The following is a 125,182-nucleotide window of genomic DNA, read 5'->3' as shown; positions in this document are numbered from 1 at the left end:
TAAAAGTGCATTTTAAAATCACAATGTTAAAACTGACATCTCATAACAATCACAGTAGAATATTATGAAATATTTCCTTAATCTATAATGAAACCATACAGAGAATTATAATTAATATTCATTGATCAAGCCGGACAGCAATTTTCAGAAACATGCCCACATAAGAAATACTTTCATCATCAGTGAGTTGGAGCACTTGATATAAGCTTCTCTAAAGTCGCTAATGGCAAGTTTCTTAACTTGAGGGAGTAGAATTCCTTTTGTTTACAGAGAATAAGAACCACAGAACAACAGGAAGTATAACAGAGATTGACCTGAGCTTCTGTTACAGGGGCAGGGAGAAATCTCCAAATTTGCCTGGAATCCTAAATGAAAAAACAACAAATATTTTATGGTACCTGCCCTGAAGCGGAACAAAGGAATTGATTTGATTTTAATTCGTAAAGCGCGGCGTCTGCCCTTAGGCGTCTTGGCACTGCCTGTAATGCAAGGGAAAGAAGGATCACAAAAAAGAGTCTCCAGTGGGAAAGTGAAAAGACAAGTTTTAAAAAAGTTCTCAAAACCAGAAAGTTAGGGGTACTCCTTAAATACTCGGGCAATTGATTCCAGAGACATGATGCAACATGTGAAAATCTTCTACCTCCCCAGGAGGCTTTGAAGATATGGAAAATGGACAGCTTCTTTGAAAAAGCAGAATGTATAAATATGTTAGGGATGTACCATGAAATCATTTTTATCAGAGATTCAGGGCCTTGAAGATGCAATGCTTTGTGGGCAATGCAGAGTGCTTAAAAGGCAACTCTTGACAGGTAACCAGTGGAGTTCATCCCTAGCTTTAGACACAGATTCAGATTTTGTAATTTGTTTCAGTACCCTAGATGCTGCATGCTGTCTCTGGAGCCTGCTCAGAACACACTGCTGGGCTCCAACATACTGGGCATTGCAAAATCTAATGTTGATAGTACCAATGAGGCTACCACTGTTTTGTGTAAGTCTAATGGTAGAAAAGGAAGGATTTTCCTCAAAGCTTTAAGTGTGTGAAAGCATGAGGATGTCAGGTAGGTATTTTGGTCCCTAAAGGAGAGATTTGTATCAACATTATTCTGAGATTCCTAGTTTTAGACACTGGGTTTTGTTAAATATACCACAATCAATCTGGTCAGTCCAGTATTCATATAGGCTGCCAGACTCCGCTTTTGAGTCTCGGATGCTAATCTTCAGCCTATAAGGATTTGTATGAAGCTGCTTGGAGCTGTTTGTTGCTAGTAATATGTAGACCATCAGGGTTTTCAAACATCTGTTCACAGCCTATCTCTTGTAGACGTGATTACACTGTTGCCAGCCATGGAATACACCAGCTTTTTTTAAAGGCGAGGCAATCTGAAATAGTATCTCTGGTTAGGCTTGCCCCGGGTTTTTCCATATTGGTAGCCAAAGAAGCAAGGGGCGTGCATAAATGCAGTCTTCAAAATAAAGGGACGTTCAACTCTTTGTGACCGATAAAACTGAAGGAAGAAATGGGGACACCTAAGAGTAGTACTTTTTAAAATTTCTTTTACAGAGTTTTATGTAGAGCGAACTTAATCCAAGGGTACCAGCTATCAGAGCGCTTTACATGAGCACCAGTTGCATTACATGAGAACACATACATTTTTGTAAGTCGCAGGGAGATTACGTGATTTGCCCAGAATAACAGGATATTGCACATTCTTGGCCGAAACTTGAACCTGGTTTCCCAGATTTGAGGTCAACAAACCCCTAGCCATTAGGCCAACTCCTCTCCCATTGCAGAAGCATCTGTAGAGGTTTTCCAATATCAGGAGTATTGCAGAGCATAAAGCCACACAACAGAAATATAGCAAAGAGGTCTGTACTGCTCAAAGTCTAAAAGGAATCTGACTGAAGCTAAAGTGTGATCACCAATTAAAACTCCACAGAACATTCGAGAATCCCACACCATTGATCCCACTGCTTTTCCACCTTCTCAGAGTAAAACTTGAAACCTTATTTGATACTCACTCCCATTTCCTGTTACAGACATCAGAACATTCTTGGATTTCTCTAGCCCCTAGACATAACACAAATCAGGGTCCTCCCTTTGCTCGATAGTGCCTCTCGTCCTTGACAAACGTTCTTCTCCCAGGCATCACAATTTTTCTCATACACAATGTGCCTTTCACTAACTATGAGATTATGTGTACACACATGCAAGAAAAAGAACACATTGCAAACTTTCCCTTTGAAGTTTAAACATTTGAATCTAAATGCTTAAGCCTTTTGGTTAAATAACTTAGAAAAACACTTTAATACACATTTAAATGCATGGTTTTGGATATATTAAACAGGATACTATTCAAATGAATACATGATTATTTGAGTTAACAATATGATTATTCTTTTTTTTTATTGAGCAAGTATAATCAACATGTTATAATGCAACATAAACATAAATCATGTCATAAATTGGAATGAATATACATTTAACATGCTTAAATCCCAGAAAGTGCCAGTGCGTTGTGCTTACACATTACCAACAGTTAACTATGGCACATCAAGCTTGTACCTAAAGCAATGATTAAAAGTGCTAGTGCATAAATATCCTAAACATAGAACTCGATCATTATACAACTATAATCATGAATTGATATGTTACCTCAAACATAGCATAAAATGGAGTATGTTTTTGAGTTCAGAATGCAAATAACCAAACAAGTAATAATATCTTTAGTTTTCACAGATTTATGGAAGACAAAGATAAAGTACTGATGCTAATGCATACGAGTTTATTATGGTCCACTGTACCCCCCTAAACCCTTTTAAAACCTAATCAAATTCAAGCAGGTAAGGCGTCTTGGCGCAAAGTATAGCAAGGAAGTGAGTGAAATAGGGAAGATACTGCATAAGTCCTGTGGAGGGAAAAGCCAGGTCTTAAACTTCTTTCTAAACCGGGGTCTGGCAGGTTGAATCCTGATGGTGTCTGGCAGCAGATTCCAGAGCTTCAATGCTCAATAGGTAAGGCTTCTACCTCCCCATCTGGCTTTATGGATTTTGGGGACCTGGATTAGACCTTTATTGGTAAATCCAAGATTCCACCGAGGGGAATACAACTAAAAAAGTTTCTATACGTCCATCGATCCTCCACCATACAAAGCTTTATGCACCAGGCAAAGCACCTTGAACTCAATGGGCTGTTTGACCGGTAGCCAGTGAAGCTCCCTAATGTTCCTAGAGATATGGTGGTATTTCGGAATATTGAGCAGCATGCGCACTGCTGCATTTTACAATGATTGAAGGTTTAGCAGTTGGCGTTTGTCTACACCCAGGAAGACGGCGTTACAATAATTAATTCGATAGAGAATTAGAGCGACTACAACCGATTTTCTGAGGTCAGGTGGAATAAAAGGCAACATTTTGTGCAAGGCTTTTAATAGGAAAAAGCAGGATGATGTCAAAAGGTTGATCTGTCCTGCAAAATGTTATTGGACATCAAACAGACAACCTAAGTTTCTTGCTTAAGGCGCAGACTACGGAGAGTGACCTGCTTCCACTGGCCACCGAGATTGGTTCCAGAGTGGTGGTCTGTTCCCAAATTCCATGAGTGTTTTTTGTCTGTGTTTAATTTAAGATAATTCCAATGCATCCAACCCATGACGTGCTTCAGACAGCTGTGAAATCTCCCCACCAAGGTTTCCATACTTGAGGAAATGGAGATAACAATCTGCATGTCGTCTGCATATGACACCAACAAATAACCTTGAGCCCTTATTAACTTGGCCTCTCAGATTTGAAGTTGTTCCCTCGCCGTGAGGAAGGAGGAGAGAAGGGCTAAGGCCGTCTCTTTGATTCCTATTGCCTTCAGATGCTGTGTTAATACTAGATGGTTCACTGTATCAAATGCTGCTGAGAAGTCAAGTAGGATTAGGACGGCTCTTCTTCCCTGGTCAAGCTGTGTGTATATTTCTCCTATGGCCATGATTAGAGCTGACTCAGTGGAGTTCTGTGGTCTGAAGCCATGTTGGGTGGGATCAAAAAGGTTGTTTGCGTCTAAATAGCCAGGTAGCTCTTGGTTCATAAATGTCTCTAGGATTTGGCCGCCAGAGGTAGGCAGGATATATGACAGTAGTATTTCACCTCAGAAGGGTCAAGAGAAGCTTTCTTTAGTATGGGTCTGATGCATGTTTCTTCCAAGAGGTGGTGAAAGTTCATTACCTGATGACATTATTCAGAAGTGGGGCAAAATGAGTACTGATCCTATCCGCAGCTAGATGTATAATAGCGGGGGAGAAGGATCTGTTGGGGACCCATATTTAGTAGATAGTGACAGATCGTTTGCTTTGTCCACAGTTAAAAGTGAGAAGCTGGCCAACTGGCAGACTATGGTCCTCCGACTGTGGTAACAAGAAGGAGGGAGGGACCGGGACCCTCCCAGCCAATTTGTCATAGACCGTTCTGACTTTAATCTGAAAGAAGTTGGCCACTTTGTCGAACAGGTCTTGATCAGGAGTAAATTGATTCTCCTGTTGTATTTTGGATAAGGCGGTGACGGTCTTAGAAAGCTCCATAGAAGAGTTTTTTTAGCAGCCTCAATTTTGCCTGTAATGTAATTTGCTTTAGAGCTTATTATGGCTTCCTATTATTCAGCGTGTGCTAGTGTGTAGGTAAGTTTACCTTGCTTGTTGTAGTCTACCCTCCATGCATACTCACATCTTCTGCACTTAGATTTTAAAAGTTTAAGATCTGAGTTGTACCAGGGGGCTGAGACTTTATTTCTCTACTCTTTGTTCATTCTTTCTAGGGCCAACTGATTAAACGCTGACCTAATCTAGTCATCATAATTGTCAGCCACATTATTGTTGTTTGGCACTAACACAGGTAGACTTTCATCAAGGGTCTGCACTAGTTTGTCTTTCTTGATTTTATGCCAGGGTCTGAATTTGGCAGGGGGCAGGTTCTTCAACTGAGACATGCTACTCTTCAAACAGGATAGTTTGAAGAAGATGGCCATATGGTCTGCCCAAGTTAAGGGCAGTATTTTCTCCACTGTAATGTTAGGATCGTTGGTAAAGATGCCGAAAAGAGTATGGTGAGCCTCACGCGTGGGCTCTGAAATTAGCTGTGTCAGTAGGAAACCCTCCAGATTATCTAGTAAAGTGGAGGTGTCTGCATTCTTTCCACTTTCTAGTTGAAAATTAAAATTCCCTAGTATCATGAAGGTGGGGGTGTCCAGACAGGATTCCATAAAAGGCTTTAGACCTTGAGTAAACAGGAGTTTCATCCCGGACACGCTATAAAGAAGTAGACCGGGGAGGGACAAAATATTTGCAATTTCAATGTTAAAGGTCATAGCTTCGGCCCCAGGCAGATGAATGGCATCAAAAATTGCTTTAAATGAAGACCGATAAATAGTTGCTCTGCCGCCGCCCTTTGGCCCTTTCCTGGCTACCGTGGCTAATGAATAGCCTGCCGGTGGCACGATAATCCAGTCAGGTTTGGATGCTTCATTGGCCCAAGTTTCCATTAGGAAGACCAGATCCAGGTTTGGTGTCTGCAGTAGGCATTCAAACTCCTACTTGTGCTTAATCACGGATCTAGTATTAAATGCAGAATAGCATTTAATGAACTGCCTACACGTTCATGCTGACTGTTCATCCCTTTAGCGGAGATGCGTTGGGGACAGATGCAGTGGTAACTATACTGGCATGTAAGTCTGGTGAATAATTATCCTTTTTCAGCGAACTATGGGTGGAAGCAATAGGGGGAAGGTTTGTGAGGTTGCAGAAGTTCACTGAAATGGAAGATAATCCCTTTTCCCAGCCCAACTGGCAGCGTTACACCTTTACCCTTACTAAATGCCAGTAGTTGAGCCCTAGAGTATGTATGGTGAGAGGAACGGGCAGAGGTCCTGCCACCAGGCGCATTCCGGGCGGTCGCGTCAGCATGCCGCTTTTATCCCCTTGTTCTTAGAACAACTAGCACGCCGACCTTGCTATAGGCAGGCCCGCTCTTACTTACAGGCACTGCAGCTTGTGTGGGAAAAAAAGTCAAGGCAGTCTGTGGGACAGAGGTCCCTACGGTAAGGTGCAGTGGGCAATAAGCAATTTTCAAACATTAATGATGAACAGTAAATTCAAAGGGTTACAAAATGCTGGCAAATAGCTGTATACCTCATAACGCTCCCCTTTTCGTATAATATTCTTCAAACTGTTTAGTCCTTCACACTTTCACCCACCACCCCTGGAGTGTTGGAACGAGCCGAGTTCTCAAATTTTGCAATATTTTAATAGTCTCTTTTTTTTAATTATTTGAATAGGAAATAAACAAAGACGAGAACAGACAATCAAGGTACATATCATCAGATATAGTGCATAGATAATGACCAGAACAACATGATTGTAAAATCACACTTAATGACAGCTATAAAACTCACTCCTTAATAAATTCATAATAAATCTTATCTAAATCATTTATAACATGATTCTCAAAGGTCCATGTTATGATACAGCATAAAGATATACATATTCCCTACAGTTTCTCCATTGCATACATTCTAGTCTTAAAACATTCTTAATTGATGAATTTTGCCAAATGCCTATGAATCTTGCAATTGCTCCTATACGTTTGGCATAGGCCTCTTCTAATCTACAGGTCCTGGACATTTTATTAAACCAATGTTCAATACTAGGTTGTTTATTGGTTCTCCAGTTTTGAAGGACAAGTGACCTAGCAACCGCTATAGAAATTAATATAAAATACTGCTGGTGTTTTGTGAAACACTTCGCTTCTCCTGATGAGCCGAATAGCACCCACATAGCTGATGGCTTAATTGGTAAGGACAAAATCAGAGACATCTCGTCAAATATTGCGTTCCGAAAGTGCTGCAAATCATTACATTCATAGAATATATGCACCCAACCACCATTACCATTTTTGGTGCAACAAAAACATTGATTCCGGTTCACTTGAAACATTTTAGAGTGTCTTTTGGGTGTATAATTTCATAACCATCTAGATAAAAAATGAGTTCTCTTATAGTTAGTGACTACTTTCTTTGCTGACTCACTAAGCTGTTTCCATTCTTTGACATTAAATTTGCAACCAGTCTCTGAATAGATTTTCTGCAGTTCTTTCGTCAAGATCTCGTCAGAATGGGCCTTTTGATGAAGCAGCCGATACCAACAACCTACCCCCGCCATTTTCTTTGCCATCTGCTTAGTGATTTGGCATGCCATTTTGCCCATCATAAAATAAATTAATTTTCAAAAAAATTAACTAACTGTAAAAAACTGAGAAAGAGGCCAGTAGTCATTGTACTGACTCGCAGTCGAACCGTTTCCCAGGTAATTAATGTTTTGTGATTATAAAAACCTAATTCTTGCCATACCTTATAAGCCCTCTTGACAGTATAAGACCTCCTACTTAACAAACCTGTAAAGGGGTATATGCATGAAATGTAGGGATATCTTGAGATTAAAAAAATAACTGAGTTCTTTGAGCTAATGTCAGTATCACCTTGTAACTTGCTGTTTTCTGAAGTTTCGCCAAATGTAGAAAAACGGGGAGTGTTATTGCACTTTCCTTCAGCATATGAGTTAGCATAAAATTATCAAAAAACAGCTTTTCCTCACCGAGTTGGGAGAGTAAATTAGCTACGGAAGCCTGGTAATATGTTGGAAAATGTGGAAGTGCCAAGCCTCCTGATGTTATATCTAATTGTAATGTATCTATCTTAACCCGAGGATGTTTATTATTCCATACAAACTTCCTGACTATTTGATCTAGCTCTTTAAAATATAAATTCGACATTTTCAAAGGAAGATTGACAAAAAGAAACAAAAACAAAGGGAGCATTGATGTTTTGACCATAGAGATTCTCCCTATTAATGATAGTTGAAGCATAGACCATTTGTCTAATAGCTTTTCGCTTTCGTGAGCATGCTAGTATAGTTTAAGGAAAATAATTGTGCATAATCATTTGTAACGTGTTTCCCCAAATATATGACTGGATGTGATGGTTTTAACTGCATGGAAACTGGAATATTCGAAGCAATCACATTGAATGTTAGGATTTCAGTTTTTGCTTGGTTTACTTTATATCTGCCAACTTGTGTAAATTTCTGGATTTCATCAAGAGCATTCTGTATATTGACGGCCCTTACTCTAAGACAGGGGTCTCCAAACGGGTCCTGGAGGGCCGGATCCATGCCAGATTTTTAAAATTACTACATGTATCCCAATGGGGATATACAAAAAATCTGGCATGGATCCGGCCCCCCAGGACCGGTTTGGAGACCCCTGCTCTAAGATATAGAACAACGTCATCCGCTTATAGCTTAATTTTTGCCATCCACTCAATTGGAGGCAAAATCATTAAGCTCTTTCGGATCCTAGCAGCCAAGGGTTCAATAAACACTGAAAACACAAGGGGGGATACTGGGCATCCCTGACGTGTGCCTCATTTTATATTAACCTTGCCTGCTTCTGAACCATTAATAATGATTTTGGCTTCAGCACAATTATATACTTTTTGAGCATCTGTATAAATTGTGACAGAAAACCAAATGAATCCCAAATAAAAAATAAAGCTCTCCAATCTACCAAATCAAAAGCCTTTTCAGCGTCCATCATCATAATCCCCGCAATGGTCTTAATTTTCGAAAAATAAACAATGGCTTGCATTAAAATATACGTATTAGAGGCCATGAGACGTCCTGGAATAAAACCATTTTGGTCACTATGAACTACTAGTTTTGCACAGGGTGCTATCCTTTTTACCTAAATTTTCATAAGCAATTTATTAATGAATAAATAAATAATCTGTGTCTAGCAGACTGATAGGACGATAAAAGCTGGGATCGGAGGGATCTTTGTCTTTTTTTAAGAAAATTATTAACACTGATTCCTCAAAACGTTTGGGGATGTCTATAGATTCTTTAATTTGAATAAACAATTTTGTTAAAAAGGGAAGCAATTCTTCTTGGAGTGCCTTATATACTTCCACCGGAATCCCAACACCACCACAGGCCTTGGCATTGGGGCATACTGTTTGGACCTCCGTAATTCCTACTAGAGCATTTAATGTCTCAGAAAGCTGTTGTGATAGCACGGGTAGTTCTAATTCTTCAAAGTAACTTCTCAATGCTTCTCATCTATTGCCTGAATTTATTTGATTAAAATGTGTAAGAAACACCTCAGCAATTGCCTCTAAATTATCCTCTAATATACCCGTTGATGGATTTTTAATTTGGGTAATTAACTGAGCAGCTTTTTGACATTTCATAGACCAAGCCAGAAATACACCTATTTGTTGGCTTTCCTCGTAGAGCTTCTGCTGATTGACCTTACTGCCTGTAATTTCCTCTAATAAAAAGAAATCTTTCAAAATCTCCTTGGCTCTATGTAGACCTTGCTGTTGCGCTTTTATAATACGCAATGGTGTATCTGTTAGGACTACATTTAGTCGAGCTTTTTCGAGTGCAGTCTGTAATGCCAGAATCTTTTGTTTTTGAATATTACCTATTTTTGCCTTATACAATATAATCTGGCCTCTGAAGGTGGCTTTGAATGCCTCCCATACCATAAACAAAGAAGCCATATTTAAATTAAGATTGAAAAACTCCTTGATAAACTCTCTTGCTTCTGTCAACCAAATAAAATCTTGTCGTAGGGATTTATCAAACTGCCATCTTTACCTCTTTTTATAGCGTTTCCTGCTTTCAATGTGAGGAATCTAATGAGTGATCAGAAAAAGAATTGGCCAATGTTTGTGTCGGGCCATTGGCAACCAGCTTATCCACTAGAAAGTAATCCAAATGGGAGGCTGATCTAAATCTCGCCGAATAACAGGTAAATTGCAAGAGACTAGGGTGCCCTAGACTCCAAGGATCTCTTAATGAGAAATCATTAGAGAGCCTATTTATTAATCTAGCGGTTTTAGGCTTTAGTTGGCGTTTTGCCTTGTTTGATGTATCAAGTGCCAAGTTCTGAATAAAATGAAAATCACCTTCCAAAATTAATATGCTTTCCATTGGTACTACTAATTGATAGATTTTGGCGAGTGCTGCAAATCATCCTCAATAGGACCGTAATAATTTACCAAATTCAGGACTGTTTCCTGCAGCTTTACTTTCATCCAAAGCCATCTATCCTTCCCATCTCAACGGATATCCTTAACCTGCCAATCAATGGTGTTAGATAATAGGATCCCTACTCCACGAACTGCTAAATTAGTGGATAAAGAATATGCCTGCAGATACTTCTTAGGAAGTGATTTCTTTGGGGTGTCAGCCTTGAGATGCGTTTCTTGTAGAAATATAATCTCGGGAGAGAGGGACGTTATCCAGTTTAAAAGAGCAGCCCTTTTCCACAGGTTGAATAATCCATTAACATTACATGTTACCATTTTTATATCCTGCATTTTTGGTTCCAGCTTATCTAATTTTCTCCCAGACTTTCAACCTTGAGTTTCCCATTATTTTGTCTCAAGATCAATCTCTGAAATGTTCTTGTCCCTTGAAAATTAATTCTAAATAGTTTATATCTTTCCTGTTCATTTATTACTTTTGCATATTTTTCCTGTTCATTGTTTGCTACTATACTACCCAACACTCCCCTAACACCAACCCAAAGAATCCCCCCTAAAAATGTGGTCATCCCCACAGGCCCCACAAACATCATTTGCCCCCTCCCTTCTACACTATGGGGTGCCCTGTTCCTGCACCCTAGGTGACCCCCCTTCCCCCTATTTTACCACAGTCTCCTCCATAATTCTAAGCAACATTAAGGGAAAAGCATTGGTTTTGGCGATTCGTAAGAGATTGGGAACAGTTACAGTTCAAGATTGTGAATAGGAACTACTTATAATAATCACAGAAGTTTATACCTCTGTGGGCTGTGATACCTAGTATGCCACAGCGGTTAAACCATATTTGAAAACCAAAAATGACACTGAGGGTTCCATTAAGGAGAAATCTGTAATGGAAGGGAAGGACAAACAGAGGGACAAAGAGAAAAGACAAACTGGATCGCCCGCTTCTCTAGAATCCATTTGGGGCGGATACAACTTAAGAGACCGCTAGAAAATGTCAAAATCTGCCTGGTATCAGTATTTTGATAGCCGGCCTTAATGCTCTTTTCAGGACACTGACAGTGAATGAGCAGCAAGAGGGAGTTCAACTGGGTACCAAAGAAAGGAGGAGTATAGCAGAAAAAGTGAATCAGGGCGTAAGACTGACATCAGCATATAGAGGGCTGAGAAAGACTTTGACACTAAAACTCCAGTAAAGAAAAAGAAGGTAGAAAGAATTTCTGAAAAACATGAAGACTCATTAGTCCTCCGAAGGAAAGGATTTGGAGAAGGCCACATCTAGACTGTTACGCAGAAGTCACAATAGTGCATCAGAAGGTTCAGAGGTTTTTAGATACACTCACTCACATATATACAGAAATGCTTAACCACACACTGTGTTACACATACCGAGACACACACATACTCAAACGTCCACAGACATCCCCCCACTCTATTACAAAGGCTTACATAAAACTGGACCCAAACACATATATCTCCACACACTCAGACTCATAGACAGCACCCCTCACTCATTCAGACATTTACACTCATAGGCAATAAATGCACTGTCATACAACAGCAGACACATATGTTTTATCACATTCACATGGCTCCCAGTGCAACAGCGTATAAATTTCAAAATCTGCTGTATTATGCACAAGTGCATATATGGATCTGGCCCCAAATATCTAAGAGAAATTTTTCTTCCCTATTCTCCTGGACGTGCTCTGCGCTCCAGCAACACCATGCTGCTGCATGTGCCTAAAGTCTCCAGAGCGAGACAAGGGGGGCGTGCACCCTCCTATAAAGGCCCCTTGTTGTGGAATTCACTTCCACCTCAGCTGAGGCTAATTCCTAACCTCTTTTCCTTTAGAAAAAAATTAAAAACTCACCTGTTCTCACACGAATAATATGGCCACTCTCTCTGTCACCCCACTTACTACAGTCTGCCCAATTCATGCAAGCTACGCGCGGAGATACCCCTTCGGGGCTGATTCAGGCGCGATACAAGACCATAAATAAAAATAAATAAAAATAAATGTGTCCCCCTCTCCCATGCTCCCACACGCTCAAGTAGACTGTCAAACACATACCCAGACATACTCGTTCAGACATCTATACACAGAAAACATTAAAAGTGACAAACAGAAGCACATTTACAAACTACAAGTCATTTTAATTTCTTCAGACCAAAAAATACAATTCCAGAAATAATTTTTTTTGTTGTTTGAAGACTTCTGTGAATTTTTTGTATTTTTTGTATTTTTTCCAAAACTGGGGTAACAAAAATGAAAGTGAAGGGTATCGGAACTGGGAGTATGAAAAGCCCAAAATTAAAAATTTCTGATCCTCAATTGCCTTCTTAAATGCAAGTAGTGACTGCTCCACTATGCTGATAACCTTACTGCATTTTGAGAAGTAGATGATGGTGTGTTGCATTTTTGGAATGGGATGGAATCCTTGCATCACAGGTATAGGCGTTCTGCTGTCTCATTGTTCTTTCCAAGCACTTTCTGTGGATGGTCCACATGTGTTTCCACATGCTTGATGTGCCATGCAAATATTATTCCCAGTGTGCGGTGAGAACTTCTTTTTGCACTGGACTATATTGACAGCAAAACACTATAGAGACTCGCTGTCAGCTCACCCAACACCTCGTAGGTCTTGTTCCTGCCCCAAACTATGACAGAAGGACAATAGAAACACAGAGTTCTCTCAATTTATCAACCCTTCTCCTAATCTGAGAGAGTTACTGACCCAGGTAACTGGAACTGAAAGGAAACAAAGGGAGACAATCATTCTCCCAGCTTAGGAGAGCCCTGGGTCACTGACTACCTACCGGGCGCCCAAAGCTCACGTACCGCTTCTCCACCAATGCCCAGAAGACACCACTGAGCATTCACTCGGGAAGAAACACACCTGAGATAAATCTAACACGGTTACCCATGGAGAAACCCAGAAGGGAAAGTATAACAGACAAGGAGCTAGGCAATCTATCCGACCACTTTCTAGCTACACTGGAAGCCAGGATAGAAGCTTCAGTGGCAGAAACACTGGAAAATCAAAGCAAGCTCCAGAACAGCTGCATCAGTCCAATCCAGGTGGAAGGACACGCATCCCCCACCTCCGGGCCCCCAAGCCCCGCTTCAATCTCACTGTCCTCCTTACACATCAAGCAAGATACGGTCACCACGGCACTCCTATGGCAATGCCAGAAGGTGAAACTCCAGATAGGCTTAATCCAATCCTTTGGCTCAAGCTTAGTTGACCTTGGACTCAGATTAACCTCTTGGGAAAGCCTAAATAGATATGCTGGGAAGGAAAAACCATGCCCATGCTCCCCTTTGATCAACAAATTAAGCACTCTCACTGAAATAATATGCTCACTTGTAGACAGCGTCTAGAACAATGCCTGCTGTGTAGGACCATCTACAAATAATCTACAACTGGAAAAAGCTGCCACACTTAAATTAACTGTAAACCACAGTGTTTCTACAGCTGTATTAAGAGGAACAATGCCCCCCCTCAAAATGGGGTACGACCTTTCCATCAAACAGTCATCGCAAGTTCCCTGTTTCACTGCAGAAATACCTTCCTTGAGTTCGACAGAAGAAGGGGGACCAGTTCAACATCGCTGCACTGCGGTCTTGTTCTTCTCGAGCTCGACCGATGAAGACAAACCCATCTTACAAAGAGACCCACTAACTCCATTTCCTATCTCAAAAAACCCTACCTTCTCAAGAATTTTTTTTAATTTTTTTTATTTATTGACATTTGTTAAGCGCGGCGAATACCCGTAGGCGTCTCAGCGCTGGCTTAAGGGGGTGGATCAGCGTTTAAGAGCACCTAACAGAAAAACAGAACTATTGGTCAAATAGCCACGTCTTAAGTTGTTTGCGAAATATGAACAGGGAAGGGCTGGTCCTAATGTGTAGAGGAAGGGTGTTCCAGAGTCTGGGGGCGGCGACCAGAAAGCGCCTGCAACCCCAAGTGACTGTTCTAGTACGAGGCACTACTAGGTGGTTGTGAAGAGAGGAACGAAGGGAACGGGTTGGGATATAGTGATGAAGATTATATTTAAGGAAATGGGGGCCTTGGTTATTGAGTGCCTTGTAAAGAATACACAATGATTTAAATTTGATACGACTGCGTATCGGAAGCCAGTGAAGGTCCCTGATGGTGTTTGAAACAGATGCAAACTTGGGAAGTCCCGCCAGCATCCGGGCGGCAGCATTTTGAATTGACTGCATCTTGTTAGTCACCCGGGATTGTGCGTTTAGGAAAAGGGCATTACAATAGTCCAGTGCGGACAGGACTAGTGAGCTGACCAAAGTTCTCCCACCAGTGTCCGGGAGGTAAGGTAGTATTTTCCTGATCATTCTGAGTTTCATGTGAGCAGTTGCAGCAGTCTTGTTGGCGTGTGCCATGAAATTTAGTCCTGCATCAAAGGTGACGCCCAAATTTCTAACTTTAAGGGCTGGGCTGGGAGGAGTTCCAAACGATGTTGGCCACCTTACTGGTGACCAGGCCGGAGAGAGGTGACCGAAAATGACCACTTCAGTTTTTTCTGAATTAAGTTTAAGACAATTCGTGGCCATCCAGTCACCTATGGCCACCATTCCTCTGGTGAATAGCTTCGCCACTTCTTCACCATCCCCTTTGATGGCCAGTACCAATTGGGTGTCGTTGGCGTAGGAGGTCAGGCTCATCCCAAATGCTTTGATGACACTAGCAAGGTCCGACACGTAGATGTTGAATAGTGTCGGACTTAGGGATGAGCCTTGAGGGACCCCACACGGCAAGGACACCTTAGAGGATTGGTATGGTCCTAGGGATACCGCCTGAGTTCTGTTAGCCAAAAACGATACAAGTAGGTCCAGCGCTATTCCCTGGACCCCTAGTCATTCGACACGGTTGGCCAAGATCTTGTGGTCGACCGTGTCGAAGGCCGCAGAAAGATCCAGCAGGACCAGGACTGCTGTCCCCCCCTGGTCTCGTATGGCTCGGATGTCATCGGCCGCTTTTAGAAGGGCGGTTTCCGTTCCGTGGCATTTGCGGAATCCATACTGAGTGTTGTCGAGCAGCTGATGCCTCTCAACAAACTCCGACAATTGCTGGTTCATTCCTTTTTCTATAACTTTGGCCAGGAACGGGAGACTAGCTATCGGCCGATAGTTTTTTAGTTCATCTTTATTAAGATTGAATTTTTTTAGTAGAGGTTTAACCAACGTATGTTTCAATGAGGCCGGGAAAATGCCGGATCTGAACAAAGCGTTACAGACCTGAGTTATGACCGGGATCAACGTGTCCATAACTAATGTAAGCACTTTGAGCGGGCAAGGATCCAGTGCTGACCCTGTTTTAATCCTTGAAATGATGCTCTTCGTCTGATCCATAGTAAGGTCAGCAAAACGTGTAAGTAAATTATCCTGCGGTGTAAGAGGAAGGGAACGGAAGGGAACGAGGAGTGGTATTGATGTTTAGGGAGAAACCTGATAGATATCATTGACTTTCTTAAAGAAAAAATCAGATAGGGCATCGCAAAGATGTTGTGAAGGGGGGGGTGTGAGATCCTGCGTACCGCCGGACAAACGCTTAGTTATGTCAAATAACTCTTTGCATGAGTTTTTTGCCTTGTCTATTTGTTCGGCATAGTAGGCTCTTTTTGCCTCTGCAATCATATGTTTGTACCGAGCAAGTGACTCTTTATATAATGTTTTACTCTTGGGGTCATAGTGCTTTCGCCAGTGTCTTTCTCTTTGTTTGTTAGTTTGTTTCTGCTTTTTAAGTTCATCAGAGAACCAGGGTGCACTGGGGGTAGCTCGATTCTGGGAAATTGATTTTAGGGGCACTAGCTCATGTGTAGCCTGACTGAGCCAGCTATGAAACTGATTTGTGGCGACACTAGGATCATCTGACAACAGAGGCAATGTTCTTGCCAAGAGAGTGTTTAGTGTCTCCACGTTTAGGTCTTTCCATGCCCTCACCTGTTTGGGGGCATGGTTAACCACTCTTGTCATGGGGGTATCGGGAATGGCTAACTTGCTTAATATGACATGATGATCGGTCCATGGCATAGGAAGGAGAGCTGTGATGTGTAGTGTCTCCAAGTTGGTGAATATGCCGTCAAGAGTGTGACCGGCCTCGTGGGTAGGGGCAGATATTAGTTGATGCAACCCTAACGTTTCCATGTCCGATAAAAGACAAGCTGTATCAGCGTCGCTGGCCTGTTCGAGGTGAAAATTGAAATCCCCTAACACCATGAAGTGATCTTCAAGTGCTATGGATTCCAGTATCGACCCCAGGCTAAATAAAAAGGGGGCACGTGCTCCTGGAGGGCGGTATATCAATACACCTTTGAGGTTGAAAAGGGGATTGAGTTGAATACTGAACATTATGGCTTCACAGGAAGTAGATGGTATAGATGTAGTTCTAATAGGAAGATTATCTCTGACAATAATGGCAACCCCACCTCCCCTCTGGCCTATTCTGTCCAGCCTATGTATCGTGAAACCGCTGGGAACCGCTATGACTAGGTCGGGGTCCGAAGCGCCATCTATCCAGGTTTCCGTTATGAACAGCAAGTCTAAGTGAGAATCTAGAATAAGATCTGCAATTTCTTGCCTGTGTCTACACATGGAACGCGCATTAATAAGTGCTAACAGGAAGGTGGCAGTAGGAGGGGACGGATTGGTGGGAGCCTTAATCCTGGTGTTAGCAAACAGTCAAAAAAACAATGTCTGGTAAAAAGGAGATCTTTGATTTCAGGCGTTGTTAACACTTACAAGGCAGACCTAGAACAGGGGTCTACAAAACGTTTCCCTTATTCAACTTAATCTTGAAATCAAGTACAGAGCGCATTGATCATGAAGCAACCAACAGGGCTGCAAATCATCACCCAACAAAATCAACAGCTGCCGCACATGGGACTTTTTGTGCTCAGTCACCTGAGGTAATCGTGCAAAATCCATAGTTACAAACGCTTCTACAAAAGCAAACAAGGAGAGCCTGGCAGGGACGTGTACACTGAGAGGCACGCTGGAAATAAAGGGGAACCCGGTTCTCCCAGGTACACAAGCGGGTCACTGTATAGAGGTCATCCCCTCGAGCTCACTAAAAATCGCACCAAAGAACCACGTAATGATGCCCATACAAGAGTCCAATGGGGCCCAATCACCAAACACCACATCACTGGCTTCCGGAGGTCTTACTCCTATAGTTGTACCTGAAAAACAAACAGTAGACACAAGCACTAATAAAATATTGCTACACATCAAACCAATGAACAGGATACTGGCAAAAGACCTCCTCTCCTTCTCCAGATGTGGCCATGAAGGTCTCTGGCCTAACCCTCCACTGTTCATTAATCTGGTCCAGGGGGCAGTCTATGCCAGCCTAAATGAAAAGCCACAATAGGCTCAACCAAACTTTCATAGTCACCATCATGACCGAATGCCCAATGGACGGACAGTTTCCATAAGAATGCCCTCACTCGATCAGAGGAGCCACCTTGCCAGAGAACCCAGGCCCCTACCATCTCAACCCCTTAAGCCTACCACAGCCTTTGCCCCACAGACCAGGAGATCAACCCCATGCAAGCACTGTGGAACAGTACGAGCTAAGGTTCATCTCACACTATACCCAAAAGGGTTTGCAAGACATACTCAACAGGTGCAACCTCTTACATTTATTTAAACACATTCCAGCTTTGCAGTAGCTGACCTGCGCAGACCTAACATCTGTAAAGTTCACCCGAATTCCAGAAAAACGATTCTCAGAGGCTACCATAACTACATGGTTGAGAGAGGACCTTAGGGACATCATCATGGGCGAAGCGAGGCACCCTCTAAAATATCCTCACGTGTTAATACAGCAGGAAAATCCAGTGCCTCATTCGAGTGTGCTGAGGGACACACAGGCTGCTACCCATGACCGGCTCTCAGGAGCATCAAAAACTGCAAACATAATTAAAGTCTCATGCGCCCACAATCAAAGATGGGTAAGGTGCACGACAAGCAGCAATAACAACTTTAATAGGTGGAACCAGTGAGGTAACCCCACAGAGATACCTTAGGCAATTGTTCCTAGCTCGAACCACCAAAGGTGTCCTCCAGATTGGACTCCTCTGTGAAGGCCCAAATTTATAATTTATAATTACAATTAGGAACGTGGCGGACCTCAGGTCACCTTTACAAGTAAACCCGCTGTGACCTATCTCGACAGAAGTGATGTCCTTTGCCTACAGGAGACATGGCCATTCATCAATTAATCAATCAATCAATCAAGGGTTTATAAAGTGTGACTACTCACTTGTGAGAGTCTCACGGAGCCAATGGCTACTGTGCAATACTAAAGCACAGGCAAAAAAGAACAATCTCTTGTCAACCTACCAACTCTTTTCTGCTGAACAAATCCTCAAGATGCAAGGCCCTCACTCCCAGTTCTTTGTTATGTTCAAAGGCATGTCAACCATTGACTACGTGTTGCCGTCAGCCCCTTTAGCTAGTCAACTTCAAGATCCCTGATCGCCCTGAAAGTGACCACAACCCCTTGCCAGTAAACTTCAACCTAAACAGAGTGTATCAGACACTTACAAGGTGGCCAAGTAGCTGGAAGACATGATCACTTACTTTTATATCAACCCTTGGGAAATTTACATGACTGATCGGATGGTCTAATGAATAAGATAAGGGACTATCAGCTTGGACCCAGCGGCTCTCATAAACATTCTAAGGTCCTCCCAAAGGAGCAGCCTCAACAGCAGTACAACAGGACCTTTTTTTCCACACGATGAGCACTAAGATCTATATGCGCTCACAAGATCAGTCCCACTGTAAATTCCCCTAAGAACATCGCTAACTTGCACAAAAAACATGAAAAAATAAACTTGTGAGGCAAAGAAAAATTTAGATTAAAAAAATGGCTAAAAATACATTAAATGTTTCAGGAAAAGAGCTCAGCCCACTTTTGGGACTATATCAACAAATGCAGATTTCCTAAGTGCACCAGGCACAACACTGTCTTAGAAGGATCCTGGGTGCGACATGTAAAAGCATTATACACCAGTCTGCCAACAGCACCAAATGACGCCCTCAATTGGGGAACTGCAGACCAAATGTTAGGAAAGGCTCAAGCCTTGTCCATGCCGGCCCAGATCTCTAAACACATAAAAGTCATGAAAAATGATGGAGCGCCAGGCCCCAATGGCCTTCCAGACAGGCCTTCCAGACAGAATATTTAAATGTGCCTCAGAGGTCTGGGCAAAGGTGCTAGCACCTCTCTTTAACCAAGCTTTCCTTACCGCACAAATTCCAGACTCATGGAGGGGCTCCATCCTATGGCTGATCTTCAAGAAAGAAGATCGACTATTCCATCTAAATATCGACTGATAGCCGTATAGACCGAGAGGCCAAAGCCTATGAGCGCTCTCTTCTCAAACAGTTAGAGGACTGGGTCAGGGAAAATCACGGTCTGCTTTCTTTTTTTCAAACAGGGTTTTGTGATGATGCTTCAAAAATGGGCAATAATACTGCCCTTGCCATCCCGAGTCACCGAGCCGCCCAAGAAAGCTAGCTTCCACTTTTTAACTGCTTTATTATACTACAGCATAAATTGCTTGGGTCCATCATCTGTCTGTACTCAAGTACTTAGGCCCATATGGGAACAGGACCACACACTGTAACCCCTAAAATCACAACTGTTGGTTGTCTGAAGCAGGAGTGTGTTCTTGCTCCTCTCCTCTTCAATTTACACACAGCTGACCTGGGCGAATTTCTTGAGAGCAGTTGCCTGATACTAAGCATGGGCGGAAAATCCGTTTCGCTCGCGGATTTTGCGGATTTTCGGTAAATTCGCAATCCGCGAGATCCGCGAATCTCCCGCAAAATCCGCAAATCCGCGAGCAGCGGATTTTATGGCTTGCTCGCACTGTTCGCGTGAGTTCGCGGCTTGCCAGTACAACTTCGCACCCCGCGAGTAAGTGCTAAATTGCAGAAATACGATCTTAGCAAAACTGAAACTACTTACCAGGTTCAAAAGTTCAGGCTCATCATTAGTAGCCATTTCCTGTAGTGCTTCCTGAGGGGCCCCTCCAGAGTTCAGTTGCCAGTTGCAACTATTATGTGACCCTGCTCTGAACCTCAGAATAGTTACACATATGCCACAAAGGTCCTGAATTACAGCTAAGGGAGACAAGCAGGAGCCAGGCTGGAAGTTAAAATCCATTAATCAGCCCCTAATTCATTATTGTCAGTTGGGGCAGGGCAGGTGTTGTAACTAATTTTGCAACAATGAAAGCACTTAGCAAGTGCAAAAGATCACTAATCAGGAAGCACTAAGGAAGCAGGTGCCAGCTAAAAAAATATTCTGTGACACATTAATCAGCCCCAAATTAATTCAGGTCACTTGAGGCAGGGAAGGTGTGCTTTGCTTTGCCGAAAATAATGTACACTGGACAACCAGAGGGTGTGGTGATGAAACAGAGGGTGGCATGGGTGGGCCAGAGGGTGGCATGAGTAGTCAGAGAGTGGCAGTGGTGACAGAGAGTGGCAGTGATGAAGAAGAGTGTCCCAAACAGGCTGGACACGTAGAAACAACAAGTTCGCAAAACTTGCGGCCCGACAGGTAAGTTCGCAAATTGCGAAATTGTAAAAACCCTCGCGAACTGGCAGAAACACGCGCGAACACAAAAAAAAAAAATCCGCAAATTCGCGGTAATTCGCGGATTTTGCGGATTGCGAGTTCGCAAATCCGCAAAATTCGCGAACGCGAGATTCGCAAAATTCGCCCATGCTTACCTGATACCTCCACAACTAGGCCACTAAACCTATACATCTTACAATATGCTGACAACATTGTCATAATGGACCACACCAAAGTCGGGGTCCAGCGAACTCTGAGCAAACTACAGGAATACAATGAAGCAAACCTCCTCATGATTACCCAGGCAAAGTCTTCATTTTTGGTTACTATAAGATGATATTTCTAACATGGTGTATGGGGGACGTGACCATCAAAGCAACCATTTAGTATAATTACGTGCACCCTCCAGACCGACCTTCCCACTTAATAGCCTTGAAAAAGAACGGCAGAGCCATGATACACAGTCTTACCTGTCTCAATAAGAACAGCGCCTTGTCTGTACTTATTTTGAAGGACATGAATGCCTCTCTCCTCCCAGCACTGTACTACGGCCAACAGACCTGCATCTCCAGCCTAGAACATGCTAAATGCATGCTCAATGCATGGCCTACAAAGGAGTATTCCAACTACTCAGATACGTTCAGAGGTTGAGACTGGCGGAGGGCATGTACAGCTGCTCTTTCCTTCGAAGTGTGCAATGACCCCTCAGTCTGCCTCAGCGCCAGCCGCGGCACAGCGCTAGGAAGCGGAACATTGCTCACTCCCATAGCTCCAGAGTCTGGTGCGGAGACAACTGCAGACTATCCGAATAGGGCTGCCAGTGACAGGGACACAGGCTGGGGGAGCGAGTGGGTGGGGGCACACCATGTGTGAGAGCACACAGATAAGGGAACAGCTACTCAATGAAGGGAGAGGGGTGGAAATTACACATAACAGCACTCAAAACAGTATTAGGTATGCTGTACTCTTTTTGTCAACCCCAAGAGGATAGAGGTCTGAGAAAAACAGCAGCATTAAAACTTTCACCTGCATGTTTTGCCCATCTCTGCCCATACAAAGAACTCATGCAGCTGCCTTTCCATCGAGAAGGGTGTGCTGCGGAGACCCGCGGATTCTGTCCTTTTAGCCCCTGTTCTCCCACCTAAGTTCTACTGTCAGATCTCTTGCATTTGGCCCTTTAGGAGCATTATCCTCCAGAAAAGGAGTGCCCGAATCTTCACAGCAAGTAACAATCAACAGGGATACCATGTGTTCGCCAGAACCTCGGCGTATTACAATATAAAAATATGGAGCATAACACACCATCAAGCTCTGATTAAGTACCACTGGGACGAAACACGTTGGCTGGGCCAATCGGATTGCTTCTGTGAAATTGCCATTTTTTTAATAAAATTGGATTCAAAGCAACTCGCAAGACACCTGAAAAGACATCCTGTATAGAACTGAATGCTCCTTTTCATTTCTTTTTTCTTGACCTTATGTTGAATTGGCCTCTTGGCAATGGGTTCACAAAAGTAGAGGGTTGGAGGAAACAGAATTTGCATTAATTGCATACCAGTGTGCTGTTTGAAGCCCAGATTGCCAGTGTGCTGTTTACCAATATAAAAATACATCTGGTTCTGTTGGATCAAGATTCAGATTGACCTCGGTACCTGACCCACTCAGGGGGCCTAAATAAACAAAAGGTGGGAGACTGTGCTTCATTTGTTTTTCTTTTCGGCGGGATTCGAAGATCCACTGCAATTCCCGACAAAATCTTTGTTAAAAAATGCTTTTTTTGGCCTTTTGTTAGGACTCGGGGGTCAGGGTGTTTCTACCCTGTCCCCGTAATTGTTTTTTCACCTTTTTTCTTGTGACTCGGTTTAACTGCGTGACAAGATGGCTACCAACACTTCCTGGTTTGAAGTGTTGGCAGCCAATCATATTGCAGGCACGAGTTCTGGAGGGTTCCTGGATCCTCAGCGTCCCCACTTGTATATCTGAGAAATGTTTACATTTCTCAGGAACTACTGATGGATTTACACCATTTAACAAAGAGAGTGCACTCTGAACCAAGAGCTACATTTTTGCCAAATTTGGAGTAATTCGGTTCAGCAGTTCAGGCTGTAGCATGTTCATGGCTTCTGATGAACATTAACATGGAGAAAACACATTTTGGGCCCCCCCCTTTTCTCAGCCCATGCTTGACAAATCACCCTGAAACTTTCAACACAGCTGCTGACTGCCCCATTACTTTTGAAAATTTTGCGATGATTCGTCAAACGATGCCAAAGATATTGGCACATCAAAAGACACTTTCCCTATGTAAACTTGATCGTAACTATAACTACTTACTGGCGACCGCCAGTGGGGAATATATATATCTATCAATATATACATACATATATATGTATGTATGTATATATTTATATATATACATATTTTATATATATATGTGTATATAGACACACACAAATACACATATTTTTATACATATGTATCATTAGATATTACATTTTGATTTAACATAAGTTTAAATGCTATGCATTTTGTTTTCATGTTATGCTATTTTCTACTTCAATTATATTAATTCATTCATTTATTTTTCCATGAGTTCTAAGAACTCCTTATTACCCGTAAACTTGTGCGCTAATGTAACTATAATTTGCGCCTGCCGTGCACAGTTTTCTCATCCATACTTTCATTGCAAATGTTGCAGTGATATTGTCAATGATGTCATAGAAGATGTCATGAGTGATGTAATATGAGGGTTAATTAACAGTGAATGGTGAGGGCGCGAGTTATAGTTACCTTAGTGCACGAGTCATAACTTGAGATAACTATAACTAGTGAATTTCTGTGTTTTAGATTTTAAAATGTTGCGTTGTTGCTGAACATTCATTCTAACTATAACATTACTTTATCCTTTGTTTTCAGTCATTTTCTAGGGTTTTTAAACATAAAGTAATATGTTATTACCATATGTAAACCACAAGTGTAAATCCAATCCCTGCCTGTCAGTCCAACCCCCAACATGTAGCCAACCCACGCTGCCTCAAGGCCTGTTGACCCCCATTCTGCTGAAGTCAAACACGTTTTATTTTTATCTAATAGGTAACATTTTACATCTGATAAAGAACAAGGCAATCCTTTACTATACCCCACTACTCAAACAGAGACCTCGTCTCAGGTACCTTTATTGACACACCACACCCCTGTGTAAATAAAGCTAGCTGGCGACGCGCTCAGCTTCTAGGCACACTCCCAGGCGCTGGAATGGCAGCGGTCGGGTGAGCCTATTGTTCGCACCTTTCCAATCAAAGTTTCCTCGCTGTTTTAAGAGTCTGCAAATGCCTGGACGTCACACCAAATAGAACTGAAAACAAAATCGCATGCCATATCTGGACTAGTTTACTTTAAGTATTAGTCATGCATAAGTGAACGAACACATTTAAAAATATTTTCTATTTATACTTGTCTTTGAAGTTTGTACAAATAAAAAAAAATGACCAGCAGCTTTATGTGATTTCTTTTTTCGGTTGTACCCTCTGGAACAACAAAACATCTACCCTCTGTCCACGTAATCTCTGTAGCATGTTGGGGGCAATAAAGTGCATGAGGTTGTGAAGCGTTTTATGACAATTTGTTTACTTTTTTATCTTCTGGGCAGAAAATAGTTTGGTATCAGGATCATAGCCTCCGTTGCAAGGGTTCTGAAGCAGTTTCAAGAGATCTTGGGCTTCCTCGCTCAAATGGGTGTCATTTCTGGTATTTATATCTGACCCTCATTTGCTCGTGAGAAAGTGTCATGTTATGATAGTCGTTGAATGCCGCTCTTAATTACACTGAAATGATAAAAATGTCACTCAGAAGCAATCTGAATCTTCGGCAGCTGTGTGGACCCGTAGTTATGAAGAAAAATCCAACAAGGCACTCACTCCGCTGCTGTGTCTTTTGTATTTATATATTATTTATAAGTGAATGGCTTTACAGCCTTTCTCAAGAGCACGTTAAAACTACCGTAGAAAATAACTAGTGCAAACCAATCTGCAAAAAAAAAAAACATAGAAAACAAAACAGACTATCTCAAAAAATGAACCGAGCAACGACGTTGTTTGTTTCTCTTCCTATCACTGCAGTGATGCACTTATATTATCGCATCCGATGCAGCAATTTTTAAAGCAGTTATTCATGATTCCACAACTCATTAATGATAAAGTGAACAAGCAATGCAGATATACATACTTTATGCAATGTTTACCGATTTTCAGATGGTTGCTTCTTATACAAATAATCATTATATTCTGTCATAATGATAACGTTGATAAATGTGAAATATTGGTTACATGCGCTTGATTAAATTGTAGGCATTATCATGTTCAAAAGTTCAAAAGTGATAATTATCAATAATGAAGATCCGTATTAGCCAATTCAGTAGTGAAGTGCCTGTGTTTTGTAGCTGCCAAGTGTGGTTGTGGGTACATGGCAGGCCTCTCCCAGTGCTTGGAGCCCACCTTGGGTCTCACCCGGGCTGTGCATGTCCAGGGCTTGAGTTTACAGTCTGCACCTCCGTGGTGCGAGGGAATGAGATCACTGCATTAAGTGCCTCATTCTTAAAGTGCAAGTGCTTGCGGCAAAAGTAACATGACTGAGTGATCCGCTGGGTATCAGTGTGAGCCTATAGCTACATAGGGCTAGAACTAGCTTGGACGTGTTCCTGTGTATAAGAAGGTGTGCAGACAGTATAGGGTCTGAGCTGCACGTCACATGCTTCACGGCCCTAGAGCACACACTCGGAGCGATAACACAACCTTGCTTGTCCACAGCTGTTTGTCCAGATGCTTCTCGGAATGCAGAAGTGCAGCAGGGCGAGGGTTTCCTGCTGGTGACTGATGGCCTTGGTTCTTCGGAAACTGTTTTCCTCACAGACCTTCCCCTTTATTTGCATTTCAGGTTCTATATCTGGAGACATCTCTACTCCAGCAGCACTCACTGAGTGTGAGAGATCCCTCGTGCGCTGAAAGAAGAGAGCAGCAGGCAGAGGTGAGAGCTGACACCATCACTCACTGAGTGGGAGATCCCACCTGAGCGAACAGAAGAGAGCAGCAGGCAGAGGTGAGAGCTGACACCATCACTCACTGAGTGGGAGATCCCACCTGAGCGAACAGAAGAGAGCAGCAGGCAGAGGTGAGAGCTGACACCATCACTCACTGAGTGGGAGAGATCCCTCGTGCGCTGGAAGAAGAGAGCAGCAGGCAGAGGTGAGAGCTGACACCATCACTCTCTGAGTGTGGGAGATCCCACCTGAGCTGACAGAAGAGAGCAGCAGGCAGAGGTGAGAGCTGACACCATCACTCACTGAGTGGGAGAGATCCCTCGTGCGCTGGAAGAAGAGAGCAGCAGGCAGAGATGAGAGCTGACACCATCACTCACTGAGTGGGACATCCCACCTGAGCTGACAGAAGAGACCAGCAGGCAGAGGTGAGAGCTGACACCATCACTCACTGAGTGTGAGAGATCCCTCGTGCGCTGGAAGAAGAGAGCAGCAGGCAGAGGCGAGAGCTGACACCATCACTCACTGAGTGGGAGATCCCACCTGAGCGAACAGAAGAGAGCAGCAGGCAGAGGTGAGAGCTGACACCATCACTCACTGAGTGGGAGATCCCACCTGAGCGAACAGAAGAGAGCAGCAGGCAGAGGTGAGAGCTGACACCATCACTCACTGAGTGGGAGAGATACCTCCTGAGCTGGAAGAAGAGAGCAGCAGGCAGAGGTGAGAGCTGACACCATCACTCACTGAGAGCTGGAGATCCTACCAGATCTCACAGGAGACAGCAGCAGGCAGTGGCAAGACTAAAACCATCTCTCACTGAGTGTCGAATATCCCATCTGAGTTGACATAAGAGAGCAGCAGGTAGGAGAGAGACCTGATAGCATCACTCACTGAGTGCGGGAGATCCCTCTTGAGCTCACAGAAGAGGCGGACCCAAAGTTAATAAACTGAAGGTGAGCAGAGGGGATGTGTCATTCAGGGCTTTAAGTGGGTGAAAAACTGGTTTTTTTCACAGGGCTGAGGCCATTGCAAATAAGGGCATGGCTAAAAACACTTAACCCCTTCCCTGCGGAACTAATTCCCATGCGGTGCGGGGGGAGGGGGGCCGCGACCGGCGCCGCGGTGCTTGTGACGAGCTCTGCTCGTCACGCTGCACAGTGGAGCTGTGCTCATGATGAGCTCGTCACAACTCCGCCCACTTTATGAAACGCCCAGCACAGCAGGGGAATTATCCCCGCGTGGGCGTTCCATGGCCGTTATGACAAACCTCAGCTCGTCATGAGCATAGCTCCACTGTGCCTCATGACGAGGTGAGCTCGTCATGAGCGCCGAAGGTGTTAAGATGAAGATCGGTGTTAGCATAGTGTGCCACCAGACTAGTATTTTGCTTCTTCTGTCCATTCATCTAGACATATAACACAACAAGTGATATTATACCTACAACAAGCCAGTACTATTGGCTTTGTCAATGGTTGTAAGCTGCGTACGATAAATAAGCAACAGGTATCACTTAGTTGTATATAATCATGAAAATGCTACTTGCTCTTGTGAGCGAGGCTGTGGTAAGGCTAGAGCAGCCGACCATCGAGCTGAGAAAACAGATTCGAGCCTGACGGCCTGTGATTCAAAGAATGAATTTATCCTTGTGTAATGTAACTGGTGTTCATGTAAAGCGCTCCAAGTTTGCGGTATATCAACTGGAAAACATGGGCCATATGTATCAAAAAAGAGTTTTGTGATTATCAAATTGTGATTTTTAGAAAATCGCAATTACAGAATCGCAAAATGGAATGTTTGTAGGATTTGCTAAAAATGTTGCCAATCCTACATATTCCTTATTTGCGAATCACAAATTGAGATTCGCAAATAAGGAAACCTTCCCATTCATTCTTATGGGCTAGGAGGCCCATATGAATGAATGGGAAGACAGTCTCAATTTGCGATTACCAATTAGAGAATTGCAAATTGACAATGCAATTTCAAGGTTGCAAGGCTGCCAAAAGGACACCCGGTTGCACCCCTGAAATATGCATGTGCGCACATTTTGCGCACATATGCGACATATGACATTTTTTTTAAATCCAAAAAGTGCTTTTTTAAAGAAAATCGCAAATTAACACCAACTCTTCTTAATGGTAATTTGCAGTTCCTGAAGGCCAAATAGAAAATTTCTGGTGCTTCCGGAATTGCATTTAAGGAATCGCAATTTGCAATTCCTTAATTGCACTACTAATTTTGCAATTCTCTATTTTGCGATGGCCTTTTGGGATGATACATACCAAAAGGCTTTTTCGTATTCACAAAAGGGACGATTCTGAGAATCTGCCCATTTGCAAACAGGAAAAAGGCTTGATACATATTGCCCCAAGTCTCTTTGAATTTACATTAAAGGCAGTGACGGGTTGTACTATTGAGGAGTTAAGGTTTTTTTTCCTCTCCCACCGGTAAAAAATGGAGAGCCCGATAGGGACCCCTCTCAGCACCTGCTTTTAAGAACTGTAGGTGCTGAGCGCTGGCAGGACTCGCCCACTTAAAGCCCTGGTGTCATGGTCACGGGATTTATTCTCTCCTTAACTTTGTGAAGGTCCATTCTATAAAAAGCACAAGTACCAGGAAGAATATCTTAGTAACTGCGAGCATTATATTGAAAACAGAACCTTCTTTTGAGTTTCAAAACTTGTGCACGAAATTTGAGTGAAGATATTTAGGGGTGTGATTCCTCATGGAGACGCCTTACCACACAGCTCTCTGGTCTCTCCGTGAGACATTCAGAGTATGAGCCACCCACAGACTCACACCATCAATGAATATTCATTTAATTTTCTCCAATGCCCTTGTCTCACAATCCCACACAGACCTGCCTGTGAGTGCTATGAAGTGTGAGATGTGCGGGGTGTCACTGAGCCATGGTATCTCCTGTCATACTCTGTGCAACACTGTGATGGTCTAGGCTGGACCCATGTCACTAGTACATCTGTGGTGAGAAATTGTAATGCTGTGGGGCCCAAGGCCCCCATGTATAAATAACCATGACACAGACACTGATACTAGTGCATAGAACTGGCCAGGGCACGTGAGCCCAGCCTTTTTAATTAACAGGCTCACATGTCCTCTGATGCCTGTGATGGATGGGTGTGGGGTGGGGTGTAAGCCAGTCCTCCGGGAGTGGCTGGTACAATGGCAAGACTAAAAGAGTGACCAGCAGGACACTACATCCCTCCCAAACTTTATTCAGAAAGGAACAACACAGTCCAACCTGGGGGAGAGAATTATACAATAACAGAAAACTTCTACTAAGTCTATTCAGCTGCTTGCAGAACAAGACGATGGTACAACGGCAGCTAGGACCACCAGTCCTGCTTGGCACAGTTCAGTTGTGCCCTGCGGGTCTGGTCCTCCTCGGACTTGATGTGTGAAAGTTGACACCAAAGTCTCTATATGTACAGTTCTCTGTGATGGTGCAGGTGGAGTGATAGTGAATCTGGTAGATGTAACGTTTTCAACAATCAGTCCTGGTTTTTGTTGCATCTTCACAAAGGCATCATTGCTTCTAGCTACAAAATAGTGGAGTAATTTCAAACATTCCTCTCTCACCAGGATGCCCGTCTCCCGTGTGTTCCCCTCGCAGGGGATGTTGCGGAGGCCCACCTCAGTAGGCTTCCACTGGACTGGGTGTACTTCGCTGTGTCACTCCAACGCCACCCATGCAGTTTGTGGTGGATGCGCTATGACTCCCACCTTCAAGATCCTTGCTCCACATGGAGAGTAGTTCTTTGCTGATAGGATTACTACTGCCACCTAGCACAAGATCTTTGACTTCCTCGGAAATGCGGAGGAGCGCCTGTAAACTCATCTCTTGTACCGGGACCCGCTCTCACCGGCCGTCCCTGAGGCCTTTGCCCCTGGGTCTCCAGGGTCTGGTGTGGAGTGGTCGGATCCTCTTCTAGACCTCACATCCGAGGCAACTCAGGACGTGTGAGCAATCTCACAATCCAGTTTCCCGTGTGAATCCAAAGGTGGATGTCACCAATGGTCCAGCTTGCGAACTTCTGCCGTCACCAGGTTTGCTTGATGTTACGAAGACTCCTGGATAGCTAGCTTCTCATGGTGCCACCGATGTTACCAAGATACTGTGTTCTATTCCAGATGTTCTTGCACTCATTCATTCTCTATCTTGCTGTGTGCGAGTTGTCTGATCACACACTCCCCTCTTCTTCTTGGAATTTCTGCAGTGGCCTCATGCCACGCGATTTCCTCTTTCTTATTCTTTCACTTCGCGACGCGGTTTAGTCCCATCTGGTCTTGCTCTCCTTCTCTGAAGAGGCCTCTCCATGTGACGTGCACTTCACACAGGTCTCCCTGGCCCTGTCCTACCCCTAGGACAATGCATTCTCTTTGTTTGATAACCAAACCTGTCTTCGTAACCTTCTTCCTTCCACTACTTCTCATAGGCTTTCGTACTTTGACTTCCAGTCAATTTTGTGAGACCTCTCCTCTCCTCGGTCTTCACTGACCTCTACTCGGTCACCTTCCCTGACCTCTCACAGTCACCTTCTTGGACCTTTCTCAGGTCATCTTCTCCCTGACCTCTGGCAGGTCATCTTCTCCCTGACCTCTGGCAGGTCATCTGCTCTTTGACCTCTGGCAGGTCATCTGCTCTTTGACCTCTGGCAGGTCATCTTCTTCCTGGCCTCTGTCGCGCCCTGGCCTTTACAGTCAGTGTCTCGGGTACAATCTTCTGCGCACTTCTCCCCTTGCGCTCTCCATCCTTCATCTGGGGGTACTCCTACTTTGGACGGCTTGCGCACTCCCTTCTTCCACTTGTGGTTGCTTCCTTTTGCCACTAGGTGTGCATGCTGTGCACGTTCTTCAGTCCTTCTACGACTTACTTCATGAGGCAGTTACCCTGTGCCACCCCTGCCCTCCGAGTGGCGTCAACTGTGTCCTTACTGCTGCAGGGACCACCCATGGCCACTAGGCGTCACTGCAAATCCCCTTCACAGGCCCTTTCAGCCTTTCCGCTTGAAGTTCCTTTAGCGCTTCTTCGCGGACTGAGTGTGTAGTCCTTCATGCACACATAGCATGACAGAGTCTTGGGGGTCTGCTAGTACACTTTCCCCCAACAACGGGGAGCTGCAGCAGCTGTTCCTGTGCTGCCCGGCATTCCCCTTGCACTGTGCCCTGTAAGAGTTTCATTGCGAATGGGGAAAGCACTGCAGTTAGGACTGCCCCTTCAAATCCTGCGGGTAGTGACAGTCACTTTTACCTCTCAAAGGAAGCAGCCTTCCAGCTGTCTGCCTCTCTGTACACTGCCCATGGGTACGGTGACTCCACTTGGCCACTAGGTGGCGGTGCAGCAATGATTGTGGGTCCCGACAGCTTTCTCCACTCTGAGGGCCTCACCTCTTTCAGTAACCATCCCTCAAAAGACATTTAACGTATTCCCAACTACTAAGAATAAAACGAATTTCTTCCACTGATGAATCCCTAAAATTGAGTGTCAAAAATTGCATTGAGAAATTTAGTGAGCGAGGGTACCCTCGAGATATTCCAGAGGAAGCAACATCCAAAATGAACAACATAGACCGACGAGCTCTGCTACTATCAAAACCCAAACAAACTACCCAAGACAGAATGGTATTTGTTTCGAAATATTCAACTGAAAGTTCTAAAATCAAACGAGCAATATTGAGAAACTGGCCTTTACTATCAATGGAAAATGATTTTAATAATATCTTTCAACTTTCTCCAAGATTTGCCTATCAAAGATCAAGAAACATAAAAGAAATTTTGAACAAAAAGACACCAGGAAGACAAGAACTTTTTAAGGGGACCATCCCCTACCTCAACTGTGGAAACTGTAATGCCATAATAAAGGGCAAAGAAATGAAACATCCAAGTAAAGGTACCACCATCCCTTTGCGTGTAACTGCCACATGTGACAGTCGTAATGTCATATATTTGATCAAATGTCCTTGCGGACTGGCATACGTTGGAAAAACTGAACGTAAAATCAAGACGCGTATAATTGAACACAAGAGTAGTATACGAACTAAGAACCTTAAATCACCATTGGCAAGTCACTTTAATAACAATAACCACACTCCCAGTCAACTTCGTTTTTTGATTCTAGAAACTGTTCCAATATTACCAGGCCGAGACAATTCCCAACACCTTTTGCGGAGAGAAGTGTTTTGGATTTCATATTTGAACACTTGCCAACCGAAAGGTCTAAATGACCGTATGGATCTAAATTGTTTTATTTAACCAATGTTTAAAAGGATGTACTAATCACCACGAGTTATGCTTCTTAAATTATCGTAATTTTGCACCATTTGTAATTTTCCAAAGAATTGACTATTGCCTTTGAGGGTAGATAATTGTACCCTATACTATTTTACTTATACTTTTCTGGTACAAATCATTTGACCCGAGCCCACTGGAAATTTGTAATTATTACACACTTTGAATATGTGGCCCGCTATTCGTATCTGATTCCTATTTTGAGTCCGCCATTTTAAGATGGTATTATACGTCCACGACATGTCCATCGTTTATTTCTATGAAAGACAAACGGAACTTCCGGGTTAAATACGGCAGTTCCGCGAGTCGTCTTGCACCCGCGTTTTTCCAACGCTGCTGACACTTGGTCCGGACACCGGCACCCATATCTTTATCGTTACGGTAAGATTTTGGAAAAACTAACTATGCGCGATATGCGTATTTCCAAACCGACATTTATACCACTATCTAACTTTCGATACGTTTTGTGTATTTTAGAAATACGACCGATCAACTATCCTATATCCGACAAGCCGGTCGTCGATACCGGTATGTAAACACTCCTTGTTGCAATTCTAAACTCTGACTTGTAATCACCCGTCGTAGTTCTAGTTAGTGAACATGTATACTTTACAGGTCATTTACGGGTCGACTTTTCAAAATACCTTTACAAAGAGCTAACTGATACTACAACCCAGGCACCACAATTTTTTACTTCATTAACTTCTACATCATGTTTTTTTGCCACATTTATTATATAATGCATTTGGCTACAATAATGGTTCTACTCACCCCTTTACCAACTGACAGGTCTAAATGATTTTCTTTCACTGGTCCACAAATGATGAAATTAAATATACTGTACTGAGAAGGGATATAAGACACTCTAATGAGAGACCTGATTTAAAAATGCTCAATCTAAAAATGTTTATTTAAAAATGTTTGCTTTATACCACTTGATGGTTTGATGATTGTATCACAGTTGTGTTTTTGTCCTCAACAGAACACTATACCCCTGAAGAAGGGCACATTGCCCGAAATGCATTGGGCGTTCGATTGTTTGTTTTGCTAAAATGATTATAACATTGAAGAAAATATGATTTAACAACAAAAGGAAACTTTTTGAATAAAACTTTATTGAAAAGAATTGAAAATTCAAGGAACATTATTTTTTGAGTGCTCTATGAGGACGTTGTTCCCTGTTGGAATATCGCTATCATATTCTGTATTTGACTCCCACGACCCAGAAGGGAGATCTCATTCAGCACCAACACACATTCAACTACTAGTACAAATCTCACATAAACACGAGTGCGAGGAGTCTGTCAATACAAACTGCTCTATTTCCACACATCATCAGGTACACTCTCTCTGCCCTGCTCACCTCTCTCCTCGATAGAGGTTCACCTTCTGCCCGATGGCTGATCAGGCCTTCCTCCTTCTCGCATCCCAGGATGCAGTGGTGGGCCAGCACCTCAGCAGTCCGGCACTGGTTGCACTCCAGTTAAAGCCTCTTCAGGCCTTTGCTATGGTCTCTCACCTTCACCGTGCAGATCTTCCTGCTGTCGGGTGCCGACATATATTTCCGCAAAAGAAAAAATTGATGGACGGAATGCTGGACAATGCAAATATTCACCCCAGTCACAAGGATCTGGGTTTAATCCATCATTCTTTTGCTCACAACACCACCCCAGTTTGGACCCAGTCATATGCAAATCAGTCTTGACCCTGTTCCTTGTAGGCACAGTCTATCTCGAACTGCCAAGCCAGGTCCTCCCTGGACCGGAAACAAGCATTCTGAGACTGGTTTCAGGACATCACCCTTCATCACTAGGCTAGCTTGAATCCAGTGGCAGAGTGAGCAAGGGACCCACGTCTGGGCATACCCTTCCCACTTAGGGCGACATATGCAAAAGAAAGAATTGATGGACGGAATGCAGGACAATGCAAACAATTACTCCCAGTCACAAGGACCTGGGTTTAATCCATCAACCTTTTGCTAACCACACCACCCCAGTTTGGATCAAGCCATATGCAAATCAGTCTTGACCCTGTTCCTTGTGGGAACAGTCCAGCCTGAACTGTCAAGCCAGGTCCTCCCTGGAACGGACACAAGCATCCTGGGACCGGTTTCAGGGCATCACCCTTCATCAGCCAGGCTCGCTTGAATCCAGTGGTGTAGTGAGCACGGGACCCACATCTGGGCATACCTTTCCCACTTAGGGTGACTTATGCAAAGAAACAATTGATGGACAGAATTGGTCAATGCAAACATTCACCCCCAGTCACAAGGATCTGGGTTTAATCCATCGTTCTTTTGCTCACCACACCACCCCAGTTCTGACCCAGCCAAATGCAAATCAGTTTTGACGCTGTTCCTTGTGGGAACAGTCCAGTCCGAACTGCCAAGCCAGGTCCTACCTGGACACGAAACAAGCATCCTGGGAGCTTGTGTGCAAAAGAATGATGGATTAAACCCAGATCCTTGTGACTGGAGCCAAATGTTTGCATTGTCCAGCTTTCTGTCCATTAATTGTTACTTTTCCATATATCTCCCTAAGTGGGAAGGGTTTGCCCAGGTATGAGTCCAGATCACTTGACTGGGGGAGAATGTTTGAATCATTCAGCATTCCGTTCATCATTTGTTTCAGTTACACTTATCGCCCTTAGTGGGACGGGTATGTCCAGACGTGGGTTCCTTGCTCACTGTGCCACTGGATTCAGGCTAGCCTGGCTGAAGAAGGGTGACATATGCTGAAACCGGTCACAGGATGCTTGTTTCGGTCCAGTGAGGACCTGGCTTGGCAGTGCGGACTGGACTGTTCCCATGAGGGACGGGGTCCTGACTGATTTGCATATAGCTGGGTCCAAACTGGGGTGGCGTAGTTGGCAATAGAACAATGGATTCAACCCAGATCTCATGACTGGGGGAGAATGTTTGAATCATTCAGCATTCCGTCCATCATGTGTTGCAGTTACGTCATACATTTACGGGCACATCAGGTGCGGGGTGGGCTTCCAATAATCTACTTCTCTCTACGGGCGTCTCTCATGCCTCACGGGCAGTCAGGCACTTCCTACGCCACCTAGCAGGGGGTGCCCTCGATACGGGCTGCTCTCTCCCCCATCCACCACCACCAAGGCAGCCACACGCAGGTGCTCACCTGCAAATCACCAATGTAATGCTGTGGGGCCTCTGGCCCCCATGCATAAATAACCACGACACTGACAGTGATATTTAGTGGGTAGAACTGGCCCAGAGCACGTGAGCCCAGTCCCTTTTATTAATAGGGTTACATGTCCTGTGATGCCTGTGTTGGATGGGTGTGTGGTGAGGTGTAAGCCATCCCTTGGGGAGTGGCTGATACAACTGCAAGACTAGAACAGTGACCAGCAGGTAACTACAAGAAGGACCCAGCGCCATCTTGATGTGTCTAGACGCAGAGCACTTCATTGCACAACACTTCCACTGAAGAGTAACCCTGTCCACGTGAGACATGACAGCGGCTTCTGCGTCACATGACTAGCCTGGTGAGAAATGATGGAGCGTGGAGGTGAGGTCTGCACCTCTTCCGGTGCTGTTGCTCAGACAAGCCTCTACTCCATGTGAGATCTTTCTTACTAGTAACCCCCAGCACTGCTCTGCCGCGAAGTGCTGCTCTGTCCCTGCTGTTGCACATTGTTCAGTTCTGCCTAAGAGAGCCGGGACTGCCAGGATTAAAATGAATGTTGATCGTTAATTGAAAAATCGTTTCCGTTTTTTCGGGCTCTGACCAGTAACAAATCTATATCGAATAGGAGGCAAAGTAAATATTTATTCATTACAGTGCATGACAGACAGACTGGGGTTAATTTCAGCATACAAGTACAAGGGGCACCCCGTTGCTGTATACATCTCGTGCAGGAAGCCGGTTTACAACAAGCATCTTCAATGCAATAGGTCTCGCATTTACACAAGTTTGAGCTAGTGATAGTTGCAAATGACAATGCCTCTAATTTTTGTTTTCATTTTTAAAGCATAAATAAAAGGCCTTATCATTTACAGTGCTAATAGCTTAAACTCGCGTAAAAGTGAGACATATTGCATTGCAAATGCTTGTTTACTTTTTGTAGAGCAGATCGAGGGACAAAGCACATTTTGACTCCACGGGTTTGCACAATGTCAAAAATACATCACATATGATGGGTTTGCACAACTTGTTTACACAAACTGATAAAAGCTGCAATATCAGGTTTGGGGGCGGGGAGAGCCACCCTGATTTATTGCACAAGTTGTACGGGGATGTTCTGCACCTACAGGCCCCCAGGGGTACATTCGAAAGGCCCTGTTAGGAAAGTGTAGGGCCCTCTCATGTGGCTGTACTATTCCACCATGTCCTCGGGTTTATACCAGCCCCGCCCCACTGGAGTAGGTGGTTGCCAACGGGTAAAAACACCTAAAACCACAGCGTCGTTAATTAACAACACAACTCAAAGCAATAAATAACAATGCGCACTCTCATTCATCGTGCTGCTGGTAATACAGTCTTATATTGCTTTTGCCCTGTGGTTTGATTTTTCTGTACGTTTAACTTCACTTTCTAGATAGATAGATAGAGCGAGAGATAGACAGATAGATAGATAGATAGAGAGAGAGAGAGAGAGAGAGAGAGAGAGAGAGAGAGAGAGAGAGAGAGAGAGAGAGAGATAGATAGATAGATAGATAGATAGATAGATAGATAGATAGATAGATAGATAGAGAGAGATAGATAGATAGATAGATAGATAGATAGATAGATAGATAGATAGATAGATAGATAGATAGATAGATAGATAGATAGATAGATAGAGAGAGATAGATAGATAGATAGATAGATATATATAGAGAGAGAGAGAGAGAGAGAGAGATCGAGAGAGAGATGTTATGTTATGTTATGTTATGTTAGCTACATTTATTTTGCGCGCAGCTGCTCCAGCGAAGGAGCGTCCTGGCGCATGGAAAAGGTGAACATAACACAACGCAAGGGAAAAAGTGAGAGTCAAGATAAAAAAGTTTAAAACAGGTAGGTTTTCACGGCCCTGCGAAATGCTAGTAGATCCTCTAAAAGGCGGATTTCCAAAGGAAGAGAATTCCAGAGAGCCGCAGCTCTCACACGGAAGGAGCGCCCGCCCATCCGGCTAAGCCTGAAACGCGGGGTAACCGCAAGGGATTGCCCAAGAGATCTGAGGGAGCGAGTCGGGACATAAGGGGATAGGAGGTTATTGAGGATCTCAGGTGCCGATCCTTTTAAAATTTTAAAAGCGATGCTGAGTACCTTAAAATGGATTCGGCTTTTCACTGGTAACCAGTGTAGGGACCGCAGAGTATTGGACGTGGGACAGGACCTCAGCAGGCCCACCACTGCTCTCGCAGCCGCGTTCTGAACGCGCTGCAGGCGGACGATCTCAGCTTGGTTAGCTCCCAGCAGGAGCGAACTGGCATAGTCCAGCCGGGAGATGATCGTCGCTTGGATGACCAACTGTCTCGTCGGGGCATCGAAAAATTTAAGCACCGGCCTCAGTCCGCGCAGAACACCAAAGCAGCATGCTGCCACTCTCTTAGTGTGGGTGGTAAAACTTAGGGTGTGGTCGAGCCATACTCCTAGGTTTCTGAGCTCCATCACCGGTATGGGGGCAGGCCCGAGCTCCTGTGGCCACCAATTGTCCCCCCAGCAGTCCGTTCCTCTTCCCACGATCATCACCTCGGTTTTTTTCGCGTTCAGCTGGAGACAGTTGTTATTCATCCAGCTGGCCACCTCTCTCAGCCCGTCTCGGAACCTGGGGGCATCCAGTTCGGCATCCCCGCTGATCGTGACCGCTAGCTGTGTGTCGTCGGCATATGAGACCATAGTAAGGCCCCACTGCCTGGCGACATCAGCCAGCGGCCGCACGTAGAGATTGAAAAGCGTGGGACTCAGCGAGGAACCCTGGGGAACCCCCAGGTCCAACTGATGGAATTTGGACTGAAAAGGAGGGGTGGCAACGCAGAAGGAGCGATCGCTGAGGAAGGAACGGAACCACTGCAGAGCGGGGCCACAAATGCCAATGTTCTCCAGGCGGTGTAGGAGGATGCGATGGGACACTGTGTCAAAGGCAGCGCTAAGATCTAATAAAATAAGCGCTGCCGTTTGACCTGCATCCAACACACTCCGCAGATGTTCCACCATTGCCAGAAGGGCGGTCTCCGTGCTGTGCCCAGCACGGAACCCATTCTGCGTAGGATCGAGGACATTGGCCAGGGCCAGATGGTCAGATAAGGCTAGGTTGACATAGGCCTCCATGACTTTGGCCGGCCAGGGAAGCAATGAGATCGGGCGATAGTTTTCCGGTTTTAGAGGATCCAATGATGGTTTTTTCAGGATCGGGGAAACCACCGCCTGCTTCCACTTGGCAGGAACAGTGCCTGAAGTCAGGGAAAGATTGATTAATGAACACACTACCGTGCGCCCCTGAAAAGACGGATCTCTAAAGAGAGCAGGTCTGAGTGGGTCCGCCGGAGAGCCGGACTTGACACGTTGTGCCAGCTTGACAAACCCATCCCAGGAGAGAGTAGGGAGAGAATGTAATACCGGGCGGCTGCAAAGGTCGTTCCGAGGAGAAAGTGATAATGTTGTGCTGGGAAATGACAGATAGATGTTCTTAACTTTCTCCAAAAAGAAAGCGGCCAAAATCTCACACTGTGAGGTGGAACCATCCACAGGCGGAGCCACTCTCTTAGCCATCAAATCTTTTAAAGCTTTAAAGATGGTCTTCGAGGGGTTATGGCTATTACGGAATTCCATTGCGTAGAACGCCGCGCGGGCTCTACAAATAGCTCGATGGTAGAGCTTAACAGCGGCCAAGTACGCGGTTTTTTTAACAGCATCGTACGCCTTCCGCCACTCCCTTTCTGCCCGCCTACACGAGCCCTTCAGAGCGCGGAGAGCACTGTCGTACCAAGGGCTCGACTGCCTGGAGCTGGATTTACTTGCAATAACAGGCACCAATCTGTCCAGTGCCTTAGTTATCCAGCTGCATAATTGGTCGTAGCCCAGACTAGCGTCAGACAGAGGGCCAAGTGGCTCTTCAGCCATGATACAATGAAGATCCTCAAGCCTGAGCTTATTCCAATGCCGCCGCGGAACCCACTTTGGAGGTGGAATAGTGGGGGTTACGGGGAGAGGTAGCCACATGGACACCAAAAAGTGGTCAGTCCAACACACTGGAGAAATAGCCGAAACTTGGACATCCGATAAGTTGGTGAAGAATGGGTCCAAGATGTGCCCTGCCAGGTGCGTGGGTTGAGTGACAAGTTGGGTCACCTGAAGGGCCTCCATATCCGCCAGGAAACCACTGATGGCCGCGGTCTGTTGGATGTCAAAATGGAGGTTGAGGTCACCTATGATGCAGAAATTAGCGCAATCACTAGCTAGTGTACTCACTGCCTCGGGGAAAGCTCCCCTGAAAGCTACATCGCTGCCAGGAGGGCGGTACACGACCATCCCAGACAGCGTGAACTGAGGACTGATAGTAATCTTGAATAGGGCGCTTTCGCAGCCTGCAATATGCAGACCAGTCCAGGAGCACGCAAAAGTAGATTTTAAAGCTAGGGCAATACCTCCACCTCTAGACAGCCGGTTCCATGTAAAAAGTGAATAACCTGGGGGGCAAGCCAGATTAATTATGGCTGTGTCTGTATCCTGGAGCCAGGTCTCGGTGATGATAAATAGATCCGGCTCCTCGTCAGTAATGAGGTCCATAATAGAAAGATGGTGTTTAACCAGGGATCTGGTATTGAGGTTTAATATCCGCAGACCCTGAACTCGACCATCACTCAACCGAGGCACCCTTATGCCAGCCAGTGGGGCGACGGAATTATCATAGGCTCGAATGCCTGTGGACTGGTCAAGCGACCATCTCTTGCAGGCACATTGGTAAGGGCCACACAAAGGGTGTTTAAGTGCGGCAGCACATCGAGGAAGGGAGTGGCCAATCGCTTGGAGCGTTGCACTGGTGTAGACAAGCATCCTGCCTTCCAAAGAATACTGGGCGGAAGTTGCCCGCTGCGACCCGCGCGTCCTTAGCGCGGACGGGCGCAGACGGGCAGGACTCTGGCAAGACTCCGGCAAGCGACAGCGTCCTGGCTGCGCGTTCCCGCTGCGCGGGAGAGAGCGACTTTAAATAGGCGGCGAAATGGAGGAAGGAGCGCAAGGACGCTCCAAGATGGCGCCCGCCGAAAATGCCAGCGTCCCAATCAAAGATGGCGCCTGTCGACGATCTCCACACCACCCACGGAACCCGGACCCACCAAACAGTGGTGAATGTTCCAAAAATTAAATGCAGGTAAGGGGGAGGAAAGGGAAAGCCCAGCCAATACAGATAGATAGATAGATAGATAGATAGATAGATAGATAGATAGATAGATAGATAGATAGATAGATAGATAGATAGATAGATAGACAGATAGATAGATAGATAGATCTTACACAGTTATTAGTTATGTATTCTATACATATATAGCCTGCTTTCTTTATATTGGACGTATCAATCTTTTTTACTGCTACCTAGTCCTCAACACACTTTTTTACGATTCACATAAAGCAAAGAGTCCTATTTGCTTCGTGGTAACTTTTCAATGGTTTGCAACTGGTATTTTGGTCCTGAACCATTGATGACCAGGTATAGGAATGTCTATTTGGAAGGAACACTTACAACTCTTCCAAACAGTGATTCTTTATCCATTTCTAAATCCATTTAGGAGTCTGAAAAAAGTTGTCAATTAGTACAATGAGTTCAATTCATCTCAAAAGACAATTTTGCTGCTGCAAACTCAGAATCAGATTGTTTGCTCTGGCTCAAATGCAGCAAACTACTGACATTTGCCACTTATGGCTACCAAATTACACAAGTCATTCAATAACATGTTCCACCTTCATGTTGTTCTTTTTTTCGGTAATATTTTGTTTGCAAATTTGCATTTTGAGCATGAGGTCGGCACAGAGTATGGCATTAGTTGTGTGCATTAGCTATCATAATTGGCAGATTTCAATGTCTTGTTGCTTTTTGAGACAGAACTGTATCTCAGTTTGCTGTTTTTGTTTCACTGCTTGTTTTTAAAATAATGTCTTTATTTCCAACACTTGCTTTTGGCTATGCACAGCTGCAGTTGACTGCAGTGCCTGACTGTGGACAGGCCCTATATCCAACCTCTTGTGAGCAGTGTTTAATTTGTGAAAAAATAAGCACCTGGGCTCTGGTCAGAAGTCCTTCTGCAGCTTGCACCACCCATTGCCCTCGCTGGCACTGCCATGACAGAACCAACACAACCATTAGCCATCAAGCTCTTGCAAGTGTTACAATTCATACTTTTCCAGGTCTCCAAAGCTATAAGAATGGCTTGGGTGTCATGGATTAGTCATTGGTAATGTCAATTGAATTAATAAACATCTGTTGTTCTCCTCATACCTAGAACAGGCAGACAGTGCCACCTTATTGTAGACTGTCATAAGCTCCGATGCTGACAAGTGCGGGTGCCGAGCACCGGAAACCACCGGCTCAAATTAAGCGCTGCTTGTGAGACGCGAAAGCAGCTGTTCACAGCCGCCAGCCAAGGACAGGGGGTGTTAGGTATAGAGTCTTGTCTGCAGCCTCGCTCTGTGTCCTTCTCCCTGCTTTTAGCCTGCCCCAAAGTGCACAGCCTTTATGCATGCCCAGGAGGATCTGGGCACACGGGCCTGGTCTTTGCTTGTGATTTCCCTTTGTTTTGATCAGCATGAAAGTCTCAAGCCAAAAACGATTAGAGAGTCATGAAACACTTGAGTCATACATGGTTTAAGAATCAATCATGAAATGTAGTCCTGCCAAGTGTCACGTATCTGGCGTGACGCTAACGCATTTCAGTGTGGTGTTACCGCAACACCGCACTGAAATGCATTGTCACGCATTTGCTACTGACCTCTGTCACTCAGTGGGGACAGTTCTGAAACTGGCGACTTGTCCTTTGGCTGTGTACCGTGCACCCGGCCGATCCGGGCCCCAGGCAGCACAAAGTGTTCTTGCCAGGCTCAGACTAGTAAGAGTTAAAGAAAAGATCTCAGTGCCTTGGTGCTCTGCTACAATGTAACAAATCTGCAGTGACTCGTTGGGTGTATAGATGGGCAGCTATGTGGCGCCACCGGTGGTTGACCCAGGTAATTAAAAGACGCAGGTACTTAAAAGGTCCACTCATATGACTCTCAAATATTTTGTAACTCAAGAGTCGCACACAGATTTTTGTATTCCTTCCTACTGTGGCATTTGATTTTTCCATGGTTCTCGATACTCCCTCGCACTCCACTTTGGTTGGGAGCGTCTGAGTGTGGTGCCCCATAGCTGTGCAATTTTTTTCCACAGCACAAAACACTCGAGCCACATTCGACTCAAAAGTTTCAAGATGGGAGAAAACTATTTTAAGAGCCCTTATCCAGCCAGTCACGTTTCTTAAAATATTCAAAATATGATTGACAGGAATCGTGAGTCTTGAATCTCGAATTAAAAAAAGGCACCCAAAATGGTTAACCCTTTAAAGCTCGCATAGCATCTTTTTAAAACACAAATGACACAAAAAACTATTGAACGTGTTTACACTAAACTAAAAAGCATGCTTTAAAAAAATAACAATAATTTAAAAAAATTAAAAAGCTAATTATACAAAAAACTTCTGTACATATCTACACTGAATAGATTTATACCAAACCTATAGAAACACACTTTCTGAGTAAAGTTCTACTTTCATATCACTTTGGTGTCAACAGCGCATCAGGCTATATGGATAAGCAAAGGTTTCTATGGAAGTTGAATGAGAAATCAATCGTTTTTTGATGCCCACATTGTTTTTCACTTGCCTTTTCAGTGAAAAGTGTAGCTGTAAGTATATGAATAGAATAGACAGATTGCAAATATGTTCATTGTATTCTAGTATAGGCTCATGGAAATTTACTGTACCTTATGGTCAAGGGATAATTCAAGGTAAGGTTGCACCTTTCGACCATAGTAGAATCCATAATTATTATATATTTATTTAAGCACACTGCTTGTGGATGTAACAGTCAGAGTCACCCCTGTGAGGAAATTGTAAGAATAATTGTAAAGTATGAATGTATTAGGCAGGCCTGAGTGAAATTTTTATTTTGCCAGCAAGGACCAATACATTTGTGAATTTTGTGTCACATGAAATTTGCAAAATATCTCATTCTGCAATTTTGCATTATTTTGGGAGACTCGTCCATGCAGAAATTGTCTTCTCCGGGGATCTTGTGAGACATTTTAATGCAGAATGTGAGCTCACAAGAAAAAAAGCAGTAATGTGAGATACCATCAAAGCATATTTTCCTACTAAACAATAAGGGGCGGATTTATCAAGCAGTTGCACCACCTTGAGCCATGCAATGGGCCACAAGGGTAATGCAACTACTAAGCATGATTTATTAAGCCACGCAAGGCCACCTTGCATGGGCCTGCATGATTTAATAACTCTAGAGTAACAAAACGCAGCGTAACTTACTGCCTTGCATTACTGTGCCCCAGAGAGGCATTCCATGGGTGGAGCGTGGGTGTTCCCACGCATCCACCCCTGGAATTTGGTGCATTAATACTGGTAGACCTGGGAATGTGTCAAAATGCTACGCCTCCCCAGATGAGCTGTAATGAGGACAAATGAAGATCTTTAGTTCACCTAATTGTTTCCTCTTTCTAGAAAGAGGAAAATAATATCATATTAATTCATATCATCTGGATTTGTAAAGAGCTCTAATCACCCAGAGGGTATTCAGGTGCTGGGTCCTGGCTGCACGGGTCTCAGTTGAAGAGCCAGGTCTTGAATCCCTTTCTGAATTTCTGGAGGAGTAAGATGTCCTTCGGTGGACGGGGAGGCTGTTCCAGATTTATTGGGCGAGTTAAGAGAAGGAATGTTGTCCAGTGTGCTGCAGTGAATGCACGGGGTATGGGCGAGGGAGAGAGATGTGGAGCACAGATGTCTGAAGGGTCGGTGGAAATTCAGGCAGTGGTTGATGATTACTTGTACTTGAGTGTGCAGGGATTTGAACGCATGCGCCACAATCTTGAATTGGTACAGGAAGCCAGCGGAGATTCTTCAGATGGGGGTGATGTGGGTCCGTCTAGGGAGGTTGAGGATGAGTCTGGCTGATGAGTTCGGGATGGTCTGAAGTCTCTTCAAGAGGTGGATGTGATTCCAGCAAAGAGAGCATAGCCATAGTCCAGGCAGCTGGTGACAAGAGTTTGGGAGTTGGTACGTCTGATGGATACAGGGAGCCAGTTGAAGATCTTGCCGAGCATGCGGAGGGTGAGGAAGCAGGCGTACAAGACTGGGTTGATTTGGTTCTTCATGGTGAGTTTGCTTTCCAGGATGATTCTGAGGTTACGGAACTTGTCTGTGGGAGTGGGACCCAGGTCAGCAGGCGGCTAGTATTTATCCCATGGTGGGGTGGTGCTGCCGAACCGTCTTATCTTTGTCAGGTTTGAGGGCATTATCTTGCATCCAGTTGGTGACACTGGTAATGCAGTGGTGAAAGTTTACCTTTTATGGTGGCTGGGTCCTCAGAGAGGGACAAGATGAGCTGGGTGTGGTCCACATAGAAGATGATGTTCAGTCTGTGGTTTCTGACAATGTTGGGTAGGGGAGTCATGTAGGTGTTGATGGGGGGGCGGCTGAGCGAAGAGTCATGAAGGATGCTTCAGATTATATTCTTTGGCTCCAAGGTGAAGGGAGGGAGGAGGACCCTCTAAGTACTTTCGGAGAGGAAGTGTGTGATCCAATTGAGGGCATCATCTTGGAAGTTGATCGGATGGAGGCTGTTGATCAGGGTGTGATGGGAGACAGTCGAAAGTGGAGAGAGGTCTAGGAGGATTAGGGTGGCTGAGTCTCCTCAGTCCAAGAGGGTTCTCATGTTGTGTGTGGCTCCCCAGACACATGCACCCCAATGTACTTTATACATGCTCACCTGTGATCAACTGCAAAAACAATTGATGGCCAGAACAATGTCACACATTCACCCCAGTACAGAGATCTGGGCCTAAATCCATTGCTTGTTTGCTCCCCATGCCATTTGAGTTTGAACCCAGCCATATGCAAATCAGTCTTGGCCCTGCGTCCAAGACTGATTTGCATATGGTCAGGTCTAAACTGGGGTGGCATGGTGAGGAAAGGAATGATGGGTTTAACACAGATCTATAGGAGTATACGTTTTGATTTGTTCTGCATTCCGTCCATCAAATGTCTGTCTTTTGCTTTCTCACCCTAAGTCTCCTTGGTATGCCAAGACGCGGGTACGGGGCTCACTGTGTCACTGGATTCAAGCTATCCTGGCTGATGAGGGGTGAAACCCTGAAACCGGTCCTAGAATGCTTGTTGCTGGTCCAGTGAGGACCTGGCTTGGCAGTTCGGCTGGACGGTTCCCACGAGGCACAGGTTCAAGAGTGATTTGCATATGGTAAGGTCTAAACTCGGGTAGCATGGTGAGCAAAAGAATGATGGATTTAACCCAGATCTCTTGATTGGGGGTGAATGTTTTGATTAGTTCTGCATTCCGTCCATCAACTGTGTGTCTTTTGCTTTCTCACCTGTGAGCAAGGCTAGTTCCTTAGCCAAAACGTGCCAGGAAATAATGTGCTGCCAGTTTCATTTGGAAATAAAATGTCAGCATGTCATTGAGTTGAGGCTTTATTGCGGTTTCTTTTTTGATCGATTAATCACAGGCTGCTCCTTGCCCGTTTCAAAGCTGCCCTGCAAGGATGGGGGCTTTTGTCCCTTGGTTCTATATATTTGATGCTTAAACTTTGTTTAGATGTTTGGAAGTGACAGTCTGCCCTTATGAGGGATGTACCATGGATACCTGTACTATAAAAAGGATTTAGCAGTAGACGTCATGCCACAGGCTCCTTTAATTCATTCTCCTACACAAAAGCAGTATAATGATATGTATTTTCCCCACCACAGGAAGAAGGTAAAGATTGCTGATCAGTTCAAGCAGGCACCATAGAATTCAACATGCTCTTTTACACCCTGGTCTTCTTCTCCATCCTGGAATGTTCTTATTCTGGACCAGTTTCCATTTACAGTAAGTGATTTGATTCAAGGAGCTGACTTGTGATGTCTACCAGTGACTGAATGTATTGACAGTCAATAATTACTCTACAATGGTACTCAGATCACCAAAGAGAGGACAGCCATGACAGCCTTATAGAGAGCCAAGGAAATAGACAACAACAAACATAACTGCCTGAAGTTTTTGATTACTCACCACCACACTCAAGCAGCTCTCAATGTTAGGTTTGTCTCCCGGTGAATTAAGTAGCCCCCTGGTGCTACTGAAAGCACGTTTTGCAAGAGTTAACTGCTGCATGGCTACAATCAATTATATTAAATCCCAGGCCCTGTTTACAACTACAGGGCTAATCTTGATTGCACAAGCTAGAAGGGGTTCCTGGGCACAGAAATCCAGTGCACGAACGTAGTAGGATGTCCAAGAAATTTGGTATTCGCCCTAATTTTTCTAACAAAAACCTCCAAAATGTTACTCCAGGGTTTCATGTCACTTGCAAGTCAAGCAGTCTGTCACACTTCCTTTGGCCTGTCAAATTTTTGATTTTCAATGTCATTTAGTCATTGCCTATTCGTACTCTCTAAAACCATAAATTTCACAACTTGTTTTACTGATGTAGTGGGTAATATTTAGAGTGATTTTGTTCAGATGTAGATAAAATTTGCTTTCAGGTGCACCTTAGGTATAGTATTGTGCCTCTAACTCCTGCACCTCCTGTAGTAGCACCTCTAAATAAGTATTTGTGTTGAGTATATTTATCTAAGTGATAAGAAAAAGGGGTCCCAGTAATCAAAGAACAGTTTACTAGATAATAACAAATAAATCAACCAAGAAACAAATCTGTCCACATTGTTTTAATCACAATGTGAATGTATATATCAAATATATAATCTCAGAACGTAAACATGGTTTCACAGTGCCCCAAGTATAGTGGAGAAACAAGGGAGGGGGACTGATCCTGTGAGGAGGAAGTGAAGGAAAGGAAGAAAAAATTCTCAAGTGACAGTTTAATCAATAGATATACATAATTTGTCCTTGCTACACAATGTGTGTAGAGATGGAGACCGTAAGGTTCAAATAGTCATTTGAACGATACAAAATACTCCACATGGTTCAAAAAATGAAAATAATGGAGCGTGGAGTTGAAAATGCGAATAGTTGTCGACGTTTCGACCCCCTAATATGCAGGTAGAGTTGCTATCCTTGCTGTGGGGTCTTCATCAGGACAGGGGTGGGGACACACCTATTTAATACAAATGTATAAATTAATGAAGGGAAACGAATCCCTATATTATTTTATCAAAGGAAGAGCACATCAATACTACCATGAAGGAAGACAAAGTCATTACTATGCCATGAAATTAATATGAGTTTAAAACGGTATGCCACAAGATTAATGTGTGTTGAGATAATATGGCAAAATCAATCATAAGCGCATCTCAAATGAACAACAGTAAAATTGCGCTACGTCAACAGAGTAAATCTGAAGAAAGAAAGAATAGAAGAGCAGCCAGTCCGGGGTGGAAGGCGGCAAACGGACATTTCTGTGCCCACTAAAATGTGGGATTATGGTAGACTCAAAGTATGGGCAAGACCGAGCGCTTAATTGGTTTTAGCAGATAAACTTACCACGGAGTGGTATTCAAAAGACCGTGGTACAGTCTACTGGCGTAGTCCGGATATGTCGTCAATACTGGTAATACTAGTAATAAGCAATCAAGGCAAACAATTAGACCGGGTTAGATATACCGATTTAGTTAAAAATAAAATAATCGGAAAGGGGACTTACCACAGGGTGGTTTAAGCACACCCCGATTCAATCGGTTATCATGGTCCGAGGTGTCGTCAATATACGCGGGGCTAGAGGGTGTAAGTAAATGGGAGGGACAGGATTGAGCACAAAGCGGTGGGATAGGTCATAACAATCAAGGTTACATGGGGATTACACTCACCTACGAGAGTAATGAACGCGATCACCAATAGGATCGTGTGGAGGTCTGGTTAAGTCAGACGCGGGCTTTGTAATTATTCTAAGGAAAAAGGAAGGGAATGCTGTTGAAAAACGCCCATCAAAGGGTAACCTTTCTAGCAAGTGTCATTACGATAAGGAGAACGCTTACCGGTCAAGGGATGAATCGCTTCCCGCAACGAGCTGGATTCGCAATGGTGAAGCTCAGTTCCGGGTTTAGACATATCTCCATGGCAATGGAGTCACGTGGTGCGGAGCACCCGTGGGCATAGTAGACAGACTAATCGTTGGGCGATGACATTATTGGGTTGAGTAGAAAATGCAAATGTAGCTGTCAATCTACTCAAAGACGAGTCAGGTAAAGTAAAAAATAAAATACCCATGATGGAGTCGCATTTTGGAACAGGATATCACAGAGTCAAAATTATGAATATTGTATATTGTTAACCGCCTGCAACGGGACTGTGTAAAATCCCATCATTAAGGCAGGAGTGGCGTGCCTATAACGTGCTGGAAAACCAAAGGTAATCTGTGCATTCAACAGAGTTATATCCAAAAGAAACAACAAAGTGAACATCATGTGTCACTGCTAAAAAGATAGTACAACAGTGGATGTAGATGGATCAGAAGGTAAAAGCGTCATGCCATGTAGTAGCGTACCTCTCACATGAGGGTAAAAGCTACAAATCATTTTGATCACAAATTAGTTATATTAGACATATAAAATATAGTACCCACTGATAGATTAATTATAGGTTAGTGCTAACATCATAGGCATGGGATATGGCGTACCTCTCACAAGAGGGTAAAAGCCATCCAGTGTCTTACTCCAAGTTATTAGTCACATAAGCACGAAGTTGTAGCGTACCTCACAACAGCAGGGTAAAAACTACATATGATTTATATATGTCTTATTGCAATGTAACAGCCACATGACAATTGAATCAGGTAATGTCTTACTCCAAGATCAGAGTGGTGGCGTACCTCTCAACAGCAGGGTAAAAGGCCACATATAGTTTATATATGTATTATTGTACTGTAACAGCCACGTAGCAATGGAATCAGGTAGACGATAAGGTTGCCAATTGGGAAAAGGAGCTATCTTGCTCATTGAGCCCATTCTCAATAGAATCAAACCTTAACATCCATTTAAGCTCCCGAGTATTTAAGATACTCGTGATATTACCACCCCGGGGTCCTAAGGTGGCTTTTTCAAGGATTACCTATCTCAAGCTGTCCGGTGTGTGACCGGCTGTGGAGAAATGTTCAACCAAAGGTGCACCTGGTGCTTGGCACCTGATCCTGGGTGTTAAAGGTGGTAACGCATACAATCCTGTCTTGCTGATCCTCCTTATCAGTTTTGGGGGTAAGTAACTCTTCACGGGGATAGATCCAAGCTCTTTTCCTCGCTCGCTTGAGTAGTTGTTTTGGATATCCCCTACTAAGAAGTCGTTGTCTGAGTTCTTCCGATTCGGTGAAATAATGGTCCTTGTTAGAACAATTTCTGCGAATTCGCAGGAATTGCCCAAACGGTAAATTGTCTCGCAGGGCTCTGGGGTGGTGACTATTGTAGTGTAATAATGAGTTCCTTCGGTGGGTTTGCGGTAGAGTGTTGTTAGTAGGTGCCCCGAACATTCATAGATGATAAGGTCAAGGAAGTTGATTTTGTGGTTGTCTGATTCAATGGTAAATTTGAGGTGTCCCGATTGGTTATTTACCCAACCAAAAAACAGCATCAGACCTTCCAAGTCTCCATTCCAAATCAGCAAGATATCGTCTATATAACGCATCCAGAGACCGAGCTGGTCTCTGAATGGGTTGACTTGATTGAGGATAGTGTCTTGCTCAAAGGCTGCCATGTACAAAATGGCTACATCAGGGGCAAAGGGCGCCCCCATTGCCACTCCGGACGTTTGAATATAGAATTTATCTTTAAATATGAAAAAATTCTTTGTCATGGCTATGCGTAAAAGAGCAACAATGAACTCGGTTGGTACTTGAACTGGTGCCTGGCGTTGGTTCAAGCAGCGTGTGATGACCGTTAACGCCTCCTGTTGGGGGATCGATGTATAAAGAGATACAACATCACAGGTGGTGAGTCGTTGCTGTGAGGGATCAAATTCAGAATTTTCAACAATGTTAATGGTGTGCATAGTATCCCGTAGGTATGCAGGGGTGTTTTCCGCCAGTGGTTTCAAGAAAAAATCAATATATTTACCAAGAGGCTCAAGCATGGAGCCACACCCCGAGACAATGGGACGACCAGGGGGGGCTACCAAGGACTTGTGGATCTTTGGCAAAGTATAGATAGTTGCCAAGCGTGGATGCTTCTGATTCAGGAAATTGAACTCTAGTTCCGATAGAAAACCCTGTTCAAGACCCGCTTGGGTTAACTCCAAAATCTCATGCGCAATAGTCTTTGAGGGATCTGATCGCAATTGCTGATAACTGATACCATCATTCAATTGTCTGAGAATTTCAGATTCATAGGCGGTGACATCCTGCACCACGATTGCTCCGCCCTTGTCAGCAGGTTTGATAATGAGTTGATCATTGTTGGCAAGTGATTGTAAGGCCATTTTCTCATTCTTACTAGTGTTATATTGGATAAATGGTTTAGTGCCCAACAGTTGTAACACATCTCTAATGACAACTGATTCATAGGCCAGGATCTTGTGCGACATTGTACCGGTGAATGGAACAAACGTGGAAGGGGGTCTAAGCCCCGTGACTGATGATTGTGTGGAAGGTTCAGAGTTGCGAAAGAAATATCTTAACCTAATCTTCCGAAAGAATTGAAAAAGCTTAGTACGAATGATGAAGGCATCAGGATTATTAGTCGGAACATAGGATAGTCCTTTCCCTAATACTTTGATCTCATCTTCATTAAGATTTTGATTCGATATATTGACTACCGGGCTGGACACCACTGGTGGAGCTCCTCCGAGAAGTCTGAGTTTCGGATAAATTTCAAAACTATTTACCATCTGTAGGTTTTGTTTCGGGTCACTCGTTCTCCGTGCTGTGGTTCTGTCTGGAATTGCACCTGTTTTTGCGGTTGGCCACGACCTCCATTCCAGGTGTTGGTGCCCTGCTGTGATCCACGTTGTTGGCCGCGCTGCCAGTTGTTGCTTCTGCCGCGTGGTGGTCGCCATGACCATTGGCGTTGCCCTAAAAAAGGGTTGTATTGATGCTGTTGGTATTGGGCGTAGTCCGGGTAATATTGCTGGAAACTAGGACCAGGTTGTTCCTGTTCACCCTCAGAGCTAAATGAAGAGTCTGAAAAAGTTTGGTAGTTTCGTCTTCCTCTGTAACCACCTCTACCCCGATTGGTGAATCTGCCTTGCTGGTCTTGGCGAAAATAATCTTCCTGTAAATAGGGATAGGTTTTTTTCTTATCGTACAGTCTGATATCCCTTGCCAATTTTTCAAGTTTCCGATTCTGCGTTGTTAAATCAAAATCCTAAAGGGTAGCTTCAAGAGTGTTCAGGGTTTCTTTAGCACTGGCGAAGTTGGCATCCGCCGCTATTTCAGCTTTTAGAGTCTTTATCTCAGCCGTAATCACTTGGATCTGGTCCGCAGCAGTTTCCACGCCAAGGACCATCCAATGACGGGAGCAGTTATTCGCCACGTGGCTGAACCCTTCTCTGAACTTGGGTACCTCGACAAAGATTGCCGGTTCGATCTTAATTTGCAGCCCAATTGGGATGATGTTTTCCTTCAGATATTTGGTTAAGAGATGTCCATGCCACCTAGTCCGGATTAGATTTTTCTCTAATCTTTCCAGAAGGGTGATTTTATCCTTTAGTGTGAAATCAATGGTGGAGATATCGGATGAAATAAATATATTATTTGGATCCTCAAGGAGTTTGTCTATATAGTCTTCGGAGAAAGATAGAAGTTCCCTTTCTACCATGATGTGCAAAAGTCCAAATTAATTGGACATGAAATAAACCTCGCAGACCAGCGTCTGCACGAAGTAGGGTATAGATAAGGGGTTGAACCCAGATAAAGTCACTGGGACCTGGGCTATCAAAGTGATAAGAAAAAGGGGTCCCAGTAATCAAAGAACAGTTTACTAGATAATAACAAATAAATCAACCAAGAAACAAATCTGTCCACATTGTTTTAATCACAATGTGAATGTATATATCAAATATATAATCTCAGAACGTAAACATGGTTTCACAGTGCCCCAAGTATAGTGGAGAAACAAGGGAGGGGGAGTGATCCTGTGAGGAGGAAGTGAAGGAAAGGAAGAAAAAATTCTCAAGTGACAGTTTAATCAATAGATATACATAATTTGTCCTTGCTACACATTATTTCCCCGAATCGGAAGAACTCAGACAACGACTTCTTAGTAGGGGATATCCAAAACAACTACTCAAGCGAGCGAGGAAAAGAGCTTGGTTCTATCCCCGTGAAGAGTTACTTACCCCCAAAACTGATAAGGATGATCAGCAAGACAGGATTGTATGCGTTACCACTTTTAACACCCAGAGTAACAGAATTAAACGCATTATCAACCGCCACTGGGAATTGATATCAGATGACATCCAGCAATCCGACCCACCTCTACATGCATTCAAAAAAGCACGAAGTGTTAAAGATCATGTAGTTCGCTCCTTTCTGAAGACCAGAGATGACCCTACGGTTGCAACCCTTTGGAACCTGCCTGCTATCGTGGGCCATTTCAGATGTGGTCAGTGCAAGGCATGTGACAGTGTCATTCAAACTAAGGAATTCATCTATCGTGATCACAAAATTCCGCTAAGAATACATACCAACTGCAATTCATCGAACATTATATACGCCATCTTATGCCCTTGTTCAATGATTTATGTTGGTCAGACACAGCAGAAAGCTAAGGCCAGGATTCTTCAGCATATGAGTAGGATCAGGTGCCAAGCACCAGGTGCACCTTTGGTTGAACATTTCTCCACAGCCGGTCACACACCGGACAGCTTGAGATGGGTAATCCTTGAAAAAGCCACCTTAGGACCCCGGGGTGGTAATATCACGAGTATCTTAAATACTCGGGAGCTTAAATGGATGTTAAGGTTTGATTCTATTGAGAATGGGCTCAATGAGCAAGATAGCTCCTTTTCCCAATTGGCAACCTTATCGTCTACCTGATTCCATTGCTACGTGGCTGTTACAGTACAATAATACATATATAAACTATATGTGGCCTTTTACCCTGCTGTTGAGAGGTACGCCACCACTCTGATCTTGGAGTAAGACATTACCTGATTCAATTGTCATGTGGCTGTTACATTGCAATAAGACATATATAAATCATATGTAGTTTTTACCCTGCTGTTGTGAGGTACGCTACAACTTCGTGCTTATGTGACTAATAACTTGGAGTAAGACACTGGATGGCTTTTACCCTCTTGTGAGAGGTACGCCATATCCCATGCCTATGATGTTAGCACTAACCTATAATTAATCTATCAGTGGGTACTATATTTTATATGTCTAATATAACTAATTTGTGATCAAAATGATTTGTAGCTTTTACCCTCATGTGAGAGGTACGCTACTACATGGCATGACGCTTTTACCTTCTGATCCATCTACATCCACTGTTGTACTATCTTTTTAGCAGTGACACATGATGTTCACTTTGTTGTTTCTTTTGGATATAACTCTGTTGAATGCACAGATTACCTTTGGTTTTCCAGCACGTTATAGGCACGCCACTCCTGCCTTAATGATGGGATTTTACACAGTCCCGTTGCAGGCGGTTAACAATATACAATATTCATAATTTTGACTCTGTGATATCCTGTTCCAAAATGCGACTCCATCATGGTTATTTTATTTTTTACTTTACCTGACTCGTCTTTGAGTAGATTGACAGCTACATTTGCATTTTCTACTCAACCCAATAATGTCATTGCCCAACGATTAGTCTGTCTACTATGCCCACGGGTGCTCCGCACCACGTGACTCCATTGCCATGGAGATATGTCTAAACCCGGAACTGAGCTTCGCCATTGCGAATCCAGCTCGTTGCGGGAAGCGATTTATCCCTTGACCGGTAAGCGTTCTCCTTATCGTAATGACACTTGCTAGAAAGGTTACCCTTTGATGGGCGTTTTTCAACAGCATTCCCTTCCTTTTTCCTCAGAATAATTACGAAGCCCGCGTCTGACTTAACCAGACCTCCACACGATCCTATTGTTGATCGCGTTCATTACTCTCGTAGGTGAGTGTAATCCCCATGTAACCTTGATTGTTATGACCTATCCACCGCTTTGTGCTCAATCCTGTCCCTCCCATTTACTTACACCCTCTAGCCCCGCGTATATTGACGACACCTCGGACCATGATAACCGATTGAATCGGGGTGTGCTTAAACCACCCTGTGGTAAGTCCCCTTTCCGATTATTTTATTTTTAACTAAATCGGTATATCTAACCCGGTCTAATTGTTTGCCTTGATTGCTTATTACTAGTATTACCAGTATTGACGACATATCCGGACTACGCCAGTAGACTGTACCACGGTCTTTTGAATACCACTCCGTGGTAAGTTTATCTGCTAAAACCAATTAAGCGCTCGGTCTTGCCCATACTTTGAGTCTACCATAATCCCACATTTTAGTGGGCACAGAAATGTCCGTTTGCCGCCTTCCACCCCGGACTGGCTGCTCTTCTATTCTTTCTTTCTTCAGATTTACTCTGTTGACGTAGCGCAATTTTACTGTTGTTCATTTGAGATGCGCTTATGATTGATTTTGCCATATTATCTCAACACACATTAATCTTGTGGCATACCGTTTTAAACTCATATTAATTTCATGGCATAGTAATGACTTTGTCTTCCTTCATGGTAGTATTGATGTGCTCTTCCTTTGATAAAATAATATAGGGATTCGTTTCCCTTCATTAATTTATACATTTGTATTAAATAGGTGTGTCCCCACCCCTGTCCTGATGAAGACCCCACAGCAAGGATAGCAACTCTACCTGCATATTAGGGGGTCGAAACGTCGACAACTATTCACATTTTCAACTCCACGCCCCATTATTTTCATTTTTTGAACCATGTGGAGTATGTTGTATCGTTGAAATGACTATTTGAACCTTACGGTCTCCATCTCTACACACATTGTGTAGCAAGGACAAATTATGTATATCTATTGATTAAACTGTCACTTGAGAATTTTTTCTTCCTTTCCTTCACTTCCTCCTCACAGGATCACTCCCCCTCCCTTGTTTCTCCACTATACTTGGGGCACTGTGAAACCATGTTTACGTTCTGAGATTATATATTTGATATATACATTCACATTATGATTAAAACAATGTGGACAGATTTGTTTCTTGGTTGATGTATTTGTTATTATCTAGTAAACTGTTCTTTGATTACTGGGACCCCTTTTTCTTATCACTTTGATAGCCCAGGTCCCAGTGACTTTATCTGGGTTCAACCCCTTATCTATACCCGAGTATATTTATCTAAGCAGAATGCTACTACTTTTCCCTTCTAATATCCGGTTTGTTGATAGAGATATTTCATTAGCACGTAGACTACAGATTACAATTATGTGTCACATTAATATTATTTCATTAGCAATCACAAGTAATAGATGTCAAGGTAAAACTTTGATATAAGATCATGTACTATGAAATATATTACAGCTAAATCCACAGTTTTCAATCAAAAGTCTGATCTGTTTTTCCCAAAAGGTAATTGTGAGACAATTCCCCTTTTTTTTTTGGTCACACCCATTGGTTGCTGAATTTTAGATCTGATTCGTAGGCTCTTATAGCTCGGTAAAGCTGTCCAGGGCCTGATTTAGGTACTCTGACCCCCTAAAACATGTAACAAGTTGGCGAATCTATGGTTGGCCTAAATAACTCTCCTATAAGGCCATAGTTTATGGCCTAGAAACGACACCCATTTCATGGTAAGGTAAATGTCACCTGTAGAGCAACAATAATGGTGCCTTCCACTCATGTGACATGGAAAACATGGCATCAGACCTTCCATTGAAGCCTGACTCCTTGCGTTTACACCTGCAGACTGACCTGTCAAAAAAAACGCTTCGGACAAGGCTAAAACATTATTTTTAATTATTAATGAATGACCCCTATATAGCACATAAGTTAGGGTGCATAGTATTTTACTATGGGACAACTAGAAAATGAATGTCACAAATCGTGACTAGTACCCAAAAACTATTCCCACTGGAGAAGCCGGTAGCTAGCCCTTGGGAAACACCGGAATTAATGTTAACTTTGAATTCTGTTATCTTGGGTTTCGACACTATTTGTAATATTTATTAAAATCCCAATTCAATTGTGCAGTAGGATTTTTAATAACTATTTAGGAAAATACATTTTAGACTGTTTCCTTTCTATGCCTGAGACTCTGGTAAGAAATTGCCCTTAGTTTTTGAGCCATGGCTCCCAGAGCAGAAACAATTCCCTGTATGTGAGGGAGTATTTGTCTTCCACTTGCAGGAAGACCAGTTAGAGTAGACCCAGGAACCTCATAAACATATAAGGGACTTGCCCTTTAAAAGTATTCAATTCAATCAACTTTATTTCGGCTCAATGAGCTATAAAAGTGCACAGTGCAAAACAAAATATATAGGTAAAAACTCTTTAAATACAAATCTCAGCTCTTGGCAATGTGTAAAACAGTCATACAATATAAGTTGTCAGAAAAGCTACCATAATGCTCAGAAAAAAGCTAGAGGAATGTTAGACGGGCCTGGAGGGTCGGCCGAGGACAAGGGGAGAGGTCTCCGGGGAGAGCCGTCTCCAGCGATCGTACAGACGAGTAACTTCCCCCCCACAGAGGTACACCACACAAAGATAAGGTTTAACGTTCTTTATAAGCAATCTTTAGGTACGGTAGAATGGTACAAGGAGGTCAGGACTCAGGGGTCCCCTCGATTCTAGTCTCTTGGATGGGGAAGGGGGTAGCGGGACAGTCTTGTTACCAATCTGGTAGATACGATGATACGATGGATAGCTCACAATCCTCGAGCTCGGCGTTCTAGGTGGACGGGCCGCGGCAGCGCCGGCAGGTCCCGAGATGATCGTAGATAGCGACGGTCCGCGGCGGCGCCAGCAGGTCCCGGTGAAGGTGGTAGTTACGACGGTCCGCGGCAGCGCCAGCAGGTCCCGACGAGGATGAAGGGTGCAGAAGGTTGTGGCAGCGCCAGCAGGCAGGACGATAGTTCACAAGGCAGGGCTATGGCAGCGCCAGTAGCCCGTCAAGGATGAGTTCTTCACGGTGTCTCTCGACTCCAGGATACAACTGCCTTCCTGCTCTGGAGCTGCCCCAGTTATAGGTCTGGCGCCCTTTGATGTCCGGACCCTCGCACTTGGAGGTCGGGAGGTCCGGGATGAGGGAGTCCAGACACCCAGCAGGGGGGTGGAGCCAGCGCCCGGGGAAGCTGGGGGCGATCGGCACCTGGCGGGGGAGAGCCATCTACACTTCTTTCTCCCATTGACCTGCCAAGTGGAAGTGGTCCGTTCACCTCCTGGGAGGATGGTGGTGCCGGGATGTCGGGGCCTGGCCAGGCCCAGGGTTAGGGTCGAGTCGAGGCAATGCGGCCTCGTGGTGCAGTGTCCAAGATGGCGGCCGGGCCGGGCGATGGAGCTGGTAGTGGCTCGGCCCCATGATACAGCGATGTCCGGGGGCAGGAGTCCCGTAGGGGAAGGGGTGCGGGTTGCTTCTGTGGGTACCACCTCTGGAGGGCCAGGGCTCGGGCCCTGTCATGCGGGGAGGGAGCAAGCCCTTCATGTGGCCTGTCCAACATGCGTCCCCCCCAGCTGAAGGCGGGGAGAGTCACCCAGCCTCTTGGGGACTCTCCTCGTCGAGGCGGAAAAAGCGTGACAGGCCATCCGCGTTGGCGTGGTCTTGGCCAGGTCGGTGTTCCACAGTGAAGTCCATCCCCTGCAGGGAGATGGACCAACGCAGTAGTTTGGGATTTTCCCCCCGCATCTGCATTAGCCACTGCAGGGGCCGATGATCTGTTTGCACCCAGAAGTGGGTACCGAAGAGATAGGGCCGGAGCTTCTTGAGGGCCCACACTACTGCGAAGGCCTCCCTCTCGATGGTGCTCCAGCGCTGTTCTCGGGCCCGTAGGCGTCTGCTGATGACGGCCACCGGTTGGTCAAGTCCTTCGGGGTTCAACTGGGAGAGGACCGCCCCGATGCCATGGTCGGAGGCATCTGTTTGTACGATGAATTCCCGGCTGTAGTCGGGGGCCTGGAGCACAGGGGCAGTGCACATGGCGGCCTTCAGCTTCTCGAAGGCCGCTTGACAGTCTGGAGTCCAGTCGACCTTCTTCGGGTGGTTTTTGGATGTGAGTTCTGTGAGGGGCCCCACAATGCTGCCATAGTCCCTCACAAACCGCCGGTAGTAGCCGGTGAGCCCCAAGAAGGCTCGGACCTCGGTTTGCGTGACTGGAGGTTGCCAGGACTGGATGGCAGCGATCTTGAGTTGAAGAGGGGCCACCAGACCGCTTCCCACTTGGTGTCCGAGATAGGTCACGGACCCCTGACCAAGTTGGCACTTGCTGGCCTTGATTGTGAGGCCGGCCTGTTGGAGGGCCTGCAGGACCTCTCGGAGGTGGCGGAGGTGGTCTGACCAGTGGCGGCTGTACACAGCGATATCGTCCAGGTAGGCAGCGCTGAACTCCTCGAGTCCCGCCAATACCTGGTTCACCAGTCGCTGAAAAGTAGCTGGAGCGTTCTTCATGCCGAATGGCATGACTTTGAAGTGGTAATGGCCATCGGGGGTGGAAAAGGCGGATCGTTCTTGAGCCCGGGGTGTGAGACCGATCTGCCAGTAGCCCGCTGTCAGGTCGAAGATGCTGAGGTAGCGGGCAGCCCCCATGCGGTCAATCAGTTCATCTGCTCGGGGGATGGGATGAGCGTCGGTTCTGGTGACAGCGTTCAGGCCCCGATAGTCGACGCAGAATCGGAGCTCAGGAGTGGTGCCGGGGGCAGCAGCTTTGGGGACCAGCACGACCGGGCTGGCCCAGGGGCTGTCCAAGGGCTCGATGACCCCGAGCGTGAGCATCTTTGACACTTCTTCTTGGATGCAGGCACGTACCCGATCTGGTACACGGTACGCCCGATGTCTGATAGGGGGACTGTCCCCAGTGTCCACGTCGTGCAAGCACCAGGGGGTGACCCCTGGGGTGAGGGAAAACAGGGTCGCAAATTGCAGCAGGAGGTCCCGGCAGTCTTGGCGCTGTTCCGGGGTGAGGGCATCTGAGAGTCGGACCCCGTCTGCGGATCCATCTTTCTCACGGGTCTTTTGGAGATCAGGGAGAGGCTCGGAGTCTTCTTCCGCGCCACTGTCTGTAGCCATCAGGAGGCTGAGCTCCGAGCGCACAAAGTGGGGTTGGAGTCTGTTGGTGTGGAGGACCCGGAGAGGGTTCCGAGGAGATTCCATATCGATGAGATAGGTGACGGGGCTCTTGCGCTCGACCACTTTGAAGGGCCCCGTCCACTTGTCCTGCAAGGCACACGGTTCGGTGGGGGACATCACCCACACTCGTTGGCCAGGTTCGAATTCGATGGAGGAGGCATTTTGATCGTACCATTTCTTCATGTCCTCCTGACTGGCCTCAAGATTCGCTTTTTCCATTTCTCTGAATCGCCTGGTCTGATTGCGTAGGGTCAGGAGGTACTTGAAGACGTCTGGAGGGGTCTTCAGGGGGGCCATCTCCCAACCTTCTTTGACTAGGCTGAGGGGCCCTCGAACAGGGTGTCCGTACAAGAGTTCGAAAGGGCTGAAGCCGAGGGACTTCTGGGGGACTTCCCGATAGGCGAAGAGGAGGCACGGGAGTAGCACATCCCACTGGCGACAGAGGGGTTCTTCCAACCCCCCGATCATTCCCTTGAGCGTGCGGTTGAACCGCTCGACTAGTCCGTTCCCTTGAGGGTGATAGGGGGTCGTGAATCGGTAGGTGACCCCGCACTGTTGCCAGAGGGATTTCATATATTTTGAAATAAAGTTTGTGCCTCTGTCGCTGACGACTTCTCGGGGGAAGCCCACCCGGCAGAAGATCCCCATTAAGGCCCGGCCGACCACCGGGGCTGTTACAGTTCGCAGGGGAACAACCTCGGGGTAGCGGGTGGCGTGGTCCACCAGTACCAGGATGAACCGATGTCCTTGTGCTGTTCGGGGTCCAGGGGCCCCACAATGTCTATTCCCACCCTCTCGAACGGGGTGGTGACAACTGGGAAGGTTTGCAGAGGGGCTTTGAGTTTGCGGCCGCTCTTCCCGCTGGCCGGGCACGTGGGGCAGGACCGGCAGTGGTTGAGGACGTCGTTTCTCATCTTTGGCCAAAAAAAGTGGGTCACCAAGCGACTGTAGGTTTTGTCCTGTCCCAGGTGTCCAGCCAGAGGGACATCGTGGGCCAAATTCAACAAGAAGTCTCTAAAACGGAGGGGCACCACCAACACTCGACTGGCCCCTAACTCCGCGATTCTCTGTTCACTATACAACAGGTCGTTGTCCCAATAGATCCAATGGGCTCCGGCAGTGTCTCCCGCGCTCTGGGCGAGGGCTTGTTGTCGCAGTCCCTCGAGGGAGGGACAGGTCTTCTGCTCTTGACGGAACTGCTCCTGGGTGGGCCCCCCTTCTTGACGCCACTGAGCCAGGTCGGGAAGGTCCTGGAGCTAAGCGAGCCCTTCGGGGGTTTGCTCAGGGGGGTTGGTGTGGTCGGTGTCCTCCACTGGAGCGACCGGGGGAGGAGGTGCTGGCCATTCTGGTTCCTCAGGTCGGGAGAGGGCACGGGCGGCCATGGACCGGGTGGTTACGCATGCCCAGTCCGGGAGGCCCAACATCCCCAGGTGTTCTCTTCTTTCCACGGCGGCCCACGGGGAACTCTCCAGATCATTCCCCAGGAGACAGTCCACGGGGGCATCATCTCGGACCGTCACCTTCAACATGCCGGAGACTCCTCCCCATTCGAAGGGGACGCAGGCCATCCGACACAGACTCTCGGAATTGTCGGCTGAACGGACGGGGCAGAGGATGTTCGGCAGGATCTGTTCTGGGGTCACCAGGTGACAGCGGACGGCCATCACACTGGCCCCCATGTCCCGTAGGGCTTCGGCCCTGCGCCCATTAATGTTCACCCACTGACTGTATTTTCTGGTGTTGGCGGGTAGGGGAGCCCGCGGAATCATGTCTCTTCCCCCTAGGCACGCTAGAACCATGGCGGCCGGTTCCCACTCTTGTTGTTCGTGCTCGCATTCTTCCTGTTCTTCAGAGATTTGCTCTCCCCCCAGGGCGGCGGCAGCTACCTGGCGGGGCCTCGGAGTCTGGTTCTGTGGACAGTTCGGGTCATTGGCGTAGTGGCCGACTCGCTGGCATCGGTGACACGTGACATTGGCCCGGAACCCCAGGCGCATCGGGGGGTTGCCCCGGCTGGCCGGGGGCGGGGTGCTGGTAGCGGGAGCGGCCGGGGCGGTGTCTCTTCCCCGTCCCTGGCCTCCTCCTCCTCCTCGGGGACAGTGCTGACCTTGGTTGTTCCTGTTCTGTTCGTACGGCCCACTCCGGCCTACTCGGGTGCTCTCCCATCGGTCAGCCTCGGCGGCGAGCTGCCGTGGATCAGTCAATTTACTGTCGAGGAGGTGCTGCCTGAGCTCGACAAAGCAGTTGTTGGAGAGGTGCTCCCACACCATGACATTAAAAAGTTGCTCGTAGGTCGTTACGTGGCTCCCCTTGATCCAACCCTCGAAGGCTCAGCTGAAATAGTTTACATATTCCACCCAAGTTGTACCCGAGATCCGGGTGCAGTCTCGGAACCTCTGGCGGTACATTTCGGGTGTGAGCCCATATCGAGTGAGGAGGGCAGCCTTCATGTGGTCATAGGATGTCATCAGATGGTCGGGGAGCTGTAACAGGGCATCGCGGCCTTCATTGACGAACCTCCCCCATAGACCAGCTCCCCAGTCACTTCGGTCGATCCGGTTTGAGGTCATGGCGATCTCGTAGGCCTTGAACCACTGTTGTATGTCGTCGTCTCGAAAATACTCTCGGACGACATCCTTGGGGATGTGGACCTTTTTTTCTGTCGCTCCTGGGGTGCGCGGTTGCTCGGGCACCCCCAGATCTTTGTTTTGCTTCCGTAGGTCTAATTCTGCCAGTTTGCACTCGTGTTTGTACGCTAGTCTCTTTTCTTCGAGTTCTCTTTGCCTCTGTTTTTCTTCCCGTTCTTCTCGGAGCCGCAGATGTTCTAGGTTCAGTTTTTGTTCGGCTAATTTTAGTTCACCGTCCATTTTGAGCCGTGCCATTTCTAACTCATGTAGTCTGCTTTTTTCTCTCTCTTGGATCTCTTCCTGCGAGAGACCCGTGCTTCTCTCCTCGGGAGCCGTGGTGTTCCTTTCTGATGCTGCAACGTTTTGGTCCAGGGGTCTGACGGCCCCGGTTTCTGCCCAAGACTCAATGGCGTGCTTGAAATCGTCTTTAGTGCTCAGACCGGTGGTAGCAATGCCTAGTTCAATGCAAAATTGTTTCAACTCACGATGGCTGTACTCTTCCAATTTCTCTATCTGGAATTTCTCGGTGGATCCGCTCTCTTTGGTTGTCATTGTGGTTTAGTCGTGGGGTGAGCTACTCTCTGTACGATTACGCGTTGATTCGGATCGCGCCGCTGGCCACCAATGTTAGACGGACCTGGAGGGTCGGCCGAGGACAAGGGGAGAGGTCTCCGGGGAGAGCCGTCTCCAGCGATCGTACAGACGAGTAACTTCCCCCCCACAGAGGTACACCACACAAAGATAAGGTTTAACGTTCTTTATAAGCAATCTTTAGGTACGGTAGAATGGTACAAGGAGGTCAGGACTCAGGGGTCCCCTCGATTCTAGTCTCTTAAATGGGGAAGGGGGTAGCGGGACAGTCTTGTTACCAATCTAGTAGATACGTTGATATGATGGATAGCTCACAATCCTCGAGCTCGGCGTTCTAGGTGGACGGGCCGCGGCAGCGCCGGCAGGTCCCGAGATGATCGTAGATAGCGACGGTCCGCGGCGGCGCCAGCAGGTCCCAGTGAAGGTGGTAGTTACAACGGTCCGCGGCAGCGCCAGCAAGTCCCGACGAGGATGAAGGGTGCAGAAGGTTGCGGCAGCGCCAGCAGGCAGGACTATAGTTCACAAGGCAGGGCTATGGCAGCGCCAGTAGCCCGTCAAGGATGAGTTCTTCACGGTGTCTCTCGACTCCAGGATACAACTGCCTTCCTGCTCTGGAGCTGCCCCAGTTATAGGTCTGGCGCCCTTTGATGTCCGGACCCTCGCACTTGGAGGTCGGGAGGTCCGGGATGAGGGAGTCCAGACACCCAGCAGGGGGGTGGAGCCAGCGCCCGGGGAAGCTGGGGGCGATCGGCACCTGGCAGGGGAGAGCCATCGACACTTCTTTCTCCCATTGACCTGCCAAGTGGTCCGTTCACCTCCTGGGAGGATGGTGGTGCCGGGATGTCGGGGCCTGGCCAGGCCCAGGGTTAGGGTCGAGTCGAGGCCACGCGGCCTCGTGGTGCAGTGTCCAAGATGGCGGCCGGGCCGGGCGATGGAGCTGGTAGTGGCTCGGCCCCATGATATAGCGATGTCCGGGGGCAGGAGTCCCGTAGGGGAAGGGGTGCGGGTTGCTTCTGTGGGTACCACCTCTGGAGGGCCGGGGCTCGGGCCCTGTCATGCGGGGAGGGAGCAAGCCCTTCATGTGGCCTGTCCAACAAGGAACAAAAACCTCAAAAAAACATCCTTAGAATTGGGCTCGTTAGGGTCCACCATGTCACTTAGGTTATCTGAGTTAAAAATCAAATACATTGAATACAATGAATATATAGATAAAAGCACACCAATCAATATACAAACTTCCATTAAATATCCACCTAAAAATCATAAAACATAACATAAAAACAGTAGCCATCTGCTTAATGGTGCATTTATTGTATGGCAGCAGAAAAGCAGATCTTGATTGTGGGCAAGGCTAGCAGGTGTGTGAAAGCATCTCTGCAATAAAGAATATTGGCCGCCCTGAGGATGGGCAGAAAGTAGCTTTTCCTCAGCATTGAGTAAAATTTCCAAAATAACATAAGATGTAGGGTAGTTTGGGGTGATTGATACTCCAAAGGGCACAAGGGAAGTTGTGAAAAATACAGGCCTTGTGACAGAAAAGCAGCAAGAAGGTGCACCGTGCCTAACCTGAGTCTATTCAATAAGCATTTATGTTGCATATGTCCCGCTGTTAGAAATGGGGGTCTCTAGTTGGCAATGGTTTGCACCTGTGCCCAAATAGGGACCCTTGTTCCTAGTCAGGGTAAGGGGGATACACTTCTAAAATAACCCCTGCTCACCCCCTTGGTAGCTTGGCATGAGCAGACAGGTTTATCTGAGAGGCAGTGTGTAAAGCATTTACACATAACCAACAGTAATACTGTGAAAACAATACATAAGGACACCACACCAGTTTAGAAAAATATCCTATACATTTATGTATCCAAAACAAGACCAAAACGACACAAATCCAACTTACAGTACTTTAAAAGTACGCACTTTGCAAGAATACTTGAAAAACACAGTTCCTTGAAGTCAGTAGCGATTCCAAAAGCATTACCCAGAGGTTGGTGAAGTCTTTGCAGTCCCAGAGACTTCAGAACAGGAGGCAAGATCTACTTCAAGCCCTTGGAGATACTCAGCACAAGTAAAGAAAGTTCAGTCCAGTCCTTTCACTGCCCAAGGCAGAAGCAGCAAATGCAGGCCAACCCAACAAAGCAACAACACAGCAAAGGGGAAGTACTCCTCCTGGCAGCTCTTCCAGCTCTTCTTCTTGGCAAGTTCCTCGATTCCAGCGAGTTCTAAAGTTCTGAGGTCTGGGCCCCAATATTTATACTCAAAATTCCTTTGATCTTTCAGGCAGAGTGTCTGTGCTTAGTTGACCCTTCTCCCCCGGCGTACCTGTGACGTGGAGGGAACTCGCTGGGACATCTCTATCCTCTGTGGAGTCTCTGTGGGCTGTGGAGTCTCTGTGGACTGCTCGCGGCTCCCGCTGCGCGGGAGCCGCTTCGCCCGTGGGAGGACCCACCAACGCGGACCTGCCTTTGCCTGGTTGCTGGCTGCCGAGGGAGACCGTCATCAGAGGAGGCTACAGGGGTAAGCGCAGCAGGGACTCGCTATCCCAGGAGTCCCTGCCTGACCACGAGTCATCGGTCAGCGCCCCCCTGCGTGCCCCACCCCCACTGGCAAGCAGCTAAAGGCATAGCGGGAACCAGCCTGCCTGTGACCCTTCTCCCCCGGCGTACCTGTGACGTGGAGGGAACTCGCTGGGACATCTCTATCCTCTGTGGAGTCTCTGTGGGCTGTGGAGTCTCTGTGGACTGCTCGCCGCTCCCGCTGCGTGGGAGCCGCTTCGCCCGTGGGAGGACCCACCAATGCGGACCTGCCTTTGCCTGGTTGCTGGCTGCCGAGGGAGACCGTCATCAGAGGAGGCTACAGGGGTAAGCGCAGCAGGGACTCGCTATCCCAGGAGTCCCTGCCTGACCACGAGTCATCGGTCAGCGCCCCCCTGCGTGCCCCGCCCCCACCGGCAAGCAGCTAAAGGCATAGCGGGAACTAGCCTGCCTGTGACCCTTCTCCCCCGGCGTACCTGTGACGTGGAGGGAACTCGCTGGGACATCTCTATCCTCTGTGGAGTCTCTGTGGGCTGTGGAGTCTCTGTGGACTGCTCGCCGCTCCCGCTGCGCGGGAGCCGCTTCGCCCGTGGGAGGACCCACCAACGCGGACCTGCCTTTGCCTGGTTGCTGGCTGCCGAGGGAGACCGTCATCAGAGGAGGCTACAGGGGTAAGCGCAGCAGGGACTCGCTATCCCAGGAGTCCCTGCCTGACCACGAGTCATCGGTCAGCGCCCCCCTGCGTGCCCCGCCCCCACCGCCACTCTACAAGACCAGAGGAGAGCCCGTCTTGCGGGACGCCGGGCGAAGCCCGGGCAAAGGGCGGGCCGTCTGTGGCCGTCCGGGGCCGGCAGAGGCTGGGCTGGGCCACCCCCCTTTCATCGACTCCTTCGGCCCCAATCCCTCTGAGCCCAACTGCAGTACCTGAATCCTTTATGTCCACCAGATCCGGTAAAGCCCTGAGGGGCGGTGGAGCAAGTGCACTAGAGGGCCCCACGACGATGATTGGCACAATGGACAAATTTATCACCAGGGTGGCTAACGTCATTGAAAAGGAGATCGCAATGACGGAACGCCGCCTCTCACTTGACCTTTTACCATCTAAGCGCTCATCCTTGGGAGCTGCGGCACATGCATTGTCGCCGCCGACTACCATCTCCAGCCTACCTCCGCCTGGGCACCCATCTGACGAGCAACACATTGTAGCGCTAGAGGCAGGTCTAGACAGGATTGAGAGCCTCATATCACTCCCTTCCCCAGGCAGTTGTTGCACTGAGGCTATAGCTGCTGGTCATTCCAGCTGCTTAGCCAGCTTTCCCGATAACAGGTCTCATTCGGATCCTATTGTTCCCCCACCCGACCCACAACCATTTCCCCAAATTAAACCTTCACGGGCACATAGGAAAAAGAAAAGTGGGGTTAACATTCGAAGGGGAAACCACTCCATGCTCTACAAGCGCTCTAGGACACAGCCCCATAGGGGCACCTTATACCCAGACGTTGGAGAGCTGGAACTACTCAGGATTCTTAGCTCTCCCCAGCACGCAGCTGTGTCCCAGATACCGTTCCCCCTGCCTCCAGTAACACCGGCCCTACCAAAACAGGGTACCTCTCTCGAGTCTCTCGAGAAACTGGTAAAGTCTTTGTTTAACCCACTACTCGAACAAGTTAAGAGCCTGGGGGTCAGACTGGACAATTTTGAACAGGCCACTAGGGACAACTTCTTCTCCCTGAAAACCCTGCTGAAAGTGCATCCTAAGCCTAGTGAGATCAACCCAGATAGGAATGTTCCTAAAGAGGTCCCAGTAAGCCAAACAACCAGAGTCCAGTCGTCACTGCCGGCCAAATCACTGGCTACAGGGAAAGCTCCTACCCCAGCCCCTCTAGCCAGTGCAAAGCAGGCAATGCCGAGTGACTCCACTCACGTAGTTCAGGTGCACAGCATTCCCCCCACAGCAGCGACGGCACTTGCGCCGAATCCGGCCCAAAAGATCTCTCAGAAGAAAGGGGCTGGTCCAAATGCTCAATCGGCTTCCGCTGCGCCTGTTAAAACCAATGGAGCAGCACCAATCTCTAGGGTTACCCATTCCACCTCTTTGCCCAATAATCCCCCCCTGTCTAAAAATTCCTCCTTGCCCAAAAATCCTCCCCCAGTGGCCACCCAGCAGATTCCGTCACGCAAGTGCCCCCCGGTAAATCTCCCTCCCGAATGCCACCCGTATGTTGTTGTCCTCACCAAAGTCCCCCCCCTAAAAGAATCACAGCATGAAACACATCAGGCGCTAAAAAACAAAGTCATCCACTAGATGAAAACCAATAGACCACTTCCAGTGGGTGTAGATGGCCTAATCCTTGGGGTGCGTAGGGTGGATTGGATCGGGCATGGGAAGAAACCTTTTGAGGGAGATTGCGTGGTGGTCAATTTTCAAGATATAAGAGCCGCCCACTCAATATGCTCCCAAGGCCGAACGGCAGGCACGGGGGTCGATGCTGTCGACCTAACTTTTTTCTACCCTAGGCCGGTCCTATCCACCCCGCTATGTCCTGTTGGGCCGCCTCCTCTAAACATCACCCACGGTCATCCTTCCCCGGGAGTCTTCCCACAGCAGTTATACCCAGCTCCAGTGATGCAGAATTGGGGTTCCTGGGGTTGCTGACTCTGTGACGCTCCAGGGGAGGCCCTTGTGGTTTTGAGTCCCGCTGCTGAGCCTACCCCCTCCTTTAAACCCCGTAGCCCCCCAACTATACCACAAAGCCAGGCTACTGCCGAGTTTGTAAAAGAGCAAGGGGAGTCCAGGGCATTTTCCGACCCACTGGTTAGCCTCCCTGCTGTGGGTGTTGTGGACACGCTGCCCCCTGTCGAGGACTGTAGCATTGCGGCTGTGACGGACCCCACGTTTAGGGTTTTCAGCTGGAATGTGGCGGGCCTCGAGAGGAAGCTAGCGCTGCCGGACTGGAACGCGCTAGTGGAGCAATACTCCATATGCCTGTTCCAGGAAACCTGGAGCGGGGTGCCCCTGCACAAGGCAGGATACTCCACCCACTTTTTGCCGGCAGTTCATAGTGTAACTGGTAGGGGCCGCCCTTCGGGTGGCCTCTTAATTTGGGTGGCTTCAGAACTTAACTGCAGGGTGGTGGAGCGGGATACCAAATGCCCGGATCTCCTTAACATATTGCTGAAAAATCCCCAGGGCGGAGTCATCCTAAATATCTTTAACATTTACGCCCGAGGCACAAAGGGGGGTAGAGAATCCCCAGTAATAGCCTGTCTAGAAGCCCAGCTTCGCTCGTCACCTCATAGGTCCTGCACCTTGGTGGCGGGCGATCTCAACTGTACCTTTGAGCCCCTGGACCTCGAAATCTTATCTGATCAAGAGGAACACGACACCAGGTGGGGGATCCCGTCCCTCGAACTTAGTCCTATTAAAAAGTGGACAGAAGTGGCCCTCCAGATCAACTCAATAGCTATGGAGTTTGGTCTGAGGGCTGCCAATGGCAGGACTAGGTCCGACAAAGCTGGGGTCCATACCTACAACAGGCCAGGGCATACGTCACGGATTGATTACTTTCTCCTTGACGTACACCTGTGGAGCATGGTGGAGGACATGGTGATTATACCATCTGTCGAGAGTGACCACAATCTCCTCTCTCTCACCTTGTCTCACAGGTGGCTAACTAGCATTGTGACCAGAACTTCTCGTAACCCCGCCCCGGACCGGTTGGTAGTCGCCAACAGTGGACGGCGGCTAAAGTGGGCGAAGTTGGCACTTTCAGAGGAGAAAACTTCTGCCATTAGGCAGCTTCTTGCCTCAGCCCTAGTCAATCTTGACCCCCAAGAGGATGGGTGGCTAGAGGTGGCCCCAAGGTTCTGCACTATAACCCAGGCAATCAGTGACCTCTTTGTAGTTCCAGCTAATAAGAACAGAAGGATTCCAAGCTCATGAGCTAGACAGGGCTGGTACAATCAGAAGTGCAGGGAGGCAAAGTCACTTCTCATTGAAGCAGTCAAGTCCAAACTACCATCCAGGACCAGGGTGGCCAGGAGACACTATGCACTCTGCCAAAAAAACGCAAAGATGGAGTGGGAGGACAACTTTTGGCAGGACCTCCTGGCTGCCAGTGGTGGGAAAGATGCCAAAGGTTTTTGGGATTTGGTGGGCAATAGGAACCGTCCCGATGACACCCTGAGGACCTGTACCATTAATGCCCAGACATGGTTCTCCCACTTCCAAAAACTCTACTCTGCCGCTGAAGGCACACTAAACGACCCTTTTAACTTCCCGCCCTTTACCCTAGTTTAAGACCTGGAACTTTTTTCTGTTTTGGATGTCACAAAGCAGATTAAAACCCTGGTACCATTAAAAGCAGCTGGTCCGGATGGACTACCAGGTGATATCCTCCGGGCATATCCGGAAGAATGGGGGGTATTAATCTCTGCACTACTCAATGCAATCGTTGTGGGAGGCCCTGTGCCAGATTCCTGGAAAGGTGCTGAGGTCGTCCCCATCTACAAAAAGGGCAGCCGGGATTTACCCGGGAACTATAGGCCCATAAGCCTAATCGACTCAAGCCAGAAACTGGCGGGGAAAGTCATTTTGGGGAGGATCTCACAATGGGTGGACGATAACCACATCCTGTCCGACATGCAAGCCGGGTTCCGCTCCGGCACCGGAACTATCGAACAGGTCTTTAGGCTCCTGCTACTACACTGGAAGGTGGTGGAGCTAGGCAAAGGCAGTCTCTACTTGGCCTTTATTGACCTGAAGACTGCCTTTGACCTGGTTCCTAGGGAGGAACTTTGGAGGGTGCTACACGGTCTAGGGATGCCCCTGTATATTCTAAACCTCCTTATTAAACTGCATAACAACACCTATGCCCAGGTCAGATGGGGGTTGAACGGGGAAAAGACCGATAAGATCAGGGTCGAGAGGGGAGTAAGGCAGGGTTGTGTCCTGGCCCCCACCCTATTCTCCCTCTATATCAATGGGGTGGTAGATCATCTACTCGGCGAACCAGCAGACGCTCCCACTTTGGGAGGCGTAAAAATTCCAACTTTGCTGTTCGCCGACGACACCCTTCTCATCTCTAAAACCCCCCAAGGCCTCCAGACACTACTGAATCGCTTCCAGGATTTTTGCATCACTAAGGGACTTGTCATCAACGTGGAAAAAACCAAGTACCTAGTTATGCATCCACCTCGCAAACTTGGCCGCCCTCCCACTCTAAATTCTATACCCCTTGAAAGAGTGGCAGAATTCGATTACTTGGGAATTCGACTTAACGACGCGATGAGCTGGACCCCCCACATCAATAAAATGACAATGGCCCACAAAAGGGTGGGGGGGGGCCCTCCTTAAGGAGTTCAACAACTCAACAAAACATTGTGTTGCCCCTCTACTTGATATATATAAAGCACGTGCGGTCCCTGCGTCACTTTATGGAGCCGAACTGTGGGGGCTGGGCAAAGTGGACTTATTGAGCAAGGCCGAAAACAAATTCATTAAAGATCTCCTTGCCATTCCATCGAGTAGTCCGACTATCCCTGTGCTCATGGATACTGGCTGTAAAGCTATAAGGGATCAGGCCCGTCTTCGACCCCTCTTGCTCTGGGCTCGCCTGTGGAGGGTACCGGAGCTAAAATCCTATGCTGATGGCCTAGCCGAGGTGATGCACTCCGATGGTTGGCACAGGATTAAATGGCTGAAGGACATTAAACACCTTTTAGGGGACCTAGGCCTGGATTCCTGCTGGCATAGTCACTCCGCTCCCCCGAAGGAGACCTTAAAAAAACTTTTTTGGGAGTGGGTTCGTGTGAAGCGCATCACTAATCAGCAGCACTGCAAAACCACCGCAGCTTTTCTGCTGATAAAAGATGTCGTTGCCTACGAGCCGTACATGGACATAATAACAATCGCCATGGACCGGTCCTTGTACATCAAATTCCGGTTAGGAACCCTACCCTTGGCCGACCTCTGCTCCAGGTGGAATAAATCCCAGTCCTCATCACGCTATTGTGCTCTTTGTCCCGACAAACCAGAGACGGTGCCTCACTTTCTCTTCGAATGCCCGGACTACGGTCGCCCCAGATCACGTTGGCTTGGACCTATATGCAGAGAATTGGGTACTCGCCAGTACTCTGTTCCCCTTCGGATTCTTTTAACCAACACAGCCCCTCCTATTGTTTGTGCTGTTGCCAAGTTTTTAAAATGGGCCTGGTTGATTAGACTTAGAAGACTGTCCATATCGATTTAATCCTTTTTTAACTAATTTATGCTGATCAAATGTGTTTTACTCTTTTATCTAATGTACAGTCACACTTTTTCTTCGACATGCTGTTTTTATCTTTTGTACCGCTTTTATGATATAAGCATATCGATATAAAGCAATCAACCAATAGTTAAAACCAGTTTGGTCCTCTCTGGCCCAGCTTCCCACTAAGAGGTAGAGACAGCATTGTCCAAGGCAGACAGGCCTATTCAGGTGCAAGGGAAATCATCTCCCCCCACTCTAAATGCAGACCAGGACTATTCCGGTGCTAGTAAAAACTCCTCCCACTACTCTGAATGAAGACCAGGCCTATTCAGGTGCTGGTGAAAATTCCTACCACTACTCTGAATGCAGCGCAGGACTATTCAGCCCAGCCCTGACTCATTCAGGAAGGACACAAATCAACCCCGTGGTCTTCTGAGAGAATGCACATCCCCAGCCCCTGTCATTCAAAAGCCAGGCAGTCAATCCACAAACTAGCAGAGGCACACAGGATGGCTGGAAGGAAGAAAATACCCATGTTCTAAAAGTGTTATTTTCAAACACATAATATAAAAATCGTCTTTACTAAAAGATGCATTTTTATATTCTGAGTTCAGGCATACTAAACCCCATATTTCTATCGTGTCCCAATGGAAATATTATTAAGTTATATTTATAAGATGTTATAAATAAACTTCCATTCTATTCAATGGGACAGATAGCTTTTCAATAGTAAAAAACTAAATTGCCAGAATTTCAGTATAAGGCCATGCCAAAAACATCAGGGCATGTCCTACCTTTCACATACATTGCACACTGCCCACAGGGGTACTTTGGGCCTACCTTAGGGGTGAATTACATGTAAGAAAAGGGAAGGTTAGGGCCTAGGAAGTGGGTGCACTTGCCAGGTCGACATGATAGTTACAAACTGTGCGCAGACACTGCAGTGGCCGGTCTGGGTTACAATTACAGGCTGCTCATGTGAGTGGCACAATCAGTGTTGCAGGCCCACTAGCAGCATTTGATTTACAGGCATTGGGAACACACAGTGCACTGCACTAGGGGTTTACTAGTAAAAACAAATGGATCAATGACATAATATCGCCTACAAAAATATAGGCATTTAAAATATCGACTCCAAAATATCGATTACAAAAATATCGAAGTCCTATCTACAAACAGGTAAGTACAAAAATATCGAATCAAAAATATCGTTTACAAATATGTACTTTGTAAAAATATCGAAATTATTAAAATGAATGTAAAATTAAAAAAATATTACAAATAAATAACTAAAATATACTTACAAATACTTAAATAACCTTAAAATTATTAAATAACTAATTTAAGTTATAAAAAAATACCATTTAATTTGTTAAAACATAGATATATATTAACATAATATTATTAAAAAATATACAATATTAATACCGTAGAATAGCAAGAGTGTTAAAATTACTATTCCCACTCCAGTGAGTGCAACAGTAGGGAAAGCGTTGGATAGCGTAGGGGTAAAAATTACTATTCCCACTCCAAAGATTGCAACAGTAGGGAAAGCATTGGATAGCGTAGGGGTAAAAATTACTATTCCAACTCCAAAGAGTGCAACAGTAGGGAAAGCGTTGGATAGCGTAGGGGTAAACATTACTTTTCACACTCCAGTGGGTGCAACAGTAGGGAAAGCGTTGGATAGCCTAGGGGTAAAAATTACTATTCCCACTCCAGTGAGTGCAACAGTAGGGAAAGCGTTGGATAGCGTAGAGGTAAAAATTACTATTCCCACTCCAGTGGGTGCAACAGTAGGGAAAGCGTTGGATAGCGTAGGGGTAAAAATTACTATTCCCACTCCAGTGAGTGCAACAGCAGGGAAAGCGTTGGATAGCGTAGGGGTAAAAATTACTATTCCCACTCCAAAGAGTGCAACAGTAGGGAAAGCGTTGGGTAGCGTAGGGGTTAAAATTACTATTCCCACTCCAAAGAGTGCAACAGTAGGGAAAGCGTTGGATAGCGTAGGGGTAAAAATTACTATTCCCACTCCAGTGGGTGCAACAGTAGGGAAAGCGTTGGATAGCGTAGGGGTGAAAATTACTATTCCCACTCCAGTGGGTGCAACAGTAGAGAAAGCGTTGGATAGCGTAGGGGTAAAAATTACTATTCCCACTCCAGAGAGTGCAACAGTAGGGAAAGCGTTGGATAGCGTAGGGGTAAAAATTACTATTCCCACTCCAAAGAGTGCAACAGTAGGGAAAGGGTAGGATAGCGTAGGGGTTAAAATTACTATTCCCACTCCAAAGAGTGCAACAGTAGGGAAAGCGTTGGAAAGCGTAGGGGTTAAAATTACTATTCCCACTCCAGAGAGTGCAATAGTAGGGAAAGTAAATACTTCATATATTATTTGAAAAAATATAAATTAATATCTATAAAAAATTAATTAAAAGTAATTAACAATTTAATATAATATTATAATTAATCAATTAAAATTACAAATTAAAATTAATTATTACAATTAGTTACATATTAATACAAATTAATTACAAATTAAAAATTAATTAATTAACAATTAAAAATTTATTAACAATTAATTCTAATTAAATACAATTAAATAAATTGAATTATTTAATTAATTATACATAAATTACTTCCCACCCTATTCCCCTAAAAACCCACAACCCGCTACAGAAAATAAATTAGTAAAATTAACATAATTAGCAATTAATCAATTAAATAAAAATAATTGGCAATTAAAATGTAATTAATTACCCATAAAAAATTAATTAACAATTAATTCTAAATAAATACCAATAAATATTTTTTCACATTTAATTAATTATAAATAAATTACTTCCCACCCAATTCCCCTATAAACCCACAACCCGCTACAGAAAATAAATTAGTAAAATTAACATATTTAGCAATTAATCAATTAATTAGAATTAATTGCCAATTAAAATTTAATTAATTACCAAAAATAAATTAATTAACAATTAAGAAAAAATGAATACCAATAAATAAATGTAGATATTTAATTAATTATAATTAAATTACTTCCCAACCTATTCCCCTATAAACCCACAACCCACTACAGAATTAAATTACGCAAAAATTAAAAAAACAAAATTAATTAATTAAAATAAATTATAACATAAATACACACTTTTCACACATATAATAACATAAAAAACACTATAAAAATTCGATATTATGAAAAATTTGATAATTTTAATAACCTATATTATATACTTCGATATTTTAACTTTCTATATTTTTAACATTCGATATTACATTACTTACCTTAAAAACGATATTTTTGATGTCTATATTCTGTCCATTCTATATTTTGTCCATTCTATATTTTAAACTCGATATTATGTCCATTCGATATTTTTTGCTCGATATTTTGACTGTTTACCAAAACAAATATGCCAATTATGGAAGCACCAATCTATTACACAATTTAACTGGAGAGCATATGCACTTTAGCACTGAATAGCAGTGGTAAAGTGCCCTGAGTCCTAAAACCAACAAAAACAGGGTCAAAACCAGGAGGCCAAAAAGTCTGGGGGTAAACCCTCTGAAAAAGTCAAGTCTAACACAACCCCCTCCCAGCCTAATGCCAGGATGGACTAATAAATCCCTTGATGGACTTCTCTGCTTGGGGTGATAGAACATAGACCTGGCCCACAACAACGGGGGCACGTTCTGGTTCTACACCTTGCTGAACCCTTTTGGATACCTCTGTCCATACTCTTAGAGCCCACTAAGCTAAGCCATGGGGAACCCTCTACGTTACCTGTGGGCACCATTTGTGCAGTACCTAACCTTAGCTTGCTCAGAGGTATGTCCCAGCAGGTAGACAGTACCCACATGGCCAACACAATGATGTGCCCCAGTCCACCTCCAGGATGTGACTCCAGTCTTCTCCCAAGGGGCACCTTTGTCCACCAGGACAGAAAGTCACCATAGCCACTGACGGTGTCAGAGACAAGAGCCAGTACCCTTGCCTCTTAGGGCTCTCTAGCCTCTGTGGTATTAGAGAGTGGGGGCTGTACCCCAGGTGCTTGACACCCTTTGTCCACTATCCCTCCTGTCAGATCAGGTATGGCATCCTGATACTGACCCATCAGCCCAGGGTCTGTACCCTGACTGGGCAGGACACCGAGCTAGGCTCTCCCACACCCTGTCCTCCCTGTTGGGGTCCTGTACCCCCCCTGTGGAGAGGTACCCCCAGACTCCAGAATTGTCAGGGCGACTGGGCCAGCCATACTGCACAATTCTCCATCCAGTTGAGAATTTCTACCCTGCAACTGGTCTCCCAATCCAGGGACCAAACCCTCACGATGAACCGGGCCATAGGCGAGTACTCCTTCCCACTGCACCTCCTTCCAGAGTTCTGCACCTGCTTACTTGGAGTAGTACCCCCAGAAGTCAAACTGGTAGGGTCACTGCTAGCAAATGTCCTTTCCTCCAGGTCACAAATTACCGCCTGAAACTGACCTCCCAACCCAGGAACTACACTGTGCGTTGAACATTTGCCTGGCAAGCCAGGACTTCCTGGGGAGCACACCTGCCCCCCTACAGGGTAACACATACCTCATGTGTTGCGTGACAGTCTGCCTGGTGCTGGTGGAACGCTGCTAACAGATGCCCCTCCAAGTTCTCCTAACTCTAGGAGATCCCCCTCAGAGGCTGGCCTTCCAGTACAGAATAGGCTCCCCTCCTGGAAATCACTCATGGAACCAACCAGGCTCTGGGACTAGGTTTTGGGCACCTACAGAAACACCCCATTCCCACTCCTTCTCTTCTGAGACAGGACGTGGGTCCATTCACCCCTCCCACTACACTGGGACCTATCTAGGATGGCATAACCCTCCCTACCTCACTTGGTTTGGGAAAACATAAGCCACCTCCTTAAGGATCACCACCAGATGCTTCTTCAGTCCCTCTGGAATCAACCAAAAGGTCTGCCTCCAGTGTGAGCTTTCTGGGATCAGAGAACGCACACTCCACCAGGTGTTGGCATAGCTCTGGAAAACAGGGACTGAACATATGCTCTCCAGCTTCCAAATTACACAGCCCCACATATGTGTCAACCAAACTACCCTTCACCCAACCATCCAGAGCCTCAAAAAAGTACCCCCACATCATTCTTGCAAGACTGGTGAGACAGTGTCTGAATGTTGCTGTCCCTCAACCCATACTCTTCTGGCTGGTCTCCATACTCACTTACCAGGGCTTCTACCATGGGGAAACCCTCTCCCTGCACCTCTCATCTAGAGTGTGAGAGGCTGGCCTGATATATGCTGTCCACTAATTAAAGTGGGCACCTTGCACCAGTCCAAACAACCCTTAGGGTGATTTAAGAGGTCAAAGATAACCTTAGGTAGCTGTGGAGAGCAGCCTTCAAACTAAGCCTTGAAGGAATGTTAAGCAGCTTATTTTACCAGAATGCAACCTTATTGGATTATCTAAATGAAAAGAGAACCACACAGTAGTTATAAGAATATGTATTTATTAATATAACTCTCTCTAGTATGACACAATATCTTCTACATGAAGATAATCACAAAGCACACAATACTGTAGCAAAGAAATGATAGTAAGTAGCAATAATACACAGTGGGCCCAGAGGGGGACCTAACCATATACTAAAATAGTGGTTTAAGAACCAAGACTGCAGTCAAGACATGGTCTGGAATATATATATAATCACTTGGACCCCAAGGAACCTCCCTAGGTGAGTAAGTAGGGACGTATTAATCAAATGTGAGAGGGAGGAATCTTGTGGACTAGTTCACTTCCCCCAGTAAGTATGGTAAGTATCAATGAGAACTAGCTTGTGTTACAGAAGCTAGATGTCCATGTCTAGGAAAAACCTTTTGTTTTTTAAGAAGACCCTCACCCACCAACCTAGTTGGTGGCATGCTTCATCATCCGGTCCCACCCAAGGCGCCGAGTGCACCTCGGGTATGCTACGACGCCTGATTACAGCGGAGCTGGTTTTTGTGTGGTGAGAGTGAAGTGGTGTCATTGAGTGAGGACACAAAACTATCCAATGGGTCCCTTAAGACCAGAGGATTCTAATGGTGGGCTCTTGGCAGTATTAAAAACAACAGAGCAGATAAATGATGAGGTACAATTAAGTCTCCAATATCCTAATGTAAAGGTCAGGTCTACATGTTTCAGCCAGGCTGCTATGTTGGCTGGCTATCTTCAGGACCTATGTGTTGTGCGATTTGTTTGACCATAGGTGATACCGCACTCACAAAGGTGCCTTGAATGAGGGAGGACTTTTTCCTACGATTGCTCAAACCCTGTAGAAAAAAAGGAACAGCAAAGAAGACATACAAACACGGACATTTAGTATGGGAAGGTTCTCATATTTGTACAGTAATCATGTGACTCAATGAGCGCTGTGTCCGATCACTATGCAGCAAAATAACGGTAGTGAAATGAAAAGTGGTGCCGGTGACATTGGCTTAAATTTGATGCGACTCACATGCGCTACTGTGCCATTATATATAGCGATGAAAAATAGATGCCATTTTTAGTTTAGATTAGAATAAGAGCTTACGATGTGAATTTCATTGCGAACAACATGAATCCTGTGAAGGGGCTGGACCTGTAGCCACACAGTGAGTGTGTGATGGGAAAGAGAGATGACACCAATTAGCGGGGGGATTCCCTGCCAAAAATGCGGACCTCCATCCACAGTCTGGATATCAAACCCCTTGCTCCCTACTTACTTCATCAAGGTCACTTGCACGCTCCTCATACCTGCTTCTGGGATTCCGTAGGTGCAGGCAGGCATCGGAGGGTCGGTTTCCCGCCAGGCGCCATCCGTGATTGGCAGAGTATGTGTCACTGCACCGGACGTCCTGGCGGGATGGAGACAGACGACAGACTGGAGGTTTCTAGTCAATGACTAGAAAGCATACGTTTAAAAACTGTGAAGTGTGTGTGAGGATTAAACTAAAATAATATAAATAGTTTAAATCACTCAGTTAGTCCTTGTCCTTAAAAAGTAATAATAATTAATTAGTAATTACTTGAAAACACAGAAAGAAGATTATCCTTTCCACCCACAGCATGTCTCAAAGACCGTGGCGAGGATTGTTCAGTTATTGCGATCGACCCCACGATCTTGGACTCCTATTTAACATCTACATACGCTGAGTTGCCCTGTGCACAGATGCCGGCTGAGACCTCAGTAGATGTTGAATTAGCACAGGTTTCAGTAGAGTCCCCTACAAACAATGATGATCAACCCTGTACTCTGACTTCTCCTCTCCCTGAGCAATTTCAAAACCTGGTAGGGTAGGCTCCAAGACGAAAAAGGATAGCTTCCCTAAAAATATGGGTAAAAAGAATCAGGCCAACCATAACTTGGTGACCCCGTCTGATAACACCCTACATTCATCTACAGGGATACCATGCTGGGTCACCAATATGGTGGCTGACCTTCAGGCAAGTTTGGAGCAAACTATTGACTCCCATATTAAACCTCTGGTGTCAAAACTGGACAGACTAACCTCCATCTTAAATAATAGGATTGTAGGGACAACAAAGTCATCAAATCCCCAAGGTAATTTGGCACCCCCTTTATCTGTTAGTGCTTCTACAAAGGCACCCTGTCCTGAAGTAGCTAAGTCCACTGTCCCAGTAGTATTGAATAAAAACCCAGGGCTAGCAACAACTATTGCCAAGCCTATAAACCCCGTACCTCCCCCCATATCAACGACCAATACACCAGGTCATACCATTCTCCCCGTAGTGGACCCTACTGGCAAATCTAGACGACATCCTAAGGAGGGTACAAATTTGGGAACAAACAGTACAGCACCATTATCGAGACCTCCTGTGCCCAAGGCAGTTTCTAGCCAATTGCCGTCAATAAATCTGCCTCCGGAAGCACAACCATATGTGGTTGCCTTAGTGGGTGTCCCGGCCCTTAGTGAGGGGAAAAGAGAACATGAGGTAGACTTACATAATAAGTGTGTCCAGTGGCTGAGCTTAAATAGACCTTTACCTCCCAATATCTCGGGTCAAATACTGGCAGTGAGAAGAATAGATTGGATTGGAAGGGGCCCTAAAACAGTGGCAGGGGATGTTGTTACAATCAATTTTAGGGACTCTTCTGCTGTGGACTACATCTGTAGAGCCCCTTCCCATAGAGATTCCCAAATATTTCCTTTGCACTTATCCTATTTCTATCCCACGCCTATTCACAAATTGACCTTCCATAGGAGGCCTCAGCATATTAGAAATTGCCTCTCCCATCCTAATAGGATTCACCACTGGCAGCCATTTGGGGAGGGTATCTTTCCACCTATTCCTACTTACCCATTGCAAGCCCATTGGAACAGGTTTAGTGTCCTCGAGGAGGTTGATTGACTCACCCCGATAGGTACCTCTCCACTAGAACTTAACAACGGTAACCTAGCGGAGGGTTTTGTAACAAAGGAAAGGATTCTACCCTCGGTTATCGGAGAGGATTCCTGTCCTAATGAAATTACGAGGGTGGGGACTAGGGCAGAGCAGAGTTTGGATCAGGGACTCCCTAAAGAGCAAGAGGATGTGCAAGGTATAGAAAAGGTCATGGAAGGAAGTATAAAAATCCTTTCATGGAATGTAGCCGGGCTAAAGAGTAAGCTACTTGTACCGGAGTGGTCTTTTTTTATGGCCACAAACGATATTTGTTTGATGCAAGAGACTTGGTCCCTAGAGGAGAGTGCCTGTCCCGGTTTCGCGACCTACGATATTCCTGCAGTCTCTGGGGGGAAGGACCGCCCTTCGGGTGGTCTTTCCATATGGGTAGGCGTGCACTTAGGTGTACAGGCTACCCATGTGGATACAAAATCCACAGATATCCAATGTGTCTTACTAAAGCCCGTTGATAAATCTCGAGTGGCTATTATAAATATCTACTCTAGGCCCACCGCGAATGGAAAGGAATCGAGCACTATTAAAGCACTCGACCTTTTTTTTCAGACACTTGACCCCACAACTTCGATAATTCTCGGCGGCGATTTCAATTGCCAGTTCGAGCTCCTGGGTGGATCCGAGTTGTGTGCCGGGGATGAGGTCGACTCACTTTGGCATATCCCTGCCCCAAGGATTGCCCTGGTAAAGGCCTGGACCTCGTTAGTACTACAAATCAAATCCTTGACCCTTGCAATGTCTCTGCAGGCATGCAACGGAAGGGCCAATAACGACTGTTCCGGCCTACCCACATATAATAGGACTAATCGTACTTCCACCATTGACTACCTCATGTTGGAAGCCAAACATTGGGACAGGTTCAAAGACTTTAGGGTTGTTCCAAGGCATGACAGTGACCACAATGCGTTGGTCCTGACGCTTAAGCCTGGTGCATTTGGACTAACTAACCCTGACTCCAGCCCTAACTTGGTAGTGCCACCCTATATTATATCCAATAACAGGAGAAGGGTTAAATGGCCTTCCTGTCTAGACTCTCCCACCCGTCTTGCAGAAATGTACCTACTTGCTACCCCACTAATAAGTGACATAGGGAGCACTACCTCTCATGGGCAGATTATAGAGATTCACAGAAAGTTAGTTGTGAGTCTAGGGGATGTATTCTATCCAGTTAGTGGGACTAAGTTGCGTAGGATCAAAACACATCCCTGGCATGACCACGCCTGTAAAAATTCAAAGAAAGATCTTCTTACAGCAATTAAATCTAAGGACATACTAAAAATTCGAGCATCAAGACTACTGTATAAGAAGGAACTCATCAGGGCCAAGAGTGAGTGGGAGGAATCTAGATGGGATGAGCTGAGACAGGCACTCCTCTTAAAAGATTCTAAGACCTTCTGGGCCATTGCTACCTCCTCGGCGGGAGGTGAGAGAGATGCTGGGGTCTCCAATATTGCTCCCATAGTGTGAGAGGCGCATTTTAAGTCACTTTACACAAGTCCTGAGTTGGGGAGACCTGTGTGTCAAGGTCGGGACAAGTTGTCCAAAGTGGCTTTGTAAATGTAAATGTACATGTATTTATATAGCGCAAATCACCAACCAAGGTAGGTATCTAAGCGCTTGCTTAGGGAACCCGTCCTGGTATTCCCTTGTGAGATAACCCCGGCAGGGTATCCACAAGGTGAAAGCCAGGCATCCCACCGCGAGGGGCCGTAGTGGAGATTAAGCAAGCTATTGCCCAGAGTCGCAGAGTGTGAACCCGTGAGTCGAGTAGGCACCGGAGCGAGAATTATCGAGTCCGTGGAATTTTTAAGCCCAAGACCCGCCGAGGCGGGGAATTGAACCATGGTCCAGGGCCGATCTCAGCTCCCGGGTCTGCCACCTCTAACCCCTGAGCCACACTTCTCCACTTTGGTCCCTCGGACCTGTATGGCCCAGGATCTCCGGCACGAGCATCGACTGCTGGGGGTCCCGGGCCCGGGGTTTTGGTCCCCCGGACCTGTATGGCCCAGGACCTCCCGCACGGGCATTGACTGCCGGGGGTCTCAGACCCCGGGGCTTCCTCCTGTCAAAATCAGGACACCATGCGAGTTCCCGGGATTTCCACGGCCCCAGAACCTCCGCACGAGTATAGACTGCCGGAGGCCTTGGGCCCTGGATTCCAGATAGAGCAACTGGATGCCCATAGTCATAGTCATAGTCATAGTCTCTTGCATAGCGCACATATCACAAAAGTCTCAAGGCGCTTAGCAACAAACGACAACCTGGTATGAAAAGTGTCGGAGGAGAGGAGATCAATTAGGAAAGAGACAGGTTTTCAAGCCCTTACAAAAAGCCTGATGGTTGGAAAGAGACTGCAGATGTGTGGGTAGTTTGTTCCATAATTGAGGGGCGACGAGAGGACTGCCACTAATAATTTAGACTCCATCTCCCTCAGGGAAGTTGAATCGGCAATTGAGAGACTGCTTCCGAATAAAGCCCCCGGTCTTGACAAGCTCCCGGGAGACCTTTTTTTTGTTCCCAACCAAAAATCTGGGCTCCATACCTGATGGTCTTGTTTAATGCGATCTTACAGGGTTCCGCATTACCTGAGACCTGGCTGGGAGCCGAGATTGTTCCGATTTTTAAAAAGGGCTGCCCGCTCGTCCCATCCAACTACAGACCAATTAGTTTACTTGACACCACCCAGAAGCTGATGGGCCGAATCCTACTCAATAGATTATTGGGCTGGATGGAGGAGAATAAAACTTTGACCACCCTCCAAGCCGTATTTAGATCAGGGGTCTCGACCATGGACCAGATCTTTCGGTTTCAGGTCCTATACTGGAAAACTGCAAGAGTAGAGGGTGGCAGCCTCTGTCTTGTCTTTGTGGACCTGCGGGCCGCATTCGATCTGGTTCTTAGGGAGAGGCTCTGGACGGTTTTGGAGGAACTTGGTCTCCCTCCCTACTTATTAGATGCCCTAATCAGACTTCACACTGGGAATTATGCACAGGTGAGGTGTGGGAAGAACGGGGAATTATCAGCTCGCTTCCCTGTCAACCGGGGCGTACGCCAGGGTTGCGTACTGGCCCCCACTCTTTTCAGCCTGTATGTCAATGGTCTGATAGATGAACTTAATGGTGTTAGGGATAACTATGCTCCGCGCCTGGCCACTGGTAGGGTGCCCGCTCTGATGTTCGCGGACGACACCCTGTTGTTGTCGCGGACATCATCGGGCATCCAGCGGATCCTGGACGGGTTCGTGTCCTTTTGTGCCCCGCGGGGATTGGAGGTCAACTCGGAGAAAACCAAGTTTATGATTTTCAATCCCCCGAGGCACACCCGCCCAAATCCCGCACTGAATGGATCTCCCCTAGAGCGAGTTAAGACTTTTATATACCTGGGGGGTCACGTTGACTGAGCACTTTGCATGGGACCACCAAGTTTCTAAATCTTCCCTGAGACTTGCGCAGATTATGGGAGGCATAGGCAGAGTTCACAGAGCCTCAACTTTTAAACCAGTTACCCCTGCCCTTGAGATATATAAAACACAGGTCAGGTCTGCAGCTTTGTACGCTGCAGAACTTTGGGGACACACGAACGTATACAACTTACTGAAGGTTGAACAGGCCTTCATGCAACATCTGGTTGCCCTTTCCCAAAGCACGCCCCTCATACCACTACGCTTGGATCTGGGCCTGGAATCCATTAACGAATTGGCAGCTGCACGACCTCTGCTCTACTGGAGAAGGCTCTGGTCTGTGCCGGAGCTCGTATTCTTTAGAGCAGAGTTCATTGCAATTTGGGGGCAGCTAAAGAACAAGAACATACCCTGGTTGGCTCATGTAAAGGCTCTCCTCTACCAAATTGGTCTACCCCAACTATGGGACACACCAGAGGACAGCTGCATGAGGATGCAAAGGTCTGTATTAGTGGCGGCTGTAAGGTCATATAACCTCAAAATACTATATTGCTCGACTTCCTTGGGCAGGCTGTCTACTGAGTTCCTACTGATGAAAGCCGAATCCAGGACGGAGGTGTTCTTGGACTTAGTGCAGCCTCCACATGCAAGAAAACTATACATCCAACTGAGGCATGGCTCTATACCGATTGGGGCATTGACATCCAGATGGGCAAAATCGATGGAGGCCAACTGCCCTGCTTGTAATTACTGTAGGGAAGACATCGTACATATCTTCTTTTTCTGCCCGGCATACAGCGAAATTAGGAAATGCTGGATTATTCCATTGTGTAAAAACCTGGGTTTCAGACAATGTGTACAAGCTTGCAGAGTTTTAACCTACGATACCGCCCCTCCCATTGTTTTTGCTGTCTCCCGATTTTTACATGGCATATGGTGGAGAATAACTGTTTTTATTAACAAGAAATAATGGTCCATTGCTTTTCATTTTATCTCATCTTTGATAACTAACGTTTAATAACTTTTTAAATTCTCTGTACTTACGGTTTTATTTCTGTGCCTGTACATATTTTATTGCACTTTTAATGTCATTGACCGAAATAATGTTATCAAATGTAATTACTTGACATCAATCAATCAATCAATCATCGTATTTATATAGCGCACTACTTACCCAGAGGGTCTCAAGGCGCTGGGGGGGGGGATCCGCTACTGCTCGAACAGCCAGGTCTTGAGTTGCATCCTGAAGGCGAGGTGGTCCTGGGTCAGGCAGAGGTGGGTGGGGAGGGAGTTCCATGTCTTGGCGGCGAGGTAGGAGAAGGACCGTCCCCCTGTGGTGGCTCTGCGGATGCGGGGGACGGCGGCGAGGGCGTGGCTGGTCGAACGAAGCTGGCGTTTGGGAGCGTAGAAGTTGAGGCGGCTGTTGAGGAATCCTGGGCCTTGGCTGTGTAGGGCTTTGTGTGCGTGGGTGAGGAGACGGAAGGTGATTCTCTTGTTGACCGGGAGCCAATGCAGATCTCTCAGGTGTCCGGAGATGTGGCTGCGACAGGGGATGTCCAGGATGAGTCGTGCTGAGGCGTTCTGGATCCGCTGGAGCCTCTTCTGGAGTTTGGCGGTGGTTCCGGCGTAGAGGGTGTTGCCGTAGTCCAGATGGCTGGTGACGAGGGCCTGGGTGACCGTCTTCCTGGTCTCGGTGGGGATCCACCGGAAGATCTTACGTAGCATGCGCAGGATATTGAAGCACGACGAGGAGACGGCGTTGACTTGTCTGGTCATGGAGAGGGAGGAGTCCAGGATGAAGCCCAGGTTGCGTGCGTGTTCTGTTGGTGTGGGTGCGCTGCCTAGGGCGGGGGGCCACCAGGAGTCGTCCCAGGCGGAGGGTGAGGATCCCAGGATGAGGACTTCCGTCTTGTCCGAGTTCAGTTTCAGGCGGCTGTTCTTCATCCATTCGGCTACCTCTTTCATCCCTTCGTGAAGGTTGGCTCTGGCGGTGGCGGGGTCGTTGGTAAGGGAGAGGATCAGCTGGGTGTTGTCGGCGTAGAAGATGATGTTGAGGTTGTGCTGGCGTGCGATGTCTGCGAGGGGGCTCATGTAGATGTTGAAGAGGGTTGGACTGAGCGAGGAGCCTTGAGGGACGCCGCAGATGACTTCGGTGGCTTCAGATCTGAACGGGTGGAGGCAGACTCTCTGTGTCCTTCCGGCGAGGAAGGAGATGATCCACTCCAGTGCCTTCTCCTGGACTCCCGACGTTGCTGAGGCGTTGTACTAGGGTACGATGGCAGACAGTGTCGAAGGCCGCGGAGAGGTCAAGGAGGATGAGGGCCGCTGTTTCTCCGTTGTCGAGCAGCGCTCGGATGTCATCGGTGACTGCGATCAGGGGGGTCTCGGTGCTGTGGTTGGCCCGGAAGCCAGACTGCGAGGGGTCGAGGGAGCCGTTCGTCTCGAGGAAGGCGACCAGCTGCTTGTTGACGGTCTTCTCGATGACTTTTGCAGGAAACGGGAGCAGCGAGATGGGGCGGTAGTTCTTGAGGTCGGTGGGGTCAGCCAATGGCTTCTTGAGTAGAGCGCTGAGTTCGGCGTGCTTCCAGCTCTCCGGGAAGGTAGCGGTGTCGAAGGAGGTTACATGGCCCCCTACCCGGTGTCAAGGTTTAGCGTGATATATATGAAGCTAAGGGGGGTACTAGAACGGAGGCAATGGTCTTCAATCCTATACTGCAGGGTGTTGTGTCAAATTAGCAGTTGCTCAGAGCATTCCAGGGAATGTTGTCATTGAACCCTGTTATGTGCGTAGGCAGAAAATAGATCCAACGTTGTTCTTTTTGAAGTAGAAGGTTGTCATCTGCCATGTTGGTAGTTTCATTTTGCTCAATTATGGTCCAACTGAGGTCATGTAGTGATCCGTCATACTTGTGGTATTCCTCTTGCATCTTTCTGCTGCTCAAACTGATAAACTGATATATAGGATACAGGGTAACCACATGGTATAAGGTACACCACATGTGTTGAATTGCAGTTGGTGTACTTTCTTAGGTGTCATGTTTAGCCCTCCTCCAGCTCAAGTGTCTTTGTTTTCCTAGTCAGGTGGCAGACGCAACAGTTCCCACAGGGGTATTGACCCACTATGTAGGGTAAACCCCATGCATGTAGGACAGTGTTGTCTCCAGGGGTGTGTGGTCTTCTGGATCAGGTAGACACCAGGTGGTCCTTCAGGCTGCCTGCTCTTTTGTACGAAAAAAGTGGCTGTTCCCATTTGAGTGTGCCTGTGTTGAAAATATGCCAATTTCTCTGAATTATTTTGACTACTCTGTTTGATACTGTATTGTATTGTATTGTATGTGGTCACACATTTGAGGGGGATGGTTTCATCCTTTTTGTGGTTGTCCTCTAGTAGTGCCTCCCTGTTTTGGTTCTGTGCTCTCTTCTTCCTGGTGTGGATGATTTTCTCGGGTAGCCTCTCTGGTTAAGTTTTGTGGCCAGGTCAGCTGATTGTTTCTGGAAGTCCTAACTCCTGTTGCAATTCCTTCTAATTCGAAGGGTAGATTTTCCCTGAGTGGGTGAGGGTGAAAACTCTCAAATTTTAAGAAAGAATTTCTAGCCCTGGGTTTATAGAAAGTGCTGGTCTGCAATGATCCTTCTCTGGCTTCTGTAGTGAGATCAAGGAAAGCCAACTTGGTGGCGCACACTGTGTTGGTGAACCTCAAATATGGGTCCCGGCTGTTTAGCAAGATCATGAAGGTGACTAGTGAGTCCTCCTTCTCAGTCCAAATATTCAAGATATCGTCGATGTAGCGACGCCAGAACTTGATGTTAGCACTAAAAAGGTTGTGGGGTGGTAGAATGTGTGTTGTCTCAAAATTATACATCTACAGTCCAGCTACACTAGGGGCAAAAGTGCTGCCCATTGAAGTTCCGTTCATTTGGAGGAAGTAATCTCCCTCAAACTCAAAGTAGTTTTCTTTGGGGGCAAGGGTGGCGCACTGTAGGATAAATTCCCTTGGAGTATTGAACTCCCAATTTGTTCCTTCCAACATCTGCTCAATGACCCCTAAGGTCTCGTCCTGTGGCAGACTGGTATAGCAGCTCTCTATGTCTAAGCTTACCAGGAGCTATGTGTTCAGATCATATGTTGTGTCCTTGATAAGGTTCAGCAAGTGTTTGGTATCCTTGTTGTATGTTGTGGATTTCTGTACCAGGGGATTGAGGTAAAAACAACTGAATCTTGATAGCGGCCCCAGCAGGGAGTTGATGCCTGACGCAATGGGGCATCTTGGTGGTAAGTAGTAGTAAGTCGGAACCCCATGGAGGACGGGTTCAGTGTGGGAACACAACCACGTGTTCCGTACAATTCTATTGGAGAGTTGCGTTTGAAGGTTTAAAGTTTAAGGACCCTTTCCAGTGTAAATCGAAGAAACCCCGTTGAAGTTAGGAGGTTGGAGAGCCACCCCACCTGAGGATACTGTAGTACCAGAGTTACATATACCCAGGGAAGCCAGATGCATAGGTCTGAAGTGGCGTCAGAAACCGTTATTGATCTCAATGGGAGACTTCTCAGAAGAGCCACTGCTGAAAGAAAGAAGAGTGTCCGGTGTAATCCAAACATGGATTCTGAATGAACAGTACCTGAAAGCAGGGGATAGAGTCTGTGTCACTTGGAGTGGCCAGGGGCTCTGTAGGCAAATGCCCACCAATGTCGGGTGCTTCAGTTGCACTGACGGGTTTATTGATCTGCAGCCAAGGGGAGCAGGAGATGTTGGAGATAACCAGGTGCCAGATGTGAGCTGTCCCACAAAGGATGTCAAGTGCTGAGGGGTCAGTGTCCAGCAGGAGCACCAACAAGCCTTGGTAATGGCAACTCATGGAGAAGGTTAAGAACGGTTCGGACCAGCAAGGTCCAGGAGATTCACCAAAACAAAGGGAGTCAGAGCAAGCCTAGAGAAATTAAGGAAGCCAAAGGAAAACAAAGTTGACCCTCAATTAGACCCACAGGCCGGAGGCACAAGAGTCAAGAGATGACCTCAAGCAAATTCACAAAACAACAGCCTACGGAGCACTCAGTGAGAGGAGGATGAAGATCTTGGTGCAAAATGTGCTCGGAGCTTGGGGCTATCAGTAGCACAATGCACTTGTCTGGCAATGGCTAACTACCATATGCACTTGCAAAAGTACGCATTGCACAGGGGTTCAAGTATCACAGACCCAAGGGGAATTCTGACCTCAGACTTGGTGAGAGGGTAGCTCAGGCCTCAATGAACGTAGAGACCCACCTCCTGTGTTGCTAGGATCTTCAGGGTTGATAGGAGCTCAGGAGCAGCAGACCATTACTTCGGGATGAGGTGCCTGAGGATGCAGGGGAGAGACTGATTCACTCCAATGGAGATGTCTTTGGTTGTCCTTGAGGCTCCACAGGTTCTGCATGGATGCTGTGTGGTGCACAAGCACAGACGATGCAGCAGACTGAGTGGGAGACGAAGTCAGGTCCAAACAAAGTTCAGCAAAGTTCAAGTATCCAGATGGTCAATGTTTAGTGGTTTCTGGTTCAGAATCTTGTCCATGTCGAATCTAGGGTCCTACATCCAAGTAAGCCCTTAAGTACCTACGAGAGAGGGTTGGACAGATTCCGGGGACCCTCTAAGGGGAGGGTCTGGACAATGGGGAGGATACTCCCCTGTCCTTTGTCCAGTTTTGCACCAGAACGGGAGCCAATAGCTCCCAGAACTGGTTTGAACTGGACTATGCACAAGGACACCAAGTGTACCCCTCGTGCAGACTTTCAGGCACTATAGAGGTGCATCTACCCAGCCCCAACACATTAATCCTGTCTGGGAGGTGGTCTCACCTCCCTGTGACAGGATGCCTATTGTCCTGCCTTCCCCTGCTTAAGCTTCGCTCAGCAGCAGGAGGGCAGAAATGTGCAACTGGTTGGCAGCAACCATTTTGTGCTGTCCGGCACGAGAAGGCTGATACTGGGAAGACCAGGGACCCCATAAAGCTTGCTTCAGAAGGGTGGAATCATACCTCCCACACAGGTTCCCGGTGTGGAGGTATGATTCCAAGGTGGTTGATACCAATCACAACATGTTTTTGGCAGCCGTTATCGAAACTGCATTTTACGCAACCATATAATGCACCTCTACCTATATGTGTGGCTGCGTCACAGACAGCCCAGGAGAATGGTCTCGGAAGGCTGCAGGGGGGCTCCGCTCATGCAGGGGGACCCTCTCACGTGAAACCCAGTACCCTGCCTTCAGGATTGATAAGGCCTGCTATAGGGGTGACGTTTTAAGTGTAGTGACATTTAGATATAGTAAACCTATATCTTTCATAAGTGGTGCAAGCTCCAGCTTACACAGGCTGCAATGGCCGACCTGTAGTTCCATTTTGCATGGCCTCTCATGGGTGGCTCAATACATGCTGCAGTCCATGGGAGGCCTATGGGGTACCTATGCCCTGGGTACATGTATACCATATACTGGGGACTGACAAGGGTGCCCCAGTATCCAATCTGGAGTGTAACAATGAAGTGAGTTTTCTCAGCTACTTCAGGGCTCAGACCACAGCAAAGGTTTCCCTCTCTATAGCTGACCAACGTTTTTCTCTGGGGGTCAACCTTCTGCTAATAAAAGCTACTGGTTGATCCTGACCCTCTGCATTAAGTTGAGATAACAACTCAACCCCTACCCTACCCCTACCCCCCACTTCAGAATTCCCTGGGTACAAAATATGACTTTACCGCTCTGAGTTGTTACCGCTAAAACCAACAGCTTCAGCAGTACCTTGGTCACTTTGACTTCGATGGGACTTTTCCCGGTTACAGCTTGCTGCCTTGTCCCACTGGAGGATTTTTACTTTTAAAATATTTAGTCAGAAGGTAAAGTTGTTAACGGGAATGAACCTATTTGGTGTATCCAACCCGTATTTTATCACAGTCAGCCTGAAAATGTACACCACTGGTTACATTTAACTTTAGTTTTATAAATTGGAGCTGGATCTTTCTTTTGTGTTTTTGACTTTTTTTTTTCACAACCAATTTTATTAAGCAAATGACCATCACAAGTGTGGCATCTCCACACATCGAGAACACCACAACAAAATCAATGCACCAGTTACACAGGCAGCAAATAATAGAGCAGATTCAGAATAGGCTTAGTATGAAAATTCCCCAACACCCTACCCTAACCCCAACGCTACCCCCCCCCCGTTCTAAGAACCCCCCCCCCAACCCCCCCCACCACACGTGTATATATAACAACAGGAAAGATAAAGATGCGGGTGTAATTCCACCAGGGTGTTACTGCTGCGGGCCAAGATTGTCACTGCTATCAGATGTCCTCCTCCTGCTCCGCTGGGGGGTCCAGGGACAGACCACGGTAGTCGGCCCAACGCTTCCAAATTTTGTAGTGTTTGCGCGGGCACCCCCTCGCCTCAAAGATCGGCCTCTCCAGACCCATGAAATAATCCAGCCCAGCCTTCCACGCCGACAAGGGGGGAGCCCTCACTGACTTCCACGCTCGGGCCAGGTCCCGCTTAGCCACAACCAGCCCCAATAGCAACAAGTGGCGCTTGTGAACATTACCACCAATCCCTTCCATGATATGCAAAAGGCCCAGTCGATGGGTACGGGGAAGATCCCAGCCCAGGACCTCAGCCAGGCAACTCCACACGCCCCTCCAGAACCCAGTCAATCGGCTACATGACCACACCGTATGCACCAGAGAGGCAGGCACCACTCCACAACGCAGGCATTCCGAGGACGCAATCAACCCAGCCCTCCACAACCGCTCGCGGGTATAATAGGCACGATGTAGATATTTGAATTGAATTAGCCGGAGCCGGATCGCAATGGCGGTTCCACGTGGGGATTCCAGTGCCTCCCTCCAGTCGTCCTCGTCAAGGGGGCCCACATCCACTTCCCACGCCTCCCGAAGGGAGTGTAGGGTGGAGGAGCAATGTATTACAAGTGTCTGGTAGATCCTAGAGACCTTCCGGTCCCCCAGGTCCCCCATAAATACTTTGGCCTCTACTGGGCTAAATTCCGGCAGGGAGTCGAGACCGGCGATGCTCGGGGCGAGGGCATGCCGCAGCTGGAGGTAGCGGAAGAACTGGGACTGAGGCATTTGGAACTCTGCACGGAGCTCTTCGAAGGATTTAATGGTGGTGCCCGACACAACCTGGCCCAGCTGAGTAATCCCAATGGTCTCCCAACCCTCAAACCCGGTTAGGGCCGCCAGCTCCGGGAGCAAACCATTGTGCCAAAGCGGCGTCTCAGCCGTCAACCTGCCCCACCATCCCATGCGGCGCAATGACTGACGCCACACCGCAAAGACCACTCCAGTGACCGATGGCAATGCACGGCGTAAGCGAGCGGAATAAAGAATTGTGTGGAGCGTGCGATCGCCCATGAGCAACCGTTCCAGGGCATAAGCCGGATCTCCTCTATCACCATACCACCATTCATTCAGGACCAGCAGGTGGGAAGCCTGGTAATAAGAGAGGAGGTCCGAGGTGGCCAGGCCACCACTGTATGTGGACAGAAAGCACGTCTTCAACGCCACTCTGGCCGTACCACCACCCCACAGGAAGCGGCCCAGCACTGAGTTAACCTGCCGGAACCACTCCAGGCCAATGGGGTATGGGAAATTCTGGATTTGGTACAGGAGCCGCGGAAGCGCCACCATCTTGAAGATGGCCGATCTCCCAAAGATAGTAAGCGGCATTCTAGCCCATGTCTTGACATCAGCCTGAACCCGCTCCCACACCGGCAAGACTCCACGCTCCCATGCCACGGCCCGCGACTCCGAGAGAAAAACTCCCAGATACTTGAGGCCATCCGAGGCCACCCGCAACTCCGCAGCCCAGGGGTCAGCAACCACACCCCCGCCCAGCACCCACAGGGTCGATTTATTCAGGTTAAGGTGAAGGCCCGAAACCCCGCCAAATTCCCGCATGATGTCCAGAACTCGGGGACCTGATCGCCGTAGATCCGTAAGGAAGAGGAGGACGTCATCCGCATATAGTGCAATCCTATCCACAAGGTCCTCATTCCAGACGAAACCGCGCAACCGGTCATCCGCACGTATCCGTGACGCCAGAGGTTCCATGGCGAGGGCAAACAGGTACGGGGACAGCGGGCAACCCTGCCGAGTACCACGACCCACATGGAAGCGCCCAGAGGTAGCACCGGCCACACGGACCGAGGCCGTAACGTTGGTGTAGAGGAGACGAATGTACGACAGGAAGACCGGCCCCAGGTTGAGGCGGGCCAACAGTGTGAACAGATACGCCCAGCTCACCGAATCAAAGGCCCGGTCCATGTCCGCTAGGAGGAGCGCCGCCTGTTCATCTCTAGCACCCATGGCATCCACCGCCGCCTGCGCCCGCCGAATATTATGTCGAGTGGCCCTGCGAGGCATGAATCCAGCCTGATCGGGGTGGACTAGGTCAGCAACGTGGGGCAGGAGGCGGTTTGCCAAGGCCTTAGCCAGAACCTTGGCCTCAATGTTGAGGAGGGAAATCGGCCTGTATGAGTCATGCCGGTCCGGTGCCCTGCCCGGCTTCAAAAATACTACAATTTCCGCATGCCGCCAATCTGGTGGCAGCTCTCCCCGAGCCCGCGCCTCCTCCAGGGCACGGCGATAGTGGGGCCCCAGCTGGACGTGAAACTTTTTGTAAAATTCACTTGGATAACCACTCGGGCCGGGCGCCTTACCCGTATTCAGTTGACCAAGGGCCTCTCCGAGCTCCTCAGCCGTAAGCGGGGCGTCCAGTGCGGTTCTGGTCTCATCGGGGACGGCTTGCGGTAGTAGGTCGTCAAGATACGCGGAAATCTCGCTTGCCTCTAAATGATCCCGGGGGGCGTATTGCGCCTCGTAATAACGGGCAAAGCTAGCCGCCAGTAGGCCCGGGTCGGTCATGACCGAACCGTCATCTGCAGTAAGGCCCGGCAACACTAGGGGCTGGAAGGTCGACTGGCACAGCCTGTGCAGCATAGTACAGGACTTGTCGCCCCACTGATACACCCTGCTGCGCGTGGCGAGCCACGCCTGCCGAGCTTCCTCATAAAGAACAGAAGCGTAAGCTTGCTGGGCCTGCAAGAGCTGCCTCACAATGCCCTCGTCGTGTTTTTGACTTTTTAACAGTTTTGGTACTTCTAAATAACTTAGTCATTCTCTCTAAGTTCTCAGTGACATAGTACCAGGGGCTGAGCTCAGGTTTAAATTATGGAAACCTAGGGCATCATTACGATGTCGGTCAGAAACCATTCCGACCGACTCAGTGTCGGAATCTGTTCGGACCGACTCAGGTTTGGCGAGTCCAACCAACCGATTACGATGTTTCCAAACACTGTTCGGTCAGACTCCCATTGACTTCAATGGAGGCCTGTGCTTTTTCACCATTGAAAAAAGTGGTGGTTGCGGAAAACCTTGCACCCTGTCACAGGCAGCCATGGTGCCTGCCTCATTGTGAATGGTTGTAAAGAGGGGTCCCATGGGTACCCCCATGGGTCCCAACCAGACACCTCCGGGTGAAGGGGGCCTGCTACTTGCCCCCAAAGTTAGTTTCTGACAGCCGTTCGCTGTCGGACAGACCAATTCGGAAAGACTATCCAAATCTGACATCGTAATACATCGGTTGGGAACGTGATCCGTAGACCTGTATGATTTGGCTCCGACCGACTCGGAGTCTCTTAATGCTGGTCGGAACTGAGTCAGAAAGACCAAACGGTTACCTTCTATCATAATTGGTCAGTCGGAAATGTTTCTGAGTTGGTCGGAAACATGGGTTCTGACACGGGTAAGAAAATCCAAATGCCGTTCAGAGCCTTTCTGAACGACATTGTAATGAGGTCCCTATTGTTTACCGAACAAGTTGGTGACCTTAGTACTTCCGGTAGACTACCATCCCACCCAATTATTAATTCACTTTCTTACAGTGATGATGTAAAACTGATGGTGATGTTATAATGCAGGCTTAGATGCAGCAGCAGTGATTCTGGCATCTGTGGTCTGAATCGCCTGCAGCTTCCCAGTAACTTGTTTGTTGATCCCAGTGTAGAGGGTGTTGTCGAGTTTGCAGGTGAAGATGATCCAGAGGATTTTGGCGTGGGTGGTGGAGGTTGAATGTTGGACCTAGGTTTGTCTGACACCAGGTGCAGTTCCACACACTGAGGAGCTGTTCCCGAACATCACATCTTCAGTCTTGTTGGTGTTCAGCTTCAGAGAACCAGACTTCATCCAGTCAGTGATTTTAGTCATGCATGCCATGATCTTTTTCCGGGTGCTGTGCTGTTTGTTTGTGAGGAAGAGGATAAGTTGTGCGTCGTTACAGGAGAGGATGTTGATGTCATTAGATGCTTGCCATAGGGATAATGTGGGCGTTCGGGCTCAAGTGACTCAGCAGATGTAGTCACAGGGTTCGGAGGTCAAGGGTGCTAGGCTGGCTGACTAGAATCAGGATGCAGCAGATCCAGCATTTTTTATGGCATTTTTTAAATGGTATACATTCCACATTGTACTTTAATATATTAAATCACATTAGTTGCTGAAGTGTGCACATAACAGTTTAGGACACTGACAGTGAGTAAGAGGGACAGGGAAATATCCCTTGTGAAATATAAGTACTCATCACATGTGGTATATTTATTGACAAAAATGGTCTTTTATGGAATTCATGTCAAAGTTCATGCCAATTCCTTTAATCAGCACAGTGCATAGCATCAACAGCCCTTCCAACTGATAGAACATGTTGTTTGATTGTTTTGCTGCTATTCATTCAGTCACATTTATGGTATGATTTGTTGAAACAAGCCCATATTTGTACGAAACATAAGACTTTTCTAAATGAAGCCAGACAGGACATGACATATAAAATCAGGAAGTATGAAATCAAAGAAGGAGCAGAGGCTGGCAGCTCCCACTGGCCAAGACCAGCACTCTTGCCATTAGGCCAAGATGACCCCTCTCCTTCATTGTTACTCTTAGTATCAAAGAATTCATGTAGATAATTTGGAGGTGTTATCTCCCCTCACCACTCTCATCAAGTTGGGCACTGGTGGGCCACAGATTTAACTTCAGAAATGGGAGGATGAACTTTGTTTAGGATGCTCTACAGTCAAGGTAGGTTCTGTCTATTCACAAAGCAGCAGGTACAGGAGTTAGGTGTACAGAGTTTTAATGACAGCCTTAATGACTCTAACCTTTGATTGAAATTCATATTTTACCTACCCCGACTTATTTATGAAACTGTATTTCCTCTAGGACCCAGGAGAGATGCGGACTGCAAGTCAACAGCTGCTAACCTCGAAGATGCAGTCAGGAGTGTCTCTAAAGCTGAAGACGTCAGGAGGGATACTGAGCTGATGATGAAACCCTACGCTAACTGGGAAGAGTTCCTGATGCCCGCCCCCATCTCTATCGCCATTCTGGGAGAGCTGGCAGCCATTTCATCAGCTGGAGGCGACTTCTCTATCAACCTGAATCCACCAAAAGGTGGCTTCAAGTTATTGCAATACCCAGATTCCTTCAGTGCTTCCCTAATGCAGATATGCAATTCAGCCTGGTTTGCCTTCAACACAGCAAACAAAAACATGGACCAGATCAGGCTCCTCTCAGGTTTCATACCAAGGGTCAGTGCAGAAATAGTCAAGATTCTGTTCATGCCAACTGCCTCCGTTAATGCCCTCCTCCCAAAGAAGCTGAGCAGTTTGCTCCGGGTTTCCAAGGAATGCACATCCTTGGCTCAGTCTGTGGAGGCAAGCTTTAATAAGACAATTCACCTAGTCCAGGAGGTGCTTGAAGCTTGTGTGAACTCCAAGAAGGGCTATGAGAATAAGCTGATGGATGTGAAGACCGCCCTAGAGCAGCTCAGCATCAAAGAAGCATCCTCAAGGAAATCTTTGCAGATGACAGAGGCATTTAAAAAGGCCACTGAGACACAACTAACTGATGCAATAGACGCCTACAAGGATACAATGGACAAAGTGCCCTCTGTGTTGGCAACTGTTGGTGCTGATATACTGGGCAGTATTCTTAACCCGTCATCTTTCATTGAAAACAAAGCTGTTAAACAAGAGCTAGGCACAGGTCGTCCTGGAGATGGTTCTGCTGAAACGGATGATGCAAAGTCCACCTTTTGCACCAACAATGTCTGCGCCAGATCTGAGCAGATTTCAAAAATCGCAAACAGTCTACGAAATGTCTTAGACACTAAAGAGAAAACTATTAACATGAAAAATGTTTATAATGAGAGGGACCATACAGTCACAACAGACGTTGCTAAAAATAATTTATTGGACCTGCAAAAGGACATACGTGATGAAGGCGATTGTATTGCAAAAACACTGATGAGTGATGCTCTACAAAGGGGTGATATTATTTGTGAGGAATTGCACAGAGCTGCCACATCCAAGACTTTGGATCAGAAGGGCTTACCGTTTATTGCTGAAAAGATAAAAACCCTATTAGCCAGCGCACTTAAAGTTGACGGGTATTGTAAAGGGGTTAAGAATGCCGCTCCTATGCAGTTAAGGCCCCCAAATCTGTCTGCAGCTGTTCTCAGTGGTGGAATAGGCTCTCAGTCTGCTCAGATGGCTTGGGCCAGAGTGGAACAGGCCAGGGTGCAATTAAGCAATACTCAGGCCACGTACATGAAGACCTTTGAGAATCTAAAAAAAGAAAATGAAAAGCTAACAGAAATCCTGGTTGAAATGAGGGGCCACAAACTGGATGAGATTGATTTTGACACAGCCAAGAAGATGCTCATTAAAGGCTTGGATGCCCTGGTGAAGATCAAGGAGCAGTGGGAGAAGATGATCCACTTCTTCCAGATGATATCCAGCCTCATCGAGTCCTGCCTCGTGAAGTCTGTCAATGACTTAGTGGAATCTGCCCAATCCGTGCAGAGCATTACCAGTTATTCCGCGGAATCCTTTGTGAAGGACATGTTGTTCATGCATGCATCTAAAGCCACCAACATAGGCTACCTGGTCAACATGATATCAAGCACCTACTCTGAAGTGTCTCAGCGGTTCTTGATGGACCGGGTCAACGCTTTAGGAATATTCCTCGCCATGAATCCCTCAGATCCGGAGTTCAAGTTAGAGCACCTGAAGATACAAACCGGCTGCAAAGACGCTCAAAGGGAAATCCAGAACTTGGTCATTTTAAAGAAAAAAGAGTTTGACATGGCTATAGAGGCGAGAGTTGAAAGAATCAGTTGCCAGCTGGGAGCAGCCATCCCACCCATGTCAGCAGAAGAAAAGAAGCGCATTAGTGAGGCTGTACTGGCAGGGGCCAGTGCTGCTGAGGATTCAAGCAACAACAATCTAATCATGTTTGAGTTTATATAGTAGGTCCAGCACATTTGATTTCATTCATGTCTCTTTAATCATTCTTCATTTAGACAGGCATACATTGGAGTTAGTGGGTATGGGATGTTTGTTGAGGATATTTGGTGTGTTTTTTTTTAACTAAATGTATGTTGTTCGTTAATCTTTAACGGTGATGAAACTACAAGGTGACATCACACAATCCTGGTCCACTTACATGTGATATTTGACCATGAACTCAAAGGTATTACCAATAGTCAAGTTAGTCAATTTTAAGTCAATAACAGGTTTTTAGTGCCATAAAACATAAGGTGTTCGGGCACCGGCTAAAGGTCCTGCAGCCGACACAAAAATAGAGATTTAGATACAACCTCAATGAGGAACGTGCTTAAGATCAACCTAACCTTTCCTATACTAGGTAATTGCCTGATCTCAATTGGAAGATCAGTGCACAGTTTTAGGGCAATGGTTTGCAACAGTTTCCTTTCTAGATATTTTGATTATACTTGCAGGAGTTGAGCCAGCCTTTATCTTGGAATCTGAAAACTGATGTGGCCCATAGGCTTTCAACTTGTTTCTCCAATGATCCAAATATGAAATGTAAAAAATGGTATAAATTAATGTGGGAGCCCAGAATATGACTCTAATGATAATGAGAATCTAGTGGCCGGCCTAACATGCTCAGGACACCTTTGTCCAGCAACCACCTGTTCAGTAGAATTTTATAGGACTGGAATAGAGTATGGCAGAGAGGGTACTCTTGTTGCAAAGGTGACGGAGTACCCTCTCTGCCAAAGCTAAGTTCCACTTGACCCGCCTCATTTAGACTCAGGCATAACTACCGTATGTAGATGGCAGAGACTAATCCGTCAACGCCACCTACATACTCCTTCAACGGCCCGATGGAGTAAAGGCTGTCAAAGATTTGACCATTTGCCTTTTCAACCTAGAGCAGACAAATACATGGCTAGTTTTCACTGTTTGTCACCTCCAAGTAAATCCTGGTGGTAAGGGGCAGTGAAAACTGCAAAATTACCCCCTCACCATGGGAGAAATCATACATGCAATGGAGTCATTGCCTTTTTTTAAAAATTGGGATTGACTTTTTGAAATTATAAAAGTTGAAAGATTGACGCATTCCTCTGTCATGTTGACGGAGCTGTCGGTCAAACAAACGTTCATTGCAATTATAGAAACTGCTGTGATGGCAGTTCCGGTAAATGAAGGAGATTTCCACTGGGCAGGAGGGCATCTGTAAATTTGTTGGGGTACCCTCACCATGGCACGAGTAAAATACCCCACCAACGTGACAAAACTATATCTACAGAGTGTGAGACTACATCTGGTGCAAGTACCTCAAACACCCTTGCTTTGAGCTCAAAGGTGTAGTAAACAAGTTTCACCGACCCTGAATTCAAAGGCATATCTCGAAACCCCATGCCTTTCCCCCTCACTCAGAATATTTTTTAAATTCCACTGCTGCAAATAATAATGGAGGTGGGAATAGGGAAGTCAGAAGCTATGCAGACTTGTGTCAAGTAAGATCCAGGCTATTAAACCATATATTCTGACTATGAGATAAACAGCAAATAGGCATCCCCTGTGCTCCTCATGTTTTTCGCTTTTTATATATATTTGGGGCAACGTTTATGACTTGTTCATCATTTCATTTAGAGCTCAATGTCTTTATAAAGCTATCTTCGTTCTATCCCTACATTCTTGGTAATTCACCAGAAACATTTCAAAAAGAGCATGATTATTCAGTGTATTAAATTCATGCTGATACATTTTACATCAAACACATTGGAGAGCTCTGCCCTGAAAGCAGGTTAAAATGTATCAAACCGGACAGGACAGCACCCTGCTGCATTGAAGAAACTCCAACGGCCACATGCATTATTGCACCCGTTTGAGATTCCTAAATTGTGAAAATTAAGGAATCGCAATTTAGAAATCGCAAACGGCAATGCATGAACAAATCGCATTTATTTTTGCGATTCGGTATTTTTCCTTAATTGCGATTCACAATTTGTGAATCGCAATTAAGGAAAACCCTTACCATTGATTCCTATGGGCCAAAAGGCCCATAGGAATGAATGGGAAGGCATTCACATTTTGGGAATTTCAAATTGCGATTCGCAAAATGTGAATGCAATTTCAAGGGTGCAGTGTGGGGTCCAAAGAACCCCTCCCTGCACCCCTGAAATGTAACTTTAAATGCAATTTACACACACACATGCCCAAAGGGCATGTGTGTGTGTAAATTAAAACTTTGAAAAATGCAATTTGAGCATATTTGAAAGTTTTCGGTAAATTAGCATGAAGTATAACTTCATGCTAATTTACCACTTCCAAATTGCGAATTTGCAAATAAAAAATGATCATGCATTGCATTTAAGAAATCTGAAATTGCGATTTCTTAAATGCAATCGCAATTTTAGAAATCGCAACATGGTTGCGATTCCTAAAATTGCGAAATGCATGATGCATTCCAAATTAGTCAACTGCATTCGCAAACGGCCGAAAATTGCGATTCGCACCGTTTGCGAATGCAACTGACTTTGATGCATGTGGGCGCAAGTGTGTGGAGGGAGAATCCTTTGTATACCAGCTTCACACATATTGAGAAACAAACCACTTTGTGTTTCGGCTGAGACATTTTCAAAGTCATTTACAAGAGATGAACAAACGTACTCTTTCTGGAAATGTGCAAGATCTTGAGTAGCTTTTGTACCACCTGGTTACTGAGAAGTATGTTACATCGCCCTGCTGATGACAGCTGCAACGTTATTACACAAACACAATGGTGCAATCTGTGGGGCAATCTGCCTGACGTGGGGCTCATGGTCCTCTGGTCTGCCAGGGCCTTCGCCATTTTGTGTTTTTTACTAAAGGAATTTGCTTTGGGAGTTTGCTTGTGAAAAACAAAAAAAGAATAAAATGAAAGACAAAATCTATGCTGGGAGTTTAGCATTCTTTAATGATGTAAGGCTTATTGCCATTTCAGTGGGAGCACTTCTGTCACTGAAGGGGTGACCCTAATTTAAGGCAAGGAGTCTGCTGCTGGGTGGGGGGAGATGAAGTCTCCACCCACTCACCCGCTGGCGGCTCACCCATTGTGTGCTTAATGTAAACCTTAGACCTGTGATGTGAAATGCAGTGACATAGGTGCCAGGGCTTTCTCTCATGAAATGTGCATGGTACATACAAATCAGGCTTAATTGAATGAGAGGCATGACCACACTAACTCTTTAGAATGTGTGTATATGAAAGGCTTAGGGTCTGGCACCTATCAAACCAATATTTTGAACAGTGATAATAGTTAACAGAGTGGGCAAGATCACCACATAAGACACAGGCTGGTATGAGTTGAGCTAAGAAATAATAACAGAAATGCAGTGAAGACAACATTTCCATGTTGCTACTTAAAATGTTATGTATAGTACGCAAAATCACAAGGAAATTTAAGGAAGCAAGCATGTTTTCATACAATTTCATGCATGTTGGAAATGTCTTTAATTGAGGCATTATTCCAACACTTCCCCTTGAAGATAATCCTTAGTATTAGAAGTGAGGATGATGCCGGTGACTAACCCTGGGGGGGGAGGGTGGCTGGAGAGAGAGAGAGAGAGAGAAAGAAAGAGAGAGAGATGTGGTTGTGCTTTACCTTGGATCGCTTGAGAAAAGGAGTGAGTGAGTGTTGATCCTACAGAGCAGGACCCCTCAAGTTCTAGTGGCAAAGCGCATTCCTTCAGTCAGGATAAGTGCTCTCCAACAAGAACACAATCATTTTAGACAACCATACATGAATTATAAACAATCAGCCCGAGATGCGAGTCCTTAATGAAACATACCAAACAATTGTATAAGGAATTTGAGTCCATGTTAAGAGCCCTTAAGCACAGACCCCAGTGCTGAATCCTGAGTGCGTATCCTTTGGCCTCTGCTTATCATTGTATAGCGTCTTACACTCAGTCCTTTTCCTTAGTCAAGACTTTCTTATTAAAACTAACAGTGCTAGGGTATCATTGAAGAAAAAGCGAATACCAAAACTAGAAGTGCCTAGTTAGTGCACTATCCTGATGCCGGTGTAAAGGGCTGGCATAGTTGGAATAATAAAAAGCGAGCAGAGGGTCGTATCTGAGGTGATGGAGGCCCTGAGGCACTGGTTCCAGGATTCAAGTTTGCTGAAAACTGTTGTGAAGGGATCGAGTTTCAAGCGGGTTGCTGGCTTTTCAACCAGGTTCGAGGGTTCCAGATTGCTGGAAGCTGTCTCAAAGGGATAATGTTCCAAGAGAGACTGCTGGTCCCCAGCTTCAAGGTGAAGGTGTCCAGGATATACTTGTGATGGGCAGCAGAGCTCGGAACCCAAGGAGGGTGCCGCTCTCTCAAGGCGGATTGACCAATGATAGCAGGGGACTGAGTTTGAAAGCTATGTCTATAGTCTCCCATACAAGTGTTTATCTGAACCTTTCTAGATGATTACTGAGGGTTTCCTGATGGTTAGAAGGTTATCTTCAGCAGGACACTGGGACAGGAACATCATGTTTGAGTAAACAAACACCTTAGGAAATGGGTGCAATGGAGCCTGCCTGAAGATAATTGAGTGTTTTGTGTCAACTAGAAAGAAGTCTCTGGCAGGAAACTGAGAGAGGAAGTGGAAACCTTCAAGAAGATGGCAGGGCAGCTGAACAAATAAACAATAAGCAAGCACACTACACGACCTTGAGGTTAGCAGGAAGCTTTCATCTAATTGACTGCACCTGTTAGGCAGTTGAATAATAAACAACAGACAGGCATCTTGTGACCTTGAGGTCAGCTGGAAACGGAAGCTTATAACTAATCAGAACCAACTTTTATGACAGTTGCACAGATAAATAACAGGTAAGCATTGGGTAAATTTGAGACCAGCAGGAAACAGGCTATTAACTGATAAGCAGCGCCTGTTTACATTAGCACGTAGACAAGCATAACTACAAACAGTACACTTAAACTAAAGAGCATGACATGCCTAAATAAAGTGCATAGCAGAGTACATGGCACCTTCTCAACTACAAAACAGTGAAAATGCATAGCAGAGTACGGGGCATGCTTATGAACTAGTAAAAAGTGAAACTTGCATACCTGAGTACATGGCACATGTACAACTAAAAAACTGTCAAATGTGCATAGCAGAATACTTTGCACCTAAACAACTAGAAAACAGTGACGACAGATGGGGAACAAACAAAAATGCCAGGCCAGGACAACTGACCGGCAGTGGCTAAGCTGGTTGAGATGCATGAAAGCTGAGTACTAGACAGGGGGCATGGACATGTGATTCTGGTCCCCTAGACCTCCCTTCAGAACAGAATCATTTCCAACAAATCAGATTATATTATTTTCCCATATTAATTTTGGAGTCTAATTTATTCTGGACCTCATATTTACTTTACTTTTATTATCACTCCAATACGTATATTACTGCTTAATTTCCTGTACTAGATATTCAGAAAAGTGAACATATATGTCAACAATCCTCTCTTCAAGAGTACTTTTGTTTAGTATTAAATTTTTTTAGCATTTAAACACATTCTGAGTACAATATTCTGGATATGTGTTCAAGTACCAAGTGTGAGAAGTTGGCCTGGTATATGATGTTCACTATTCTAGTGAGCACCTTGCACCAGTCCAAACAACCCTTATGGTGATGGTTGCAAAGTCAACCTTATAGACCAGCAATCCTAGGGGTAGCATGGACAAATCAGTCTTAGGCTAAACTCAAGAGGGCTTGTGAAGCCAGCTGTTTTACCATATGAACCCCTTTAATCCCAAATGAATGGACACCACACAGGATATATATAAAATATATATGTTATTTATTTCTAGACAATCCCTCTGAACTCTTTATGAGGTCAGAGGCACAAGCACAATACAAGATACTTAAATAAAATACAATAAGTTGCACAAAATACAGTAGGGCCCTAGGGGCACGCTAAACCATAAACTAAAATAGTGGTATAAGGACGTGTTAGACCTGACATCATTGGCTTGAGTCTCTCCTCCATTTTTTCTGTTTTGCCTCTACTGTTTTACGATGTTTTGCTGGTATATGCTTTGGGCGCCGTGTCACTGCTGATCAGTGCCATAGCGCAAGTGCTCCCTATGTTAAATTGATGTATCTATTGTATCCATGTTTGGCTTATTTGGTTTACTATCAGTCCCTCGTCTAGTGCACCCAGAGTGCCGGGGCTTGTAAACGCAAATGCCGCTTGTGGGCTTGCAGCACGTGTTGTGCCACCCACAGGAGCGGCCTCGTAAAAGAATGTCTACGGGTCGGTCATTGCGAGACCCACGTGCAGCCTCGTGCTGTCACGCCGGCCGCGCAAGTATACCTACTTGCCAGCCCTCCAAACCTTCCCTTGGCTTCATGTTAGTCGCCCCTATGGTAGGCCTTCGGGCAGGGTGCATTGTAAGTCTGAGGTAGGACACGCCTGACCAAGTTGGCATTTCCTGATAGTGAATTACCGCCATCTTGGTCCTTCACTATTGCGAGGTAGCCTGCTCTCCATTGATTAGAATGGGCCGCCGGGATTATTAGTACTATGATCCTCGCTGGCTCGGAGAGCATGGTGCAATGTCGAGTTTGGTATCCCTGAACTCGGGGTTTAATTACGCATCCGTTGGTGTGGATGGTTTTTGGACTCTGGGTTCGAAAATAGCACTTTTAGAAGGTGTCTATTTTCTTGTCTAACCATATCTGGTTTCTGCTGGTTTTGCGTGTGTGTGACAGGAGCTGGGTGGCTCCCCAGGTCTGGATGAGTCAGTGTGGGATGAGTGGGACAGTTACGTTGAGAGTAGGGGGAGAGTAGTTGTTGATGGCCTGCCTTGCCTGATACAATGCCGGCTCCACCTCCTGCCAAGCGGCTGATGGCTCTGTGCCTGCCATGGACGATCCTAGCCCCACCTCCTGCCAGGTGGCCGATAGCTCTGCTCCTGCCAGTGTCAATGCTGGCTCCACCTCCTGCTGGGCGTCTGAGGACCCAGCCCTGCTCAGTGAATAGGCCAGGTGCTTCTGCCTGGCTCCACCCACAACGGACCCAGGATGTTGGGAAACCCCCGGCATGGACAAAGGGATCAAAGACGAAAAGGGGTATAAAAGTAGGACCCCTGAACCAAGAATTTAGATCACTTCTGACAAGGAACCCTGTAACCAAGGACAAGAGGCCTGCTGATCTAAGGACTGCCTACCCCTTCTGCCAGTGTGCTGTTGTTGGGGGAATCCTGCAGTGCTTCTTTATTTTTGCCAAGGAACCAGGAGAGAGGAACTGTGTGTGTACTCTCACGCTTGCTAAGAAAATCTCCAAGGACTGGAAGAGTGCCAGTCTCCTGCTGAAGTCACAGGGCTAAAGGACTTCATCTGCTTAAAGTGCTATTTTGCTGGAACCGTGAATCCAGCACCTCTGAAAGAGTCAGCAATCACGACAACCGAACGCTAGGCCCAACCGACGCCAGCAGCAACGCCAGTGAGTGGGAGTACGGCTCTAGCTCCAGAGGACCTCGTGTCTGCACCGCTGCTGATCGCATCACCTGTGTGCCCTTCGACGCCGTGAGCGCTGCTCACTCTGTGCAACCGCATCATCAACGACGACGCCTGCTGAGGCCGGATCGACACCGAAGACGCGACGCCGGATTGCTCGACGCCGCTGATCATCGTGTGCTTCATTTTCCTAAGGTACTGTGTTGTTGGGGGTCCGTGTGACTCCACGCTTGACGTAGCGCTCCTCGTGGTCGACGCCGAACCTTTGGATTAACTTTGCCTTAACGTCGTGTAGCCCCCGTGCGGGTTACCCTGTTGCTAAGAACTGCATTGCCAAGAAGAAGATTTGCTTTGATACTAAAAACTTTGTGCTAAAGAAGAAACTACCTTTGAACTATCCTTTTTTTTCCTTCCCAACGTATTTATTCCGATTGTGTACAGTTTGTCGTTATTTTGGTCTTGTGCTAAGCCTTATATAAAAATTCTTATTTTTATAATACTACTGTGTCGTGTCCATTTGTAGTGCATTCACGGTATTACTGTATGTGGTCATAGTTGCTTAACGCACAGCCTCTGAGATAAGCCTGTTCTGCTCTGCCAAGCTACCAAGGGGGTGAGCAGGGGTTATCAAAGGGTGTGATCCCCTTGCCCTGACTAGAAAAGGAGTGTCCCTATTTGTCAGAAGTGTATACCTCTGCCAACTAGAGACAGCCGGTTCTAACAGGACCACTACACGGAAAGTGATTAGGCCTAGGGCCTAGAGAATCACTGGGGCTACGCTGAACTACCAAGAGTTAGGAAGCAGGAGGCTCATGGGATGCGTGTACAGTGTATAACCACACACGCGAGTTACCATAGAGAACGAATGGGAACGTAAAAGATGGAAACTAGATCTTTTAGGGCACTTCTGACTGGACTCGTTGAAAGTTATTAGAAACCTAGACAATTGGATAGTCAATACCCACAGGAGCACCGGAGTACTCGCGTTACCTCACCCACAGGAAGCGGGTGCATAGGTGTCAAAGTGTGTCGAGTTTCGTCGCTGAATCCTATGGAGCCTTGAAGACAGATGCTGCAGGCGACCAGGAGAGAAGTGTCCGGTTGGATACAAGGCAGATCGAGGACGAAGAGGACCTGAAAGCAGAGGGGACAGAGTCTGGGTCACTAGCCAGTGACCAGGAAGGAACCAGGAAGGAACCAGGCAATGTCGTGAAGCAATCAGGTGATGTTGTGCAGCTTGTCTCTGCAGTCACTTGGACCAGGAGGCGTTAACGATGACCAGGAGTCAGGCAAGGACTGTCCCACAAAGGCTTTTACTGTCGGCAGTGCTGGCTTCCGGATTGGAGTCAACAAACCTTGGCAAAGGCAACCCACACATGAAACGAAGTTGGCTTCTTTACTCAGACCAGCAAGTTCTGAGGGGCTGCTTCTTTTGAGGGAAGCAAGGGCCAGTCTGGAGCAACCAGACCAGTGGTGTAAATTCAAAGATTCGTCGTCAAGATGGCCACTAGCCAACGGGCAAGTGACCGGACAGAAGCGTCGAGCAGGAAAATGCAGAAGGGCCCGAAGCAGAACTCGTGGAGGGTGCAGGGCTGATCTTCGGTGCAGATGATGCTCGGGCTGGGGCTTCTCAATCCCCAATGCACAGCTTCGAGGGTGCCTCGGGTGCTGCACAAAAAGCAAGTCGCAGACTTTTCAAGATGGCCGGTCCCACGTCTCTCGTCACCTCCACGGGTCTCAGACTGTGGATTGGGCTGTTGGATGTCTGGAAGTTCGGTTCTTGTCAGGCTCTGTGCTCGGGCTCCGGCGGGAGCGTCGACAAAGCAAGCCGTTGATCGCTAGATGGTGCCTGCCTGTGCAGGGTGGTCACTCCTTGACCACAAGGGAGATTCTTCAGTCGTCTTCTTTCAAACTAGATTGTCGAAGCTCCAAAGTTTTGTTTCAGAGTTTCAGTCAGGAGAAATCTAAAGTCTTGGGACTCAGCTCATACCTATATACCAAATCTAGGGGCTGGATTACCTGCTAGGTCCCTCCTATGGATGGGACCAGGGAAGGGGGTGGTTACGCCCCTTTCCCTTTGTCCAGTTTCATGCCAGAGCTGGGGCTGAGAAGCCCCAGCACCGGTTGGAGCTGGACTATGCATGGGACACCTTGTGTCCCCCAGGCAGTGTCTCTTTCTTTCAGCCCTAATAATAAATAATAATAATAAAGACATTTGTAGAGCGCATGGATATAGGTACGCCATCTCGGCGTGTCCCCGCGCTAAAAGAGAAAGGAGATGAACAAAAAAACTCATTAACCCCTTAAGTGCTGCCTCGGTGCATTGGCCGACGGCAGCACTACCTCCCCAGTGCTGCGCACGACCATTGAACGTCCATTCAGCACTAGTTCTAATGGACAGCGCAGCACTGGGGAGGAATGTGTAATAGCAGCTATGAGGTTAAGGGGGAAGGACAGTGCGAGGCAAATGACCATGAGTAAGCTATAAGGAGAACAGATACGTTTTAAGTTTCCGTCGGAAAATAGTTTCTGAAGGCTCCAGGCGGAGTTTGATGGGAAGTTTATTCCATGCTGTGGCAGCCGCCACTTTGAAAGACCGACCTCCCATTTTTTCTCTTCTGTAGCGATGGGTCACAAGCATGCCCATACCGCAAGATCTCAATGATCTGCGTGGTTCATACCTTGTAACCAGCCCTGTCAGATAGCCGGGGGCTTTATGCCAGATGATCTGATGACATATTAGGAGTGCTTTGTACTTTATTCTTTTTTTCACTGGAAGCCAGTGGAGGGCATCTAGAGTGGTTTTAGAGTTAGCGCTCGTGGCAGTCTAAGCACAAGGCGGGCTGCAGCATTTTGTAATATCTGGAGTCGTCCTATGCTTTTGCTCGAAGCTCCCAGGAAAAGGACATTGCCATAATCTAGGCGTGACGTAATTAATGCCTGGGTGATAATGCGCCGGGCCTCCAGAGGAAGGAGATCTAGAGTTTTGTTGAGAGTTTTAAGGACTCCAAAGCACTTGCCTACTAGGCGGTTGATGTGTGTCTCATAGGAGAGTGTGGGATCCATCCATATCCCTAAGTTTTTGGCTTCAGTACATGGCGTTGGCGTATCGCCTAAACAGTTTGGCCACCAGTCACAAGTCCAAAGTCGTTGATCCCCACCAACCACCAAGACTTCCGTCTTGGAGCCGTTCAGTTTAAGGCAGTGCGTATCCATCCAGGTGGCCAGTGCTTGCATACAGGCTCTGAAGTTATTTGCTTCAGCAGTTGGTGTTTGGGTGAGGGTGAGTAAAAGCTGAGTATCGTCGGCGTAGGATACAATCTCTACGCCGAACGATTGCACTAGCTCAGCCAGGGGTGCCAAATATAAATTAAAAAGGGTAGGACTTAAAGCAGAGCCCTGTGGCACTCCCTGTTCCAGTGCCCACTCTTCAGACTGGAATGAGCCCCGTTGAACCTGAAAGCTTCTGCCCGTCAAAAATGATTTAAGCCAACCGAGTGCTCTTTCAGTCACACCTCCTCTGTTCAGACACTGTAGCAGGGTGATATGTGCTACAGTGTCGAACGCTGCGCTCAGGTCTAGCATGACCAGTGCCATGGTTAGGCCTGCGTCAGCTCCTTGACGTAGAGTTTCGGTGGCTCTTAATAGGGCCGTCTCCGTAGAGAAGCCTCTACGGAAACCCGATTGAGAGGGGTGTAGGAGATTATTCTGCTCTGCAAATTCCATTAGCTGCACATTTGCAATTTTCTCCGCAATTTTAGCAATGTAGGGTAGCAGACAGATAGGTCGTAGGTTTTCTAGGACATCATGGCTTAGATTAGGTTTTTTCCTAATAGGTAGTACAATTGCCTTTTTCCAGTTTTTTGGCAGGGTCTGGGAGTCGAAGGAAGTTGTAAGAACATGTCGGATGTACGGTTCTAGAGTAGCTATACTAGCACTCATAACCCTTGGAGGAGCGGGATCACGAGGAGAGCCCGATTTAATACTAGAACAGATGGTAGCAAGCTCATTACTTGGCGGGACAGTAAAGCATTCTAGCCTCGGTTTTGAATTTGACGTCACAGATTCCTTCAGTTCTATGAATGTTTCGCCGGCCGCAGGATATGTGGAGAAGGAGCTGTATATTTTCTTAACCTTGTTGGCAAAAAAAGCTGCCACCTTGTTACATTCCATGACGGAATCCGCTTCCGGAGCATTGGAGAGCGAGACGACTGAGATTTCTTTATAGATTTTGAAGAGTTCCCTAGTAGAGCAGTCTGCCTCACTAATTCTCTTTCCGTAGAAGGTTGCTTTAGCAGCTCTGACCTGTTTTAGGTAGCTTCTCTGGGCTATTTTGTATAGAAGTTTAGTTTGATCATTCTTGTCCTTGCGCCAGAGTCTTTCTAGCTTTTTGCACTCTGATCTGACCGACTGCAGCTCAGTATTGTACCATGGTGCTGATCTCCTAGCTCTGTTTCCTTTTCTGACCGTGGATAGAGGGGCTACCTTGTTCAAGGCGTCAAGGATTCGGGTTTCTAAATTTTGATTAGCACTTTCACTGTCTGTGCCTCCCGGAATCCCACCTAAGCTTAGTATCTCGTTAAAGATGGGTTGAGAAAATGTTTTCCATCTGCGGTATGGGTAGCTATTGTTGCCACTCAATGGGGGGGCAGACTTGCCTACAGTGTTAATTTCAAAAGGGACTAGAAAATGGTCTGTCCAGGGGAGTGGGTTAGGAGTGCTCGTAGTAATACCCTCCCAGTTGGTAAACACCGGATCCAGTAAGTGGCCTTGAATATGTGTGGGTGTTAGGTTTTTTAGAACCAGATTCGTATTTAATAGTTCCTGCTTCAGGTCAATGGCCTCTTTTAGCTGGATGTCATCAAAGTGAATATTTAGATCACCCATGAGGAGAACCTTCCTATGTCTCAGCGTTAAGTGGGCGAGATGTTCTTGTAAACTTGGTCTAAAATTTCCCAGGGTCCCAGGAGGTCTATAGAGGAGGATACCCGAGATATGGTCCTGAGGGCCAAGTTTCAATGCAAATTTGCCGGCTTCACAGTTATCTATTCCAAAAGGTTCCAGGGAGCAGACCAGGGGGGCCTTGCAGATCACAGCGATGCCACCTCCTCGGCCTAATGGTCTGTCCACCCTGGCAATACTAAAGTCAGGTGGGAGGGATTCGATGATCTCGGGATCAGAATCTGGCCCTAGCCAAGTCTCTGTCAGAAAGAGTATGTCAAGGCCCTCTTCAAGGAGCATGTTCCAAATTTGCAAGGCGTGTCTCGGGAGAGATCGACAGTTTAGCAGACCTCCTCTGAGGCTCTTGGTCCGATCTTTGTCGCCTATCTGTATGCGAGTCTGAAATGGGCAGTGTCGGCATTTGATAGAGGAGGAGACCTCCATTTTGTGCCTACAGCGTTCATTTATTGTCGGGCATAGGTTCCGTAGGGCCTGTTTGTTGTAGGTTATAGGGGCGCTGGGAGGAGGGACAGGGGTTATGGCCCTGGACCGCGCCCGGCCGCGGACGGGCACAGACGGGCTTGCCTTAGGCGCGCCTTCGGCGCGCAAACGGCGCGCCCGCTGCGCTCGCCCATTGCGCGACCGAGCAATGCCCATGATTTATGGTGTTGGGGCTGAGGAGAGAGGGGGCGTGGCCTAAAAGGGGGCGTGGCCTCCACTTGTGGTGGGAGGGCGCGAGGGGAAGTATCTGCCCAGCGTGCAGCGTCAGCGCTGGCTCCGCTGCGTGCACCAATTGGGTCTTAGAAGGTCAAGGTAAATTAACTTAAAAGAAACAAGCAATCTGTTTTCTTTTTTTAAAAATGCACAGGCAAAATAGTGACACCACACAGTTTAAAAATCACACGCAATCTGTGACCTCTAAGTTTCAGGGATAATGCCTCGCTCCCGGCTTCCGCCTCAGGAGCTTACCTTTCAGTTTTGCAGGGCTGTTACTTCGCGTTAGCTATATGTGGTGGAGTGGGGGGCGTGGCCTAAAAGGGGGCGTGGCCTCCGCTCGTGGAGGAAGGGCGCGAGGGGAAGTATCTGCCCAGCGTGCAGCGTCAGCGCTGGCTCCGCTGCGTGCACCAACTGGGTCTTAAAAGGGCAAGGTAAATTAACTTAAAAGAAACAAGCAATCTATTTTCTTTTTTTAAAAATGCACAGGCAAAATAGTGACACCACACAGTTTAAAAATCACACGCAATCTGTGACCTCTAAGTTTCAGGGATAATGCTTCGCTCCCGGCTTCCGTCTCAGGAGCTTACCTTTCAGTTCAGCCCTCCCTGCCCCAATACACAAAATCCTGTCTGGGGTGGTGCTCGCACCTCCCAAGGCAGGAAACCTATTGTCCAAGCCTCCCTCGCTGGAAGGACTCCCAGCAGCAGGAGGTCAGACTTGTGTCTGTGGCAGCAGCATCCATTTTGTGATGCTGAGGCTCTGGTTAACTTTAACAAGGATTAGTAGGAACAACATGTCTTCTCCCTCTAGAAGGGTGGAATGCTACCCCCGTCGCCAGAACTGGTGAGGGTGTAGTATTCCAAAACGTATTACACCTTACTCGACATGTTTTTATAAAGCCAAACCAGAGTTAGCATTTAACTGCGAGGTTCATAATGCACTTAAGAGTATTTGGTATGGCAATATCCTAGAACAGCTATAAGGACATGGTTCCGAAAGCTGCAAACAGGCTCAGCTCATGCTAGAGCCCCATCTCACATAAAACCAAGCACTCCAGGATTGTTAAGGCCTGCCATAGGAGTGACTTATAGGTGTATATGTATCTAGATATAATGTTAGATATAGGAATACTATATCTAAGCAAGGGGTGATTACACGACCTTGCCCCAGCTGAGTGATCAGCCAGTTTTGTCAATGTGAGTGGCCAGCCAGGGGTGGCATAATACATGCTGCAGCCCCTGGTAGGCCATGGATGCACCTATGCCCTGGGTACCTATAGTACACTGTACAGGGGCTCATAAGGTGACCCAGTGTCGAAATGGAGATGTACCTAGAGTACATGGAGTCCATTTTAAAGGGAGAGCAGATAGCCTGGGGTCCTGAATAGCAGGATCCCAGGCCAACTAAGTCGAAAACCAGCTAAACACTATGCAAAAAATCTGGGGTAACCATAGTCAAGTATCCACCTTCCTACACCAAGTCAATGGCCCAGGGAACTTGGAAGTTCCCCAACCAGTTCCGGCTTGGTTAGAAACTATGGAAACATCGAAGATACTGATCTCTGTCTACTCAAACTGCAAACAAGCCCTCCTCCTTTAACCTTAAAACAAGGAGACATATTTTTCCTATCTGAGACTCCATCACTGTATACACAGCCCACCATAGCCCTAGTTCTGTCAGAATTTTATTTGACCAAGGCAGATTTACCTAGGGGCACCAGCTTTCCTCCTGTGAAGAATACAAATGCTTCAGAACTCTCCTACTATGCTTCCATTCCATAATCAAAATGGAGATACCAAATCTCCTGCCCTGCAAGCTCTCCAATGGCTGCCTGTGACTAGACAAACGTTTGTCAAGACTGCACCTCACACCACGCTATGGTCCCAATTACCAAGTATGATGCCATATTTTAGGCTCACACACGACAATAATTGGGAATGTTAGGTGATCCCAGACATATTCACTGTGCAGTAATTCAACCTTGAAGTATCAGTAGTTCTGAAAGTGGTTGTGATGGGATCACTAGTAGCAAATGGTGTTGTTAAGTAAAAGTGCAGAGAAGCATAGGTGATATTACGTGCATAATGCTTGCACACCGTAGGGTCACGCTAAAAGAATCTTAGATTTCTAACCACTTCTTTCATGTTGAGAACATGCATTTGAAAGTGGTATGTACTAAAGCAGAAAGAACAGGAAGGAACATTTATAACATAATAAATATTTGAGATTAAAATGAGTCATGGAAGCACCATTAGTGTTCAGGACCAGTGATAGTTTCATATGTAAAACATCAGGTCTTACCTGCTCTAATTTACTTTTTAATTATGTCATATTTGGAGGCCATGAATGAACAGTCCATAGTTCAAATCCTCTGTTACCAAAACCTTGTTTTTCCTGGTACAACTAATTTACTATCTTGAAAACACAGAGCTGAGTTAGTTGTGCTCCATGCACAATGGTCAACGCTTCCTGGTCTCAATTTTCTTCTCATTATTTGTGCAATGAAAATGTCGTCATAAAATGTTAATGTTTTAGTTACTTAACAATAAACTACATCACAGTCTGTACTTTTTGATGTTGCTCCACCTCAGAGATATGTATGCTTCAGCTGTCGTGAGCCCCAAGGCCAGAAGACCTAAACAAGCAAAAGCAAAAACAGTCCTGCAACCTCAGCTAACACAAAAGTACAGGAGACTGTTAACTAACATTAAATAGCATGAATACTCATTTGTAAAGGAAAAGTGACTGATGAGTTAACAGGATAAAATAAAGATCCCTTCTCACAACTGATTGACACTCGCTCTGCATTGTCAAGTTGAGGCACAGGCTACCAGAGTGGTAGTGTAGCAAACAAATCTAGTTCCTGTGACCACCGAGAATCTTACTGTGTGTGATGTCTATTCGCACAGGTTGAGGACACCATGGGAAAATCCCCTTAAGAGGGACATCCGGTATATGGGAAGCAACTATTTGGATGAAGCAGAAGTCTCTTAAACCTGAGCAGTGCATTTTAGTTGCAGTGGCCCCACAACAGGCCAACAGTCTACAGTAGAGGAAGATAATGTCTCCCAAAAGGAGAGAGAATGCTAATGGTGGTGATAAGCAATATAAAGGATACATTGGAAACTACAGATCAGCTAGAAGCTTATGATGAAAAGATTGATTAAATGAACGCTCAGCTAACAGACTGCAGCAAAAGGCTGCCTTAATGAAGGAGAAATTAAGTTGGATGCTAAGAAAACCCCCCCATGTACCAATTTTGTTAACTTGAAAATATCTACCATATGGAATACCAGGAAAAAGGCTTGGAGAACTCAAGGTGGAGCAATGTCATCAGTCGTTAAAGCATTTGAAAGAAGGGGGTTCAACTAGAACCTTCTGAAAGTCAACTGCTGGTTTTACGGGTTCTTTGCATTCCAACAAGAAGGGTAAGGGTAGTGAGAGAGCGCAGAACTGTGTTAGAAATTGTAGGGGGGCATCATATTCACAAGTAATCCGCACCCGCATATATAGAGGCTTATAATCATGTTTAAGTGTGACGCAAAGCTATTAACGCATGTACCAGAATTTCCCATAAGCGGCAACATAACGTGTTTCTTGAAATACTAATGCCATGTAATCTAGAAATGTATTTGTGAAAGTAATGCTAGTTCAGTTAAAGTGTGTTTAAAGAAACATTATGTATACCAATGTATGCTTAGTAATTCATTATTGTATTCATGTAATGACATAGAAGTGTTTAGTTGGAAAATGTATTCTTTTCTTTCTGCTATAATGATGTAGGCCTAACGAGTAGAATTGTTTGCCAATGTTAGGCCCGTATGTACGGAGGCCCAGGTGGGGATACCGGTTTGTGTAGGCCGAGTTAGGAATGTGCCAGCTAGCTCTAAATCATGGAACTGCCTTTTTCCTAGAAGGTTGCCTCAAAGAATTAATTGCAAGTAGCATGTTGTTGCGAACCGATTTATGTGCGTTCCTTTGCAGGTGCAAGGTTAAGCCGAAGATAGTAAAGAAGGGCCCATTGTATATGAAAGTTAGAAAGATAGTTGTAGACCCGGAGGAGTGGTTGTGGAATTTTAGGGAAGCAACTTCAAGCGGAGACGACTGTGGAACCCAAGGCCGTTTTTCAACGAGCAAGGATGAAGACATCAAGATGAAGACCCTTTGAAACCTAACTCTCCGAGGCGGGCGTCTCTTGGGGCGTGTCAACTGAATTGTGGGTTTCGTATTAGGGACAGCACCCCGGGAGGAGAGCAGAGTAGAAGCGCACAAGGGCAAAGAAAGATGCTGGGTAGGCAGAGAGCTGCTGTGCGAGATGAGCTCGAGAGGCTAAGTCCGGATTAGTGAGTGTACTTATTTGGAAGTCACCACGGCTGACACCTTTTTGTTAGGAAAGATCCTGGTTGTAGGGATGACACTTAGCATAGTGTAGGGATAGACTTATCCTGATGTATGTCTTCTTTTCTTCCATGCCTGCCAAGACCCAGATCATAGCAATTCTTGCAAGCCTAGTGGTCTTGGAAATCTTATTAGTGCTGTTTCTCAGTCTTTTGAGACTTTTCCGTAGGATTATGTTTGTATTAGTACCTGTGTATTTGCTAAACCTGTTACTGAGGTGTTTATATACACAATTGCTTTTGGCTTTATAATAAATTTTCAAACTTGACATTTTGTCAGTGGTTCTTTGGGGAAGGAAATGGAAGTGTTTAAATTGATTTGTTGAGAAAGATTACCTTCTACACTCTATGACAGGTACAAAGGTCTAATCGACCTGTGACGGGATTCTGGAGATCTATTCCTAACTCTAGATAAAGTTTCCCGCCTTTCCAGTTGGTAGCAGAGTAGGATGGTTTATCTTCTGGAGTGAAGGTAATCCACATAGGTTAAGATTTCCCCAAGGCCCATAGAGATCCAAAGATGTGCGTCCATAGAGCAGCGGACGGAGAATGGTGATCCACGGAAGATGACGGAGAGTGACGGTGCGGCAGAAAGCAGCAGGTCGTAGGGTGTGAGTATAAAAAGGGTCATGCGTGTTAGATTGCGGTGTGTATTGTGTTGTTGTATTGTATTGTCTAGAGGAGATTGAGTGCCTGTAGTGTGAAAGGAGATCAGGTTGTGAGCGCGCGCAACCGGTGAAAATCTTAAGCTCAAGGAGAGTTTAAGTGGTTCGAGTGTATCCAACACTCACAGTAATTGTCGACCATTGAAAGGGGATCATGAGGTACCATTGATTGCTCTCAGGACCGAGATAGGGGGAACGAGTGTGTGAGTGCGTGGGTAACAGACGCTGGTCGGAAGTTACCGTGTGTATGAAACCTATCAGAGAGGCGATTGTTTGTTCTTTAATTGGACAGACATTTGCCAGTCGGTTACAATTACAGTCAGACTGTGGACGTACAGTCAGAGAAGTGATTGCTTGGTCGGAAGTGATCATTTCAAAACGTATGATTGGAACGCATGCATGACCGAGAGACGAGCGGAGAAAGGAGGGGAACTGCTGCAAACGGAGGAGGGTGACGTCAGGAAGCGCCGCGCTGGGACAGGACGGTTAGTGTGAAGCCGCGCTGAGATAGGGGGTTTAGCTGGAAGTGAGTGACGTCAGCGAAGAGCTGCGCTGGGATAGGACAGCCAGAGCGAAGCCGTGCTGGGATTGGTGGATTGTCATTGTAAAGTAAACGAGCATAGTAAACAAGGAATTGTTGTGGATTTCATCATGAAATGTTTAAAAGGATTGCGAAGTTGTTTTTCTGGAGAGAAGAGTTTAGAACCTCGGGGTGGGGAAGAGGCTCCACCCGAGGATACGCCAGCTCATTACATGGCTACAAACGTTGGGTTACATACTATATTGTGGCTTGAGAACTGGTGTTAGATGACTGAGGGGAATGAGGAACTGACGTTTCCCAAGTACGGGACATTCAGATTAGAGGTGTTGTATCAGCTCAAAGCGATTATGTCTTCCTTGCGACCCTTGCCTACGCCAACACAGTTCGAAGCATTGAATGCATGGATCAGGGCAGCCCACGAAAAAAACAGGGACAGAAGACAAGAAAGAGTGAACAGATCAGTTAGAGCAGTGCAGGACGCGAGGTGGGACGCACTAGCCAAGAGATGGAGAGTACAAACCATAGAACGGGATAGGTTGTACCCATTGTTGGTTAGTGAGAAGGAAGCACAGAAAAAGAATACAGAAGACGATGACAGTGAAACGGAAGATAGTCTGATAGAGAGGCTATTGTCGGACAGACCACCTCCGTATAATCCAGAAATAGAAGGGACCTCACCACCACCAACAGACAGGAGAACAACGGCAGTGGACGGTGGTACCCTAAGAGAGAGCGACTTAGGTCCGGTAGGGAACAGGGCCGTCTCAGTAGAAAGTGAAGTACCCCAATTGGCCCCGGAAGCAAGAGTAGTGGGAAGATTCACTGTACAGAAGGTACACTGTGAAGAGGGGGTCAATGCTCAGAGATTACCAGACGCCCTTACGGTACCTGTTACCATAGGTCCGATAGTGTCAGTGTACAACCCAGAACAGACCCAAAGCGAGGGTCTACCACAAATGGACAGGGAAAGAAACGCCAGTGAAATCAGGGCTAACGTGGTGAATGAGTGGAATCAATGGTCCAGACCGATAGAAAGGAGCACCCCTTTGGCAGCATCGGCACACTCCTCAAGAGAACAGGGGGGCTTGAGAGGACCGATGGATCTGAGAGGACCACGGCCCCGGCTCATTAGAGAATTGAGGCCAGATTTGAGATCCTGGGAGACGGTTGCGGATAACCAGAGTGACAGGTCAAGGGATGATTGCAGGCAGTGGGGTTCAGAGAACAGGGAAATATCCCATTGCAGGTCTAATGGAAGTAGACAGGAGGGGGACCGTGGGAGTGAGGAAAATAGAGGTACGTTTACCCCTGGAACTACAGAAAGGCGATAAGAATGGGACTGTGAAAGATGGGAGAGAGGGAGTGTTCCCCATAACACCCCTGAGGAAGACAGAAGAGTGAGTCAGGAATGTAAAGGGAAAGACCCAAGCGAAACTTCTAGCCAAGGCACATTGAGAGCAGTGATAAAGGCCAGGAGAATAGATGTACTAAGACTGAAGTCGGAAGTAGAAGAGATAATGGAAGGTACAATCCCTCTAGAAAGAATAGAACGTTACGATCCAGATGAACTGTTGTTTGTAGCGAAGGATGTTACTCGTCGAGCTAGGGCAGCTCACGAGAAACTAACGGAATTAGCGAACAAATATTCAGTGGACTTGACCAGGAGAAAGGCGTTCCAAGGCGGCCATAGGTTGCAGTATACAGACCAAGATCTTGACGAGAAAAGAGTAATCGGATTAAAAACCCACATCAGAGAACTAGTAGTGGGAATTCGAATTTGGGTTCAATTGGACAAATGGGAGGAAAAGTGGTCAAGAAAGAAAAGTGTTAGACGGAGCACCATAGAGACTCCCACAGGAACGGGGCTAATGCATGCCGAGGCATACCCCTTGAGAGAGGTAGCCCATGGAGGATATGTGCACGTACCCTGGAGCAGGGGAGATTTGGCTGCCTTTACGAACACCTTTCCAAAATTGAGGGAAAACCCAGTAGAATGGTTCAAGCAGGTAGAGAGATTTGTCAAAATCTCAAAAGTACTGTGGGTCGATCTGAACACACTGTTCGACATTGTGGTGCCGGGAGATCTGTGGGTAGCGTGCAAGGTCAGTGTCGAGTGGCCCACAGAGGAGCCAGAACGGGAAGCACACACAAATGGTCCTTCACCAAGAGTGATGGTAAAATATGAGCAAGTGATCACATGGTTGAAAACCAAGGTGCCAGCACAAGACATAGATTGGGTGAAAATTAACCCTGGGCGTAGTTCGCGGAGTCGGACTCCGCGGAGCTACGCGAAGACGCACTTGCACTCCGCGAACTACGCGTAGCTCCGCAGCCATGCGTAGTTGCTTGCTAGACCCGTTCGCGTGCCGTTTTCTGTCTTCGGGAGCGCGGTGCGCGTCTTCGGGGCATTGCCTGCATACTCGGGATGGCTAGCGCGCTAAGTTACCCAAGAGGTTTGTCCCGCCCGCTTGTGTTCCCTTATTTCCTGTTCCAGGTCACAAGTAACGTGTTCGGGGTGTGCAAGACATGTTCGGGAACTCATCTTCTCGTTCGCACTACAAAAGTGCGTAATCGCGCTAAATATCGCGCGAACCTACCCACGCGGTAGCGATGGGCGCAGCCATCTTGGATCACACACTCTGGCTATGGTTTTGGGCCTACTTTAGCATCTTGCTGATATCTCTTCAATCCTGGTCTTTTTACCCACTTTTTCAAACTTTCTTTAGTTATTACCTATCTCTCTCTGTGCCTAGGTTTATATTTTTCATTTTATTTCTACTTTTACAACTTTTCTATTGTTTTATTTTACTTCCTTCTTTTACCTTGCTTCTTCTTTCCCCTACCTTTTTGTCTTGAACTTTTCTTCTCCCCTCCACCCAGAACCATGGTCAAGGGCGCCAGCAGCAGCGGCGGCTCAAAGGGCAAGGCACCTGTGCCCCAAAAAACCCGGCTGCCTTGCGGCAGAATGCGCCCCCTAGGGGTGAGGCCCCGCCAACTTTTTGGGGAGGAGGAGGTGGCTGCCCTGGTCTTTTTTATCCAGCGCCACCTCCCCTTGATGTTGGCAGCAGGCGGCAGGCCCGGCTCCGGCTACCACCAGATTGAAGAGCGTCTCCGGCGGTGGGCGAAGGTGCGCCAGGAAGTCTTCCGCTGCTCCGGTATCCGGCATACCCACCATCAGCTGACCCACCGCTGGGCAGACATTTTGGACCGGGAGCAGAACTTGTTGGACCTGCTTGGTGTCGAGATCGTGGGTCTTGGTGAGTGGCTACCCAAAAAAAAAAAGTGTGTGTATAATATATATCTATCGTAGTATAAGTATTGTTATTGTATCTTTGTAAATCTTGGCTGAATAAGTAACGCGATGACTGGTGCTCCTAGTTACATTTCCGATGTATTCCGTTATATCTACTGTAATTGTATGACACTGGTCTGTGCTGCGCTTCTTCATCTTCACTGACTCTTGCGTGTTCAATTTTCGCGCTAGCTTTTGCTGTTTATTGATGTGAGATTTTCTTTATTGTAGAGAACTGAAGTTAGTTAATGCTATTAATAGAGTCTTGTCCTTCCTTTGTCCGTCAGTGAAATAGCGGTTGATGGATAATTGTACGTGTTTGCATATTGTATCTTTTTTTTTCACGGCCTTCTCTTCTGCATGAATCCTCCTCTGGCAATGAATGCTAAAGTTACTTTGTTCTTCTTACCTCAGCCAGGGCCGGCTTTAGGCATGTGCAAGCTGTGCAACTGCACAGGGCCACCAAACGCCAGGGGCCACCACACCGATATATATCCTTAATTTAATAATCCTCAGAGGATGGATACATATTTGCGTGGCGGCCCCTGGCAGGGATTTGGTGCCTCCGGCTCTGTTCCACTTCCAAACACCCTGACTCCCCCCTCTCCGCCCGACCTCCTCTTCCGGGCCCCCCTACCTACGCTCCCTGGCCAGGACCACCATGAGCCTAGAGCCGCCCCTGCCTCAGCCCTCCATAGAACTGATGTCGTTTGTTTAGTGAGTGGGTAGGGCAGCAGTAGCATTCAGTGAGTAGCAGAACAAAATATGATGCAATTAACGTACAATTTTGTGTTAGTATGCACAAAGTTAAGCATGTCTCCTCCTTGTGATCTATGCATTTTGCTGGCAAAAATAAAAAAGAAATGCCTACTTACAGATAATTGATTACCCCATACTTGAATCGGTGGTGTTGTTCAGGTGTTACTGCCTCTGTGTTACTTAGTAATCTGCAATCAGAATGTTTATGGAACATTTGATTTGTTTTCTCCAAGTATACAGTCAGTAAATCATGCAAGGCAGTAGTCATTTGGTAGATCAATGTTTGTTTCTTTTAATGTTGTAGCAGTCGTTTTTGAAATGCTGTCTATGTTTCACAGCACTCAATGCTTTTCTCTTTCTTTATTACTTCTTACATGAACCACAGAACCCAGGGGCAAGCAGAAGGCTGGGACCGAGTCGGCGGATGAACCTGAACCACAGGCACAGAGCTCCTCTACTGAGGATCCTGCTGCTGTCCCCAGTAAGTCCAACAGTGCTTTCTTTTGGAACAATGATATTTCCCTAACTTTCTAACGGAGCTTTTTTTTCCAACCGATTAATGACATTTCATTCCTAAGTAAATTTTGACAAATGCTTTTTTGATTTTGATTATGTTTTCAAACTTTTGGGTATCTGTCCCTGCCTTTCTGTTCCTTCAAAGAGCCTCTGTTATGACTCTCTGTGCTACTACTAGACTGTCTGTAGGTAAGCTTGCCCTGTTGCCCACTCTTTAGTTAAGGTATTAATCTTTTCAAAAAATCTGTGATAGAATAGCTGCAGGCACAGGGTCCACTCCTGTCTTATGCTTTTTCCTCTGTAATGTCTCTTCTTTGCCAATTGACACCAACCAAGTATGCATCCAGATGTTGGTCTAGTATTTTGTAAACGTTAGTATACCACTACTACTCTTGAGGGTATTCTATTCTTCTATGCAGTCACATACATAACTATGTATGCACCACAAAATTGGATGTTGGTGATAGGCAGGTTGGACCTTACTTACTTACAGTCTTACACCTCAGTCACAGAACTCTGAGGAACCCACAATTCACTGAACGACAACCTATATGGGCTCAGTCATTGGTCAATTATTCAATTATCCCACTCCTGAACCCCAATCCCAAGATGCCCAATGCTTTTAATACACAATCCATAACCTAAGTAACCCCCTTTTGCTCACTCTCTCGTGTAAGTCTACAAGACAACAGACACTGAAAATATACTTCCGAGTCAATGTGGTACTTCAAAAGCTTTATTTTGTTAGAAGTAACTAAGTAAGTAACATCAATGTTTTTTTAAGTTGTTCCGTGAAATACGTCAAGGCCCACCATAAAAAATCCAGAGTTAAAAAAGGCTGAATAAAGTAATCTACATTTGTACAGCTACCAGTTCACGATAGGGAAATGTGGGAAATATCGGAGACCCCTCACCATTGAACGTATACTGGTTACATATGCCTCTTTTTGGTAAGCTCTGGAAATCTCTGCTTCGTAGAAGGAAATCTTCTCATCTGCCGAAAAATAATGACAAAAGTGGTGCACGTTAGACAGTATGAAAAAATTAAATACATTTATGCAAGTTTTTAGCAGTCATGCTAAAAAAAAAGGTGTAACCTGAGGCTGTAAGCAAACTCGTTTCCACAATCCACATTCAAAAAGTAAATACGGGCCTTTTTATTTTCCAAACTCTTCAGGTGTATGCTTTGAACAATCATGTGGCCTCAAAGGCGTCTTCTCGTACTGTGCAACAAGCTGCGAGGTAGCATGCGCAAAACTGTAGACATTGATGTACAAACTGGTTAGGTTACATGGTTCAGTCTAACTTTCCAAGGACTAGAGTAGCAGTAGAGATGAGATGAGCTTGGGTACCATACCATAACAAATGAATGTAATATGTGTAGTGAGTTAGTTACTCTGCTGTATTAGGCAATGTGGACAACTACTGATTACGTTGTACTTAACTGTTTTGCAGAACTCCATTCTTGGTGAACAAGTACAATGGGGGCTGTGCATCCATCTAAAAAGGTGTACTTATTTCTATAGGTGCAGAACCGGTACCATCCACCAGTGACGACGGGAACAGCAGCGCAGCGTCAGCAGAGGCGATCCCGGAGGGGACAGGAGGACCAGAGGCACCTACATCAGCACCAGCAGCAGTGGGGGAGGAGCCAACAACGTTGGGCGATGGTAAGTTACATTCAATAGTGATCCGCATTACTTGGTGGGTGGGGAAAACTTCCTCACTGTACTCGCCACCTTTATTTGTCATTACCAAGCTTAGCATTACCACCGGCGAGAATTGATAAAATAACAAGCCTCTTCTATCTGACTACAACTCAGCTGTGAAAGGTTGGTGGCAGACTAAAAAAGTCTTATCCACAACATTACATGACCGCGATGGATTAACACTAAGGAGATTGATTTTAAGTATGATGAAAGGAGCAAGGAAAAAGCACCAATCATCTAATATAGAAGGATACTTTGGAATCAGCAATGCAGGTGGCTGATAGCAGTCGGATGCATGGGTTGTTGTGGAAGCATAGAAAGGGGAAAACACAGCTGCCTGCGTGGGTGGGAGACACATCCAATATCGGTGGGTAGTGGTGGATAGTGTCAGCAGCGGTGTTTTGGTCAAACCCAAAGGCAAGGGAAGGAGGGGACGACTGGATGCATTCCGGGTCGTTGCTGGCGAAACACAAACCACCTAAGGTTTGTTGCGTGATATAAAGAATGATAGTCTCTACTAGACATTTACTAGTACTAGCTGGCCCCTGTTAATTAATGTTAGTTTGAGACTGTCACTGTTCCCGGAAGCACAGAGTATATGATATAAAAAAACGAGATATGAAAAAGACAGGTGTTCGTATGTGTGTGACCGTTGAAGTACACCCATGCTATGCTACTAGGGCAGGCATAATGCTGTGCCAAAAAGTCAAACAAATTAAGTATATAAGCCGTAGAATGTTCAAGATAGATAAAACATCATTTTTTGTACTCAGCTTGCTTGCTAGTGCTACTGTACTGTGCCACTATGTGTTGAATACATTTTGTGTTCTTGATTTGCTGGGATTTTGGATTACAACAATTCTGTCTCTTTCTTTATAGTTACTCCTTCAAAACCAACGAGAAAGGAGTTGGCAGTCCGGGCCCGGCAGCGGAAACTGCAGGCCATCGTTGAGGCCTACCGCCGGCTGGTGGCTCAGCCGAGGAGGAGGAGGAGGAGGCGGCGGCAGCAGCTGCTGCCTCTTCCAATGCCCCGGCCCCCAAGCCTGCAGGAGTATGTCGCCGTGGTCAGGCAGCCGCCCGCCGCCAGATTTTTTCAGCATCGGCCACCCCCCCACAACAACATGCATGCCAATGTAGGTGCCGTCAATTCCAAAGAAAGATTCTCCTCCGGGTAGCCAGGCTGGAGGGTGAAATAGAGGAGCGTGTGAAGCTCATTGTTGATAAACACCTGAAAGCCCGCCGGCTTTGAGATGGACCCTGTTTGTTTGCTCCTTTTTAAATCCTTTTGTTGGTCGGTGGGAATTGGGTGTTGGGGTTTACATTACATTGAACGTGGAAATTTGGTTGGGGTTAGGGGAGGCGGGTAGGGACAGCTGTGGGGTAAGATTTAATATATATTTTATTTTTGTATCATCTTTATTTATATTATGTTAAAATAAACGAGACACAAAGTTATGTTCAAAAGAAAACATTTGAAGTTCATTTGCGTTTGTTGGGGGGGTGGAGGGGGGACTGTTTCACCAAATAATGTACGTTGTGCAACATCGCAAGGCTTAATTGGCCATGCAGGTCGGCGGACAGTGCTTTCTAATAAAAAAATATATTGCCCACATCTTTAACATGCAGACAGATAGATGCGGTAAACCCTCACCGAGTTATATTTGTAGTATTAGAAGAACTACCAGTCTGTCTTGCGTTATACCTCACAGCAAACTTATCTTACCTGTGATTGCTGATGATGATTTATGATGAAATGTGGCACTGCAAGGGCTGCATTTGTTTCCCAAGACAATGGAGAAGAATCTGTGGTTTTGAACTTCTGTGATAGTACTAGTAGTAGACAGACCCTGCCAGTAGCATTTTGAGACAAAAAGAAAGAGGCAGTCATTTGCGTGACAGACAATGTGGGGGTGGTATAAGTATTAAGTACAGTACATTACACGACTGACCCAACTGCTAAACTGAAACAAAACAATGGTTTTGGGGACTGGAAACTAAGTGCAAGAGAAGATAAGAAGTTCAACTGTAGTTGTAGAACTCACGGCAACGTCAAACTTTTCTAAATCATAATGCTTTAAACTTAAACCCAAACAATTACGCCAATTCATTAGATGTATTCGTTGTTTGATGGTAATGGTAAATTATTTGGCATTATACACAGAGCTTGAGTTGGGAAGCCGAAGAAGATCCTGGCCATGCCTTGTTGACATTTCACTATTGTTGCTTTCACCACATCTGCCCCAGCAAGCGCGTGATCAAATTGTTGGTGTATATTTAATGTAGCAAACATCACACCTCAATGAAACCACGCAGCCCGGGGGAAGAGGGTTAGGGTTTGCGGAATGGATGGGTACGGGGGTTTTGGGAAAGGTTTGAGAAAGAAAAACAGTACGCATGGAGACGACAAAAGCAAAACAATGAAGACGATGATTTATGATGTTGATCCACTAGCCAATGAATGTAAGGAATAAACG

General features: G+C 46.4%; 1 protein-coding gene across 3 annotated transcripts; it reads left to right on the top strand.

Annotated features, from left to right (window-relative positions):
- Nucleotides 1-25,673: 25,673 nt before the first annotated feature.
- Nucleotides 25,674-98,278, top strand: LOC147725933 (uncharacterized). 3 transcript variants are annotated; one of them, XM_086960059.1, is made up of 4 exons: nt 25,930-26,089; nt 26,380-26,692; nt 46,012-46,132; nt 95,584-98,278. In XM_086960059.1, the coding sequence occupies exons 3-4, from the start codon at nt 46,063-46,065 to the stop codon at nt 97,671-97,673; spliced, it is 2,160 nt and encodes a 719-aa protein (XP_086816185.1). In that variant the 5' UTR covers nt 25,930-26,089; nt 26,380-26,692; nt 46,012-46,062; the 3' UTR covers nt 97,674-98,278. The 3 variants fall into 3 exon arrangements, with proteins under 3 accessions (XP_086816186.1, XP_086816184.1, XP_086816185.1); XM_086960060.1 differs by lacking the exon at nt 26,380-26,692 and having other exon boundaries at nt 25,674-26,313; XM_086960058.1 differs by having other exon boundaries at nt 25,674-26,459.
- Nucleotides 98,279-125,182: the final 26,904 nt, after the last annotated feature.

This window comes from Lissotriton vulgaris, chromosome 3_1 (genome assembly GCF_964263255.1).
Source record: "Lissotriton vulgaris chromosome 3_1, aLisVul1.2, whole genome shotgun sequence".
Taxonomy (NCBI): Eukaryota; Metazoa; Chordata; class Amphibia; order Caudata; family Salamandridae; genus Lissotriton; species Lissotriton vulgaris.
The sequence above is the reverse complement of the archived record's forward strand: the minus strand, read 5'-3'. Positions and strand labels throughout refer to the sequence as shown.

Coding starts and splice junctions, on each gene's coding strand:
- LOC147725933 (XM_086960060.1), top strand. CDS start 46,063: ATGCTCTTTTACACCCTGGTCTTCTTCTCCATCCTGGAATGTTCTTAT. Junction 46,133..95,583: donor TGGACCAGTTTCCATTTACA/GTAAGTGATTTG, acceptor TATTTCCTCTAG/GACCCAGGAGAGATGCGGAC.